Below are 139,669 nucleotides of genomic sequence, written 5' to 3' on the forward strand. Positions count from 1 at the left end.
GGCTGGAGCGAGGCCTTGCAAAGGAGTTTAAACCTTAGAGGTAATAAGCAACAGACCGGATTTCTTTCCTCAGCGATCTCCCTGGCAGCAACAGTGCGGGCGGGTGGGGGCCCACGCGGGGTGCATTCAGTGGCAACAGGGCTGAGACTGAAGACCTGAAAGAAGGGACTCCCTGGTGGTCCAGCAGCCAGAACTTGCGCTCTCACTGCCCAGGGCCGGGATTCCATCCCTGGTCCGGGAACTGAGATCCTGCAAACCACGGGGCCACAAAAAAAAAAAGAACTAGGAAAGAGAGAGTTGTGACAGTCCCGCTGGAGGGGGCACCGAAACGGGAGAAGTGACAGAGGGAAGCTCGGGAGGCCTCGCTGGCTGAGCAGAGCAGGGGGCGGCAGGCCGCTCACCAGGCTTGGTCTGGCTGGAGCGTCCCGGGGGGTGCAGTGGTTACTAACACTGACTGGGCTATTGACCTGCTGCAGGATTGCTACTCAGTGGCTCTGAGCCTCAGTTTCCTCATTTGTAAAAGGGTGATGCGTATCTATTTGTGGGATTATTGTGAGGACTTCATTTTATTTATGTATTTTTTAAAGACTGAATGTTTTTATAGTTGATGTTAGTTGTGTTAGTTTCTGCTGTACAGCAGAGTGAATCAGTTACACATATACATGCATCCACTCTTTTCTAGACTGTTCCCCCATATAGGTCTTTACATTGAGTAAAGTTGAGGACTTCATTTTTATTTTTAAATTTATTTTTTTTATTGAACTCTGTAGTTGATTTACAGTGTTGTGTTACTTTCAGGAGGTGTACAGCAAAGGGATTCGCTTATACATGTATCTACTCTTTTTCAGATTCTTTTCCCACTTAGGTTATTACAGAATATTGAGCAGTTCCCCGTGGTATATGGTAGGTCCTTGCTGGTTATCTCTGGCTCTCTATTTTATCTGTTTTTAAATATTTATTTATTTTTGGCTGTGCTGGGTCTTCGTTGCTGCACGTGGGCTTTCTCTCATTGCCGCGACTGGGGGCTACCCTAGTGATAGTGAGCAGACTTCTCATTGCGGAGGTTTGTCTTGTTAGGGAGCACAGGCTCGGCGGTGTGGGGCACGGGCCTGGTTGCCCCTCAGCGTGCGGGATCTTTCCGGACCAGGGATCGAACCGGTGTCCCCCGCGTTGCAAAACAGATTCTTAACCACTGGACCACCAGGGAAGGCCGGTTATCTATTTTAAATATAACATATGTGTACCTGTCAATCCCAAACTCTCAATCTATCCCTTCCTCCCACCCCCCAGGACTTCATTTTAAAGGGATTTTAAGTGTCTGGCACATTAACGAGGGGCTTCTGTACCAAGTGCTTGTTACATAAATGGGTAACTCACAGAGACACATTTGGGGAAAAGACAGGATCTTTTCTGGATATGTGTAGAGTGTCAGGAGTCTACGGGACATTGCTATGAGGCTGTTGAAAAACAGACTTGGAACTCTGGAACAAGGTCTAGACAGACATAGACTTTATGAGTGGGAGTTGCCTCCAGAGGAATGGAGGAAATTGCTTAGAAATACTGCACCAATAAGGAGAAGAGGGAAAGGGAGGTAACAGGATGGACAACAACATGTGGAAGCTGAAGCAGGGACTCTGGAGAAAATGACCAAGAAGGGCTGACTACAGAGGATGAGCGCTAAGAACCTGGGGTGTCAAAGAACCAGGGAGGCTGAGAGCTTGTAAAGGGAGACAAGGGTCTCTGGGTCAGAAAAGTGAAGGCTCATGTTTCAAGAGCTGAAGTAGAGGAGGTTAGCAGGAAAGAAAGACCAAAAGCCGGAAGGGTGGACACACAAGTACGTAGCATGGAGGTCAGGAGGACGTCATGGGCAACACTCACCAGGTGGCGCCAAAGACCCTCCGCGGAGATCAACATGTGTTAAGAAACAGCGTCAGACTTTATTTTTGGGGGCTCCAAAATCACTGCAGATGGTGACTGCAGCCATGAAATTAAAAGACGCTTACTCCTTGGAAGGAAAGTTATGACCAACCTAGATGGCATATCAAAAGCAGAGACACTACTTTGCCAACAAAGGTCCGTCTAGTCAAGGCTATGGTTTTTCCAGTGTTCATGTATGGATGTGAGAGTTGGACTATGAAGAAAGCTGAGCACTGAAGAATTGATGCTTTTGAACTGTGGTGTTGGAGAAGACTCTTGAGAGTCCCTTGGACTGCAAGGAGATCCAACCAGTCCATTCTGAAGGAGATCAGCCCTGGGATTTCTTTGGAAGGAATGATGCTAAAGCTGAAACTCCAGTACTTGGGCTACCTCATGTGAAGAGTTGACTCATTGGAAAAGACCCTGATGCTGGGAGGGATTGGGGGCAGGAGGAGAAGGGGACGACAGAGGATGAAATGGCTGGATGGTATCCCCGACTCGATGGACATGAATTTGAGTGAACTCCGGTAGTTGGTGATGGACAGGGAGGCCTGGTGTGTTGCGATTCATGGGGTCGCAAAGAGTTGGACACGGCGGAGTGACTGAACTGAACTGAAGCATCCTTTCCAGATGTGTTAGTTGCTCAGCCATGTCCAACTCTTTGTGACCCCATGGACTGCAGCCCTCCGGCCTCTTCTGTCTGTGGAATTCTCTAGGCAAGAATACTGGAGTGGATAGCCATGACTTAGAGTGGGTAGCCGTGACTACTGGAATGGGATCTTCCCAACCCACGGATTGAACTCGTCTCCTGCACTGCGGGTGGATTCTCTTCCATCTGAGCCACCAGGGAAGCCTAAATAGTCATTGGAAGGACTGATGCTGAAGCTGAAGCTCTAATACTTTGGCTACCTGATGGGACGAGCTGACTCACTGGAAAAGACCCTGATGGGAAAGATTGAAGGCAGGAGGAGAAGGGGATGACAGAGGATGAGATGGTTGGATGGCATCACCGACTCAATGGACATGGGTTTGAGCAAACTCCGGGAGACAGTGAAGGACAGGTAAGTCTGGCGTCCACGGGGTTGCAAAGAGTCAGACACGACTGCAGAGTAGCCTTGCTGCTCCTTAGGCAAGCCTCCCGGACTTGTGTTCAAACCTGACAGTCAGCCGGAGGCCTTCCTTCAGTAAGGAGCCATCAGGCTTCCACTGCTGGAGAGCTCTGAGGGGTGCGGGTACACACACTCTTCCTTTGGCATGTGGAGATCAAATAAGAACCTTCGGAAAATAGTCCCGGCTATAAAACTCCTGCGTAGTTTTCTAACCCACCTGCGCCTCTTCGTGCTCATTTCTCTTCCAAACCGCTGTCCTCAGGCGGGGGCCCACCTCTGCCACGGCTTTCTAAGTGTCGACCTGCCTCCATTCTCACTGCCCTGCTAACCCCGTGTGACTCTCCTCACCACAATTTCTTCCGAGGAGGTGCATCTCCCAGCTCCTCACTGACCCGTGGCATTGGGATTCCAGTGTAGCGGTTCCTAGCCAGGTTGTGAAAGTGAAAAATGTTCATTACTCAGTCGGGCTGGCTTCAAATCCCCCCTCCAACTCACTGGCTGTGTTGAGGTAAGTAAGGCTTACCTCACAGGACTAGAATGAGGGCCAAGTGAGCTTACAGTTTGCTTCTAACACAGTGCTTGTTACACTGTAATTGCTTGATAAATGAGAGTTGTTACGAAAACCTTCAGGATAAACATTCAAACTTTGATGGCAGCCTTTGATCCAGCTCTGCCCGACTTTCTGACCTTATCTGGAAGCCCACACCCTTTCCTGCTGCCTCAGTACGGCCTGTTCTCAGGCACTTCTCATCACGGTTTCTTTTCTTGCTTTTCTTTTGGCTGCTTGGCTTGCAGGACTTCAGTTCCCCCGCTAGGGACTGAACCCAGGCCACTGCAGTGAAAGCGTGGAGTCCTAACCTCTGGAACCCAGGAAACTCCCATCACTGTTCCCTCCGCTGGCACCACGCACTCCCATCCTCACTGTTTCCTCCGCTGGCACCACTCACTCCCATCCTCCCTGACAGTTTCCAGATCTGTCTGAACAGTTCTCAGAAGTCTCTCAGATCAGAACCCTCTCTTCTACATTCTTTGCAGATCTTTGCCTATGGTGCTGCTACAACTTACAATTTTTATTAAAAACTGGGACTGGTTGTCTAATATCACCCCTGTCCCTATTCACAGCATGTGAAGAATGGGGACAGAAGGACCAGCTGTCTTGCTAGTGGGATTCTGCTGACATGGCACTAGGGTGATGATCTACGGAAGGGGAAGAGGCGAGGCCGGTGGTCACCGCATCATCAGGTCAGCTTCACCCACCCTTTCTGGCCCTCTTCCCAACTCTCTGTTGCGGTTGTTCAGTCCCTTAGCCGTGTCTCTCTCTGTGCCACCCCATGGACTGCAGCATGCCAGGCTGCCCCATCCTTCACCATCTCCTACTGTTTTCTCAGACTCGTGTCCATTGAGTTGGTGACGCCATCCCACCATCTCATTTTCCATCGCCCCCTTCTCCTTCTGCCCTCAATCTTGCCCAGCATCAGGTGGTCAAAGTATTGGAGCTTCAAACTTCAGTTTTTCCAATGAATATTCAGGGTGGATTTCCTTTAGGATTGACTGGTTTGATCTCTTTGCTGTCCAAGGGACTCCTCAAAATAGTCTTTTGTGCTGGCACTTCAGCCGTGTCCGCCTCTTTGCGACCCCATGGACTGTAGCCCACCAGGCTCCTCTGCCCACGGAATTCTCCAGACAAGAACACTGGAGTGGGTTGCCATTCTCTTCTCCAGGGGATCTTCCTGACCCAGGGATTGGACTCGGGCCTCCTGCACTGCAGGCAGATTCTCTACCATCTAAGCCACCAGGGAAGCCCCAAGAGTCTTCTCCAGAACAATTCGAGAGCATCAATTCTTTAGTGCTCAGCCTTCCCAGCTCTCTGAGTCCCTTTCTCATTCCTCAGGGAGTCCTCCCCCGCCTTATTCTTGGCAAGTCTCAGTGAGTAACTCCAACCAGCTTTGGTGCTTATCCTAGGAGCCCCTCAGGGAAGTGAGGCTTTTTAGTCAGGATAGTCCTGAGAGAATGTAAGAGTAAGGCAGGCAGGGCTTGGACTGGTGTACACACTGGGATTCAATTAGAAGGAATCATCTGCAAGCATAAGTCATGACCTCCTCCTGAAGCAGATCAGTCCAATAACTGCACCATGAAAGTTAACTGTATGATAAAGCTTCAAAGACAAGGTAAGGGCCTTGTATCCTCACTCGCACGCCTCCTGACTTAACAGTTAGGCAACATCTATGCGTAATGCTGTAATGCTGTTTGTTGAAAAATAAAGACAATCAAAGGAACTCAATAAAATGTGTTGATTGAATAAATGGAAGCATTAAAGATGAGTAAATGGCATGAAACAGGGAAAAATAAAAGCAGAAGCAGTGGAACTGATGCTTATAGCAGGAGCTGGAAATTAAGAGCATGGGCGGGAACACCGCCCACACTAGGACCCCACAGTTGTTTTTCCCCTGGGTGAGCTGGAGACTGTGCTTGTTACTTTAAAGTGAAAGTGAAGTCGCTCAGTCGTGTCCAACTCTTTGGGACCCCATGGACTATAGCCTAGGGCTCTTCTGTCCATGGGATTCTCCAGGCAAGAATACTGCAGTGGGTTGCCATTTCCTTCTCCAGGAGATCTTCTCGACCCAGGGATTGAACCCGGGTCTCCCACATTGTAGGCAGATACTTTACTGTCTGAGCCACCAGGGAAGTGGCTTGTTACTTTGGAAGGCAGTAATTTCAATCAAGATGGGGATCAGACTCCTGGAACCATTACAGTGCCTCAAGCAGACAGGATGTGGGGTAGAGCTAAGGTTTGGACCAGTAATTCGATTAAGGGAAAAAGTAAGTCGAAGGGCCATATGGCAACCTCAAAGGTCAGGGACCAAGACAAGGACTCTACCAACAGACTTATGCTCAGGAAATCCACAAACACTGGTAAGCTGCCTACTTAAGGTGGCAAGGTAGGAGGTGCAAACCAGGTCCAGAGGCACTCTCGCCCAGTCTCAGCCTGTTTTGCAGTCAAGGGGATAAGCCAGGCTGCTTTCTCTTACCAGGTATCAGATTGCCAACATCTGTTGGATCATAGAAAAAGCAAGAGAAGACCAGGAAAAAACCTACCTCTGCTTCACGGACTACACTAAAGCCTTTGACTGTGTGGATCACAACCGTGGAAACTGCGGAAAATTCTTAAAGGGATGGGAATACCAGACGACCTTACCTGCCGCCAGAGAAACCTGTATGTAGGTCAAGAGGCAAGTTAGAGCAAGATATCAAACAACTGACTGGTTCAAAATCGGGGAAGGAGTACGTCAAGGCTGTATATTGTCACCCTGCTCACTTAACTTCTATGCAGAGTACATCACGCGAAATGCCTGGCTGGCTGAAGCACAAGCTGGTATCGTGATTGCCAGGAGAAATATCAGATATGCAGATGCTACCATTCTAATGGCAGAAAGTGAAGAGGAACTAGAGCTTCTTGATGAAGGTGAATAGAGGGAAGTGAAAAAGCTGGCTTAAAACTCAACATTCAAAAAACTTAAGAGCATGGCATCCAGTCCCATCACTTCAAGGCAAATGTTAGTCACTCAGCTGTGTTTGACTCTTTGTGATCCCATGGACTGTAGCCCACCAGGCCCCTATGCCCATCAGATTTTCCAGGCAAATTCTGGAGTGGGTTCCCATCTCCTTCTTTAGGGGATCTTCCTAGGAATCCTCTCTAGGGATCGAACCTGGGTCTCCTGCATTGCAGGCAGATTCTTTACCATCTGTGCCACCAGGGAAGCCATGGCAAATAGGAAAAAAAAAGAAACAGTGGCAGATTTTCTTGGGCTCCAAAATCACTGCAGTTGACTGCAGCCAGGTAATTAACAAGATGCTTGCTCCTTGGAAGAAAAGCTATGACCAACCTAGACAGTGTATTAAAAAGCAGAGACAGCACTTTGCTACCAAATCTGTATAGTCAAAGCTACGGTTTTTCCAACAGTCATGTACAGCTGTGAGAGTTGGACCATAAAGAAGGCTGAGTGCCAAAGAACTGATGCTTTTGAACTGGTGTTGGAGAAGACTGAGTCCCTTGGACTGCAAGGAAATCAATCCTGAATATTCACTGGAAGGACTGATGCTAAAGCTCTAATACCTTGGCCACCTGATGCAAAGAGCTGACTCATTGGAAAAGACCCTGATGCTGGGAAAGTATGAGGGCAGAAGGGGGTGACAGAGGATGGGATCATTGGATGTCCTCAATGGACATGAGTTGGAGAAAACTGCAGGAGACGGTGAAGGGCAAGGAAGCTTGGCGTGCTGCAGTCCATTGGGTCACAGAGTCAGACACAACTTAGCAACTGAACACGTCAAGTCACTTACCTCCTGACAGTTGAAATCTTTATATTCCCAAACCACAATTTAAAAATACTTGAAGGGGATACAGCCACAGACGTTAAGATTCTAACTGGTCTCCTTGCCAAACTCAAACCTTCAATTCCCTTTTAAATGTGACATAGTGCTAGGCAAACAGACACACATCTAATTGAAATCACTTATCCTTCCAGACTTAAATTCTATCCCACTCCAATTAAGTACTTCTGAACTTTCAGGACAAGAGTTTAAATGTAGTTGGAGTTCACTCACTGAGTCAGCCTCACAAGTTGGCTCAAAGCCCCCTCATGGGTCTCATTTAAAAACTAAGGTCCTTGCAAAATTGTAACAAACAAGCCATCTCAACCCTGCCTGTGTTACTCTTTGAGCTGTTGCCCAGGCCTCAGTTTAAGACTTTAGGTAATTCCCTGGGGGTCCAGCAGTTAGGACTCAGTACTTTCACTGCCAGCATGGGTTCAATCCCTGGCCCGGGAATTAAGATCACACAAACCACAGGGTGTGGCCAAAACAATTTTCAGATATAATTCCACGTTACTAGCTTTTAGCAGCTCTGGAGAGCAAAGATTCAAGAGTTGAGAATCTGCTAGAACCCAACCTTTCGCTATTTCCAAAATCACCACTACCATTTCTACCATACGTGTTTCTGGCAACATACAGAATAAGCCAGTCTTCACTTAAAAAATTAAAGATTTTCTACCATACCTGTTATACTGAAAGCTCTTGCTTTTGTATGGTTTAAGGCCCCAAATTCTGGATGGAACCCAAATGTTTCATTGTTCTTAAGTATAGAGACCTTTTGTCTTTAGCAAGAGAAAGGGCTAGACTTGTGCAAACGCGTTTTTTTGATTTCCATTTGGTAGACTGCTGGAATCCTATAAATTGGCATTTGTATTAGGCAACTTTGCAAAGCTCTGCAAACATGCAATTTGAAGCCAAACCAGCAAATTATAAAAATAGGCACACCTGCCCCTTAATGCAGATGCCCAGTGCAAGGGAAGTACCCATTGCTGGCTGCTCTCATCCCTTTCACATCTAGTTGGTAACTTCAGTGTTCAGGGGACACTCTACACATCCAGAACCAGCGAAAAATCTGAGCCTGTTCAAAGTCCTGAGTTTGAAACTCTTGGCCAAATGAGCCAGGTGTTGGCTTCATCTGAATCAGAGCAGATTGTGAACCTTAAGTTATTCTGGAGGATTCACTTTACAAAGGGCAGATGCACTTTTATCACAGCAACAGCCTACAGATTTATTTAAAACAGGATGATCCTTCTTCCCACCCACCCCCCAATATTCCTCAAAATTAAGCGTATTCCATTTGTTTTGAAGCAACTACAAAAACAACCATCATTAAGGTAATGAACTCAGAACATGAATAATATTTCTTTATTTACAAGTTAGAATCAACAGACAAAAGAAAATACAATCCAGGGGACCAATTGGGGAGATGACTGAAACCCCCAGGGGCCCCAAATGGAGCAGAAGGAAAAGGGAAAACTGAGTAGAAAAAAAAAGTCAACGTAAAAAAAGAGCTCCCCCTTCCTCCCTCCCCATGGAAACTGAGGGACCATGGCCCCACCCCTCTTCAGCCTTACCTAGCTTAAAATAAATTAGAACAAACAATCTCAAAACAGGGCCTTTCTAAGTGAGCAGGGCAGCTGTGGCCTCAGTAAGCCTGTATCCGGGCCTCTGCCCATTCCCACCCGATACCCCTGCCTGCCCCAGCCCTTTTGAATGGGGCTCTATGCCTACGGGGCACCCTCCGCGGGGCTGGGAGCTCAGTCCTCTTTTGTCCGTTTTCCCGTCCCCCCTTTAGTCTTTTCCCTGCATCCCCCCTGCAGAGCCAGCTCTCTCACGGAGGGGGGGGGGGTGAGATGAGAAGTGCCACACCACAGGAGGGAGCGGGCGGGGCAGGGCGGTCTAGGGGTCCCGTCCTGCGGAGCCTCCTGCCCCATCTGGCCTGGCCCTTTAGCCTGAGTCTGAATCACTGGTGTCTGAAGAGGAGGAAGATGAAGAGGAGGAGCTGGAATCCGAGCTGGAGCTGGAAGCGCTGAGGCGGGACACCGCTACCTGCTGTGCTGAGGATGTCTCTGTTTTCTCACTCGCTGAAGAACAGAGGTGAAGTTTAAAAATGTGTAAGCCTACATTCCACTTTTGAAGACCCAAGAGAGCAGGATGTAATGAACTCACAGTGGCTTATGGGACACTCACCTTTCTTGGGGGGCTTTTTGGTAGAATTGAGCTGCCCACTAACATCTTGTAACCGCTTTTCTAGTTCCCGCTTCTTCTCCAAAGCCAGTTCCTCCTTTGTCTTTCCCACAGGCTTTTTAATAGCTAGAAAAGAAACAAACCAGGACTAACATAGCCAGGAGCACTCCGGTTTCCCTGTCCCCTGTTGTTGCCAAATGCCTTTCTTGAACTTAAGGAAGCAACTAATGCAACCCATCATCCCAGGAACTGATGATTCCAAGTGCATCAAGCATACCCCCCACCTCCTTCTCTAAATTGTCCTCAGAATCACACAAGAATTCGCTAAGTCAACTTGGGAATCTCGTTTCATACTCACTATACGGCTTCCGAGGTTTCTTTCGCAGGCAGGAAAGAACGTAACGTTCAAGCTCTCTAAGTGTGGACGGCTTGAGTGTTTCAAAATCAATCTCAATTTCTTCTGGGTTTGAGTCACGTAAAGAGGGCTCCCTGGCTTGGATTATGTGCACAACGCGACCCAGTTTCTCCCCGGGTAGCTTGTTGATGTCCAGGCTCAATTGCCGCTTCTCATCGTAACTCATGGGCCTGCTTTCTTCCTCTTCCTCTGAGTCGTAGCCAGCAGGCAGGGCAGGTGGGGCTGTCTTTGTGGCCTTTTTGGGAAGTCTGAGCAAAAGAAAATTATCACTTGGGGGAACACATTACCTCAACACATTCTCACTATTTAATCCAGTGATCTGGATTTCTTGCCTGAAGAACTGTTTCCATTAAGGCAAATGAGTGAGTCAGAGATGGGCTATAGCACAGACACTTGCGTGTTCCTCAGGGGAGCAGAGCTTCTTTACACAACAAATATTTTATATTAATCTCAGTTGGGCTTTGAGAAATAAATACAAGTACGTCAGCACAGGTCTATTTTTTTTTTTGTACCTAAAGCACTAACCCATCCCCGACTACAGAAAAAAAGAATATACAAAAAAGTACAGACTCTGGCTTAGAGAGGGGTAGGGAGCAGCTGCAAAAGACCCTATATTCTTCAAGGTCTATTTCATCTGGACACTTGCCATAAAAAAGAAAAAACAAAACAAAACAAAACAAAACAAAACACCACCACTGTCCCCAGGTTTAGAGAAAACTGCAAGCAATGGGAGAAATCTCTGCCTCCTTCCCTGTTAGAACTCACTTGGTGGCCCCTCCTCCAGAAGGCCCAAAGCCAGGAGGACCCAGCGTAGCAGCGCCACTGCTCCCACCGCCACCCGCCTTCTTGGACTTCTTGGGCTGAGACGGGCGGGGTGCCCGAGGGCCTTTGTCATCTTCATCAGCCCCAGCTCGGCCTCGATGCTTCTCTGCCTTCCGTTTCTTCTTTTTCTCTTTTTTCTCTCTCTTTCGCTTGGGCTTGGATATTGGGCCTTGGGACAAGGCAGCCAGTTGTTCATGTACTGCTCTAAGCTTGAGAGAAAAGAGAAACAAATTGAAAAAAATACATAGATAAAGCAATGAAAAAAAAAAAATTAAGCCAAAGACAGCATGAACCTCACCCAGTAAACTCAACAGCGACAAAGTACCTGTTCCTGTAGTTCAGCCAAGCGATGAGCCCTTTCTTCCTCGGAGTCAGAGCTCTCACTTTCTTCTTCCTCCTCCTCCTCGTCCTCATCTTCCTCCTCCTCTTCCTCAGAAGAACTCTCACTGCTACTTTCCTCGCTGGAGGACTCTGAAGATGACTTGGCCAAGCCAGGGGGCAAAGCAGTAGAGACTGGTAAAGGCCCTGGTTCCAGTGGTTCATCTGGCATTTTGGCATAACGGAACTCAAATACATCCTAGAAAGAGACAGCAGACTCAAAACCAGCCTAGTCGATATACCCTGATCATACCCAGCCATTTGGCAGTGCCAACATACAACTGCATAGATTGGGGAGCCTCATGTTCAGGCTATGCAGCACAGATGGCAAAATTCCTTCCCCCAACTTCATTTATTCTTCAAACTCCAACCTTGACACTCACCTGTAACTTTCGCGCCATGGCCACAACATCATGGTCTGGAGGATTATACTTATAGCAGTTGGAGAACATAAGCCGCACGTCAGCAGCAAACTCCTGTGCATCCCGGTAATCGCGATTCTCCATCTTCCGCTGCAGAAGGAGGCAGCATCAGAAGCTGCACAGGCAGGGAGACTCACCTTTCCCTGCCAGGCCCAGACACTGCCAAGAACAGCCCTCTAGACAGCACAGTGGGGGGTGGGATGTGCATGACGGGAAGGACCTATACACTGGCGCTCAAGTTTGAAGTCAAAGGAATTTGGGTGGGCTGAATAAATATCTATGTCTAGGGAAAAAAAAATCATTATTTCTAAGTGAAAAGTGGAGGTGTGTGTGGCCTCCAACTATTGGGCTACCCCTTTACTCCCCTACCCTAACCCAACACTTCCAGTAGATAGGACCTGAGTACAAGCAGTGATGCTCTGAACGTAAAACCCACCACACTGTTTCCAATTCCAGAAAATATGGACTCATTAAGAGTATGTGACCTTCTGCCTCACTATTTTGTAAAAGTAAAACGCCAAGATAGCTGCACGCCCATAAAAGGTGACTGTTTTATTGATCCTTAGGTTCCAATCACTGCCTGAGTATCCCATCTGCCCCATGCAGTGGGTACCTTGACAGTGCTGAGGTCCATGGGGTGCTTAATGATGTCATGGTAGTCATGCAGGCCAAGAGCAGAAGCGTCCACTGGTTTATAGAAAGGCCAGGCATAGGCAGCATGCTTCTTAGACAGTAACTCCTTCAAAATGCCATTGCAATGTTTTAACTGTTCCGACAGCTTTCCTTTCTTGGAGCTCTGGTGTTGTTGCTGAGAGTCAGGCAAGTCTTTGCGTGGGGGCTTGATAGGGCGGCCACTTTCTCTACGCACAGGGGGGAGCCGTGCTGCCTTAGGCTCCAGACCCCCTGGAGGGCTAGCTGGGGACCCAGGAGCCAAGATAGCTGTAGGTGTAGGGGTGGTAGTATCTGCTTTCCGCTTTACCCCCTTTTTCTGTGGAGAAAAGACAGGTGCCTTTTACTCTGGATTCACCCCATTTAAGACTTTTCCTTCCTCATTACCCCAAAGAAATCCACAGATGTATACCTTGGCAAGGGGCTGTGCTGGGGGAGCTGCAGAGACAGCAAGGAGTGGGGGTCCAGCGGAGTGCAAGGACTTGAGAAGAGGAGAAGAGATGACTGACGGGTGGGGAATGTTGAGGACAGTGGTAGGTATCTCAGGTGGTGGCGTATACAGGGCAGTGTGAGACACAGAAGAGACGGCAGGCACCTGGTGGGCACTGGTGATACTACCCTGGAGCGCTGGAGAGCAGAAAGAGTTTAGTCTGATTATCATTCCCATCTTTTGGTCTCTATTAGCAAAACTCCTTCTCTTCCTACCTGCCAATTTGGCCCCTTTCTTGTGGCTATTCTTAGGGATAGTAACCACAAGTTCTTGTTCTTCTTGTGGCATTGATGCCACTTTCTGCAGAAAGATCTTTTCCAGCGTTTGTGCCATCAGGACAATATCATCAGTGGGCTACAGGAAACACAAACAAAAAGTTCAAATGCTAAGGAGAGAGGTAAAACCATTTTCTCTGGGAAATACCTAACCCCAGGCATCATCACTACTCCCTTACACAACTCCATCAAAGTGCTAAAAATTACCTATACTGGGCCACTCATTTCCCTTTTAACTCTTCCAACTTTGCCCCTCAATATGCAACAAAGATAAAAAGTGAGAGATTCAGAGTTGATCAGTTCCTCTTCTATTCAAGTCTCCCGAGATTTCTGGGAAGTAAGGCCACTATTCACAAGACCATCAGCAGTGTTGTATTTAAACATCTCTTAATCCTGGATCTCTGGAGCCACATCACTGTTTGCAGTGGTACCTTTGCAAACAGACTTTCTAGATACCAAACTACTGAGAACACCTTCAGTAAAAGATTTAAACTTTACAATGATAAAGTAGTGTTAAGAAATGCACTCTCTCCCCAACTCTGCTGCTAAGTCACCTCAGTCGTGTCCTACTCTGTGTGACCCCACAGACGGCAGCCCACCAGGCTCCCCCGTCCCTGGGATTCTCCAGGCAAGAACACTGGAGTGGGTTGCCATTTCCTTCTCCAATGCGTGAAAGTGAAAGGTGAAAGTGAAGTCGCTCAGTCGTGTCCGACCCTCAGCGACCCCATGGACAGCAGCATTCCAGGCTCCTCCGTCCATGGGATTTTCCAAGCAAGAGTACTGGAGTGGGGTGTCATTGCCTTCTCCGCTCTCCCTAACTAATAACACACAAAAACTCACCTTGTTGTAGATGTAGCAGTTGGTGAACATGGTGTTGAAATCCTGCATACACTCTGAGGCAGCCCAATAGTAGTTGTTTTCGAGTCTCCTCTTGATAGTACCCATATCCATAGGCTGCTTTATAATTTTGTGATAATCCTAAAGAAAGAAGTGGTAGGTCAGACCACAGAAAGAAATATGCCTGTTCTCAGGCAAACTACCAACCCCAACACACACACACACACACCCAAGTCTGTCAGGAGAGTACATAGTCTCCTCAACTGCGGCCCCAATTAAAACTATGGGATAGGGATAAAAAAATGGGAACAGGACTCTGATCACCCATAAGGAGACCCCTATCGCCTTGCTCTAACCACCCATCTCCCACCCACTCTGGAAAAGTTTCCCATCCTGTGACATTACCTCTGGGGCTGGCTATCCATGGGCTGCATGAGGGAAAGGAAGAAGCTAAGAATTTTGGCCACCGTGGTCCTCTCCCAACCTGGGGTGGGAATCTGTAAAATGGAGCCAGGGCACAAAAGTTAAGGAAGGACAAATGGAGGGCACAAGGAGAGACCCTAGATAGCAAGCGGTTGGATCAATCACAAAGGACCAAAAATCTAGAAATCTGGTGGCTATCTGCCCTACAGGGTAGAAATGGGAACTCCCTAGGGGCCGCAGCACCTACCTACACTAGGCAGCCCACCTCCATGCACACGCATTCTTTTTCATTTCCATACCTCCCCACTCCAACCTCTCTACTCACCGGCAGACCCAGTTTGACGGCATCCACAGGTTGCCGGAAGGGCCATGCAAACTGATGTTTCCATAGAGCCTTCATCACCACCTTGTGCAGATATTGCAACTGGTTGGTAACCCGTCCTGGCTTTTTGGGATTGGACACCTCGGGAGGTGGTGGGTTGGCAGGGGTTAGTTGCAAAGCCGGCACTGAAGCCATTGTGGGGCTCTCGAATCCCTCATACAATAGAGACGGCTTTCGAATCCTTTTCCCAGGCGCTGCTGCTTCTGGGCCCAGGCCCAGTAACCCTGCATTCCCCTCCCCAGGGAGCCTGTGAAGATAGGAAACAAAATCAGATGTGGTAATCTGGTGGAATTTAATAGAATTCCACAATTTACAGATTTGCACTCAGCACATCTAGGCTTGGAATCAAGTGAAAACAGTGGTAAAGATTATGAAAACGAATCCAGTATCCAAACAATCCGTGGAGCTTTTTTCTTGTACCTCTTATCGCCTTTTCTATACCCAAAGAAGCCCTATCTTCTGAGTTCTTAAAATCTGATAGGCTTCTTTCACCTGTTTTAAAGTGAAAAAGAAGCCCAAGTAGCTTCTCATAGGGCCCAGCCATTTAAGAATCACAGCCTTACGGGGACAGAACTTAAGCAAAATGGGTGGAGCCAAGGAACTCAAGCCCCAAGCTTCCTCCTCACTAGGGGCTTGGTGGTTGCCATGGTGGTTGAGCCTGAGGGGAACGGATGAAAAGAAACAAAACAGAAAATATCATAAATCGCTGATGAGACAGACACCTAAGAATCCACCTGTGCAGAAGGGATCAGCATTCTCCACAAAGCTCGGAATAGTTAACTCCAAACAACGGGCAAGCAATCTAACGGATCCATACCAAAAAAAAAAAAAAAAAAAAAGAACCAGACAAGGAGTATTTATCAGACTTCACAGCCTGGAAGACCTCAAGCTACCAGCCTCCAGGAATTAACTATTCGCAAATTCAGTCTCCTCCGTCGAAGGGACTCAAAAAATAGAGCTGTCCGAACAGTCAAGGTCAGCAAATTCCCCCATAAAAGTGATACAGACCTCCCCCTACCCAACCTCTGCCAAAAGCTGCGATGCCATTAACAGGTTCCACTGTAGCATCACCTTTAGAGATCAAAGGCCAACAGTGCATCAAGTTTACGTTCTCTGGGGCTCCTCAAGACCAGGTGTTACCCAAGGCCCAAGATCTCATTGTTTACATCCCAGAGCTTAGCTCCACCTTTCTACCCTGAAGGAAACTCTCAATGCTACCTCATATACACACACGTACGCGACAAGAAATTCAATCTTCTGCAACACAACACACTCCTCTCAACACAAAACCAAACCACTCACCGAAAATCAAGAATTTAAAGACCTATCCCCGACATTAGGAACCCGGAGTAAGAGTGGGCCTTGTACCCTACTCAGGGAATCCCCGTTTCCAGTCCCCGAAGCTCTATCACCATGGCAACCCTGTAAAGCACAAGATGTGGCCACGAACCCCCGCCCCAGAAGGCCTGACAAACGGTCGCTTAGACACCAGACCCACTACCCTCAGGACCTGCAGCCCCATCCAAGTCCTCCCCCGTTGCATATTCCGCCGCCACCTCGCTCTGCCCGACTCAGCTAAGATCTGACCACAGCGGAAAAGTAACATGTAAATTGACTACCTCGGCTCCCTCCATACGTAGGATCTGCGGCCGCTACCACGGCCCCCAAACCGCCGCTCACCCCTCTCCGCGAGCCTCGACAGCCAACAGTTGCGCCACGAAACAGCAACGCGCCCGAGTCGGTTCCGCACTCCCTCCGAACCCGGCACTTCACACCCGCGCGCCGCAGCCCCCCAACGCCCCCTTCCCACACGCGGCTCGCCGGGACGTACTTGTTGTGGGGAGTCACGTTTTGCAGCATCTTGACCACGGGGAACCGGCGCTGCCCTCAGCCGCGGAAAGTCCGGGTGGCCTCGGTTCCCCTTACCTCCCGGTCCAGCATAACCCGGGAAGTGGGGGGAGGGCGGGGGCCGCTGCCCTCGGCCCTCCAGGCGACAACCCACCCCGCCGGGCTGGCACGAAAGCAATCTCCTGCGCTGTCCCTCGGAGAACTCCCAGCAGCTTGGCGCGCTCCGCAGGAGGCGGACAGCGAGAAAATGGCGGCGGCCTCAGCTGAGGCGGGCGAGCGAAAGGGGACGGGCTCTTCAAACCCCAGGACGGCCCCCGATCCCAGACACCGTCGCCAATACTGCCCGCCGTTGGTCTGCAAGGATCCCCTCTTCCTGCCAGGACCGTCCGGGGCGGACGAGGTCCCGTTTCGATCTCGGATGGAGGCGGATGAACACGAAAAATGGTTTAGGGAGCCGCCGCCTCCATCTTTGAAATCCTCTTGAGGGCGGAGTAGAGGGGGTGGACAGACTCCGAGAACTGGGCGGGGCCCGAAAAAGGGGAGCTTCGGGGGCTTCTATGGGGTCTGTACTGTCCGCCGGGGCCGGTCATAGGCCGAGACGAAGGCCATTTCCAAGCGGATGGACGTGGATTGTAATGGCGGCCCCAGACGACTCGAAGGCTCTGTGTAGATACGCAGAATCCTCCAGCTCGTTCTAGAGGCTGCTCCACTCCAGCGCGAAATGGCGCCTCCGAGCCCCGCGCCAGCCCTTTATATATAGGCAAGGGGGAGGAGCCTCGCCGCTCATGCGCGCCACCGTGCTCGCGATTTCCCCCACCCCCTTCGCGCGCGCTCGCTCGCTCACGCGCCTGAAGAAGCCGAGTCGAAGGGGGAGGAACACCTCTCCGCGGGAGCGTTTTCTATTGGTCAGCGGGAGCGATGACGTCATAAACCTCATTTCCAAAGCGTCAGTCACCAGGCAGAAGAGTGCCGCATAGACCCCCAGGGAAGCGGCAACCCGCCACATCTCTGAGCCAATTGGCTGCGCTGTGGTTCGGCAGCTCCAGGGAAAGAGGGAGGTTGGCAGGGGTGCAGCACCCTCTCCCTGCCTCCCCTTCCAACAAAGTCTTTCCAGCCGTCCAAGCCCAGTGCGACTGGCGACTGCCAAGCTTGGGCAGGTCGTGCCATTCGTAGCTCCTCCATTGGCCAGGCCAGCAGGATTGGAGGGGGCCGCGTGGGCGTAGCCAGGATCGGCCCGCCGGGGTGTGGCTACAGGACTCCAGCGGTGGTTGTTCTCGGGATTGAGGCGGCCGCCGCAGTGAAGAACCTGAAATGAGGAAGAAGACGCCATCTTAGAAGCCGCGGCCTGCCACTCTGGCACACGGCCGAGGGCTCCCAAACACAGCGAGGAAGGAACCTAACGTTCCCGTGCTTCGCAATCAAAAGTGCAGAATTACCAGAGCCTTCAAATCCTCCTCTTCCTTCCCCAGGCCAAGCAGTCGAAATAAAAAACGCGCCCCAGAATCTACCCTGTGAACTCAAAGGCTTCTCTCCAAGGCAACTAAACAGACCACGTTCTAAATACTTGCATCCCAAGCACCTCTTCAATCCCTCCCTCTGATACCTTCAGTTACCAATACAAATATCTACCTGGTCGACAAAACCTCGGCAACCCTTGAGTGGGAGCAAAATCTCCAACAAAAGCACCCGTATACCCTGTAAAATGAAACCCACCTCCTCCCCAAACTTCCCTCCGGTGTCTGGCTCAGAGCGGAAAAAACAAGGCCTTCGAGGGGCGAATCAGGGTGCGCACCCTCCCCCTCCTGGCGAGCTCAGACCTCTCCCCACGCTGCCCGCCCTTCCCCCCTCTCCGAAGGCGGGCCCGCACCCTCTCTTAGGGTCCTCGCGTCGGGGGGGCGGAAGGGCTCCCCCATCCCCCCCACGAGGGTCCGGAGTACTCCCCACGGAGCGGCTGGTCTATCGGTCAGCGCCAGGGAGGAGGGCGAGCGGAGGCGGCGGCGGCTGCGGCTCCGACTAGCCCTCCCCCTCCTCCTCTCCCCTCCCCCCTCCCCCCGGGCCGTCCGCCTCCGAGGAGGGGCAGGAGCCATTTTGGGAGCTCAATTTCGCCCCCTCCCCCCAGCCCACTCAATCTTTCCCACCACCTAGTAACCCGAATAAGATTACAGACTACGTGTGAATAGAGTCGCAGCGCAAGGTTAGGATCGCTAAAGCCATCGCTTGGACTTCCCCGGTCCCCTTCAAAGAGAGGGAAAGAATTTCCCCCGCCCAGCCTTTAGTTGGGGGCCCTCCCCCCCTTGTCCCCTTTTCTGGCTACCAAGTAAGAAAACAGTCTATGCGTATCTGAATAAGGAAATTAATCACGAAAGCCAACGAATATAAGATCCGGCCACCCCCCCCCCCCCCCCACCGCAGGGCTTCGTGAGGGCGTAAGTCCTCGAACTGTTACCCTCTTTCCTTCGTAGCAGCCCTGGAGCCTTAACCTCGGTTACTGCGTCTAAAATGGCCGTCAACCTTTCGTCTTCTCGACCACCAGACTCGGGCAAACCCTGCGGGGGTGGGGGGGAAGCACGCACAGGGACGGCAGTCTCTCCTCTCCTCCCCCCCTCCGATCAGGCCTCGGCCTCAAAAGTACAAGCGGGCCCGCCCGGGCGGCTGCAGCAAGAAGAGCAATGACACAGCAACTTTCGCAGAGGCCTTCTCCCCTCCCCCTCCCCCTAGTGGCCCAGCCTCCCCAATCTGCCCTTCTTCCACAAGGGGCCTTGCAAGTCTGCACAGAGGCCTATCTGAGGGCCGGTCTGGGAAGAAAAAGTTAAGAGGTCGAGAGACCACAGGGCCTTATTAGAAAGTAGAAGGGCAGCCAGACATTCTGGCGTATTTCCCTGCATTCCGGAAAATCACTGTTCTCCTCTGCCTCCCAATCGTCCCTTCCCCCAAATGAGTCACACGGGAGGCTACTGGTACTCAGTAATTTGGAAAAGTAACTCTTCCCTCCTTTCCGCTCCCTCCTCCGCAATACACAAGGAGAGACTGTTCAGGAATGGGGGAGGGGATGAAGAAGGCAAAAGACACCACCCAGGAGAAAACTGAAACTTTGGGAGCTGTGAAATCATTCCAGGTTCCGAGACTCACTCTCCTGTGTCTCAAGCCACGATTTTCAACCTCTCTCGAGACCCCCGTTGGGCCTGGTTCCTGATCCAAAGAAGACCCCAAGCTTCTAGCCTGCAAACTCTACCCAGCTGGTGATAGACACATGCTCAGCTAAGACCCCTCCGGGGCAACAAGGTTTATTCAGAAGGCTCCGCAGGCCAGGTCCACGTGAATGCACACAAATTCGATAACCCACTCGAAGCGTAACCTCCACCATGCCATGTGATGACTGCCAGGTTCCTACCGCTGACACAACAGCAGCACAGAAATGCTCCTTCTACAGCCTCTGGGGAGAAAGGGAGTGGGCGCCTAGGAACAATCTCAGTTCACAGCCTGGGTTGCCAACTCTCAGCATTCCCCTCTAGAAGTAGGAACTATAGTCACCACTCCCACTCCTCAGCCCACTAGGTCACCCCACCCTCAGGCCGCCAAAAGGATCCCTTCTCACCTGGCTCCAGGCTCCTGTACCCCCAAGGGACGAATGGAATCGGGGGGGGTCATACCGCCCCCAAGCCCCTTTGCCCTCCAATTGGTAAGAAAACAGAGGTTGGCCATTCCCCTCCCCCACCCGAGGGGCCCTCGCCTGTCGCCCCCTCCCCGCTCCCACTGGCTGTAAACTGTTTGAAGGACAAGTGCTCCCACCTCAGGGTTCTTCTCTGCACCCCAAGAATCTCCTTCTCGGACTCCCCACCATTGGTTAGACATTTAAATGACAACATGCCCGCCCGGCAAGGGCCCCTTCTCACCTGGATCCCGGAACCTTCCAGGGGGGCTCCACTGTTCCCCTTGGCTTGGTGCGGGGGGAGGATGTAATCCGGGGTGTCACCCCCCCCGGAAACTGAGGTTGCGTTGGGGGAGGGGGCGTAGCCCCCAGCCCCTCCCTTCCCGGCCGAGCTGGGGGGTGGGGAGAGCATCGGGACCGCGCGGCCACGTCAGCGTCACCCAGATTGGCTGATCTGGGTCACGTGCCAGCAACCCCCCCCCCCCCCGCCACGGGGGCCGATTTTTCCGAAGGTTCCCGGGGGTCGCGCAAGGGGCCAAGGGGGCCGCATGGCCCAGGCCTTTCTCTACACACCCAAAGCACCCTAACGCCGCTGCTTCTCCACATCCTCGGCTGCCTATCCCGCTGTCCTCGACCCTATCCCCCCCACTAGTAGCGCCGTACGGGTTCAGCATGGCTGCCGCAGCCCGGGAACGTGCACTGCGCAGGCGCAAGGGTGCGACCGGCTTGGGGGAGGGGAAAGGAGAGTGGGAGGCCGCGGGGAGGGCGGCAGTGCGCAGGCGTGAGCCGTGGCCCCCGCGGCTGGGCTCGGAGCGCGCGCAGTAGGTGGGGCGGAAGCGGGCGCGGCGCGCGCCCTCCCGCCTCAGCAGCCCCTCCCCCACGCAGGCGGCCTCGCGTGGCGTCCTGAGGTGGCCCAACTCGGTTCCTTTTCCGCAGGTGTGAGGGGTGGCTTGGGACGCCCGGGCCCGGAGTCCAGCGGGAGCGCGCGCTGCTGAGCTGTTGTCAGTGGAGGAGGATGGGGCCTGGACCTGGAGTTGTGAGGGTTTGCAGGGTGGGGTCCCTCCGCGGTGCAGTGTGGTTCCACAGCGGGAGTGTTGGCACCACCCTCGTCGTGCCTGCGGCGGGGAGCGGAGGTGTGGGCGGTTGACGTGGGCATTGTGTTCGGCCTCTTTGTCTTAGGCCCGTAACCTCTCAATTCGCCTGAGTCTACCTAGACTTCCTTACTTTATTGAATGCTGCGGGGCGAGGGGGAGGCGGGGGAGTCTGGACTCTGCATGCTGCAAAACTTAATAGCCTTCTGATCACTTCCTTTTGCTTTGAGCAACTTTGGGATTCTTAGGGTATGAGCCACCCAGGTATGAATTTGTAATGAACCTTGCTCTGTTCCAAACTCTGATGTTTAGATTGATGAGCCTCACTGTGCAGGAGGCACAGGGGCTTCCGAATTTGGTAACATAGGGATGGTTGGCACCTAAAGCTTTGTTCCTGGGCAGTAACCCCACCCATGACCCTCAGAGTGTGGTTCAGTCTGTAGTTCATTACCCCCACTCCCCGCCCACAGACCGGAGCAGCAAGGCCAACTTGCCTGAGAACTCTTATGGCTTTCCGTTTCCCACCTGTCAACGGCCGTGTATGTCTCTACCATTTTATCAGTACTAGAAGTCCTCTTTTCGGATTAAAGACACGTATTTTCCTTTCGACCTGTCAACCCGATCTGTTACTCTGAAGCTTTCCATTTTCTACCAATTGGCGTTTTAAACTGCTCCCTTCTAGGTTTTTCCCCTCCTAAAAATAAGGAAAGAAAGAAAATAACCTTAATCAATACCATATCCCCTTGTGGTCTCGCTTATGTACTTGTCAGCTCCCCTTCCCAGTCAAGACCTGAAATTGTGTTAATTTTTCTCTCTCTGCCTCATTTCCCATTCTTTAGCCCATTTCTTCCACTACTGACGCTGTCTTGGCAAATGTCACCAAGGACCTTCTAATTGGCAAAATCAGGAAGCACTTTTCAGCTCTCACCTTATTTGACCTCACTGAAGTATTTGACATTTGATCAGGCTTCCTTCCTGAAATTCTCCGCACCCTTAATTTCTGTGACTACTTCTCACTTGTTTCTTTTCCTGCTTGTCCTGCTGTTCCTTTGGTGTCCTTTGTGGACTCTTCTTTAACCTGTGTTGATGTTTGCCCAGATTTTGCCTCAGTTTGCTTCTAATTGTGTTTATCTTTTCTAAGTAATCTCACTCAGTGGCTCACAGCCTCTCAAATCTGTATCTTTAGTTCAGTCAACTCAACTGAGCAAAACTCAGTACTTAATTTTACCACTTAGATAGCCCTGACACTTCAACACGTTCAAAACAGTGTAACCTATATGCAGCCTAGACCTGCTCCTTCTATTAATGTATTATCCTGGCTGATAGCAGTAATTCAGCCAAAAAACCTAGAATCTGGGGGCTGTTCTTGATTTATTTTTCTCACAGTTTTGTATCCCCTTGACTTATCATTGTTCCTCTGATACAGCTATTGACTCACCCTCTGCCCTAGTCGAATCACCTGAGCTGTATCAACAGCTTCCTAACTGATTTGCTTGTCTCTAAAGCTGCACTGTTCATTATGGTAGCCACTAGCCATATGTGGCTGTTTGACACTAAATACTGTTTTAAATTTAGTTCCTCAGGTGCCCTAGCCACGTTTTAAGTTCTCATTAGCCCGGTGTGGCTTGCAGCTGTTGTATTGGACAGGACAAATTACAGAGCATTTCCATCACTGAAGAAAGTTCTCTGGGACATTGCTGCTCTAGATTTTCCTCTCTTCCTCTGCCACAACACTGCCAGGAATGAGCTTTCCAAAATACAACTGGAGCCATATGCTGCTGTTAGTGAAAAGTGAAGTCGCTCAGTCGTGTCCAACTCTTTGTGACCCCGTGGACTGTAGCCTACTAGGCTCCTCTTTCCAAGGGATTCTCCAAGCAAGAATACTGGAGTGGGTTGCCATTTCCTTCTCCAGGGGAGCTCCCCAGCCCAGGGATCGAACCCAGGTCTCCCGCATTGCAGGCAGACGCTTTAACCTCTGAGCCACCAGGGAAGCCCTGAAAGTGAAGTCACTCAGTCGTGTCTGACTGTTTGTGACCCCGTGGACTATAGCCTGCCAGGCTCCTCCGTCCATGGGATTTTCCAGGCAAGAATACTGGAGTGGGTTGCCATTTCCTTCACACATTGCCTGTGGGATAAAGTTCAAATTCCTGTGCTGGCCAGAAAGGTCTGCCTACCTCTCCAGCATCATGTCTAGCCACTTGTTCATGGGCCCGTATATATACTCCAGCCATATTGAACTGTTCCCCAACATGCCATTTTGTTTTGCACTATATTTCACACACACTGCTCTCACTACATGAAATAGGCTTTTGCTCAGTCCATGTAAGCCCAAATACCATCATCCAAAAAGCCTACCCTTGCCTTCCAAATTGAGATGACTGCTCATCCTTTGGTGTCTCTTTTTCTTATAATTGCACCTTTCACAGTGAAGGGCATTTATGTGAGCCACGTTTCCCTCCCTTACTTGATTTTGATCCTGAGAACAGGTCCATGCTATAGTCTTAAAAACAACAATAGCAGCAAACTTCCAGCTTCTGGCTCAGGATCTGGCCAATAAGAGGTGCTCACAGAGTATGCAAATATTGAAGCAAGTTGATGTTTAAGTAAGTATGTGACTTAGGTAAGATTGTAATGTTTGTGGTTGGGGGGCTCCATGTGTAGTATGGGAGAAGTACTTGTAGTGAGACAAAGTTATTGTTATCAGATGAACATTTGAGACACTGGGATTGTGTGAGAAAAGACAACAGAGCAGGTCATTTTCACAGAGCATTGCCGTTCAGTCTGGCCAGATAGAATAAGTTACAAGAAGTAGAGCCAGAGGAGACTGGAAGGTACATTTACTTGAGGCAACATGATGAATTCCAGTGCTGTTAAGTTTGGACCTAATAGGGAACCACTGAAAGTTATTGAGCAACAGCTTGATCGGAATTATATCATTGAATAGGAATTCTGTCTTCATATCTGCGGTGGCTATCACTGTACCTGTTTTAAACACCAAATAAAAATGTCAGGTGTTAGAAGGAGATGAGGCTGGTGGTAGCTAACATTTATTGAGTTGAAATGTCTCGGACCCTACTAAAAGTGCTTTATGTGTATGAACTCTTCTAATCCTTGTAACCCTATAAAGTAGATTCTATTGTTATCACTCCCATTTTTTAAATGAAGCAACTAAAGCAAGAGATGTTAAATAAACATGGTTACATGTTTAATAAGTGTCTGGAGTTGGGATTTGAACCCAGGAAGTCTGCCACTGAGTGGTATGGTATTCTGGTTGTTAGGCGAAGCAGGTGTTTTAAAGTCTAAGGTTGAGATTTGAGGAAAAAAGATTGGTAGAGGTAGATTTGGGAGTCACCTTTGAGGTATAGTTTGAATCTGTCATGCAGGTAGGTGAGATTTGTAAGGGAGGAAGTATGGGACAATTTAGTTGTAGGTTAAGCATCGAGATCTGGGTTACATCCTCACACAGGCAGCAAGAATAGGAAGTGGAACCAGTGGAAGAACATCAAACAAAGAAAAGCAGAACAACGTAATATGAACAACCCAGAACAAGAGAGGGCTCCAGTGAGGACCTCACGTTTATTGAATGTATGACTAATCAGGAGTTTTTTAAGCTTGTCTGTGCTATGGACTTGGGCAATTTGGTGGAGCCTTTGGACCTTGTCTGATAATATTTGTAAGGGCATAAATATGCAGTTATCAAAGTATTTAAGGAACTGCGTGATGATTTAGTAATATGTATTCCCTTACTAATAGAATGCTAATACAGTAAGTTAAATGATTTATTTCAAGTCTAACAACTCATAATTGTAGAGATATCCATTTTGAGACTGTGATATGAAATGTTAATTGATGGTGATCTCTCTTGATGACAACATTACACGTTCTGTTGACACTACAAAGACTTGTTCTTTTCATTGATCAAGTTAAGTTTCAGTTAGTTAGATGTTCTTAAATATAAAGGTGGCTCTTTATTCCATCCAGGTCCATGGACCCCTGAATGTTATGGCATAAAGGTGGCTCTTTTTATTCCATCCAGGTTCATGGACCCCAGAATGTTATGGCATGTGGACTGCAGGTTAAGAAGCCCTGTTCTTTTCTTTCTTTATTTTTTGATTGTGCTGTACAGCTTGTGAATCTTAGTTCCCTAACCAGGGATCGAACCAGGTAGGGGAAGCACCAAGCCTAACCACTGGTCTGCCAGGGAATTCCCAAGAACCCCTATTCTGATTGAACGAGGAGACAAGATCCTGCACAGAGTGTGAGAGCATGAAGAAAGGGGAAAAACTCATTAGGTTGGTAATTGGGGATTGTTATTGACAGTGGAGAGCCGTTTCTGTCATCTAGGGATAGAGGTCAAAGTACAGGGAATCTGAAAACCCAGGCCAGGTAATTCAGACTGAATCTTGTAGAAAGGGAGGAGCTGCTTAATTTTTTTGAAAGAAGCTAGAGTTACTTTTATAGGAAGACGTACTTAACAGCGTGCACCATGGATTGGCTTTGGAGGGACTGGAGATAGGTCAGGTAGGAACCACAGCATACATTCACCCATGGAATGAAAAGGAATAAAGTCATCACAGCATTAGAACTAATTGCACTTAGAAACCTCACTGTGGTTCAGGAGGCCCTATGTGGTCTTGCTTCTTCCTGCCTCTTGCCTCATATCTGTCTGTCGTCTCTTATCACTAATTACTGTACACCAGCCACACAGGCTCTCCTTGACCTCCAGCCCTTCGCCTGCCTCAGAGCCTTCTCTCCCTCCCACCGCTTCGCTAACCCCTACTCACACTTCATATCCCATCACAATGTCACTAGGTTCCATTTCAGTTAGTCTTTCTATGGGGTCTCAGTTCTTTTCCTTTATGCTGCCTTTTACAATTTGCTTTTGTAGGTTTGTATGTTTACTTATTTAATGTCTCTAGACATTAGAGACAAGTTTTCATTAGATTACAAGTTTGATCATGTAGGTGCCTGGTACCCGGCATACTATCAAGTACATAGAGGACAGTCCATAAATATTTGCTAAATAAATGAATGAATCTCTTTGAGCCAAGGATTTATTATTTATATAATGGTAATAGTAAATTCCAACTTTGCAGAGTAGTTGACAGTTGCTACTGCTGCTAAGTCGCTTCAGTCGTGTCCGACTCTGTGCGACCCCATAGACGGCAGCCCACCAGACTCCCCCGTCCCTGGGATTCTCCAGGCAAGAACACTGGAGTGGGTTGCCATTTCCTTCTCCAATGCATGAAAGTGAAAAATGAAAGTGAAGTCACTCAGTCGTGTCTGACTCGTAACGACCCCATGGACTGCAGTCCACCAGGCTCCTCCATCCATGGGATTTTCCAGGCAAGAGTACTGGAGTGGGGGTGCCATTGCCTTCTCCGAGTTGACAGCATTTCTGTATTCTAATAATGCAGCCAAAAAGGAAGAATGAATATGGATGTGAAGAGATACCCTGAGCAGGAAATGAAGGGAAGGGTGGGAGCTGGGTGGCCAGGTTTACTCTGGGCTGTGGCAGAGGGGAAGGAGAAAATGGGAAGAGGGGTGGTGTGCATGGGGAAGGCAGTGGGAGTGAAGATGTTTGTAGAGTGGCCCATAGACATGCCTGGTGAGATTTACTGTTGAAATACCAGTATTAGAAGAAACAACCTATCATTCATCTAAGGCTTGCAGATTCTTCAGGCCCAGTTTTGCACCTTCAGTAACCTACAGCCCATTTATCCATACAATGAGCAGACACTTGGTGGTGGGCTTTCTTGGTACATGCTGAGAGTGTAAAAAAAGAACAGGATAAGATCCCTTGAGACCCTGCAGTGGGAGTGAGGTGACTAAAGCAGACATGAACAGAATGATAAAATACAGATGATGGGAAGGGCAGGCCAGTGCTATGGATGCATACTGAGGAGGTCCCTCATCTCCACTCTGGGTTCCAAGGCTTTCTGAGGGAACTGAAATTTCAAAGGACTAATACAGAGATAGATTAAGAGGGTCCAGATCATTTAAGTATGTCAAGGAAGGCAGACTGCAGAGAACTGTTGAAGGTTTTCATATAAATATGATGTGATCAAATGTACTAGTAAAAAGATGCCCATGGCAGCACTGGTAAATGAGAGATTGGAGGCAGAGAGATCAATTCTAAGAAAACTGCAGTAATCCAGGAAAAAAAATCTAACCACTGAGGGCCTGAAGCAGTAGGAATGGAGGACAGACTCAGGAGATATGGAAGAGGTAGGATCGATAGTGAACAACTGGACGAGATGGTTTGAGGAAGGTGAAGTTGTCAGACTTGACTCCCACATTTGTGACTCGTCTGATTGGGTAGACAGTCCACCTACACACTGAGCTCTTGAATACGGGAGCTGGAGCATGCTGGGAGGGGAAGGTGGTGAGGTTAGTTTTGTAAATTTTGAGATGGAAGTACATTCAGTGTAGTAATTTCTGAACTTAATTTGCCTAAAAATTCATTACTGAACGTTTAACAGAGGTTTATGAGACATCATGTAAAATAGGAAAGTAATTAAAAAAAATAAAAGCACAATTTGAAAACAAGAGTGCTTTCGATTTCAAACTTTCTCTTAGACATTTTTGAGATAGTCAGGGGGGAAAAATGAACACAAGACTGGGTTAAGTTAAGCAGTCATTTTTAATTTTGTTACTTGTAGTGATAGTATGGCAGTTAAAGGAAAATTTATTATAGATACTCTTAGAAATGTTTCCTTGTGAAATATAATGATAGCATTTGTTTAAATACTCTAGAAAAAAATGTCTGTGGAATAGAATAGATATAACAAGAATGGAAGACTTTTAGCATGTTTAAATTATTGAAACTTCAAGCATATAGGGGGAGACTTCCTTAAGCCAGTGCTTAAGAATCTGTCCTGCAATGCAGGGGAGCAGGCTTAGACCCCTGGATGGGGAACTAAGATCCTGCACGCTGCAGAGCAGCTAAGCCTACATGCTGCAACTGCTGAGCCTGTGAAGTTGCTCGGTTGCGTGCAACTCTTTGCAGTCCCATGGACAGTAGCCTGCCAGCCTCCTCTGTCCATGGCATTTTCCAGGCAAGAGTACTAAAGTGGGTCGCCATTTCCTTCTCCAGGGGATCTTCCCAACCTGGGGATTGAACCCAGGTCTCCTGCCTTGCGGGAGATGCTTTACCCTCCAAACCACAGGGGAAGCCCAACTGAGTCAAGAGTATATGCACCGCAATGAGAAAGGTCCTGCATGATGCAATAAAGACCTCACGTGCTGCAACTGAGACCTGATGCAGCCAGATTAAAAAAAAACAAAACGGTGTGTGGGGGTTTACTATTCTTCTGTGTTTGTTTGAAATTTTCCGTGATAAAAAAAAAAATTCAGGGACTTTCCTGGTGGTCCAGTGGCTAAGACTTTGAGCTCCCAATGCAGGGAGCCAGGGTTCGAACCCTGGTCAGGGAACTAGAGCCCACATGCTGCAACTAAGACCCAGAGCAGCCAAATAAATACAATTTAAAAAAAATTCAAACTTGGTCATAGATCCAAAGGAAATCATTTAGTGGAATATAAATATTATAATTAATTAATCAACATTGAGTCAAGTCATAAAGTATATTTTGAATTTGTGGCAAGACCTGTGATAAGTCATCAAGTAGATGACAGATATCATTTGGGAGTTGACTGGGAAATGCTGTCTAAATATTTATATACAGATTTCACATTATGTTTATGCCTCAGGTGATCTCATGCCATTGTCTGGGATGCTGTATGTTCAAGATAGCTATGTTGAGGTGGTTGTTTGGTTTGTGATAATTCTCTTTTCTTCAGGAATAGCTCTAAGACACAGAGATGATATTGTGCCTGGCCACCACTAATTGATCCAGAGGTCCATACCTAATACAAGCGGAGACAATCAGATTGTCTCTTGTAGCAACATGAAACTTGAAAGATAAGATGCTGGAGGCCTTTGAAGATGAGGTATATTAATGGCAACTCAACCCCTGCTGCTAAGGCCCCTGTGACTCCCCTTCCTGAGACTAGCTGATTTATCCCTTTTGATTTTGTGAGCTAGCTCTATATCCATCCAATAAATCCCCCCTTTAAGGGGCTTCCATGGTGGCTGACGGAGAAGGCAATGGCACCCCAATCCAGTACTCTTGCCTGGAAAATCCCATGGATGGAGGAGCCTGGTAGGCTGCAGTCCATGGGGTCGCTAAGAATCGGACACGATTGGGCGACTTCACTTTCACTTTTCACTTTCCTGCATTGGAGAAGGAAATGGCAACCCATTCCAGTGTTCTTGCCTGGAGAATCCCAGGGACGGGGGAGCCTGGTGGGCTGCCTATGGGGTCACACAGAGTCGGACACGACTGAAGTGACTTAGCAGCATGGTGGCTGAGATGGTAAAGAATCTGCCTGCAATGCAAGAGACCTGGGTTCAATCCCTAGGTCAGGAAGATCCCCTGGAACAGGAAATGGCAGTCACTCTGGTGTTCTTGCTTGGAGAATTCCATGGACACAGGGGCCTGGTGGGCTATAGTCTGTGGGGCCACAAAGAGTTGGACACAACTGAGTGACTAATGGGCTTCCCAGGTAGCTTAGCTGATAAAGAATCCACCTGCAATTCAGGAGACCCCAGTTCAATTCCTGGGTCAGGAAGTTCCCCTGGAGCAAGGGACAGGCTACCCATTCCAGTATTCTTGGGTTTCCCTGGTGGCTCAGATGGTAAAGAATCCGCCTGCAATGCAGGAGACTTGGGTTCGAACCCTGGGTTGGGAAGATCCCCTGGAGGAGGGCATGGCAACCCACTCCAGTATTCTTGCCTGGAGAATTCCACGGACAGAGGAGCCTGGTGGACTACAGTCCATGGGGTCATAAAGAGTCGCATGTGACTGAACAACTAAGCATAGCACAGAGTGACTAATGCTTTGACTTTTTGCTTAAAAGTTAAGTTAGCTAGGATTAACTTCTGTTGCTTAAAATCAAAATAACCTTATTAAAGTATTGCATAATAAAAATTACTATATAAACATCTTTGGTGTCATATCTGTGTTGAAATACATTTATAAATAAAAATTCCTACTATCAAATTCACATTTATAAAAATTTCTTGTGGGACCCTATTTTGTGGTGAGTACAATTTGAGAACCGCTGTGTACAACATCCAAGTGGAGATGCCTAAAGGCATCTCCTTTAGGTTTGGTGTAAGGATGGTGGAATCAACAAGGTCTGAGCCAAAGAGGGGAATTTGGAAAATGTCAGCAAGTAGGTGGTAATGGAAGGTAAGTGAGGGTAAATGCAATTGAGAGTAGGTGTAGAGTATAAGAGAAGAGGGTGAGGACAAAACTCCAGGGACTTAAGGGTTAGCTGAAAGGAGTCCATAAAGGTGACAGGATGCCAGAGAAGTTGGAGGAAAAACTAGGAGAGAGTGCTGTCAGGGATGCCAAAAAATAAACCGTTTTAGGAAGCAGGGCATGGCCAACGGTGTCAAATGTTGCTGAGACTGCAAAGAGTCCATTTGATTTAGCAACACAAAGATGTTGAACTGTTTCATTGTTTAGGGTTAAGGATTAAATGGCAAATATGAAAGAGAGATGGTTGCCCACAACTTTTTCAGGAAACTTGGCTCTGTCAAGAAATAGTACAGACAGGTGAAGGGCTGGGTGTTAGAAAGCCGGGACCTATTGGGTTCACAGGTGTGAGGGCTCTATTTTCAGAGGCGTTCATATCTCATCAAAGACAGTGAGTTACTGGGATACAGAACTGGCCACCTTCCCTTGCCTGCAATTCCCACTTCCCCAAACTGATGACATACTATTTTTGAGATATCTATTAATGGAGGTTGTTGCACGGTCCTGGGAGGAAGAAGAATTACATAGAGGGAAGGGTAGTTATAAATGTTTTAACTTGTTCCCATTTGTACAGGGAAAGAATAGTTAACCACAGCCTTGCCTCCATCTTAATGATGGACGGTTGAATTTCTCTGCATGCTGGACTTGTCTACACTGTACTCTTGGTGGGGAGCTGGGATCCTCTTTGCTTTGTCCCTCCACCCAGTGTATTGCAGGGTCTGCCCCCACGTGTTCCTAGAGCTCCCACTTGTCCTCGTGTTCCTCCCCCAGACCTCCTTCTGAACAGTGTTAATCTGGGACACGTTAACGAATTGCCATCCCCAAGAAGGACTGGGGCTCTTTGGAGGGGGGGGGGTTTATTTTGGGGCCCCACCCCATTTCTGACCACACATAGAACCGTGTGCAGCAAACTATGGTCTGAGTAATATTCTGCCCATCTGCTTTTATATGGCCCGGGAACTCAGAATGGTTTTTTGTTTATAAATGATTGGAAAAAGAAGTGAAAGAATTGGGGACATCCCTGGCCGTCCAGTGGTTAAGACTCCACACTTCCAATGCAGGGGACTCAAGTTTGATCCCTGATCAGGGAACTAAGATCCCACATGCCTTCGACCAATAAATAAATGATTTGAAGACTCTGCCTGACTACCCTTGCTCTCTCCCCCCACCATAAAAAAAGGATTATATTTTGTGACTCATCAAATTTATATGAAATTTCATTTTCAGTGATTTACTATCTGGTCCTCTATAGAAAAAGGTTGTTCACTCCTGGTGTAGAACGGTAGGTGGCCATATGCCATCTGTCTCCAGCGATAGTTTTGGTGATGTTAATATGACTGATGGTGAAAGCTGCTGTTGTATCCAACGCTTTGCGACCCCATGGACTGTAGCCTGCCAGACTCCTCTGTCCATGGAATTCTCCAGGCCAGAATACTGGAGTGGGTAGCTGTTCCCTTCTCCAGGAATATTCCAAACCTAGGGATGAAACCCAGGTCTCCCTCATTGCAGATGGATTCTTTACTGTCTGAGTCACCTCCTCTCTAATTTACTAGGGCTTTCCTGGTGGCTCAGATGGTAAAGAATCTGCCTGCAATGCAGGAGACGTGGGTTCTATCCCTGGGTTGGGGAGATCCCCTGGAGAAAAGAGTGGTTACCCACTCCAATATTTTTGCCTGGAAAATCCCACGGACAGAGGAGCCTGACGGGCTTAGTCCATGTTGCAGAGTCCGGTTGCAGAGTCGGACACAACTGAACGACTAACACTACTTTCCTAAGGGGCTGAATCTTCCGCTCCACAGGAATTACTGATGGATTAATCCACAAAGGAAGCCTACCCCAACTCTGGCATTCTACCCACCACCACACACACACACACACACACTCACACACATGTGTGTACTCTTTAGTGTTTGGGGATATGCAGAAAGTCATGGGGGAGTGTTTGGAGCTGTTATGACTGCTGTTGTTTGTTTCTCAGAAGGGAGTATGGATTTTGAAAGGACCGTGTTCACATAGATTGATTTCTAAGATTACTACTTAATTGCCACATTAGATTTTTCTCACTGCCTCCCCCTCAAACCCTTTCTGTCTTTCTTTTTCTTCTCTATCATACTTGCAGCATATACACTGACAGTTTCTTCCTCGTCTCCCACTTCTCAGCCCACCACAATCTGGAGTCCACTCCCACTACAATGCTGAAACTGCTCCCAACATATTTATCACCCATCTCATAATTACCAAATCCAAGGACGCTTTCCAGTCCTCCCTTGACTTCTGAGCAGCATCTGATAATGCTGACCTTGCCCTTCTTCGTGGAACATCTCTATTTCTCTGAATGCTCTTCGTCTTTTATTCTCTTAGCTCCTAGGATGCTCCTCCTGCCACCTGCTGCTGCTGCTGCTAAGTCGCTTCAGTCGTGTCCGACTCTGTGCGACCCCATAGGCGGCAGCCCACCAGGCTTCCCTGTCCCTGGGATTCTCCAGGCAAGAACACTGGAGTGGGTTGCCATTTCCTTCTCCAATGCATGAAAGTGAAAGTGAAGTCGCTCAGTCGTGTCCGACTCTTAGCGACCCCATGGACTGCAGCCTACCAGGCTCCTCTGCCCATGGGATTTTCCAGGCAAGAGTACTGGAGTGGGGTACCATTGCCTTCTCCGCCTCCTGCCACCAGGTTCATAAAAATCAGTGTATTGCAGTGACTAGTTAACACTTAATGTCTGTGCCACAGCTTGTCTCCTATATTGTGTTCTAGACTGTTCTGTCTAGGAGTCTGCAAAGTGTGTGTTTCCCAGCCTTCCTGGGAGGTTGGCTTCCTGTTAGATTCTCTCAGTAGGGGGCATGGGCTCATATTTATGCCTTAGGCAAGAGTTTAAACTCAGGACTTGGAATAGGCTCAGGTTTTCCTCTGGTGCTGGATATATGGATTGTCTTGGACACTTAGTCATCAAGAGGTGAAAGGGATGGGAGTAGCCAACGGTGCGTCCTTCTTTGTGTTGGGCATCTGCCTTAAAACTAGGATCCTGCATGCCGTGTGGTGCAGCAGGAAGCAAAGAAACAAAAACCCCACCTGTCTTCTGGTGTAACAGAGCCTATATGATCTAGCTCTTGCCTAAATTTTTAGCTCATTTTTAATCAACTATACCCCAATAAACTTAAAAAAAAAAAAAGATAAAGAAGTAAAAAGTAACTCCTAAAAAAAAAAAAATTCTAGCTCCTCTTGACATTCCACCTTCATCCCCTGCCTGTTACCAAACAGGAACACATGAACAACCTCCAACTATTACAGTCCAACTATACAGAGGTCTCCAAAGAGAGGAGCTCTGAATGCCTTTGACCTTCACCCCTTTGCCTGCTCCTTGCCCTGGGTGGTTTTTCTCTCCTCACATTCTGCTGGCCTGTTTTTCCCTCAAGACTCTTATCAGCCTTCCTAATTACATCCCACATATTCCTCCATCCTCAAACAGTCTGAAGAGCCCTGGGTCTGGGGTGGGGGTGGGGGGGCAGTTTGCTGTGGGAGAATGAGCTTCCTCAGTTTATTATTTGGCCACGGGGTGGTGCTGCTCAGAAGAGTCCCTTGGTCTGTTTACAGGCTGAGGCTGACAGCCAGATACTAGAGAGGGATCCCCACCAGGAGGCAGACGTTCCTCCACTGCCTCCCCACACCGCCAGCTACACCCCAAGGCTGGCCGGGTGAAAGAGCCAAGTCCTCAAAAGGTGACTTGCCCCAGGTCTCTCCCCAGCAACTGATAACGTCAAACCGTACACTTTTCATGATTGGCTTATCCAGAATGCCAAGGGCAGTGGAGGGAAGTGAGCTGGAGAAACATGATCTGGGAAGGAATTTGGGGACCTGGGTCAGCTGGCTGGTAGTTCCTAGCCCCCCAGGGAGGTGTGAAGATATGGATCATGAGCTGAGCCAGGAAGCTGCGCTGCTACGGCTGCTCTCCTTTCTGTGGCTGCTGCCCCTGTCCTGGACCGCCCCTGAAGGTACGACAGTACCTCTCATTGACTTCCATCCTGATTGGGGTAGAGCCTAGGGAGCCGGGGTATTTGAAAGTGACAAGAGTGCTTAGTAAGTGGTGAAAATGTGATGAGAGAGCAGAAACGATAGAATTGGGAAAGAGAGCCATGCTATGGATGAATGGTAAACAATGCCAGAGGTGCCTCGTAGGTTCCATTGAAGACAGTCTCTTGAAGCAGAGATTATTATATCCATTTTCCAGATGAAGGAAATGAGACTCAGAGTTTAAGTAACTTGGGCAAGTTCACCCCTTTGGTAAGTGATAGAGCTGGGATTTGAACAAAACAGATGTTATCTCCACTGTTCCTACTTAGGAACCCTGCACTCTAAAATCAATTCACCTTACAATTCTTGAAAAACCTCTTAACTTTTTTGGTCCTTAGTTTCTTTCTCTGAAAAGGATGGAGTGGAATGGAAGAAGAACCTGGATGATCCCTCTTACTCTGTCTATCATTCTGGGTATTAGGTTTTGAGTAGAATCTTTCTGGCTGGGGAGATTCCTGCCAGGAGTTTCAAAGAATTAGGGATTATTTCCTGTAGCTATGGTACTATTCTCCCAGTCCTGTCTTTGCAAGATCTGCAGGGCTGAGGGAGGGAAGATATTTTTAGAGAGGCATGGTGCCAATGAAGTGTCTGAAAAGAAGCCTGGAGAGTGGTTTTATAGTCTGCCATGGACTTCCCTGGTGGCTCAGATGGTAAAGTGTCTGCCTATAATGCGGGATGCTGCTGCTGCTGCTGCTGCTAAGTCACTTCAGTCGTGTCCGACTCTGTGTGACCCCATGGACTGCAGCCCACCAGGCTCCCCTGTCCCTGGGATTCTCCAGGCAAGAACAATGGAGTGGGTTGCCATTGCCTTCTCCAGTGCATGAAAGTGAAAAGTGAAAGTGAAGTCACTCAGTCGTGTCCGACTCTGTGTGACCCCATGGACTGCAGTCCACCAGGCTCCTCTGTCCATGGGATTTTCCAGGCAAGAGTACTGGAGTGGGGTGCCATTGCCTTCTCCGATAATGCGGGATACTCGGGTTCAGTCCCTGGGTGGGGAAGATCTCCTGGAGAAGGAAATGGCAACCCACTCCAGTATTCTTGCCTGGAAAATCCCACGGACGAAAGAGCCTGGTAGGCTACAGTCCATGGGGTCACAAAGAGTCGGACACGACTGAACACTTGTGTGTGTCTGAGTGTAGGATACAGTACTGTTGTCTATGGCTTAGATCATGACCATTCTTCCATCCACGTGAAGACTGGGAAACCCATACAGGCCCTTCACAAGTCAACAGGATGGCCTGGGAATTACACAAAGGTCTCTTCTGTGGGAGACAGTAGCCCTGTGCCAGGACTTCCCAGGTGGTGCTAGCAGTAAAGAACCTGCCTGCCAACGCGGGAGGTGGGTTCGACTCCTGGGTCGGGAAGATCCCCTGGAGGAGGAAATGGCATCCCACTCTAGTACTCCTGCCTGGAGAATCCCATGAACAGAGGAACCTGGTGGGCTACAGTCCATAGGGTCACAAATAATTGAACACGACTGAATGGACTTAGCATGCACGCACACAACTCTGTGCCAAGACGCATGGCTTGGTTAGCAAAATGCAAGCTGAATTTGAGCCACAACTTACCTCCTTGGCTGGGTGCTTTGGGGCACAAAAATACAGTCAATGCTGCGACTCTGTCAACTGAATTTGTCACTTTAGATCCTAGAACCTTTTACTTGTTACAGCTTTAGATGGTTGATGTTTTTATGGACTGGGAAAGTTTGGAGAGATTCTTTAATTTCTTTTTTGCCCCTATTGAGAGGCAGAGCCTAAGTGACAGACACAAGAAGGGTTATAAACCCACCACTGCCCCCGTCCTCCCTGGAGCAGGGCTGTGTTGTGTTTTAGTTGAGGTAAGCAGAATCTTCATTAGGTTATGCAGGATCTTTCGTTGTGGCAAGTGGATTCTCTAGTTGTGGCACAAAGGCTCCTAAACTATTGCTCAGTAGCTGTAGTACACAGGCTTAGTTGCTTCTCAGCTGTGGGACCTTCGTTTCTCAACCAGGGATCCAACCCAAGTCCCCTGCATCGCAAGGTGGATTCTTAACCACTGGGCCACCAAGGAAGTCCCTTGCTGTTCTCTAAGCTAAAGGGGATCCCACCTCCCTGAACCCCACCCCATCTCTTTTGCAGCTCCTGCTCCAGGGTGGAGGGATGAGCTACAAAACCACACGTTCCTGCACACAATGTACTGCCAGGACTGGAGCCCCAACGTGGCGCTCTCTGAGTCCTACGACGAGGACCAGCTTTTCTCCTTCGACTTTTCCCAGAGCATCCGAGTGCCTCGCTTGCCTGAATTTGCTGACTGGGCTCACCAGCATGGAGATACTTCTGACATTATGTTTGACAAAGGTTTTTGCCGGGCCATGATCGAGGAAATTGGCCCACAACTTGAAGGGCAAATCCCAGTGTCTAGAGGTCAGGGCATTTTTCTGTAGGGGTGGGGAGGGGAGCTGCCCTCTTAACCTCATTATACACTGAATTTTTCCCTTTCACACCAATTCCCCATCTCTCATGCTTTCTGGTTCTCCCCTTGAACCTTGATCTTTCTACCACCCATGGTCTGCACTCTGTTTTTGTTGTGGGCAGAAGAAAAGCCCCTGGGGTGTAGTAGGATTCAAAATTATGGAACTTGATAAATTTAGTGGGGACCAACTGATGCCTTCTGACTGTTAGCACTTGTGTTATGATTGATGCTCAGCAAGATGGAAGGGGAGAATGGAAGTATCTGATGATGTGTCTGAATTTCATTTTATTTATTTATTTTAAAACTTGAGTTTATTAGGAAATGTTGATGGATCATAGTAGATGGAAGCCCTAGCTGAGTTAATGAAATGGTAGTTAACTGCCTTGGTAAACTAGGCTTAACTACATGGATTAAGTAAGCTCTGTTAATATTTATTTTATTTTTCTGCCATAATTGTTTGGACATCACAATGTGTGTTTTTAATTGAAATATAGTTGATCCACAGTGCTGTGCCAATCTCTGCTGCACAGCCAGTCATGCACATGCATACATTCCTTTTTTAATATTCTTCTCCATTATTGTTTATCCCAGGAGATTGGATATAATTCCCCATGCCACACAGCAGGACCTTGTTGTCCAACCGTTCTAAACGAAATAGTTGACAATCATAATGTGTTTTAATGTACATTTTTCAAGATTTTAACAACAATACCACATCAAAACTGAGTTGACATTAATTGGATGACAAGGTAACGTAAAAAACATATATAGATGTGATCAGCATGTCTTTCAAATATGTCCAAACATATAGTTCTTGAAACGATCCTTAAAATCAGTATTTTCAATGTTTTTTACCAATTGGTTCTTTTTTTCCGGTGGTTACCTTTACTTTTTAATTTGATTTTTATTTTATATTGGAGCAGTTGATGTACAATGTTGTGTTGGTTTTAGGTATGCTTACACACATACATACATTCATTCTTTTTCAGTTTCTTTTCCCACATAGGTTATTACAGAATATTGAGTAGAGTTCCCAGTGCTGTAAAGTAGGTCCTTATTGATTATTGATCTTATATATAGTAGTGTGTATCTGTTAATCCCAAACTCCTGGTTAAAATGTTCCTGCATTTTTAATGAGAAGACAGCCCGTGGTCAGGTGCCCACGTGCGGTCCAGACCGGAAGTGCTGCAGGAAGTTAGGGTGGCGGGGCCGGCGTGGTCTGGCTCTGGTCCAGGTCTGGTTCTTGCCTGGGCAAAGACCTCCCCCAGAGCCCCAGTTCCTCGTCTCTCCTCCATGTGCCACGGCCCTTCCATAAACGGGGGTCCCATCTGAGCTTCCTTCCCTCACGCCTCAATCCCCCCACAGGGTTCCCCATCGTTCAGGTGTTCACACTGAAGCCCCTGGAGTTTGGCAAGCCCAACACACTGGTCTGTTTCATCAGTAATCTCTTTCCACCCACACTGACCGTGAACTGGCAGCATCAGTCGGCATCTGTGGAAGGAGCCGGGCCCACTTTTGTCTCCTCGGTTGATGGACTTACCTTCCAGGCCTTTTCCTACTTAAACGTCACACCAGCACCCGCTGATCTTTTCTCTTGCATCGTGACTCATGAGATCGATGGCTACACAGCAATCGCTTTTTGGGGTGAGACTCTTCTCCCTGGAAGCCTGGTTCCTTTGTGGGGCAGAAGAGAGGTGGACCCATGGGAGGGCTTCTTTCTCGACCTGGCCCTTGTTCAGGCCGTTCCGGCTCTGCACCGAGCTCAGTCTTCCCAGTCTCGGAGTCTGCCCTGTCATAGACAGCCACGTCATCCCCAACCAGGTCTCGGGGCTGATCAGCTCCCCTTTTTCTCCAGTGCCCCAGAACGCGCTGCCCTCTGATCTTCTGGAGAATGTGCTGTGCGGCATGGCCTTTGGCCTGGGTGTGCTGGGCATCATTGTTGGCTTGGTCCTCATCATCTACTGCCGAAAGCCGTGCTTAGGGGGTACGTTGGGGCGTCTGGAGGGGGCGGGAGAGCCAGACACAGTGGCACACATGTGAGTTTGCCGGGGACCGTCTTGTGACCCAGGGAGCACCCAGTGGCCCTTGGGTGGGCAGGCCTGTATCCGCACACCCATCCTCCTGGTTGAGGCCCCGGGCGCACACACACAGTTACAGGCCGGGAGGCTGTCTTTGCGTGGGGGAGGAGCAGTGGGGGAGCTGGAGGAAGGGTGTTTGGAGATGATCTGGAAACAAGGAGAGAGCAACTTCTGGCTGGTGTGTTGCTGGTGGGGAAGGGCCTTTGGGGATGAGAAGGAACCCCCCCCTCCCCCCACCACCCTGATGGATTTTCTCCATCCTTCTTTCTCCTCAGGCTGACTCTTCCTGACCAGAGTCTGATGCCAACAGCTGCAGCCATCCAAGCAGGAGGTGTTCAGGTTCTCACATCCTGACCAGGATCTCTCCTTCCCAGAGCAGGAGGCCCTGGGACTCCTCTGGGTGTGTGTGTGTGTGTGTGTGTGTGTGTGTGTCTGTGCGGGCTGTGCAAACAGGTTTCTCAGCTGAGGGCTCTGCATCCAGGGGAACCCAGAGTGGCCTTCTGATCACAACCCTGCCGTGTCAAGGCAATAAATCTCATTTCTTAATATTGGTGTGGCTTCTTTTTTAACTCATGATATTTTATTTCTGGATACTTTAACTCGAGTAGGTTATCATGTCAAACTCAACATGCCTTTACCTGATACAGTTTGCCCTCATTAGGGAGAGAAATGGGAAAACCCCAAACTCATGGCTGACTCCTGCTCCCTGGTCTCCACACAGCACAATGGCTTTTACTCCTATTAGTCTGTGCAAAATATGTGAGCAATGAAAGCAGAGCCTCTTTCTGATAATCTGCTCACACAGTGGTGGAGGAAGCTTCTTGTTTTTTTTTTTAATTTTTAATTTTTTTGCACTCTACTGTTTGTGAAAATGTTCATGCCTAGTAGAGGCTGCCTTGAGGAATATATAACTACCTTCAACCTTCACCACAGCTGGGAAAATAAGAGCTTCAAAGTGGGAAAAATAAGACTTCAGATGCTGTTCTAACTCAGTCATCTCGGTTTTGTGAAAACCATGTAATCAAAAATCACTGAAGTGAAATGTGAACAGTTTGGAAGGGCCCAGAACTCCCGTGTCCTCTCTGATGGCCTGTCCCGTGGCCTGCGGGGACTGTCCAGGGAGCCATGCTGCTGCTGCCCCGTGTGGGCGGTGGTGGTGTGGTGGGGCACATGGCAACTCCCTTTGCCTGCACTTTCTTTCTTGCTTTTCTCGAGGTCTGGGAGTTGCTTTGAAGGAGGGAGTGGCGTTAAGGCGAAAAGTGAAATTATTTTGGTGTTGGTGCAAGAGTCTCTGTTTTCTGCATTGTATCAGAATCTCAGGGAAAATATTCACTTCTTCCGAGGACCTGGCACCTCCTCTGAACCATCTTATTGCTAAGAGCAGCACGTGTACTGGTTAGGAAGATGGGGTGCAGAACCAGACCTCTGGGGATTCAGTCATGACTGTAGCTGTGTGCCCTTGGATGAATTCCTCAACCTCTCTGTGTCTTGGTGTCATTTTCTGTAAAAGGATGATGTTAACAGTGGGGCCTCCCTGAATAAGGTTGCTGTGAAGCTTAAATAAATTAATATCTTGCAGAATGCTTAGAACAGTGCTTCGCATGTAGAAAAAGTGTTTGTAACTTAGCAAAGATTTTCACTGGGGAATTCAGCAGCATCATTAACTTCTTTTCTGGAAACACCTTTGACTCTACCTTCAAGTATTATATGGTCTCTCTTTGAGATCTTTTTCTTTCATTTTTTCATCTGTCCCTTGTTGCTTTCTAGTTCTTCTTGATTTCTCTCTCCCCATTTTCCAACCTATCCAGAAACTTCCTGCCACTCAAGCCTTAAAAATGCTTTTATTTATTTAGCTGTGAGTATTTTTTTGGCTGTACCTCTTGGCTTGTGGGATCTTAATTCCTCGACCAGGAGTGAACCTGGGCCCTTGGCAGTGAAAGTGCAGAGTCGAAAACCACTGGACCACCAGAAAATTTCCAAACCTTTTTAACTACACTGTGTGGCCCTTAGACAAGTCACACTCTCTCTCTGGGTCTCAAACTCCTCATCTGTACAGCGGTGGGCTTAGGTTAGGTGCTCTCTGATCAAGCATTCTGTGATACTGCCACTTATAATATTCAAGAAGCCTTCCAGACCCTCTCTCATCTGAGGTCCCCCTTTTAATAAAAAACTTAGTGCCTCCTCTTCCATGAACCTATTCCTAATCTTCCAGCCCTAACTGACCTTGACTGAACTCTTCCAAGACTTGATGCACTCAGCCCAGGCTCTGCTCTCATGGCTACGCCGTCTTGGCTCATGTGTTGGTTTTTTCACGCAACTGCTTTGTCATTTCAGTGATTCAGGGACCATAAACAGTTTACACGCCCACCAACTCTCACCTTCCTTTATTATCACTAGCACTGGAAGTTATTTGACTTTCAAATGTTGGCAATTCAGTGGGCGTCAAGTGGTCTCATGTTTTAATTTGCTTTTCCTGCCTTACTAGTGAGGCTGGGCATCATCTCCTAGGTTTCTGTCTGTGTGAATTGCTGATTTATATTGTTCATCTATCTTAAAAATGGTTTTTTCATGTGACTGTGGTGGGGGGGGGGGTTCTGATATATTCCGTATAGTAATCCTATGTCAGTATATAAATACTGTCAGTGCCTTCTTCCACTTTGTTGCTCATCAGTTAAGTTTGTATATGGTTCCTTCCCTAAATAGAATGATTTCATTTTCATGATCAAAACCCATATGGTGGGAAATCCCTGGGGGTCCAGTGGTTAAGACTTCCAAAGGAGAAGGCACTGGTTTAATTCCTAGTCAGCAAACTAAGATACCACATACACGTGATGTGACCAAAAACTTAAAAAAAAAAAAACCCATATGGTTTGTGTTTTCATAATCTTAAGAAATTCTTTCCAAACCCAAGGCAGTAAAGTTATAATTTTTGCTGGAACATAAAGCACAGTGATAAGGTGAGTCTCCATATTCTCAGTGAGAATATTTTAAAAAAATTTTGACCAGTTTCAAAATATAAAGCTTTAGGTATATAGAAGTTATAGGCAAATAGTCAAACGTCTGCTAACTGCTTTTATTTAGTTACTCACAAGTTTAAAATCACATAATTTATAACATAGTATTTTAACACATATTGCTATTTCCACTTTCATGTTCCATAAAATAATTTTTATTCTAAGTCTTCTCATGTATTTATTTTTGATTATGCTAATGGTTTCTGAATTATTTGATTGATTGATTTAAAAATAAATCCATTTATTTAAACTAAAACGCCCCACCAAAACCAGTGTGTTCTTTTCTCCCATCTCCTGGCCCCTGTCTCTGGCACCTACAAATCTGTTCCCTTCCATTTCTATAAACTTGTTTATTATTATTATTCCACATAATAAAGAGATTATATGATATTTTTCTTTCTCCAACTTATTTCATTTCACATAATGCCCTTGAGGTCCATCCATGTTGTTGAAAATGACAACATTTTATTTTTTATTACTGAATAATATTCCATTATATGTACACAGGACAATTTCTTTATTCTTTCATTCACTGATGGACAGTTAGGTTGTTTCCATGTTGTGTCTACAGTAAATAATGCTGCAGTGAACATGGGAGTATATAGAGATATATATATATATTTGAATTAATGTTTTTGTTTTCTTTGAATAAAGACCCAGAAGTGAAACTGCTAAATCATATGGTAGTTCTATTTTTATTTTTTTGAGGAATTTCTATACTGTTGCTGAATCCTTATGCAATATTGGTAGGAATGGAAGTTGGTTAAGCCACTGTGGAAAACAGTATGCATATGTCACATATTTATTAATTGAAATCATTTTAGAATAATGTATCTTCTCCAAAGAACTTTGAAAGAATGGCCATAATTTGGAAAGGGAAAAACTTAAGGACTTATATCGAAGGTAATTCTCTCTTTTCTGATGAATAATTTTGGGTAAAAATGCTTTGCTTTATATTTGTCTGGCCATCTATGATACGGCACTAAGCCTTCTTCTACTGGTGTTTGTTATTCTCCTTTCACATTTGGATCTTTACTGATCTGGAGGTTTTGCACGTGGTGTGAGTATGTTTACAACTTTCTTTTTCTCCAAACACTAAATTGACATTAATGTCATTTAGAAACTATTTGATTTATTCCCAGGAATTTTATCCCAAATTCTGCCATATGCATGGATTTATCTCTGAATTATTCTGTTCAATTGGTTTGTCAGTTCCTTGTTCACTTAAACATGTTTATTTTTTAATTTTTATTATTATTTTTTTTTATCAGGGCCTCGATCAGAAGGACTTGGGCCCCCCATGAGCGGCGCCGGGGAGTGGGCCTTCCATAGGCCACATGTCCTGCGCCCCACCGAGGGGCGGGGATTCGGCGCTGGGCTCTTCCCTGTTCACTGGCCGTTACTGAGGGAATCCTGGTTAGTTTCTTCTCCTCTGCTGACTAATATGCTTAAATTCAGCGGGTTGCCACGTCTGATCTGAGGTCACGTAAACATGTTTAAATGATTAAGGCTTTTTAAAAATGTGTTCATATTTGACAGTGCTAGTTTCCATTTATTTGCCACCTGACTTCCCAGAAAACTACATTATGCTCTTCTTGATCAAAATTGTCTAAGATTCTCATGGACTTTATTATTATATATATTTTAGAATCAGTTTGTCAAATTCCCCCCAAATTCTGCTTTGATTTTTGTTAGAAATATGGGGGGAACCTGACTTCTTCATTGTGATAGGATGCCTCATCCATGAATAATGGAATGTCTCTTCACTTCTTGAGGTCTTCATTTATATGCTTTAATAAAGTTTTCCTTTTATTCCATAAAGTTCTTATACTTTTGTATGTTAATTTCTAAATATATAAATATATTATGGTTTTTAAATTCCTGTTATAAATGGTTGGCAATTTTCAATTATTTTCTGATTATTAAGATATTATTATGGGGCTTCCCTGGTGGCTCAGATGGTGAAGAATCTGTCTCTAATGCAGGAAACCTGGGTTTGATCCCTGGGTCAGGGAGATCCCTTGGAGAAGGAAATGGCTACCCACTCCAGTGTTCTTGCCTGGAGAATTCCATGGACAGAGAAGCCTGGCTACAATCCATGGGGTCGCAAAGAGTCAGACAGGATTGAATGACTAATACTTTCACTCTTTCAAGATATTATTATAGTGTAGGATTTTGAATCATAAATCCTGAGTTGTCATCGTGCTATTACCCAGCATCTGGGTAAAGCTGAGCAGTCACTCACCTCCCTCTGCCTGCATTTTCTCATAGTTAAGATGAGGAGGTAATAACATGATTCAAGAGTGGTGGTGGTAGGACTTCCCTGGGGGTCCAGAGTCTAAGACCCCATGTTCCCAATGCAGCGGGCCCGAGTTTGATCCCTCGTCAGGGACTAAGATCCAACATGCCACAACTAAAGATCTTGCAAGCTGCAACTAAGTCCTGGCTCAGTCAAATAAATTAAATGTTTTTTAAAAAAGACTTGTGGTGGCAAATCAGGTAAAATATATGCTAGCAGTTCAAGTAATCCGGCCGCAGGATGGAAAGATGTTGAACTAGTTATAGCGACTGTAACCCAAAGGTCAGGGTCTTGAGTAGTGAATCCCAACAGAGAAGTTGGAGAGTGAGAAGAGGCGGGATGGCAGGTGGGTGGACATGAAGCTGAACAGACTGGGAAGTCATGTAATCCTGACCCAATGCAGAAGTGTGTAGTTTTGAGAAGACATTGAAGGAAGTCACAAATGTGGTCTTATACTATTGGTTTTCAATTACAGATGTTGGATGGGTTGAACAATTTTTGACTTTATAAAATGGAAGCTTAAGTGAAAACTGTCTGTTCAGAAGAGGAGCCTGTGTGCGTACAGGGACACTAGGAAGTACCTAGAAGGGCTTCAGTATTAAGGCCAGCCTCTCGGAAAAAGCCTAAGACCACATCAGTGAATTTCTCCCATGTGCCAATGATGTCACTGTAGTTGTTTTTGTTTTCACCAGTCCAGGTGGCTGGTAGACCCTCAACAGAAACTTGCATTTCCAAGCTTGTGCGGTTATACACCAACCGCCTTCCTCTTCTCTCATATGAATGCAGCCCACTTCCAGGCCTACTCAATGGAGAGGACTTCCTGTGCACCAAACCCACAATGACTTGTCATTTCTCTTTTAAGGCCACTATCCAGATTGCTTGCCTGCTTTAACAAAAACTCTTCTCTTTCTAGATGTTTCTCCGCACTCTCCAACTGACCTGCAAGTGAACGACATGGAGGCAGAGGCCACATCTCTTAGCTCTTGGGAGTCCGTATAATGCTTTGCACATACACACCATAGTTAGTCCACTTCTAGCCATGGTGGCCAGGTTGGTGGAAGAGGCAGTGGGCAAGGAGGGGACTTACTCTTTGGGCCCTTCTATAGTGGCAGTAGAAGAGGGACAGGGACTTCCCTGGTGGCCCAGTGGTTGAGAATCCACCTGCCAGTGCAGGGGACACAGGTTCGATCTCTAGTTCAGGAAGATCCTACAAGCCACAGGAAAACTAAGCCCGTGCGCCAGAACTATTGAAGTCCATGAGCCCTATAGACTGTGCTCCGCACCAAGAGAAGCCGCTGCAACAAGAAATCCTTACACCACAACTAGAGCAATGAAGACCAAGTATAGCCAATAAAGAAAGAAATACAGAGGGACAGCACAAGAGAAGCTGCCTGGGGTTCCCTAACGTCAGTCCTGGTTTTTACATAAATGGTCATCCAATCACCAACAGGACTGGAAAAGGTCAGTTTTCACTCCAATCCCAAAGAAAGGCAATGCCAAAGAATGTTCAGACTACCGCACAATTGCACTCCTCTCACATGCTAGTAAAGTAATGCTCAAAATTCTCCAAGCCAGGCTTCAACAGTATGTGAATCATGAACTTCCAGATGTTCAAGCTGGTTTTAGAAAAGGCAGAGGAACCAGAGATCAAATTACCAACATCCGTTGGTAATTCAAAATGGATTACCAACGTTGGATCATCGAAAAAGCAAGAGAGTTCCAGAAAAACATCTTCTTCTGTTTTATTGACTACGCCAAAGTCTTTGACTGTGTGGCTCACAACAAACTGGAAAATTCAAGAGATGGGAATACCAGACCACCTGACCTGCCTCCTGAGAAATCTGTATACAAGTCAAGAAGCAACAGTTAGAACCAGACATGGAACAACAGACTGGTTCCAAATTGGGAAAGGAGTACCTCAAGGCTGTATATTGTCACCCTGCTTATTTAATTTATATGCAGAGTACATCATGCAAAATGCCTGGCTGGATGAAGCACAAGCTGGAATCAAGATTGCCGGGAGAAATATCAATAACCTCAGATATGCAGATGACACCACCCTTATGGCAGAAAATGGAGAGGAACTAAAGAGCCTCTTGATGAAAGTGAAAGAGGAGAGTGAAAAGGTTGGCTTAAAGTTCAACATTCAGAAAACTAAGATCATGGCATCTGGTCCCATCACTTCATGGCAAATAGATGGGGAAATGATGGAAACAGTGACAGACTTTATTCTCTTGGGCTCCAAAATCACTGCAGATGGTGACTGCAGCCATGAAATTAAAAGACACTTGCTCCTTGGAAGAAAAGCTATGACCAACCTAGACAGTATATTAAAAAGCAGAGACATTACTTTACCAACAAAGGTCCATCTAGTCAAAGCTATAGCTTTTCCAGTAGCCATGTATGGATGTGAGAGTTGGACTGTAAAGAAAGCTGAGTGCTGAAGAATTGATGCTTTTGAACTGTGGTGTTGAAGAAGACTCTTGAAGCGTCCCTTGAATTGCAAGGAGATTCAACCAGTCTATCCTAAAGGAAATCAGTCCTGAGAGTTCATTGGAAGGACTGATGTTGAAGCTGAAACTCCAATACTTTGGCCACCTGATTCGAAGAACTGACTCATTGGAAAAGACCCTGATGCTGGGGAAGAAGGCAGGAGGAGAAGGGGACGACAGAGGATGAAATGGTTGGATGGTATCACCGAGTTGATGGACATGAGTTTGACTCTGGGAGCTGGTGATGGACAGGGAGGCCTGGCGTGTTGCGGTTCATGGAGTCGCAAAGAGTTGGACTCGACTGAGCGACTGAACTGAACTGAAGTGAATTACCAACAATGCTCAAGACAGTTGAAATATTCTTTGGAGTTGACTAGAAGTGGGGGACAGAGCTATGTGTGTAAAATCAAACACAAAAAAGTAGAATTAAGAGGAAAAAGGGAGGGAAGAAACCACTTCGCTGAGCACAGGTCTCTGGGTTTTTCTGTCCAGCTTAATTCTAAAACCACCTTCAATCTTCTCATTAATAGAGAAGTGAAATTGCCTGCATTTCCTGTTGCTGCCTCATGGAGGGTTTCACATCTCCTTTGGCTGCCTGAGCAGAGACCCAGGCACAAGAGGGAGCTCGCCGAGCCTCCAGGAGCTGGCAGAGGGCCACGCAGCGAGCATTCCGGTTCCAGGCAGGCTTTGGAGACCTTGATAAGGATCCCGAGACCTGGTTCCTAAGGTTAGGCTCACCACCTACCTGGTGGTGGAGGAGAGACTTTCAAAGGGGAAGTGATCATGTGTGTAGGAGAACTCGCACCATTTTGAGACTGTTGAAAGAGAAAGTAGAAGAGACACTGGTTCAGAGTGGGAGGAAATCTGAGCATTGGAAAGATAAGACTCAGAGGGATGTGCTGGCTCTTCCCTTTTTCCTTTTCTCAGCGGGGGCCGCCACAAGCTACCTCTATGTGGTCCTCTCAGTCCTAGGACAGTGAGTGTGTGGGCACACTCAGATGTGTGTGTGTGTGTGTGTGTGTACCTTGAAACCTTTGGTGTGAATCTTCAACTTGTTTTCCAAATTGTAAGAAGGACCATTCATAACAGGACTTTTAAGATAGTTTTTTAAGATGAAATAGTGTGGGTCTCATAGTACCCACCATAAAGTAGAAGCTCAACAAATTTTGGACTCCCCCTCCCCACCCCCCGACTCCTCTGTTTTCGGTTCATTCAACACCCTTCACGGCTGATTAGAGAAGTTCAAGTGTAGAACAATCTTGTAACCAGGGGGGTTGAGGGCGGGGGTGGTAGGAAAACATGGTCAGAGCATCAGTGAAGCTCAACTAATTACACAAAACCAGCTTTTGGTTCCTGATATTCGTCTATATATTCATTTGGGGGATATTCTTTCCCCTTTCCTTTCTTCTTCAGAAATATCGTATTCTCCTGGAGTCAAGGACTTGGAGGGGGACAGGGAAGTGTCGTATTAAGGGGTTCCCTCCTCATCCTCCTTTGTTTAGCTCACTATTAAGTCAAGTTCAAGAGCTTTCAGGAACCAAGCTGGGGAGAGGCAGCCCTGAAGCCTGGTGGGGACCACAGGGAAGTCAACTGAGGGTTTTACATCTGTAATGGAAAAATCTACCAGTTGTATAGGTCACAGGTGAGAATGAATTGCTACGTGAAGCTTGTCTTTTCCTGGGAAAGAAGAACAGGGAATGTTTATCTCATTTTTCTAGTGGCTTCACAACGCGAGGAGGGCCTGCCCCAAGACAGATGGCACCTGTCAGGGAAACACATAGGGGAGTTTTGAGTTTGGGGGAGACAAGTGAGCTATGGGCACTGGCTCATGACCAGCTATTTATCAAGCAGATTAGTGGGGTTGCCCAGCGGTCTGCCCTGAGATGGTTCAAAGGCTAGGAGGACAGGGTGTCCTGGCTCCAGAAAGCAGAAAGGGGAAAATGAAGCTCGTCTGGCTAGAACGGAAGAAGCAATGGGAGCCCAGGGAGGGACTGTTCAGGGCTGTGGCCCTGAGCTCTTACCAACAGCGCCTCTTATTCTGCCATCTTGCTTTGAGGCCAGACAACTGCACTCTTAGCAGCCCTGACTCTACTGCATTCCCCACAAGTGCCTCTTGTCCACCTGTTTCCTGGGCGACAGGACAGACCACGGGTTATGTAGTCAAGGGTTAAGTTCCCCAGTGACTTCCCTTAAAGGAGCAAGAGAGGTTACCTTGTCTCAGTATCTGGAGTGACCTTGAGAGAAAACAGTTAGACCAAAGGGCAGTCTAGGCTGCATACATCCTGGGGATACAGGGTTTTTTCTCTCCACCAGTCTAGGGAAATCCACCTGTGTGTGTGTGTGTGTGTGTGTGTGTGTGTGTGTGTGTGTGTGTGTGAGTCGCTCAGTCGTGTCTGATTCTGCAACTCCATGGACTGTAGCCCACCAGGCTCCTCTGTCCAAGGGATTCTCCAGGCAAGAGTACTGCAGTGGGTTGCCATTTCCTTCTCCAAGGGAAATCCACCTGCAGACTGGTTGTTCTGTGGGACAGCAAGAGACTAGTTGCTAAAAGCCCAGGGCAGGATGAGATCTACCTGGTAACTGATGATGCTGGGCTGAGATGCTCAATGATTTGTCTCTATACTTGTCCCCGCCTACCTAGGCAATCTGACAATTCTCAGTTTGGAACGCTCAGATGATCTGGCAAGGAACAGGTTTATTATCTCAGGCCTTAGTAGCCCCAAATTGCTCATTTAGAGAGCATCAAGGGGCCCCGGGCAATACCATATTCCCACTTAGTGTGTGGAGATCCTCTACCCAGGCTGGGACTTCTGGGATAGACGAAGACCCAGGGCCCCTGGAGGAGCTGGTCCAGGGGACCGAACTCCCCGTGTCTCCCCAGAGCAGAGCATGACTGTCCTCCTGTCGCTGCTGCTGGGCCTCAGCCTGGGCTGCACCGCAGCAGGTAAGGACTCTCCCTTCCTCTGCTCCCTTTGGATTGGGGGATTCTGTTTTGCCATTGGATTCGGATACCCCAAAGCAGTCTGCTCCTGCTGCTAAGTCACTTCAGTCGTGTCCGACTCTGTGCGACCGCATGGACTGCAGCCCACCAGGCTCCCCCGTCCCTGGGATTCTCCAGGCAAGAACACTGGAGTGGGTTGCCAGTTCCTTCTCCAATGCATGGAAGTGAAAAGTGAAAGTGAAGCCGCTCAGTCGTGTCCGACCCTCAGCGACCCCATGGACTGCAGCCTGCCAGGCTCCTCCATCCATGGGATTTTCCAGGCAGGAGTACTGGAGTGGGGTGCCATTGCCTTCTCTGCCAAAGCAGTCTATCTCCCTATTATATACTTCCACAGCACTTTGTACCGTAGCTTTGCAGCAATTTTTTGAATTTATATTTTTAAATTGAAGTATTGTTGATTTACAATATCATGTTAATTTCTGCTGAGCAAAGCGACTCAGTTACGCACATGTATAGTTCTTTTTTATATCCTTTTCCATTATGGTTCCATTATCCCAGAATATTACTCTAGCTGCCAGAGCTACACAGTAGAAACTTGTTCATCCGTGTAGCAAATTTAATGTAATCAAGCTGTGTAATTATTTGTGTAACAGATATCTCTTGCTGGAATGTAGGCAAAGGTGATGATGGCCCTGTTGATAACTGCTGTGTCCCCAGTTCCTCGCGCGGTGTCTGGCACACAGCGAGTACTCCAGATATACATGTGGCATGGATATTTAATAATGTATCCAGCACAGAACAAGCCTGACTCTTTCCTTTGACCCCTTTTCTCACTCAGTCATTGGCCTTACTGAAAGTCTTAATCCTGGGTAAATTGTTGTGTTTAAACATGCAAATAATTTTGGGTCACTTGTGTCTCCATGCTGAGTCTTATGTAAAGAGAAAACGGGATCTAGGAACTTCTCTGTTAGGATCACCTAGTCCCTGAATCCGGAGAAGGCAATGGCACCCCACTCCAGTACTCTTGCCTGGAAAATCCCGTGGACAGAGGAGCCTGGGGGGCTGCAGTCCATGGGGTCGATAAGAGTCGGACACGACTGAGCGACTTCACTTTCACTTTTCACTTCCATGCATTGGAGAAGGAACTGGCAACCCACTCCAGTGTTCTTGCCTGGAGAATCCCAGGGACGGGGGAGCCTGGTGGACTGCCGTCAATGGGGTCACACAGAGTCGGACACGACTGAAGTGACTTAGCAGCAGCAGCAGCAGTTCCTGAATCAGGACTTGCAGAGACTCCTGTTCGTGAGCTTGGTGAGCAGATGATGCCTCAGGCAGGAAGCCTGCACCCTCCTCACCGGATGTAACTGAGCCTTGGGCTCTGGCAGAGGACCCTGAGCCGCCCCCTTTCTCTGGCTCCTACAGGTGGTTTTGTGGCACACGTGGAAAGCACCTGTGTGTTGGACGATGATGGGAATCCGAAAGACTTCTCGTATTGCATCTCCTTCAACAAGGATTTGCTGACCTGCTGGGATCCCCTGCAGACCAGTATGGTTCCTCGTGAATTTGGGGTGCTGAACGGCTTGGCCCGGTACCTCTCACAGTTCCTCAACAATAACAGTGACCTGATCCTTCGCTTGTCCAGTGGTCTGCAGAACTGTGCCGCGCACACCCAGCCCTTCTGGAGCTCTCTGACCCACAGGACACGTAAGGAGAGAGGGGAGCAGAGGGGCAGTGAGGAGAGGGGAGGCCACAAAGGCTCCCTCCATTGATAGGGGGTTTGAGATGTGGGCAGAAAAGAAGCAGAAAAATGGGAGCACCTGTGATGTAGAAAGAGAGGGAAACAAGGGGGTTGACAGGGGTGGGGCTGGAATGCAAACCGGGCGGTGATATTTGAACAGGCAAGGAGCTTCTGCAGGGAGAGTAAAAATGTTTTCCTTCGATTCAGGGCATCTCAGGAGCCAGATCCAAGTTCAGCCAGGTGTTGAACTGTCAGAATAACCAGAATGGCTTTCCCCAAAATGCTTGTGCCTTTGTATCCCAGGTTCTGGTGTCCCGGGTCTAAGATGGGCCCAGGCATGGGACAATTTGGAAAGCCTCCCAGGGAATTCTGAGGCAAAGTGAAAGTGAAAGTCGCTCAGTCATGTCCGACTCTTTGCGACCCCATGGACTATACAGTCCGTGGAATTCTCCAGGCCAGAATACTGGAGTAGGTAGCCTTTCCCTTCTCCAGGGGATCTTCCCAATCCCGGGATCAAACCCAGGTCTCCCACGTTGCAGGCAGATTCTTTACCAGCTGAGCCACAAGGGAAGCAAACTCTCTCCCTAATCACTTGCATAGAGAATGACTTGAGATTGGTTAAAAAAAAACAAAACAAAACCCAAACTTGAAGTTCTCTATCTTAAAAAGTATTGTGTCTCAAGATATCATTTCTCAGAATTGCCTGGGGAAGGTGCTTGTTAAAAATGCAAGTCCTGGGACTTCCCTGGTGGTCCAGTGGTCAAGAATCAGTGCTTCCACTGCAGGGGGCACAGGTTCAATCCCTGGTCAGGGAACTAGGATCCTGAAAGTGGTGTGGCACAGCCAAAAACAAAAACAGAAATAAATTTAAAATAAAAACATAAAAATAAAAATGCAAGTCCTTGAGAGCTACTGCAAATCTGTTGAATAAAAATATCCAGGGATACAGGCTAGGGAATCTGTGTTTTAACACAATATCTTGGATTTTTATTGAGGATTTTATTTGAAAGACACCCAAGCAAGCTGAAGGGTCGCCTAGAAAAATAAATTACTAACAGACGGCAATATGAATGATCTGATGAATTGGGTCCACCCTCATCCAAATTTAAGAGTTAGTCCTGAATTAGTCTTGCTTCCTTAAACTATTCAGGCTTGCCAGATGGCACAGTGGTAAAGAATCTGCCTGCCAATGCAGGAGACTCTTGAGATAGGGGTTCAATCCCTGGATCAGGAAGATCCCCTGGCGTAGGAAATGGCAATCCACTCCAGTATTCTTGCCTGGGAAATCCCATGGACAGAGGAGACTGGCAGGCTACAGTCCACGAGCTCGCAAAGAGTCAGACACGACTGAGCACGCACACATGCCTTAAACTCTTCAAGGAAAAAAATACTTTTTTTACCGAGTTAATCTGTTCAATGAGATTTGAGGACAAGGGTGTTTTCCTACTTTTGCTCACCCCACCTGTAAGTCTGGATGACAATTTACTTTTATGTATTTGCAATGAATACAATGCCTTCTGAAACAGCTTGCAGTTCAGCCCCAGCTTCTACTTAAGGTGACCAAACAGGATTTTGGAGGAACAAGAAAGGAAGGAGCAGGGATGGAGTGGGAGACAGGAAAGAGTGCAGAGGAATATATTCCAGCTTCTCATTTTCAGAGGGATGTGTGCAGGCCTAGGGTGAGGGTGGGCAGGGTGGGTGGGCAAAATCCAAGAAGCATTGAAGTAGGAGAGAAACCAGGTTGGAGGAAAAGCCAGGGTGGTGCCCTCCTTCGTGACTGTTTTTTTCCTCCTGTGCAGGCCCACCGACCGTGCAGGTAGCCAAAACCACTCCTTTTAACACGAGGGAGTCTGTGATGCTGGCCTGCTATGTGTGGGGCTTCTACCCAGCGGACGTGGCCATCACGTGGAGGAGGAACGGGCAGGAGGTCCTCCCACACGGCAGGGCCCAGAGGATCGTCCAGCCCAACGGAGACTGGACATACCAGACCGTCTCCCATCTGGCCACAACCCCCTCTTTTGGGGATACCTACACCTGTGTGGTCGAGCACATTGGGGCTCCTGAACTCATCCTCCAGGACTGGAGTAAGTGTGTAGCAGGCGGGAGGAATTAGCATTAAAGCAGAGAGCTACTGGAATTCCCTGGCATTCCAGTGGCTAAGATTCTTCACTTCCACTTGCAGGAGGGCCAGGTTTGATCCCTGGTCGGGGAATTGAGAACCCCACATGTTGCTCTAGCGTGGCTGACAACAACAAAAAAGCAGAGAGCTACTGCAAGTGGGTAGTTGTAAAAAGAACACCAATACTTTGGCAGAGGGAAGAAGCTGTAGAGGTCCATGGTACAGGGAAGAGAGGGAGATGCTGAAAATGAGTGAGTCTGGAGGAACTCGTGGAGAGTTCTCGACCAGAGATGGGGCCAGGGGATACTGGGACAGAAAGCGTTAATCATCCTTGCTGTCGCTATGGTGCTGTGGCTGGTGTTCTGTGTTTGTTGGAAGGTGGGAGGGGAGCCTGATTGTCCTGAGAAGAGGAAGTCGATTTGGTAACCATATTTTCAGAACCCCAAATTGTGATGCAATATTCTAGGATCTTCAGATTTCCACTGTTGTCAAGTCAGGGATGGGAACTGGAGAAATAAAGATCTCAGGAGAGTGAGGACCCTCTTGGTGTCAGAGAGGGGAAGCCAAGGCTGACAGAGGCTTTGATGTGCACGCTTGGGGGCTACCGCGTCAAGCCAATCATCGCTGTTTGAACCCCAGGACTGGAGATAGTTAAAGGAAAGGAATTTGGGAGGGGGACAGGATTCAGACTAGGACCAGCCCCAGGATGTAGGGGCTGTGGAGGTGGGGCAGAGACAGATTCTGGAAGGACCCATGGCCAATCTGAAAGTGGACAGGTAGAGACACCTAAGCCCTTGGATAGCAAGGAACTGCAGAAAGGAAAGGTGGAAAGATAATTTCATGGGAAAATGCTCGAATAAAGCAGTCAAGGGAGCAAGTATTGTCACCACAGGCAAATGAAGAGAGGAGTGGGGGGCCCTTCATTCTTTGGTCAGGGTGCCTTTGGGGTGAAGAAAGAAAACAGGAAGCCTGGAGGGCCCCCACGGTCTCAGAGAGCATCTGGAAGCCGGGGTACAAACCTGGGGAGAGGGGTTCCTCAGGGACCTACAGGAACAGAGACCCACGGGACAGGGGTTTTGAGGAAAGGCCGCTTGCTCGGGCCTGGATTGGTGTGAGCCCTGGGCCGCGGATGAGCACCTCTGAAACTCTGGGCGGAGGTCGCAGTCAGCGAAGGCGCTCTGGGGACCAGCTCTGGGAACCGGTTGCAGTTCAGTTCCTGTTTCCGCAGCTCCTGGGCTGTTGCCTGCGCAGACGGTGAAGGTTTCTGTGTCTCTGGTAACGCTGGTGCTGGGTCTCATCGTCTTCGTTTTCGGTCTGCGCAGTTGGCGGAGAGCCACCTCCTCCGGTGAGTGAGCCCCCCGAAACGTCAGTCCCAACCTCTGCTCGCTTTGGGTTTGTGACTGGTTCTCCCGTGGCATCCCCCATTGCCGTGGAGGAGACTTTCATCCACCAGGCCCGTCCTGGGCGGGAGGGATCAACTGAGAGATGGGGATCGACATCTACACACTACTGTGGATAAAATAGATCACTAATAGGAACCTGCTGTATAGCACAGAAAACTCCTCAGTACTCTGCAGTGGCCTAGATGGGAAGAGAATCGAAGAAGAGAGTGGGTACAGGTATATGTGTAACTGACGCACTTTGCTGTACACTTGAAACTAAACAACAGTGCAAATCAACTATAGTCTAATAAAAATTAAAAAAAAAGAAAAGACTGTCCTCAACTCAAATATTTTCTTCTCCTAGGCTACATTTTCCTCCCGGGGTCCACTTATCCAGAAGGTATGTCTCTGTTGGTCTGTGTGCCTCCTGGTCCCTTGGAGGGGGTGATAGAGGGCGTTATCTCCCGCGCTGACGGCGGGGGCGGTGCGCGTCCACTGGGATCAGGCTGAGTGTGATTGAAGCTGCTGCTGTTGGGCTCAGGAGCAGAAAGCAGGAGCACCGACCCCTTCCGCTTCTGCCCAACAGCGTGTCTGAATGTGGCTCCTCAGTGCTTGGTGATCTGGAATTTTCCACATCACTGTGTTAAGGGTTCTGGCATAGATGGTTACAGGGACAAATGATGGGGTCAAGTTGGCTCGAAGCGTTGAAGCGTTATTATCTCCTTTTCATTTCTTCTGCAGGTCAGCACAATTGATAGAGGCAGAACCCTACAGCTTTCCCTCCACGTGAGAAGGAGGTCTGAACTCTTGGGGATGCTGCTGGGGCCCTCCAGCTCCTCCAGCCCTCCACATCTTCTTGGACCCTATGGTTTCTCTATTTAATTCTTTGAATTTCCCAGTCTTCCCTATGTGAGGGCTTTCCTGGTGGCTCAGCTGGTAAAGAATCCGCTTGCAATACGGGAGACCTGGGTGTAATCCCTGGGTTGGGAAGATCCCCTGGAGAAGGGAACGGCTACCCACTTCAGTGTTCTGGCCTGGAGAATTCCATGGACTGTAAAGTCCATGGGGTCACAAAGAGTTGGACATGACTGAGCGACTTTCACTTCACTTCACTTCACTTCACTTCCCTATGTGAACCTTAGTAACTTGGGGAAACTCATTCCTGGTAAAAATATTCTGTAACCAAGGTGCTGTCCATATGCAGAGCCCAGGGCTAAATATCTGGGGTGAATATCATCTGGGGAGGAAGGTCAAAGACCCTCTTGGGGGCCCCCACTGTGTCACAGAGGGCGTGAGTCACTGTTGATTGTCTCTGAGGAATAAACTGGTAGAATCCTGTTTTTTTCCATGTTTTTTCCTGTGGTTCTGGGGAGGGACAGTGGGCAGTCGGGGGCTGGGCTTGATTCGCTCCTCCTGGAGCAGACGAGTTGGTGTTTCCTCCCATTTTCCCATCTGGACACGATGGAACTGGGGGCTGTTTTCTGCTGGATAATTCATAAGAAGATTTTAAACTTTGGTGGGAGGGAGTCACAGAATCATAGGTAATAGGAGGTTAACAGTTTTCTGAACTCATAAGAGATCTTAATGAAGCTTAAATGAGTTCATACTTGTAATTGGCCAAGAACATTACCTGGTACCCAGCCAGCCCACCGCGGTGAAGTTAGCTGTTAGCAGTCACTCTACTTTCCCGGCCAGGCTTCCTACCAGCTTGCTTGCTCTGTTTCATTTGATCTTCATCACAACTCAGGTAGTCAGGGTTCAAGGGGCAGAGCTCAACTTCAGATCTGAATTCTGGGCTGTTATTCCTTCCACAACCAGCATAGGAAAGGGACCACAGCTCGAGTGCTTGTAGGCACTGGGTAGGTGCTTTATGCTGTATCTCATTCATGCTCCACAATCACCGGTAAGGGGGAAGTGGTCTGCCTCCAAGTCCCAAGATGAAAGTGAGGTTCAGAGAGGTTAAATAGCTTGCCCAAGATCGAACAGCAAATTCTCTACAGGGTGTCGGTCTGCCTGAGCTGGAAGTAACTAGGCTGCTGTATTCTGAGGACTTTCCTACTGGCGAACACACCATTCTTCAGAGGTCCCCTTCCATTCCCTCCACCTGGAGCCCATGGGGCATCCACCGTTTGGGGCTGGATTTCACATAGGGCAAGAGAGGTGCTTTAAAGAAAGCTGAGCGCCGAAGAATTGATGCTTTTGAACTGTGGTGTTGGAGAACACTCTTGAGAGTCCAAACTGCAAGGAGATCCAACCAGTCCATCCTAGAGCAGATCAGTCCTGAATATTCATTGGAAGGACTGATGTTGAAGCTGAAACTCCAATACTTTGGTCACCTGATTCGAAGAGCTGACTCATTTGAAAAGACCCTGGTGCTGGGAAAGATTGAAGGCGGGAGGAGAAGGGGACGACAGAGGACGAGATGGTTGGATGGCATTACCAACTGAATGGACATGGGTTTGGGTGGACTCCGGGAGTTGGTGATGGACAGGGAGGCCTGGCGTGCTGCCGTCCATGGGATCAAAAAGACATGATGGAGCGACTGAACTGAACTGAACTGGAGAGGTGCTGATCATTCCCACTGAAGGGCGACACCTGCTGGGCCCAGGTGGCATTGTCTTTGGAATGAGAGTTGGATTCTAGAAAGAAACCAGAAATGAAAACAGGTACTGGAGGAGTTTAGCCTAACAGAAAGTTGTGGACAGAGAACAAGCGGTTAAGAATGCACGTCTGCCAAAAAAGAAAAAGAAGAATACATGTCTGTGTGTGGGTGTCTATGTAGGAACATGGTAAGCAGAATCTGATGAGCTGGGGGAAGGGGTCAGAAAGACAGACAGTGTGTGGAATCTTCCTGCCTTGTCTCCATGGTGGTCTGTGTGGGTGCCTGGTGGGTGGGGTTGGGTCCCTTCCTCCCTGCATGGTTTCTGTCCTGATGGGGGCCTGGAGAACAGTTTGGGTAGCACTGATCATACAGACTTCATATCCAAGGCAGGTGCTCAGGCATAAATAAAAAAGAAAACAATTCCATTTGCAGCAACATGGATGGGCCTAGAGATTATTTTACTAAGTGAAGTCAGAAAGAGGAAGACAATACCATGTGATATCACTTACATGTGGAATCTAAAATAAGATACAAATGAACTTATCTTGAAACAGACTCACAGATACAGAGAATGGATGGAGGGTTGCCAAGAGGTGGGCTTGGGAGAGGGATGGATTGGGAGTTTGGGGTTGGCAGATGCAAATTATTGTATATAGAATGGATAAACAACAAGGTCCTACTGTTGAGTCCAGGGAGCTATAGTCAGTATCCTGTGATAAATCATAATGGAAAAGAATATAAAAAAAGGATGCGTATATATAAACTCCGGGAGTTGGTGATGGACAGGGAGACTGGGGTGCTGCAGTCCATGGGGCTGCAAAGAGTCGGACACGACTGAACAACTGAACTGAACTGACATATGTGTGTGTGTATAACTGAATCACTTTGCTGTACAGCAAAAATTAACACAACATTGTAAATCAACTATGCTTCAATTGAAAAAAAAAAGTAGGTGCTCAGGGTTTGTCTAATCAGTGAGTTGATTTCCACTACGTCCATGCTTTCCCCAGAAAGATCCTTGTGATCAAGGCACCTCTTCTGGAAGGAGTTTCACCAGAAAGTCAATGGAACGGGAAAATGGTCCTGAGTTCAAAATGGCTCTTCTCTGAGCTGGGCCATGTAAGGTAGGAAGCAGTAGAGTGCTCTGTGCTGTGATTGGTGAGTGTAGGCTCAGAAACAAATCCCTACAAATTTTATCAATTTTATGTTTTATTGAAAAAAGGTTTTTATAGGGACTTTCCTGGCAGTGCAGTGGTTAAGACCCCAGGCTGTCACTTCAGGGGGCTTGGGTTCGATCCCTGGTCAGGGAACTAAGATCCCAAATGCTGTGCAGTGCAGCCAAAAAAAAACCAAAGGGAAATGGTTTTTATGTAACATTTAATTAATTAGCTTGTGTATCATGTAAATAATCTATCCCCTCTCCCCAACTCTGAGCTTTCTTTAAGATCTTGCCGTCTGAAGCCTTGCCATATCCTTTCATTTTCACTTTTCTGTTCACTGTTCTTTTGTTTGCTTGACAAAGTCAATTCCTTCTGAAATTCTAGTCTAGTCTGGCGTGGGGCTTTGGTCTATGCTTGGCCATTTGTGAAGGAGATGCTGTACATTTGGAGGGTGTGAGTGTGGCCTCAGCTGTGGAAATCAAAGGGGCAGGACCCCAGGGGAAGAGGGAGAGAGGCAGCTAATGAGTACGCCTCCAGTCCCCCTCTGGAGACCCCAGGCATGCTTGCTCTGCCCTAATCTTACTGGGTTTTGTTTTATAGGGAAGGCTGTCCTCTTTCAGATGGGGAGCTGAAAAAAAAAAAAATAATACTACGTATATCTCCTGGGATCCAGGAAGCCAGATTACAAGGGGAGAGAAAGGAGGATGTGTGTGCTACCCAGGCAAGCGAGTGGAGCCTGGAAGGAAGGCAGAATGATGGGTCACCTCCAGGACTGTGTGAGGGGAATAAAATGCTGCATACAGCAAAGTGCCAGAAAGGGGTGTGTGTGTGCCTGTGTGTGTGTGTGTGTGTGTGAGAGAGAGAGAGCTGGGCTTTTACATTTGTCTAATACAAGTGGCACGACGATTGGTTCTCTCCCTTCAATGTCTTCTTTGTTTTAAAAACCGAACTGGGAGCGGGGAATTGACTTTGAAGGTCATCTAGTCCAACTCTCAGAGCATAGCGGACATGCCTCTGTGTCCATGAGGGCAGATACCAACGCTTTAGTCAAAGGTGTTGACCCCAAGTTTGAGGCTCTTTGGGCCCTTGAACACGATGGGAGTAAAACCAGATGCACCCCCACCTGAAAAGAACACAACATTGTAAGCCAACTATGCGCTAATAAAAAATTTTAAATGTAAAAGGGAAAAACGAAGGGAACACCAATGATTTCTAGCAACCCAGGAAGCCAGGAGAGAGGCAGGGAACAGATTTCCCCTTAGAGTCTCCAGGGAGGACCAGTCCTCTCGGCAGCTTGATCTTGGACTTCTGGGCTTCTTAGCTGTGTGAGAATCAATTTCTGCTCCACCCCCCTTTTTAAAGCATCAAATGCACCCCAGGAGGCTGTCTCCTCAGGGCCCCATGTTCCGGGTACTTGGCTTCCTTAGTGCACGTTCATGGGAAAGGAGCAGACAGCCATTGGTAGCTAATCTCACTGTTCATTTAGGAAAAATAATTTAGGGAAATTATTTTTAGATCATCTTCTCAAGTAATTCTGTTTCCAAGTAAAATCACCTTGGTCGTGGTTGGAGTGCCTGCTATTCCCAAGAGTCCTCAAACTGCCCTGGAGCACGGCCTGGGGGATTCCTCCTGGGTGTGGAAACCAAGCAGTGCCAGTGGGGCTTCCAGGCATGGAGGCCCTTGTCTCCTGTTTCTTATAGGCGAGACTCCAGCTTCCACAACCAACCCTGAGTTCCACTTCCAACAGCTGCTCATCAAGGGAGGGGCAGCCAAGAAACCACCCAAGGCAAGATTAAAGGGACCTGAGACACAGATGTATAGAACAGTCTTTTGGACTCTGTGGGAGAGGGAGAGGGTGGGATGATTTGGGAGAATGGCATTGAAACATGTATAATATCATATATGAAACGAATCGCCAGTCCAGGTTCGATGCATGATACTGGATGCTCGGGGCTGGTGCACTGGGACGACCCAGAGGAATGGTATGGGGAGAGAAGTGGGATGGGGTTTCAGAATGGGGAACACGTGTACACCCGTGGCGGATTCATGTTGATGTATGGCAAAACCAAACAATATTGTAATTAGCCTGCAATTAAAATAAATAAACTTACATTAAAAAAAAGATTAAAGGGACCAGAGAAAGTTAGGAGATTAGGAGACAGACTGCCTGAGAAGAGTTTAAGGAAGTGCTAGCCTTGTTCCCACAGCTGAGGCTTCTCTGGTGGCTCAGAGGGTAAGGAGTCTTGCCTGTAATGTGGGAGACCCGGCCCTGGATTGGGAAGATCCCCTGGAGAAGGAAATGGCAACCCGCTCCAGCGTTCTTGCCTGGAAAATCCCATGGACAGAGAGGCCTGGCGGGCTACACAGTCCAGGGCCGGGTCACAAAGAGTTGGACATGACTTCACTAGCCTTGTTCCCACCCTAATCTTGTTAGACCTCACCTTTGACCCACCTTTATAAAAATCCTCATCAAATCCTCCCGGGTGGCAACAGTTTTTCAAGGCAAAAGCCTGGTGTGTCTCCCTTTGGCTGGCAAAGTAACAAAGTGATCCTTTTCTACCTCACCCAAAACTGTGTCTCTGGGATCTGATTTGGCACCAGCTACAGAGAGGCCGAAAAAGCTAGTGGAGGTGATGGAATTCCAGTTGAGCTATTTGAAATCCTGAAAGATGATGCTGTGAAAGTGCTGCACTCAATATGCCAGCAAATTTGGAAAACTCAGCAGTGGATACAGGACTGGACAAGGTCAGCTTTCATTCCAATCCCGAAGAAAGGCAATGCCAAAGAATGCTCAAACTACCGCACAATTGCACTCATCTCACATGCTAGTAAAGTACTGCTCAAAATTCTCCAAGCCAGGCTTCAGCAATACGTGAACTGTGAACTTCCAGATGTTCAAGCTGGTTTTAGAAAAGGCAGAGGAACCAGAGATCAAATTGCCAACATCCGCTGGATCATCGAAAAAGCAAGAGAGTTCTGGAAAAACATCTATTTCTGCTTTATTGACTACACCAAAGCCTTTGACTGTGTGGATCACAATAAACTGTGGAAAATTCTGAAAGAGATGGAAATACCAGACCATCTGACATGCCTCTTGAGAAACCTATATGCAGGTCAGGAAGCAACAGAACTGGACATGGAACAACAGACTGGTTCCAAATAGGAAAAGGAGTACGTCAAGGCTGTATATTGTCACCCTGCTTATTTAACTTATATGCAGAGTACATCATGAGAAACACTGGGCTGGAAGAAGCACAAGCTGGAATCAAGATTTCCGGGAGAAATATCAATAACCTCAGATATGCAGATGACACCACCCTTATGGCAGAAAGTGAAGAGGAACTCAAAAGCCTCTTGATGAAAGTGAAAGAGGAGAGTGGAAAAGTTGGCTTAAAGCTCAACATTCAGAAAATGAAGATCATGGCATCTGGTCCCATCACTTCATGGAAAATAGATGGGGAAACAGTGGAAACAGTGGCAGACTTAATTTTTTTGGGCTCCAAAATCACTGCAGATGGTGATTGCAGCCATGAAATTAAAAGATGCTTACTCCTTGGAAGGAAAGTTATGACCAACCTAGATAGCATATTGAAAAGCAGAGATATTACTTTGCCAACAAAGGTCCATCTAGTCAAGGCTATGGTTTTTCCTGTGGTCATGTATGGATGTGAGAGTTGGACTGTGAAGAAAGCTGAGTGCTGAAGAATTGATGCTTTTGAACTGTGGTGTTGGAGAAGACTCTTGAGAGTCCCTTGGACTGCAAGGAGATCCAACCAGTCCATTCTAAAGGAGATCAGTCCTTGGGTGTTCATTGGAAGGACTGATGCTGAAGCTGAAACTCCAATACTTTGGCCACCTCATGGGAAGAGTTGACTCATTGGAACAATCCCTGATACTGGGAGGGATTGGGGGCAGGAGAAGGGGACGACAGAGGATGAGATGGCTGGATGGCATCACTGACTTGATGGACATGAGTTTGAGTGAACTCCGGGAGTTGGTGATGGACAGGGAGGCCTGGTGTGCTGTGATTCATGGGGTCACAAAGAATAGGACACGACTGAGCGACTGAACTGACTGACTGACAGAGAGGCCGAGCTTTCGGCCACAGAGCTTCCGGCCACCTCTTGGCCAAACTGGCCCCTGGGGGTTGCAGCAAGAGGCCCCAAATTCAGAGTCTACTCCTAGACCGGGACTCACTGACTCTCCTGACCCTGTCTCTCCCTCTTTTCTGTTGCACATGAGGCTTCTAAACAGGGAGGCTTCTAAGCAGGGCAGGGAATGAAGACATAAGTGACTTTCATTGTCACTTTCAAATGTCTCTTATTTCAGGGCCCTCAACCAGGATAGTTCAAGGAGAGTCTGTTTACAAGGAAGCGGGTGGAGGACAGGACAATAGCAGCAGCTGAGCCTGCACCAGCCCACCCCTGCCCGCAATGGGAGGGGCTGTCAAGACCCAGAGGAGGACAAATCCCGTAGAGTCCCCACCTTGCCAGCAGATGCCCTTCAGCCCAGGGACACAGCTGGCCTAAGGTGACCTTGGAGGGTGAGAGCCAAGGGAATAAAAACCCTGACCTCACTCTCTTCCCTCCCTCTCTGGGTGAGGCTGAAAGCAGGAGAAGGCCAGGGAGCAGGAATCCTGTGATGTCATACAGACCCGCAGGTGGAGCATACAGAGGGCGGGGCCAGAAGGCAGAGGGAGGAGGTCAGCACAGTTTACAATGTGAAGGAAAGAAACCAAGGTCGGGGCGTGTGGGTGTGTGTGTGTGGGAGACACAAAGCCTGGGTTTCTCTGGCCTTGGACAAGACCTCAGTAGCAAGAAGACCAGGTTTGTACTTTCCTGCTGGGAGACTGGGTGGAACACTCCCTTCTTTACCCCTTCCCCCGCAAGGTTTTGTAACTCTTTCTGAATCTTCCTTTTTTCTCCTACTTAGTTCACAGTAAGTTTATTGAGTTCTCAGAATTAAAGTAGAATTTTGATTGAGGTTATGCTGAATATATACAGCAATGTGTGGAGAATTGATTTCCTTTTCCTATCAGGTCATCCCACGAAAAAGCAGAGGGTATGTCCTCATTCATTCAAATGGCTTATTTGCTTAGTTGCTTTTTCACTGCACCATGGAGCTTGAAGGATCTTAGTTTCCCAACCAGGGATTGAACCTGGGCCTTGGCAGTAAAAGCAGATTCCTAACCACTAGGCCACCAGGGAACTTATTATGTTTTTAAAAATTCACTTTTTCATAGTGACTAGGGTATGGTTGGTTAACTCTTGGACATTTTAGAGATTTTGTTGTGATTGGGATTGGTGTCTTATTGTAATTTTATTTTCAAGTTAGTTATTTCTGGTACAGAGAAATATAGCCAATTTTTAAAATTGTGGTAAACAGGGGCAGCCCACCCCTGCCCGCAATGGGAGGGGCTGTCAAGACCCAGAGGAGGACAAATCCCGTAGAGTCCCCGCCTTGCCAGCAGATGCCCTTCAGCCCAGGGACACAGCTGGCCTAAGGTGACCTTGGAGGGTGAGAGCCAAGGGAATAAAAACCCTGACCTCACTCTCTTCCCTCCCTCTCTGGGTGAGGCTGAAAGCAGGAGAAGGCCAGGGAGCCTTGACCATTTTTGACCATTTTAACCATTTTAAAGTATACGTTTCAGTGTTAGGCATGTTCACTTGTTGCATATTTGTGTAACAAATTGCTCAAATGTCTTCATCTTGCACAACTGAGCTTTTGTACCCTTTAAACACCAATTCTCCGTGTCCCTCTTTCCCCAGCCCCTGCTGACCACTGTACTTCTTTATGTTTTACTGAATTTGACTGCTTTAGACACCTCATGTCAACTTACAAAAATCCACAATGTGGAAGCTGCAAGTTGAGTTTTATTGGGGGCAAAATGAGGACTGTAGCCTGAGAGACAGCGCCTCAGATAGCTCTGAGAAACTGCTCCTAAGAGGCGGGGGCGGGGGCGGTGGCGGTGGGGGGAGGACAGTACCTATGTGTGATTTTTGATGAAAGGAGAGTGCTTGCAACCAAGCACATATTTTTGCAGAAGGTTTCTGCTAGTCATGGGGAACAGTCATCACAGGAAGGATTTTAGTGCTTTTCTAGATATGAGGAGATACAAGAATTGGACTCATAAAACCAGCTCTTGAAAATATATAATTGTCTGATCCCTGGTGGCTCAGACGGTAAAGCGTCTGCCTACAATGCAGGAGACCTGGGTTCGATCCCTGGGTTGGAAAGATCCCCTGGAGAAGGAAATGGCAACCCACTCCAGTACTCTTGCCTGGAAAATCCCATGGACGGAGGAGCCTGGTTGGCTACAGTCCATGGGGTCGCAAAGAGTCAGACACGACTGAGCGACTTCACTTTCACTATAACTGTCTGAAGACCTGTCCTGGCAGCTTTTCCCTAAGCACAGAGTGCCTCATTTCTGTTCTCCACCCTGAACTCCTTTCAGGAGGTGTTGAAAATCAGCAGCTGCTGCAGCAGATGATGTAATCCTTGTAGAGGAAGATGGCAAGTGCCAGTTTGTGGTTGAAACCCATATAAGTCATACGGTATTTGTCTTTTTGTGGCTGACATTTTACTTAGCACAATGTTCTTAAAATTCACCCATGTTGTCACATATGATAAGATTTCTTTCCTTTTTGAAAGCTGAATAATATTCCATTGTATGTATTTACCACATACTACTGTTTATCCATTCATCCACTGATGGATGTTTGTGCTGCTTCCACCTCTTGACAACTGTATATAGTGCTGCTATGAACATGAGTGTGCAAATATCTGTTCTTTTCTTGTTTTTAATCATAGGTATCCTAATGGTTGGAGAAGGAAGTGGCAACCCACTCCAGTATTCTTGCCTGGAAAATTCCTTGGACAGAGGAACCTGGCGGGCTACAGTCCATGAGGTTGCAAAGAGTCAGCCATGACTGAGCACATCAACACATCCCAGGGATACTTCACTGTGGTTTTGATTTATACATTTCTGATGAGGAGTAATGTAGAACGTCTTTAGATAGGCTTGTCGGCCACATCTATAGAGATGTGTTTGTTCAAGTCGTTTGCCCATTTTTTTAGTTGTTTTTGTGCATGGTCTTGTTTGTTGTTGAGTTACAGGAATTTTTTAAAAATTTATTTATTTTATTTGGAGGCTAATTACTTTATAATATTGTAGTGGTTTTTAGATTCTGCATATTGCAGAAGAAGCCATGAGTGGGGCTGAGCTCCATGAAGCTTGGCTTGGCCCCAACGCTTCCCTGGCTGCTGAGCTGAACTTTTATTTTCTAATACTTGGACATTCCTGCCCTGTTCAGCTCCACAGCTCCCAGCTAGTAAGTTTCTGCTCCTTGGTGGGAATTCTGACTATTCGAATAAACCAGACACCCAACATGTATCATGTAAGTTAAAAAAAAATAGATTCTAGATATTAATCCCTTAGCAGATATATGATTTGCAAATATTACTTCTAGCCTACCAGTCTGGTTATACTGAAGCTTCCCAGGTGGCGCTAGTGGTAAAAAACCTGCCTGTCAATGCAGGAGATAGAAGAGACTCGGGTTCTGTCCCTGGGTGGGAAAGATCCTCTGGAGAAGGGCATGGCAACCCACTCCAGTATTCTTGCCTGGAGAATCCCATGGACAGAAGAGCCTGGTGGGCTACAGTCTGTAGGGTCGCAAAGAGTCAGACACAACTGAATCAGCATGCATGCATATTGGTGTACTGGTATCAGTTCGGTTCAGTCACTCAGTCGTGTCTGACTCTTTGTGACCCCATGGACTGCAGCATGCCAGGCCTCCCTGTCCATCAACAACTCTCAGAGTTTACTCAAACTCATGTCCATTGAGTTGGTGATGCTATTCAACCATCCAACCTGTCGTCCCCTTCTCCTGCCTTCAATCTTTCCTGGCATCAGTGTCTTTTCTAGTGAGTCAGTTCTTCACATCAGGTGGCCAAAGTATTGGAGTTTCAGCTTTAGCATCAGTCCTTCCAGGACTCATTTCTTTTAGGACAGACTGGTTTGATCTCCTTGCATTTCAAGGGACTCTCAAAAATCTTCTCCAACACCACAGTTCAAAAGCATCGATTCTTCGGCTATCAGCTTTCTTTCTAGTCCAACTCTCACATCCATACATGACTACTGGAAAAACCTTAGCTTTGATACAGGGACCTTTGTTGACATACTGGCATATCTCAGGATATTGTACGTTTGGTTCCAGACCACTGCAATAAAGACAATATCACCATTAAGCAAGTCACAATTTTTTTTGTTTCTAGTGCATATAAATTCATATTTGCACTATACCATAGTCTATCACATGTGCAAAAACATTATGTCTAACAGAACAATGTATGTATCTTAATTTAAAAACAATGCTGCTGGAAAAATGATGCTGATAGATTTGCTTGATGCAAGGTTGTCACAAACCTTGAATCTGTTAAAAAAAAACCCCACAATATCTGCAAAATGCAATGCAGTGAAGTGCAACAAAATGAGGTATGACTGTATTTGAACTGAGTTTCTTGTAGTTAGCATATCTTTGGTACACCTTTTAAAAGTCAACTCTTCCAATCTCTTTTAATTGATGTATTTAGACTGTTTACATTTAACGTAATTATTGATATATACATTTACTTGAGCTGCCATAACAAAATACCACCGATTGGGTGGCTTAACCAACAGAAATTAAAAGTTTCTCAATTCTGATCTCAGACTGCCAGAATGACTGGCTTCTGGTAAGAACTCTCTCCCTGGCTTGCAGATGGTACCTTCTTGCTGTATCGTCCCATGGATGGTGTGGCCAGTCCTCAGATCTTGGCCTTCTAAATGCTTTGCCGTCTTATCTCTACCGTTCTGAGTCTTATGTTTGTCTTATATATGATGCCTGGGGTTTTTGGTTGTACTTAGCAGGAGGAGTGGGAAATACATGTCTATTTCTTCCTCCCAGAAACAGAACTCCTTTCTGTAGTTTTTTGAGTACAACCTTCACTAAATTAAGTAGGTTTTCTTTTATTCCTAGTTTTCTGAGTTTTTTAAAATTAAAAAAAATCATAAATAGATGTTGAAATTAAAAAAATAGTTTCCCAGGATTGATTTATTTCATTATATATATTTTCCCTCTTAATTTCCGAACATAGTGAATTATATTGAGAGATTTTTTGATGTGAACCATTTTTGCCTTCTTGTGATAAACCCTGTTTGATCACCCTATAATTACATATTAATGTTGGTTTTATTTAGATAATATTTTACTTAGGGTATATATTTACTTTTATAAAGCATGGACATAAAATTTGTTTTTCTTTTATTTCCTTATTTATTTTTGCAGTAAAAATCCTTTATACAATGTGGTGAGCAGATTTTGTTCTTCTTCTGTTTTCTGGAACAAGGTACATATGTATCTTTTCAAACACCCGGCTTTTGTTTTCGTTAATAACTTGATTGCTTTCTGTTCTCTATTTCACTAATCTCTGCCCTTATCTCTATCATTTCCTTCCTTCTTTGGGTTTGTTCTATTCATCTTAAAAAAACATTTATTTATTTTTGGCTGCACTGGATCTTCACTGCTGCGTGCAGGCTTTCTCTAATTGCGGCAAGCAGAGGCTTCTCTTTGCTGCAGTGCTGGGGCTTCTCATCGTGGTGGCTTCTCTTGTCGCAGAGCATGTGCTCTAGGGCTCGAGGACCCGGTAGTTGGGGCTCACAGGCTTCGTTTTTCTGCAGCATGTGGAATCTCCCCAGCATCAGGGATTGAACCCATGTCCCCTCCATTCTCAGGTGTAATTCCTAACCACTGGACCACCAGGGAAGCTCCATCTTAAGTTTTGAGTTGAATGGTTAGCTCATTTTATTCACATCTTTTTATCCCTGATAAGTATAGTTAAAGGTAAAAAATATCTAAGTTCTGCTTTAGTTTATCTAACACATTTTGACATGTACTGATTGAATTTCTATTCACTTTGAATTATTCTTAATAATTTTAACTTGAAAGTTGTTTATGAAAAGTGTAAACTTTTTATTTGGAAGTAATTTCAAACTTACAGAAAAGTTATAAGAATAGTACAAAGATTCCTATGTACACTTCGTCCCGATTCAAGTTTTTAACATTTTTCCATATTTGCTTTTTTTTTTCCTGTTACTGCCCCTTTCTCTAAGATTTTTTCCTAATATTTTAGAGTAAGTTGAAACAGATGTTTCTTTACTACTAAATATTTCAGTGTATCTCCTAACAGCAAGGATATTTTTTTATATAAATACAGAATAATAATAATATCCAAGATATTTTAATTTTGTTGTAATACTATTATTTAATCCATAGTGCATATTCAAGTTTCACTAATTTTCCCAATAAAGATCCTCAAAGTCTCCCATCCCCAACCTTCTGCCCTGCAATCCAGAATCATGCATTTCAGTAAGTTGTGTTACCTCTTTTTTATTTTTAATGAATTAATTAATTTGGCTACACAGCTTTGGGGGTTGTTAGGTCCCCAACCAGAGATTGAACCTACACCTCCCCACCCCCTACATTGAAAGCATGGAGTCCTCACCTCTGGACTGCCAGGGACTTCTCAGGTTGTCTTATCTCTTTAGTCATTTATAATCTGGAAGAGCTCTTCAGTATCTTATTTATTGAGATCTGAATAATTTGATATTCTGCTATTTAAGATCTGTTTATTTTCTAACTTCCATATTTTGACAGGGATTTGTTAAAATCTCCATCTGCAATTTAAAAAGACCCGCAGCTTCTAATTGTAGTTTTTTTAGTGCTTGCTTTATAAATTGCGAGGCTGAATTTTAAATTTTATATATATATTTATGATACTCTTCTGGGTCTATTGTTTCTTTTTAATTATATAAACACATTTTGTTTTTTCCTTTATGCAGTTTTATTAAAACTTGAATTCTATTTTGTTGTGTAATTATTGCCCAGTTTTTTTGGGGGGGTCATATTTGCCACCTGGTTAATCTTTTTCCCACTTTTAATTTCAACCTTTATGTGTCTTCTTGCTCTAGGAGTATTTGTATGTGAATAACCCATATTTTGGTCTTTTTACTTCCTCCGTTATGAGAGGATCTGTCTTTTTGATTGGTGACTGCTGACAGTAAGGCTTATTTTGCAATTCATCTCACGCTTTATATTTATTCTACATTGTTTCCCCCCCCTTTTTTTTTGCTTTCAGTTTGATAGACTGATTTTTTTTCCTGCTGGATTAAAAAATATACATACTGATTCTGTTCTTTTGTGGTTGCCTTTAAGACAGACACTTGTGTTTACTTACCTTTATTCTTTCCTTTTTTTATTCTTAAGGTATTTATTACTATATTGGATATACTTCCTCAAAGTTATTTTTTATCTTGAAAATTTTATGAAATGCAGCATATATGCATGCATGCATATATTTCTTGTTCCTTAAGTTAAATGACTATCATTTTCACAAAATGCATTCCAGATCTGTTTGCAAGGTTTTCTTTTTCTTATCTTTTCTTTTTTTAAAAAATAATATGAATTATATTTAGTCTTTATGAAAATTAATTTCTTGATGCAAAGGTAACACACTGGAATTTTGTATATATATTATATATATATAAAAATAAAATATAACAATAAATATTTTATATATTTTTATTTTTACCATTTTAACCAGTTTTAAGTGTTTAGTAGTGTTTAGTGTTTAAGTATCTTCATGTTGTTGTGCAACCATAGTTTTTCTTAAATGGAACTTAATTTATTGATGAATGTGGTATTGCTGAAGCAATGTCTTCATGTTTATTCTACTTTATTATTCTTTCTCCAGAATATGTATCAATTTGAAGGCACTGGGTTTTCAAATATTTCTTAACTTATAGACCACAACTATACAGTAAAACATGACATCACCAAGAAATTAGGTGTAGTTCTGTTGAATCCTGTTCCTAAGGTAGGTGTATATGTACACTGTGAAATTTTTTTTTATTTAAAAAACTAATTTTATTGAAGTATAGTTGATTTACAATAATGTGTCAGTTTCAGGTGTACAGCACAATAATTCTGTTGAAGCTGATCGGTTTTATGAAGACCAACACCCTCGAGAACTAACACCAAAAAAGGATGTCCTTTTTACCATAGGGGATTGGAATGCAAACGTAGGAAGTCAAGAGATACCCAGAATAAAAGGCAAGTTTGGCCCTGGAGTACAAAAAGAAACAGGGCAAAGACTAACAGAGTTTTGTCAAGAGAACACGTTGGTCATAGCAAGCACCCTTTTCCAACAACCCAAGAGACAACTCTACACATGGACATCGCCAGATGGTCAATACCGACATCAGATTGATTATGTTCTTTGCAGTCAAAGATGGAGAAGCTCCATACAGTCAGCAAAAACAAGACCTGGAGCTGTCAGTTGCTCAGCTCATAAGCTCCTTATTGCAAAATTCAGGCTGAAATTGAAGAAAGTAGGAAAAACCAATAGGCCATTCAAGTATGACCTAAATCAAATCACAGTGGAGGTGATGAATAGATTCAAGGGATTAGATCTGGGAGGCAGAGTTATTGAAGAACTAAGGACAGAGGTTTGTAATACTGTATAGGAGGCAGTGACCAAAACCATTCCCAAGAAAAAGAAACACAAGAAGGGAAAGTGGTTGTCTGAGGAGGCTATACAAATAGCTAAGGAAAGAAAAGAAGGGAAAGAAAAGAAATGAAAGAAAGGGAGAAAAGGAAAGATATACTCAGAGATCAGAGTTCCAGAGAATAGCAAAGAGAGATAAGAAGGCCTTCCTCAATGAACAGTGTGAAGAAATAGAGGAAAACAATAGAATGGATAAAGACTAGAGATCTCTTCAAGAAAATTGGAGGTATCAAGGGAATATCTCATGTAAGGATGGGAACCATAGACAGAAATGGTAAGGACCTTACAGAAGCAAAAGAGATTAGGAAGAGGTGGCAAGAATACATGGAAGAACTAAACAAAAAGGTCTTAATGATCTGGATAACCATGATGGTGTGGTCACTCACCTAGAACCAGACATCCTGAAGTGTGAAGTCTGGTGGACTTAGGAAGCATCACTTCAAACAAAACTAGTGGAGCTGAGCTCTTTAAAATCCTGAGATGATGCTTTCCAGCTGAGCTATTTCAAATTCTAAAAGGTGATGCTGTTAAAGTGCTGCATTCAATATATTAGCCAATTTGGGAAACTGCAGGGTGACAGGACTGGAAAAGGTGTTCTCATTCCAATCCCAAAGAAGGGCAACGCCAAAGAATGTTCAAGTGTGTTAATTGCTTAGTTATGTCTGATTCTTTGCAACCCCATGGACTGTAGCCTGCCAGGCTCCTCTGTCCATGAAATTTTTCAGGCAAGAATACTAAAGTGAATATCCATTCTCTTCTCCAGGGGATTTTCCTGACCCAGGGATCGAACCCCGGTCTTCTGCATTGCAGGCAGATCCTTAACCCTCTGAGGCACCAGGGAAGCCCCCAAATGTTCAAACTACTGTACAACTGTGCTCATTTCACATGCTAGCAAAATTATGCTCAAAATCCTTCAAGTTAGGCTTCAGCAGTACATGAACTGAGATATTTCAGATGTACAAGCTAGGTTTCAAAGAGCCAGAAGAACCAGAGATCAAATTGCCAACATTTGTTGGATCATGGAGAAAGCAAAAGAGTTCCAGAAAAACATCTACTTCTGCTTCATTGACTATGCTAAAGCCTTTGACGGTGTGGATCACAATAAACCATGCAAAATTCTTAAAGAGATAGGAGTACCAGACCATCTTACCTGTTTCCTGAGAAACCTGTTTGTGGACCAATAAGCAGCAGTTAGAACCAGACATGGAACAACTGACTGGTTCCAAACTGGGAAAGGAGTATGACAAGGCTGTAAATTGTCACCCTGCTTATTTAACTTACATGCAGAGTACATCATGCAAAATACCGGGCTGGATGAATCACAATCTAGAACCAAGATTGCCAGGAGAAATAACAACCTCAGATATGCAGATGATACCACTCCAATGGCAGAAATTGAAGAGAAACTAAAGAGCCTCTTGATGAGGGTGAAAGAGGAGAGTGGAAAAAGCTGACTGGAAACTCAACATTCGAAAAATTAAAAGCATGGCATCCAGTCCCATCACTTCATGGTGATGGAGAAAAAGTGGAAACAGTGACATTTTATTTTGGGGGACTTCAAAATCATTGTGAACAACAGTGACTGCAGTTATGAAATTTGAAGATGTTGGCTCCTTGGAAGAAAAGCTATGACAAACCTAGACAGTGTATTAAAAAGCAGAGACATCACTTTGTTGACAAAAGTCCGTCTAGTCAAAGCCATGGTTTTTTCAGTAGTCATGTATGGATGAGAGAGTTGGACCATAAAGAAGGCCAAATCCTAAAGAACTGATGCCTTTGAATTGTGCTGGAGAAGACTCTTTTTTTTTTTTTTTTTTTTGGAGAAGACTCTTGAGAGTCCCTTGGACTGCAAGGAAATCAAACCAGTCAATGCTAAACAAAATCAACCCTGAGTATCCATTGAAAGGACTGTTGCTGAAGCTTTAATACTTTGGCAGCTGATATGAAGAGACTCATTGGAAAAGACCCCGATGCTGGGAAAAACCCAAGACAAAAGAAGAAGAGGGCAGCAGAGAATGAGATGGTTAGATAACATCACTGACTCAATGAACATGAATTTGAGCAAACTCCGGGAGGTAGTGGAGGACAGAGGAGCCTGGTGTGCTACAGTCCATGGGGTTGCAAAGAGTTGGACACGACTTACCTACTGAACGACAATAGCAAAATATATATATATAATACCTATCTATCCATCTACCTATTCTTCTTTAGATTCTCTTTCCTTGTAAGTTATATATATCACATCTGTATCCATTCATCTGTCGATGGACATTTAGCTTGCTTCCGTGTCTTGGCTATTGTAAACAGGGCTGCAATGAGCACTGGGGTGCAGGTATCTTTTCTCTAGTTACATGCCCAGGAATGGGATTGGAGGATCATATGGTAATTCTACTTTAAGTTTTTTAAGGAACCTCCATATTGTTCTCCATAATGGTTGTACCAAGTTACTTTCCCACCACAGTGTAGGAGGGTTCCATTTTTGCCATACCTCTCCAGCGTTTATTATTTGTAGACTTTCTGATGATGGCCATTCTGGCTGGTGTGAGGTGATACCTCATTGTACTTTTGATTTGCATCTCTCTAATAATTAGTTCTGTTGAGCATTTTTTTCATGTACCTATTTGCCATCTGTATTTCTCCTTTGGAGAAATGTCTATTTAGATCTTCTGTCCATTTTTTGATTGGGTTGGTTGATTTTTTATATTGAGCTGTATAGGCTGTTTGGGTATTTTGGAAATTAATCCCTCATTGGTCACATTATTTACAAATGGGAGAAAATATCAATATTTGCAAATATGACCAATGAGGGATTAGCTTCCAAAATATATAAACAGTCATTGATTTCCTAAAAAAGATTTGAAACAAGTAAGGCAAAATATTAAGATTTAATAAACCTGGGTGTTCAGGCAAGGATGTTTTTTAGTCTTTATGTCTAAATATGTAACAGTTAAAATAAAATAAAAATCATTAAATGGATTTTTATTAAATGGATTTCAATCAGTAAATGGATTTTAAAAAATATTAAGTATAGGAAGAAAATCAGTTGTTACTTGCCCAAAGAACCAGATATAATTAATAATACCTGATTCCATTAAAACTAGACAGAATTAAAACTTATTCTATCATCTCTACATGGATTATGAGAATAAGAAGTTTGATCCAAAGAGTAGCATTCTATAATTGGCAGCATGAGGGATCTAGAGTACATTTTACATTGTTATAATTCATATTAAACATTTCTAACACACAGAAAACATAGAGTCATACTTATGGACTGACTTAAGTTCCACCATTCTTTTCCCTCCTCAGATGTAATTATTATCTTAAAGTCAGTGCATATCATTTCTCATCATGTTTTGAGAAATGTCCTCGTGAGATGTTGTAAAATATTTAAATCTGTCTAATAACACAATGAATGTTTTTTTTTGGGAATTCAAAGATTCACTAACAATATTCACTGGACTGTCATAACTATTCACAAAACACTTAAAGTTTTTAAAGGCCAAGGATGCTTTCACATTCTACTTGGTACCAATGGCGGAATCAGTGTGGTATGTGTGAGTTACACCACGTGTGTTGAACAGCTGGGCAGTCAGAGGTGAAAACCTCCCTAAGTGTTCAGGACATGGACATTAGGGAATTGGTATTTCTTTGTTTCATCTTAGAGGAAAAAACCCCAGAAGTTCCTGTGTTGAAGGTAGAACTTATTTGCTCTGCTTTATCCATCATGGCCCTGTGTCTGTGCTGGTATTTGTTCCAGGCTCCAAGAGTAGCAGTCTTTAAACTGGGGTTCTTGTATTTCTGGGTACCTAGGCATAGAAAGGAGAAGGCAATGGCACCCCACTCCAGTACTCTTGCCTGGAAAATCCCATGGACGGAGGAGCCTGGTAGGCTGCAGTCCATGGGGTCACACAGAGTCAGACACGACTGAGCAACTTCACTTTCACTTTTCACTTTAATGCATTGGAGAAGGAAATGGCAACCCACTCCAGTGTTCTTGCCTGGAGAATCCCAGGGATGGGGGAGCCTGGTGGGCTGCGGTCTGTGGGGTCGCACAGAGTCAGACATGACTGAAGCGATTTAGCAACAGCAGCAGGCATAGAAAATTGTAAGGAAATCTAGATGCCCAACACCTACCCACACATTGACCGTAACAGTACTTACTGCTCTTACTCTTTCCACCGCCCCTTTCATAATAATTTTCCTCTCCCTTTACACAAGAAAGGCATACAGCTTGCCTATCCCAAGTATAACTACAGTACTTTGACCTGAGTACTAAAGGAAAGGACAATTCAAAACCTGCATCTGTGAAGCCTTCTTTCATTGCAGCGCTGTGTCTTCTTTGTCTCATGTCTTATATCTGTTAAGGGCAATGACCCTGAGACACTTTGCTCTCCAGGAAACATCTGCAGTATCTGTAGACATTTTTGGTTGTCTCTGGGGTGGAAGATGGGTGCTCCTAGCATCTAGTGGGCAGAGGTGGGGGGATGCTACACCGTACATCCTACATGGCACAGGACAGTCCCTTACAATGAAGATTACTGAACCTCAAATGTCAATAATATTTTGGTTGAAAAAATACCATTTGAAGCAACATGGATGGACCTTAAGATTATCATACTAAGTGAAGTAAGTCAGACAAAGACAAACATCATATGATATCACTTACATTGTGGAAACTAAAAAAATGATACATATGAACTTATTTATAATACAGAATTAGACTAACAGACATAGGAAACAAACGTATGGTTACCAAAGGGACCCTCATCATGAGGCTGTGGGATAACCTATGGGAGAGGCTATAGCGGTGGATGGTAGTAGGTCTCCACCTTCTGCACAGATCATATTTTCTGCCATTGACAAAGGAGGGAGACTGTGCTCTACCTCCCGAGGAGTGAGAGGGCTTACAGGACGCTGCGGCCAGGTGCCCTGGCGAGCCCCCTCCTCCTCTGCACAAACCTTTAAAAATTTATCCAACAATTTCTGATTTAAGGTGACTACCCCACCTCCGCTTGCACCTCTCAGGTCCTAGGAATTCCCCAGTTTACATCCAAAGCCTCCCAGAACATTGCCTAAGGTTGAAATAGATAAAAAAATTTTCTTTTAAACAAAGGAGCTTTAAAAAAAATACACAATATACAGAGCCTGCTCCTTGCAGAAAAACCCCCTCAGGGGGCCTCACCCAAGCAAAAAAAAAAAAAAAAAAGAGAGAGAGAGAAAAATAAAAAGAAAAAAGTGAAAAAGAAAACAGAAAAAAGGAAAGAAAATAGAGAAAGATCTAAAGATAGAGAGTGAAAAGGAGAGAGGAACGGAGGAGGAAGGAATCAGGGAACGCAGCAAGATAGAGAAAGGAAGAAAGGAAGTTAGAAAAAGAGATAGAGAAAGATGGGGAGGAGGGAAGAAAAAGTTAGAGAGAAAGAGGGTAAAAGGAAAGAAACAAAGGAAAGAGAAGGTAGTGAGAAAGGAAGGGGGAGAGAAAAGTGAGAAAGTCAGGAAGAGAGGGAGAGAGAGACAGTAAGAAGGAAGAAGGGAGAATGAAAGAGGGAAACAAGAAGGAAATGATAGAAAGTTAAAGAGAAGAGAAGAGGAAGGAAAAAAGAGTGAGGGAAAGAAAACTTGAGAAAGATTTAAAGAGAAGCAGGAAGAAAAAATCAGCAGAGGAGAGGACTTACAGGACACTGTGGCCAGACGCCCTGGCGAGCTCCCTCCCGCTCTGCGCAAACCTTTAAAAAAACTTATCCACCACTTTCTGATTTGGGGCGATAGCCGCCGCCTCCGTTTGCGCCTTCCAGGGCCCAAAAGTTCCCCACTTTGCCCCCAAAGCCTCTCAAACTGTTGCCTAAGCCTGAAAAAGATAAAAAGTTTTTTTAAACAGTGGAGCTTTTAAAACAGGCTGCATGCATAATATGCAGAGCGTGCTCCTTGGAGAAAACCCCCTCAGGGGGGTCTCACCCAGGCTAAGAGAAAAGCCGAACGGTGAGGGGATTTAATACCCTGACAAGCCAGTTACTCCAATTCAGTGGCTGGCCCCCTACCTGAGGGCATTGTAGGATTTGTGCTAGGGGTAGCTCGCTTTCTTTAAAAAAAAAAAAAGAAAAGAAAAGAAACATTTCCGTGGTGCCTGGTGTAGTAGATTCTGATTATATTGAGAAATTAAAGTTTTGACCTCGCCGCCTACTAAAACTGTGCAAATTAATAAAGGTCAAAGAATAACACAGCTTTTGCTTTTACCTTATCAGACAGGAAAAAACTTGATTTCTCAGGGTAGGAGCCACAGAGTATTTGGATCTAGTGATCTAGCCTTTTGGGTGCAGGAAATTATAGCTCCAAGGCCTTTAAAAGATCTTTTAATTCAAGAAAATAAAATGTCAGGGCTATTAGACACAGGAACAGACATCTCTTAACATTGCTGGGAAAGACTGGCCCAGTTCCTGGCCCACGTATACTACTGAAAATGGGTTGGTGAGATTAGAGAAAGTGGTATGCAGGGTGGGAATGCTGTAGAGAAAAAGGTGAGGGGAAGTTTAAAACCTTGAAGAGTAGTGAGTTCCCCGTTGCTGGAGGTATTCAAGCAAAGATTAGATGGTTGCTTGTCATCTAAAAAGCTATAGACCAGATTTAGGTTACAAAACGATAACTGGAGAAGCTTATAAAGATGTTGTGCAACACCTCTTTACTTGCTTCTCATATTTAGGTCTGCCAAAAGTTTTGAAAACTGAAAATGCCCCTTTGAAGCTGCGGAGAGATTGTTTACTAACTTTAAATGATTTCCAAAAATTATTAGGGGACATTAACTGGATACGCCCACATTTAAAACTGACTACTGCAGATTTAAAGCCTTTGTTTGATTGCTTAAAAAGCGATCCTAATTCCAGTTCTAAGCGAAAGTTGACTAATGAGACAGAGTCGGCTCTTGTTAAAGTAGATGAGACTTTAAATGATCAGGTAATTAAGATTAATATTACCAAAAGATTAGATTAAATTATTCTTGCCACAAAACATACACCTACAGGGTGCTTGTGACAAAAAGGCCCATTGGTTCCATCTACCAGTGACCCCAAGAAAAATAGTTTTATCTTATCCCAGCTTGGTGGCACAATTAATTATAAAAGGAGGAAAAAAGAAGTGTGGAACTTTTTAGAAAAGAAGTAGCAAATATAGTAATTCCATTCCATAAGGATCAACTGCAAGTCTTTTACAAAATAGTGATGATTGACAAGTTGCCCTGATAGATTTCAGGGGTCAAATTTTGTTTCATTTGCCCTCAAGCCCCCACAGTAGTTAACAGTTCAAAAATGTTAGATCGGCAGTTTGAGGATACCTGTGGAACTTTCCAACTCTATGTAGTTCCTACGTTCCCCTTTACCCTATAGGGGAGGGACGTGCTGTCTCAAATAGGAGATACTCAGAAAAGGGTTTTCTCAATTTCTTAGTTATCAACAGGTGGTACAATTAACAATACTTTATATATTGTTATAAATACATAATATAAATACATTTGCCTAATTACAGTTTGCCTAATTAGGTATGGGTATAAATATAATAAAGGTATACCTAATTCTATTTATGGATCTATACTTAATTAATTTGTATCTAAATTGTATGTATACTGTATATGCATATTATATATATGCTGTATAATTAAATGTATATTGCAGTAATATAATGTGTGTGTGGCTGATATTGATTGGTATGGATTGATGTGCTGTGATGATATATGTTCTATATACTGTATAATTATATGTGTGTGACATGTATTATTGCAGTACATTGGTTTGTGTTGGTTGGTATTAGCTGTGTACGTGTTGTATTGCTGTAATATATATTAATATATTAATTATAAATATTAATTCAAGTATACTGATTTATATATATTATATGTCAATAAGTTTATACTTGTTGCCATATATAAATACATTTTGCATTTAGGTATATCTGTATACCAAAATGAGATAAGGAGTTTATACATTTATTATTTAAATTTATACAGAGACCTAAACTAAACATTAGACCTAAATTAACATATCCCTAAATTTATGTTGTTAAAATGTAAATTTTAAAAATTTAAAAAATTAAATTGACAACTGCTTGACAATTCCTTTACCATAAAACTCCCATAGGTGTAATTGGGGTAGCCAGACAAAAAATTGGTTTTATGGCAAAACGGCCCCCTAGAGTGGGTCCATTTTCCCGCTCAAACTAAAAAAGTAGCGGCTTCTTATCCAGGATTGATAGCTACTTTGATATTAAAGGAAAAAATTTGAGCATTAAATTATTTGGTAAAGAGCCATCAGAAATTGTAATTCCATATAATAAAGAACAACTTGATGCTCTTCTAATGTTTGATGAGGACTGGCAGATTGCTATAGGAAACTATTTTGGTCAAATTTTTGCATCATTTACCCTCCAATGTTTTGTTAAATTTTATATCTAGACACCCAGTTATTTTCCCTGTTAGATACAAACAGTTCCCTATTCCAGATGCCAAGAATTTTGCATAAAATTTCAATTAAAACATAACACGGGCATCCCTTATTATCCCCAGGGACAAGCTATAGTAGATAGAATACACTAAACATTAAAAATACAAATTCAAAAATTAAAGGAAGGGGAATTTAAGTATAGTTCCCCCCATCAAATCTTGCAACATGCTTTTTTGTAATAAATATTTTAAATGCCGATTCGGCTGGAACTACTGCAATGCTTCGCCATTGGTACCTGGAGCAATTGAATGCAAAGCCATTAGTCAAATGGAAGGACCTCCTCTCCAGACAATGGAAAGGTCCCGACCCGTTGTTAACCAGCGGTCGAGGATATGCTTGTGTTTTTCCACAGGACGCAGATTCTCCAATTTGGGTTCCGGACAGATTGATTCGTCATGTCTCAGCCCCTCGGATACCGGACTCCACGGCTGCCGCGACCCCGAAAGAGGAAGGGGCCCCCTCTGCCTCCGCTTCCCCCGCCAGCACGGGAGACGCCGCCAACATCGAGACAATTGACTTCAGGGACCTCGGATGAGGAAGGAAGGGATCTACCCGCCGAACAGATGTCTCAGCTTCACATACGGGACACTACTCCCCCTGATTCCCTGCACCGCAGAAACATCCCAGGCCGTCTAACTCAGGCGACCCGGAATGCCCCCATACCCACTTGGGGACAAATAAAAACACTCTGTCACCAGGCACGAGGAATGACTTCCTCGCAGGGATCTCCAGCTTCTCCTGAGAAAATGTTTATTGCCATGCTTGCCTTGCTTCCCTGCCAGGTAAGTGCCTCTCCAATCCAGCTAAGTATTGGGCATATCTCCCAGATTCTCAACACTCTCGACTGGATTTTACCGCCGCTGGAGCAGCTAATGACTTTTTTCACACCTTCTCTAACTTTATTTCTGGAAAAAATATTCTGTCTAATATCCCTAGTTATGCTGTCGTTGGTGCTCTAATCCTACTTCTCATAATCATTACTATAGGGCCAGACCGGGCCTACAGCACAGCTAAAGGAAGATGGGATCAGAGTCATTTTGTTAGATGTATTCTTGAAGGACCTAGGCGCGTTCTAAGCCTTTAAACTATGGCAAATTGGAAGACATAGAACAGGAGGAGAAGGAAGCTCCTGGTAAATTCCTAGATTGAGAGAGGGCCTTCGCAGATTCACTGAGATTGATCCCGAAAGTGAAGAGGGAAAAGTGATCTTAAAGGATAGATTTCTCCCTCAGTCGGCTCCAGATATCTGCTGTAAGCTATTAAAACAGGCGTATGGACCAAATCAGTCTTTAGATATTCTGTTACAACTGGCTCAGACCTCTATTATGGTAGGGAATATGAGGAAAAGAAAGAAAGAAAGGCAAAAAAAGACAAAGGAAAAGGCGGAAGCCTTCGTCATGGCTATGAAAAACGTTCTTAAACAGCCTGAGAAAAATGCCCAGAGGGACCCAGGTGAAAAGGGATGGGCTTGCTATTACTGTGGGAAGGAGGGGCACCTCAAGCGGGATTGCCCTCAGGCATCTAAGCCGCCCCTGGCTCCATGTCCAGTCTGCAAAGGACCACACTGGAAGAGAGACTGCCCCCAGAGGCGTAGGTCTCCGGGGTCGGACTCTCAAGACAATCAGGACTGAAGGTGCCCGGGGGTCCCCACACAAGCTCCAGTCCTAATTACACCTGAGGAACCCCGGGTATTAATAGTTGTGGGGGGCCAATCCGTCGATTTCCTTTTAGATACTGGGGCAACTTTTTCAGTGCTTACTGAAGCCCCTGGCCCACTTTCTTCCCCATCCGCTTCCGTAATGGGACTGTCTGGATGAACCAGAAGGTATTATTTCAGTTATTCTTTATCTTGCAACTGGGATTCTGTGCTGTTTTCACACGAGTTTCTGATTGTGCCAGAATCTCCCTCACCCCTTTTGGGAAGGGATATACTGAGCAAGGTCCATGCCTCTGTTTTCATGAATATGGAGCCCTCCCTTTCTCTCCCTTTAGTTGAAACACCCACTGGGAGAAATAATCAGTCTGAGAGTTAATAAGCCTTTCTCTTATCAAGAAATACAAAGAATCAAGGAGGATCTGGGAGACTACTTAGAGGACCCAGAAAAATATATTAGAGCTTTTAAGGGTGTTACTATGCTTTATGACCTCACTTGGAAGGATGTGATGTATATCTTGGGACAAACGCTGACTCCCGAGTCAAAGACTCGAGTTTTGGGAAAACTTCCTTGTATTGTCAGGATTCTTCGACAGAGCATCCAGAAGCTCACGACTGAGCTGCATCTGGCTGTTTTAAGAAATAAAAAAGGGGGAGATGTTGGGGGCCAGAGTGAGGCACTCCGCCCGTGGCAAAGGTCATGAGGAGGGAGGCTCGACATACGCAAAGGCGGGATCGGGCCTCAGGAGTCCCCCTGGAAATCCTTGAGCATCTACCCCCATAACCAGAGCCTGCCTACTTTACTACTTTGTGCTCTCATCTACACCTCTGACTTTATGGGGGGCTGTCCCCCACCACCTCTTTCGGAGAAGGAGTTAACTTAGAGCTCCAGTTAATAATAATTCCTGGGCGTGACAAGAGTTTTAAGCTACAAACTCCTCTGAAGGTTCTCTAGCCTGCCTGACAGGCTTGTCCGGCCACATGTGATTGCTCACGGCCTCCCAACCGTGAGAGGCACGAGATGCTTTAAACCCTCTAAAAACAGGTTCTTTAGAGAAGTTAGAAAACTATTAGTATAAGTATAGTGGGCTGATTAGAAATTGTATTGATGAAGGGTTTTTCATTTGTTGAGTCAATGTTTGTTGCTAAGTCTCCACGTCCCCTGCCCTTACACACATTAATGAATATATAGAAGAAATAAGTATTAACCTTTGATATAAATCACGTTAGACCTTAGGCTAAGTAAATTCTTTCCTTAACTAAAACCCACTATACCCTCACCCTATCGGAATGTAACTTTATTTGGGTGGCGTCTGTTTTAAGAATAATCACCCCTGGAGAAATAAGTGTCCTGGTTGACTGACCACTGTCACAAGGAGAGGGTCATAAATTGTCAGCAGGCCCCCTGGCCAGAAGATGATGTAACACCCCTAAGACCTCTGTATACATTTGTATGAAGCACCTGACTTTGATAAAAGTCAGGACTGCTGACCCCGCGTGACTTTTGCATAACATCTCAGTGTATAAAAGCAGACCATGGAAAATAAAGAATTGGGATCAGTTCCTCGAAAGACTGGTCTCCCCATGTCGCTCTCTCTCTCTCACTCTGGCTGAGTCTCCATCTGGAGCGTGGAACCCGCCATGCTTACTAATTATGCCTGGGCTTCTAAGATCTGACCGGGAAGGCCTCAGTGTCTCCTCTCCTTTGGGAGAATGGAAGGACGCCTGCGGCCTACGTAAGTGGTGCAAACTTCTTGTCTTGAAGTTTTATTGGTCCCCCGCGTAAACCAAGCTACTCAGCCTCTTTTCTCCACTGAATTTTCCTACTGAGCTATCCTCATTCTATTACTCTTTATATCTCTAATTAATATCTAATTGAAGCTATTGTATCCTGATCCTGGCCGATGCCGTCCCCGCTTCGAACTCCCTGGATCAGTCGGGGCTGGGTCCCGGCATGGTGGGGAGAGACAAATTGGGAATTTGGGATTAACAGATACATACCACTATACATAAAATAATAAGGATCTACTGCATAGTACAGGGAACTACATTCAGTATTTTATAATCTATAATGGAAAAGAATCTGAACAAGAATATGTATGTGTGTGTATGTAACTGAATCGCTCTGCTTTACACCTGAAACATTGTAAATCAACTGTATTCAATTAAAAATGATGACTAATGCTTCAGGTTGAGTGGGAACCTTGTGTTAAGGGTGAGGTGGCATTAGAAAAAAAAGGAGCTTTGGCCTACCTTACAGTATTCCAGATTCATGTAATCTCTCGGTGGAGAAGCTGGGATGCTGAAAATTTTTCATCTGATGATTTTGATGCTTCCTCTTTGATAGTGATAAAGAATGAAGAGCTCCTTGGCATTGGCAAGAAATACTGATGGTAGTGGTGATTTCATTCAAGTGACAAACTCAAGGCAAGGCTCCAATCCTTACCTGTTTCAAGATTAGGATATGTAATTTATAAAACCATGGAAAGAAACAGTAACTTGCTGCAAAGCAGTCTAACCTAACAAAGACTTACTCGTGTCTCACTGGTACTTCACTTGCTTAGTTCGCATGATTTCAAGGCAGTGAAGGCAAAAGTCTCAACATTCGTTTCTGACTGATTGACACCACATTTTGTAGTAAAAGAAACACATATCAGGGGTACTTTAATATATATTTTCTTAAACTTATTCAGACTCATAGGAGAAATGTCTTAACTTTTACCAAATATTACTGGATTGTAGAAATACATTTTTCTGCTTGGGTTCTGGTCAATGATAGACTGTTATTTCTCGGCTCATTTATTTATTATCATATACTGACCAGATTCACATTAATCTGATGAAAAGATCTTGTGAATTCTGCTTTACATAATGCACACAGCAATCAGGGATAGGATTTCTGTAACACACTGATGACCTAATACTTTCTTTTTATTTTGCTGTTGATTTTCATTAAGTAGATTAAATGGTGTTCTTAAAAGCAGAAATCCACTTATTAATAAATACAAAACAAAATGTTCCCACATACAATTTTAGATGTAATACCTTAAATTTAAAAAATGCAGGTTCATTTATTTTGGATTAATTTCTCCATCTTGGATGTTGCCACACTGTTTTTCACTTGTCAAGTGAAAAATTATAAAACATCATTTTTGACAATGAAATAAAAGGATATACACATGTTAAAGTATCCTCTTTGCCATATTTTTCATTATAAATGCATTTCCAGATGACATTAAAAAGTGGAAAAAAAGTCTTTATTCAGAACCTACTGAATTTTCATTTTCAATTTTGTGCACTTGTTTCTTTCTAACCCCATTTTCATGTAATTTGAGTTTCATAAACAAGATGTCTCTTCAGTGAAGGGCTAACATATAATTATTAGTTATTTCTACAAGCATGTGTAAAGCCTTTTTGGCATTGAGAAAGTGATAAAACCTTATGTATGTGTTTTGCAAATCAAGTAATTTCTAAGTCTTTGCTTCAACAAAACTGCAGAAAAATTCTATGTTTGAGTTGTGAGGCTATTAAAAATAGCATTTAATAAGAGCTTGCTATGTGAGTTTTTGGCATTTAACTAAGAAAATTTGTAAAATTGGGTGAAGTTGCTACAAGAAGATTCTTTCCCACTCCCGTATTTTTTCTGTTCCCCATACTTCTATATGTGAACAAAATTCTTTAGTTATTCCATGTTAAACTTTTTTCCTAAGGAACAGAAATCATACAGAACCTGGCCTCACAATTGGTAAGTAACTTTCATCAACATGAAGATGGGAAAATAAGTCTCCTGTTCATCTCAGTAAGAGATGCATTTTGGTTAAATTTTACTTTTAAAACATTTATACTTTTTATATATGTGAATCTTTTATAGACATTGTTCTGTGTATATTTTTTAAAATTCATTTTTATTTATTTATTTGGCTGCGCTGGTTCTCAGATGCCCCACACGAGATCTTTTGGTTGCAGCAGGTGAACACTTGCCACATCACGTGGGATCCAGCTCCCTGATTAGGGATTGAACTTGGGGCCCCAGCATTGCAAGCGTGGAGTCTTAGCCACTGGAAAACCAGGAAGTCCCTCTACTTTTTATATTTTTAACCATAATCTGTATTTTTTGTATTGTTTTGACCAATTGTGTATCTTTAATAATTGTAATATTATTTTAATCCACATGACTTTTTAAGCACTTAGCAGAGAAAACTAAAAATTCATTTTAAGAACATACTTTACTGCAAAGAAACATAATAGCTGGATCAAGAAAAGATTTCCAAGAATAAAAACATATTACATTAGGATGCAGCCAGCATGGAGAATTCAAGAACAATTCTATAGGGGACAGTACAATGAAAATAGGAATTCAAAGGAAAAAGGAGGAGGAGCAAAGTAAAAATTCCAACTGTTAAGGAAGGGGTTGCTTGCGCGTTTCAAAAATTAATGATGGGTGTCAGTCATTACGGTACATGGATTCCACTGGACATGTGATGGAGTGATTGACAGTTTAATGTAAATATATATAATTTACTGAAATTTCTTTTCTTTGCAACTATTTGAATCCATGCTGAGAATTTCAGGTCCACTTCAGCCCGAAGTGGGAAGATGGTTACATTTCTTTTAGGAGCGAGGTGGACAGACGAGCACTAAGTAACTCTACCCTCTCTGTGTTACCATGATAGGAACACAGACCTGCAACTGGGGAAGGAACCTCCGCGTCAGCAGAGACGGGAAGGAGGGGAGCTTTTCCTCAGTTCTATGCCGGGAAGTCCACTCAAACTGAGGAAAGAGACAATAAGACACACGAGCTTTTAAACCCTTGGTATTCTGGAAGGCCTGCCAGCAACATCAATGACCAACCACCAAGGCTCCCTTCTGCTCCGTAGACTGTGCTTAAACTCTCAGTAACTCTTCCCCACAGCAAAGAACCAGTTTTCCCTTTCCCATGTGATTTGAATCTGTCCCCTTTATTTTCCCCATGATGAAGATCCTACCCTTTTTCATTTCTGTGAAGAGAAAATGGCCCTGTGGGGTCAGGGTGGAGGTGGAGGTTGTGACGTCCTGGAGCAGCCCCGTCAGTCTTCTCTTTGAAGTAGTATAAAAAGGTGGACACCAGGCCGAGGGCAGTGTCTGGAAACAAGGGAGGGGAAGATGGACAGAGACTGTCTTAGAGGTCTGTCGTGCAGCAGTGACTTTCCTCCAGTGGACCCTCCATCTGGGGGCCACACCATTGCTTCTACTTTACAATTCTCCTCCTCTTTGCTTGGGGTAGATGTCCCCTTCTGACTGTTCGGCATGCCAGCTATAGCACCATCCATACCCACACATGATCACCTAGAGGTTTCGGGGTTTGCTTCTGTTTTTAACCAAGGCTGGCACCTGGTTTCCTCCCATGGAATCGCTGTTGACAAAGTGGAGAAGAAGATTCCTGGAGAGGATCTCTTGAAGACAGGAGAACCCTTCCTCGGGTGCCTGGGTCCCGTTCTGGTCCCTCTCCAGGCCCCTGGCTCAGCTCCCCCAGCTGTCTGAGTAAGCAGGGGAGGTCTGAGTGCAGACCAGGCACAGGGCACAGCCCACAGAGCCCAGCCATCCCTGCTGGAAGCCTGCCACTGGGGCCCGGGACATCTGGAAAACCTGGACTGCTGATTTTGCAGTCCTCCGTCTTGACTGCTGCTTGGACTGCCCATGAGGTGGAGTTTTCAGCAGCTTCTCGCCTTCCCTCATTTCACACAAGCAGCGCTGGGAACACACTTGCACACTCTGGCCCCTCAGCGAGTGGCTACTTGGCCACACCCTTCTACCAAGCTGGACTTGCCTGCCTCACACTAGACAGCCCCTGCTCTCTGCAGCACACCTGTGAGTCACCGTCTCTGGCCCTGGAGTAAGAGCAGGGGGAGATCGTGTAACTCACCGACTTGAGTGGGAAACCCACAAGTCAGGGTAAACAGATCTGGCATCCTCACTCAAGTTTTCCATCTAGGGACTTCCCTGTGCTCCAGCGGTTAAGACCTCACCTTCCAATGCAGAGGGTGCAATTTCGATACCTGGTGGGGGAGTTAAGATTCCACCTGCCTCAGGGTCAAAAAACTCAAAACTTCAAACAGAAGCAATGTTGTAACAAATTCAATCGACTTTTTTTTTTTTTAAAGCTTTTCCTCTATATTATCCAATCTCCATTCTGATAACCAGAGCACTAGGGAAGAGCAGGCCAGCAATTATGTCCATAATGGTTTTTTTTTTTAAGAGTTACAGAAAAATGGAAGTTCATTCAACTTTTTATCAGTAAATTTTTTGCCTCATTAGTCCTTTTCTATACCAACTGAAAGATCTATAAAAGGGAGGGCTACATAGTTCAGATTGAATATAGAATACATGAGATATCTTACTTTAATAGAAGATTATTTCTGGGATGCAAAAAGCTCTTGGCTTTTATCTTAAATTATGAAACCAAATTAAAATTGCTTTTTAGATATTGTGAAGAGTCCATAAAAAACTGTTGCTTTCTATAGCTAAAATTTTTAATTGTACATTTTATCTTTGTTTTATACTTCCATGATTATACCATTCCAAACTGTAAAAAAAAAAAAATTGTTAGTTAATATATTTACTTTCAGGACTATGTATAGAACAAATATCTACAATACTATTTATCCCATGCGTGTAGAGATATTTCTAATCAGTGACATTTCAGTTAGAAATATGATATTCAGAAGAAGCTCAACTTAGGGTTTTTTTTTCCCCTTAAATTTCTTTATTAGTTTGAATTATTGAGCAACTGTGTTCATGATTACAAGGAGGTAGGAAGATGGGTTTTGAGTTGAGGAAAGGAGATGGCTTATGATTCTCTCCCGGCTGGAACTCTGGTCCTGCTTAAGGCGCCCTGGACGGCTCCTGATTGCCCCGGTCTGATAAGAGGTTTCCTTGCCCACATCCCTCCTTCCTAAGTAACCCTTCCTAAGGTGACAGATGTGGGTGTGAGGCTCAGAGGGTAATGTATAAGAGAAGAAGTGACTATTGCACAAACTAAGGCCACCGCAGGTTAAGCAGAACGACTTACACGTCCAAACAAAGGCGGTAAGACACGAAGGGATAAACGTCCTGTCCTTAGTGTTCTCCTAGGACTCTCCTCAAGGACCTGGGTTCCCTCCACGACCTTGGAGGAGCACTCAGTGTGCCTGCCAGCAGCACAGGGTCTACAGGTCTGGGCAGCCCTGCCCAGGGCTTCGTGGAGGGAAGGAGAAAGGACTCTGGTGGTCCGGATTCCTTCCTCACTACCCTACTTCGCTTTCCATTCTGCCTGCCCTCTGATGGATAAGGATAAGAGGCTTACGGAAGCTTCCTGATGGGAGAGACTGACTGAGGGGGAAACTGGGTCTTGTTCTGATTGGAGGGGCCATGCTCAGATCTTCAATCCAATTTTCTGTTGATGGGCGGGGCTGTGCTCCCTCCCTGTTGCTTGACTTGAGGCCAAACTGTGGTAGGGGTAATGAAGATAATGGCACCTCCTTCAACAGGTCCCATGCACACACTGCTGCAGAGTGTCCCCAACCCTGCAGCAGGCCACCGCCGGAGGCTCCTGGACCCTCATGGGCAAGTCTGGGTCCCACTCATGTGCATGCCTTGGTCAGCTTCCTGTGGGGTCACTGCTCCTTTCCCCCAGGTCCCAGTACACACGAGGTTTTGTTTGTGCCCTCCAAGAGTCTGTCTCCCCAGTCCTGTGTAAGCTCTGGAGGCTCTATGGTGGGGTTAATAGCGACCTCCTCCAAGACGGCTTATGCCATACTCAGGTCTGCTGCCCCAGAGCCCCTGACCCTGTGGCAGGCTACTGCTGACCCATACCTCCACAGGAGATGCTCAAACACAGTTCTGGCTCAGTCTCTGTGGGTTGGGCATGTGTTTTGTGCCCTTCCCAGGTCTGAGCAGCTCAGGCAACCTTGATGAAAGTGAAAGAGCAGAGTGAAAATGTTGGCTTAAATCTCAACATTCAGAAAACTATGATCATGGCATCCGGTCCCATCACTTCATGGCAAATAGATGGGGAAACAATGGAAACAGTGAGAGACTTTATTTTGGGGGCTCCAAAATCACTGCAGATGGTGACTGTAGCCAAGAAATTAAAAGATGCTTGCTCTTTGGAAGAAAAACTATGACCAACCTAGACAGCATATTAAAAAGCAGAGACATTACCAACAAAGGTCTGTTTAGTCAAAGCTATGGGTTTTCCAGTAGTCATGTATGGATGTGAGAGTTGGACTACTAAGAAAGCTGAGCACCGAAAAATTGATGCTTTTGAACTGTGGTGTTGGAGAAGACTCTGAGAGTCCCTTGGACAGCAAGGAGATCAAACCAGTCAATCCTAAAGGAAATCAGTCCTGAATATTCCTTGTAAGGACTGATGCTGAAGCTGAAGCTCCAGTACTTTAGCCAGCTGACGCGAAGAACTGACTCACTGGAAAAGACTGCTGCTGGGAAAGATTGAAGGCAGGAGAAGGGGACGACAGAGGACGAGATGGTTGGATGGCATCACCGACGTGATGGACATGAGTTTGAGTAGGCTCTGGGAGTTGGTGATGGACAGGGAGGCCTGGCGTGCTACAGTCCATGGGGTCGCAAAGAGTCGGACACGACTGAGCGACTGAACTGAATTGAACCCTACTTAGGTGATCCCTGGGGGCTACAATCACCGTCCCAAAATTCACCCGCTATAAGCGTCCCTGCGCGCTCTGTAGCTGTGTGCCAGCCACCGAACGGATACCCTTTTCCTCCAGCCAGGCGCTCCAGGACTTTTCGCAATCTCCTAAGGAGCCTGGGCTTTCCAGATGCAGCTTCCGCTTCTGTTGAGTCTCCAGGCCCAGGTGCAAACTTTTAAGGAGCGCTGTCTGAGGCGCGGAGAAGCGGGACTCCCGGGGCGCTCCTCCGGGGCTGGTGAAACGGCAGCACCGGGCCGGGAGGATTCTCAGTCCTCGCGCCTGGCGCACTCGGGCCCCACCCGCTCGGGTCGGAGGGTATGATTGGCTCTCTGGAACGCCAGTCACAGCTCGGCGCCCGGCCCGGGGCACAGAGCCCCACCCTCCCGCTTGGACCAGGCAGGGCTGCTCTCCGCTCTCCCGGGAGGAGCGCCGTCCCGCCGTGACCCGGGCTGTTCGGCCTCAGCGTGGTTCCCCCACGCACCTGCTCGCCCCTGCCCAGGGCCCATGAAAGGAGCCGGACGGGCACTTCTAGTAGTTATCGGGTTCCAGATGCCACAGCACGAAGTGGGAACTCAGAAAGGAAATTGCCTGCCTTTGACTTGATCAGTGCGAATCTTGACTAAGGCTGGAATCCTCCCCGTGGGCGGGTGGAAGAGAGAAACCTGGAGTCACTGGCACCACGGATGTGGAAAGGTGCGTCCTGGGAATCCCCAGCGCGGGTCACGCTCCTAGATCCATTCCTGAGCCTCATCCACGGCGCTGAAAGCCTGTATGTATGTGTATGTGTGTTATTAGTGGAATGGGGTAAGTAATGTAAATGTATGTAATATTTGTATATATTTTATATATAATATATGGGCGTGCTAACGTCGCTCTAGTCGTGTCCAACTCTTTGAACGACAGCTATGGACTGTCTAGCCCGCCAGGCTTCTCTGTCTATGGGATTTTCTAGGCGAGAATCCTGGAATGGGTTGCCATGCCCTTCTCAAGGGGATCTTACCGACCCAGAGATCGAACCCTGGTCTCTTAGGTCTCCTGCATTGGCAGGCGGGTTCTTTACCACTAGCGCCATCTATATATATCTATATCTATATAGATATTTATAAAATATATAGTAATATGTATCTCCAGACAAGAATATTGGGAGTGGGTTGCCATTTCCTTCTCCAGGGGATCTTCCTAACCCAGGAATCGAACCCGGGTCTCCTGCATTGCAGGCAGATTCTTTACCAGCTGAGCCACCAGGGAAGCCCTATATGAAATAAATATACTATAAATATATATTTAGTGGAATGGAATATAATACAGTGGAATAGAAAGTAGCAACCTGCACCACAGATAGTGAGTGTAACTACAGTTTCGTGAAATGCTTCAGTTAAATATATTTGTGTGTATCAACAGGTGAATATATTTAAAAAAACTTGCTTCTTTGTAAATACTTAAAAATGTTTAATTAATTAATTTATTTTTGGCAGCACTGGGCCCTCATTGCTGTGCCTGGGCCTTCTCCCCGCGGTGCATGGCTTCTCATTGCGGTGGGTTCTCTTGTTGCAGAGCATGAGCTCCAGAGTATGTGGATTCAATAGCTGTGGATCACAGGCTTAGTTTGCTCCACAGCATGTGGGATCTTCTCGGACCGGGGATTGAACCTGTGTCCCCTGCATTGACAGGTGCATTCTTAACCACTGGACCACCAGGCGAGTCCTAAACAAAACTTTTTTTTTTTAAAGTTTGAAAAGCACTGATCCCTCTCCATGAACTGAACTCCTGGTGCCCTTGCTTCCAAAGTAAACCAGCAGCAGCAACATGGATGGACCCAGTGAGTCAGGAACAAAAAGACAAATACCATGTATCACTTATGTGCGGGCTGGGGGAGACGGGGGTATTCCCTGGTGGCTCAGTGGTAAAGAATCTGCCTACAAGGCAGGAGCTGCAGGAGATGCGGGTTTGATCCCTGAGTCAGGAAAATCTCCTGGAGGAGGGCATGGCAACCCACTCCAGTGTTCTTGCCTGGAGAATCACATGGACAGAAGAATCTGGCAAGTTACAGTCCAGAGAATTGCAGAGTCAGACACAACTGAAGCGACTTAGCACCCCCCCAACCCCCCCCACACTTACATGTGGAATCTAAAATCTAAAGAACACATGTGTAGTTGCTAAGGGGTTTGGGGGCAGGAAGGACATGGATTGGGAATTTGGGATTAGCAGATGCAAACTATTATATATAGGATGGATAGCAACAAGGTCCTACTATATAGCAGAGGGAACTTTATTCAATACCCTGTGGTAAACCATAATGGAAAAGAATACTATATATATATATAAAACTGAATCACTTTGCTGTACAGCATAAATTAACACATTGTAAATCAACTATATGTAAATAAAATTAAAAAAAGAAAAGCAAAGAAAAATACAACTGCCCCCCTCCCCACAAGGTAACTGAGAGCCTTCTCCCTCTGAGCCCTCCCCCACCACCCTTAGACTCATTTATAAGGAAAGGAGCCCTTAGTCAGAGTGACCTTCCTTCAGGACATGGCATGTAATGGAAAGGGACTCTGCCATTTCTTTCTGAAAATAGCTCTGGTTGGAGGTTCCACACAGTGATCAACTCATCATTTTTCAGTTGCATTGAATTCTTTGTTTTAATAATCGTGTAGGAAAAATTAAATTGATTGTTGAATGTCTTTGCACAAAAGAAACTCAAACCCTGAATGCTACACCAGTAAGTTGTACCAAGAGCTTCTCTGATGGCTCAGTGGTAAAGAATCTGCCTACAATGCAGAGACTCAGGTGGATGCAGGTTCAATTCCTGGGTTGGGAAGATCCCCTGGAGAAGGAAATGGTAACCTGTTTCAGTATTCTTGTCTGGAGAATCCCATGGACAGAGGAGCCTGGCGGGTTACAGTCCATGGGGTCTCAAAAGAGTTTGGACATGACTTAGCAACTCAATAACAACGAAGTTGTACCAAACAATGAAGGAAAAAGCAATTCTAATCCTATAGAAATTCTTACAGAATATTAAAGGAGGGTATATCCCATACTTATTTTAGGAGGCTTATGCTGTGCTTTAGTTGCTCAGTCATGTACTACTCTTTGCGACCCTATGGACTGCAGCCTGCCAGGCTCCTCTTTTGTTGGGGATTTCCCAGGAAAGAATACTGGAGTGGGTTGCCATGCTTTCCTCCAGGGGATCTTCTCAACCCAGGGATTGAATATATGTCTCCTGAATTCTTTACTGACTGGGCCGCCAGGGAAGCCCTGTAGGAGGCTTATGTAAACTTTACACTAAAAATTTGACAAAGACAGTACAAGAAAGGAAAATAAGTCAGTCTCATCCATGAATATAGATACAAACATCCTAAACACATGGCTCACATGGGCTTTCACAACAGGGAAAATAAATCTCACACTTTAATAAAGGAGAAATCATTAACTTCTTGGGAAAGCTGGAGATTGTACAATCACATTTTCCTGCCAAGGAAAAGAAAGAAGAAAACGCATACATCTAGAAGAGAAAAAAAAGCACATGGCTTCCTTATGTTTCCTTAATAAAAACTTGGGGTGGTGGGTTGTGGGTGTCTTACTGAGGAAAAGCCACCGATTGCAACCTCTGTGCTCTGCAGCATGGACTTAACCCAGGCTGGGTTGTTCTCAGGCCTCTCCATGGAGACACTCTCCAGCTCAGCCTCATTTCTCACAAAGAATCACTCACTTGGAATCAGATGAATTTAGAGCACAACCAACTTAGAAAAATGAATACTAGAACATATGCTGGAATTACAGGTGTTTTTCTACTCCAGTAGTTCTCAACATGTGGTCTTCAGACTAGAACCTTCAGCATCACCCAGAGATGTACTTAAAATGCAAATTCTTATGTCCGAACTCAAACCTTCTGCATCAGACATTCTGGATACAGGACCCAGGAATCTGCATTTTAACACACTTTACAGAGAGTTTCTACGCAGTCAAGTTTGGGAATGCCTGCTTGGATTCAACTAGTCACTCACATATGAGACTCCACCTGGACCCACACCTGTGACATCTGGCAAAGATCTTTAGACAAAAATCAACAGTGAAAGAAAATCCTGTAATTTTCTTACTTTCTAATAGCTCTGGATTTTTAGTACAAATGAGTCTTGAGTGACAAAGTTTTGAGATATCTGGGGAAAGATCACAGAACCGGGCAGACTCCCACTGAAGCCCAAACAGAGATTTGTCTTACTTGATTTCTTAGGATTAAAAACTTTTCTTCTTGTTATTACTGTGGGCTCATCTTTAGGCTCAGCATAGAATCACTTACCTTATGGTTCTACTTTCTGCTTGGTTCAGTCATTCAACAGTCTCTCATTCTTTGTTTAATATAAAGTCCAGTAGAGTCATTTTATTCTGTGTATGAGAAGAGAAAAATGCAAGTTATTCTTTTTCTTTTTTGACAGAAAAAAATTCTCAAGTAATTTTAGCTTCCTGCAGATGGAGATGTTAACAATATCACTAGGGCTCTCTACACTGTTAAGAAAGATGGGTGCTCAAACTTACAGGTTAAGGGGTATTTTATCTGGTCTTGTCCAAAGTCTTTGAGGTCTAAGGGTTTGACAAATTATCTTTGTTAGATATAGCATTTACAAAGACAGATTTATGTTAAAAATGCATTCATTGTTCTCCCCAGCTTCCTGAGAAGAAAAGAACATCTTTTTTTTTTTTTATTATCTTACAGAGAATTTTGTCACTTGCGTCTTAAGGCTAAGAACTGAAATCCTATCATTGGCATTGAGTTAAAAAGAGGTAGACACTTCTAGAGAGTCAAATGTTATACTGTGAAATGGAAAATGGAGTTCCTTAGGGAGAGAATTCAGGAGTTTTAACAACAGCCAAAAGGAAGGAAAGAAGGAAAAATATAGTTAGAAGCGTAGCAAAGGAAAAAACAAATCTTCATTATTCATACGTGGTATGACTGTCTACAGGAAAAATACTCCCAAATCTAAGATATAAGGATAAATAACAGTTTAGCTAGGCGGTGGGATAAATACACACAAAAATCAATTGCACTTTCAAAACAAACAAGTGGGACATGTGATAAAATGGTCTCATTTAATAACAAATTAACAGGAACTAGAAATAAATTCTCAGAAAGAAAAGACATACAAGATTTAAATGGGGGAAACTAAAAATATTGAAAGCCCCATGGAAATGGAGAGATGTACCATAATCATGGTTAGGAAGCCTCAATATTAGAAGATGTCAGTTTTCCCCTGTATGATCTACAACTTCAATGCAATTCCTCAAAAAAAAAAAAAAAAATCTCTATTGGGTATTTCATGGAATGTGGGTGCTAAGTGGGTTCAGTTGTGTCTGACTCTTTGGGGCCCTATGGACTAGAGCCTGCCAGGCTCCTCTGTCCATGAGATTCTCCAGACAAGAATGCTGGACTGGGTTGCTATGCCCTCCTCCAGGAGATCTTCTGGACCCAGGGATCGAACTTGCATCTCTTGCGGCTCCTGCACAGCAGGCAGACTCTTTACTGGCTGAGCCACCAGGGAAGTCCCATGGAATGTAGACAAACTGATTCTAAATGAAATAAAGTAGAAAAAGGTTAAGAAGAAGCAAGATACCACTGAAGAGAAAGAGGAAGTTGAGGGGATTTCTCAACCATATAACAAGATATTACAATGCCACTGTAGTTAAGAGCATACACGACTGATGATGGTATGTGTGTAGCCAACTGGACCAATAAAATAGAATAGAAAGACAGCATCAGGTCCCCTGGTACCAATATATGAAGAGTGGGCATTCACTTCAAGTGGGTAAAAGGTGTACTCTTAAATAAAAGACACTGAAATAATTGAATATACATTCATCACATGTAAAAATATATTTCAGAAGAACTAAGGTTTAAAAGGGTTTCCCAGGTGGTGCTAGTGGTAAAGAACCTGCCTGCCTATGCAGGAGACATAAGAGACATGGGTTTGATCCCTGGGTTGGGAAGATCTGCTGGAGAAGGGCACAGCAACCCACTCCAGTATTTCTTGCCTGGAGAATCCCATGGACAGAGGAGCCTGGGGGGCTACAGTCCATAGGGTCATAAAGAATTGGTTATGACTGAATCAATTTAGCACACATGCAAGGGATAAAATGTTAGAGACAAGACATTAAAACTTTCAGATAAAAATGTAAAAAAATTAACTGTATGACTTCAAGATGGGAAAACAGTTATCAAATAAGACACACACAAATACTTGAAAACAGAAAAATAAAGGAAAGGTTAATAAATCTGGCCATATTAAAATTAGAAACTTCCATCAAAATATACTTTAAAGAAAGAAAACCAAAAGCTACAAACTAAATTTACTTGTATCACACATAATTCACATAGGATTATATTCAGAATAGTTCATAGCAATCCAAGAGAAAATGGTCAAAGATGGGAATAGGCATTTCACAAAAGAAGGAAATATGAATGACCAATAAATATACAAAATTATGTACATCCTCAATAATTATCAGAATTATGAATTAGAATGGCCTTTTAAAATTACTTATTTTTAATTGAAGGATGATTGCTCTATAATACTGTGTTGGTTTCTGCCATACATCAGCATGAGTCAGCCGAGATATACATAGGTTCCCTCCTGAACCTCCCTCCCGCCTCCCACCCCGTCCCACCCCTCTAGGTTGTCACAGAGCCCTGGTTTGAGCTCTCTGAGTCACAGCAAATTCCCACTGACTATTTTACATAAGGTTCAGTTCAGTCGCTCAGTCGTGTCTGACTGCGACCCCATGGCCTCCCTGTCCATCACCAACTCCCGGAGCTTGCTCAAACTCATGTCCATCCAGCCATCTCATCCTCTGTCGTCCCCTTCTCCTCCCGCCTTCAGTCTTTCCCAGCATCAGGGTCTTTTCGTGAATATGTTTCTAAGCTACCCTCTCCATTCTTCCCACCTTCTCCTTCCTCCCTGTGTCTACAAGTCTGTTCTCTCTGCATCTCCATTGCTGCCCTGCAATAGAAATGCATTTGGAATCACTTTTTATTTTATTCTTGTATTGAGTTGTATTAACACACAATATTATATTACTTTCAGTTTACGACATAGTGATCCAAATCTTTGTGTATGACATGGTCACGGCAATAAGACCAGTTACTCTTTGTTACCACACATAGCTGTTACCATACTATTTACTATACTCCCTATGTGTACATTATATTCAGGTGACTTATTTACTTTATATCTGGCAGTTTGTACCTGTGAATCTCCTTCACTGATTTCATCAGCCCTCCCAGCCCCTCGCCCTCTCAGAACCACCAGTTTGTTCTCTGTATCCGTGAGTCTATTTCTATTTTTTGTTGTTGTCCATATTTTTTTTTTGTTACTGCCTATGTGGATCCCTATATAAACTCACATGGGATTTGTTTTTCTCTGACATTTCATTTAGTGTAATACCCTCCAGGTCCATTCATGTTGCTGCAAATGGAAAGATTTCATCTTTTTTATGGCTGAGGAGTATTCTGCTGTATATTTATGTACCACATCTTTTTTCTTCATCTGTCTATTGATCCACATTTAGGTTGATTCTAATCTTGGCTATTGTAAATAGTACTTCAATGAACACAGAAGTGTGTGTGTGTGTGTGTGTGTGTGTATATATATATATATATATATATGATTTAAAATTAGTGTTTCATGTTCTTCAGATAAAGACCCAGAATTGCTGGGTCCTAGGCAATGGCACCCTACTCCAGTACTCTTGCCTGGAAAATCCCATGGATGGAGGAGCCTGGTAGGCTGTAGTCCATGGGGTCGCTAAGAGTCGGACACAACTGAGCGACTTCCCTTTCCCTTTTCACTTTCATGCATTGGAGAAGGAAATGGCAACCCACTCCAGTGTTCTTGCCTGGAGAATCCCAGGGATGGGGGAGCCTGGTGGGCTTCCGTCTATGGGGTCGCACAGAGTCGGACACGACTGAAGCGACTTAGCAGCAGCAGCAGCAGCATGATAGTTCTATTTTTAGGTTTTTGAGGGACCTCCATGCTGTTTTCCACAATGATGACACCAGTATTTCTGCCAGCTGTCCACGTGGGCTCCCTGTGCTCCGCACCCTCATGAGCACTTGTTACTTCTTGTCCTCTTGACGGCCGTTCTGACAGGTATGAGTGGTGTCTCATCAGGGTTTGACTTGCCTTTCTGCGATGATTAGTGAAGTTGCTCGCCTTCTCATGTGCTTGCTGGCCATCTGTGCGTCTTGGGGGAAAGTGTTGCTTCAGGTCCTCTGCCCAGTTTTTAGTCGGGTTGTGCTTTTCTGCTTAGTTGCATGAGTTCATTACACATTTTGGATACCAACCCATTATTGGGTATGTCACGGGCAAATACTGTCTTCAGTTCAGTAGGGTGCCTTTCTGTGCTGTTGGTGATGTCTTTGCTGTACTTTTCAGTTTGGTGTAATCCCATTTCTTTATTTTTTCTTTTCTTTTGCCTAAGGAGACATATCCAAAATATATAAGGGACTAAGTGTTGATTGTTTATCTTTTCAAATAATTAATTCTTAGTCTCTTAATTAATCTTCTCCTTTTAAAAAGTCTGTATTTCATGTATTTCTGCTCTAATCTTTATTTTCTTTCCTCTATGAACTTTGGGCTTTATTTGTTCTTCTTTTTCTAATTCCTTTAGGTGTAAAAGTAGGTTATTTATTTGAGATTTCTCTTGTTTCTTGGGATTAGGCCTGTATTGCTTTGAACTTCCCCCTTAGGATTGCTTTTCTGTGTCTCATAGATTTTGGACAGATGTGTTTCTATTTTCACTTGTCCCAAGGTATTTTGTGACTTCTTCCTTGATTTCTTCCTTGACCCATGGGTTGTTTAGAAGTGTGTAGTTTAGTCTCCACATGTTTGTTTTTTTTGCAGCTTTTTTCTTGTAGTTGATTTCTAGTTTTATACTGTAGTGATCCCAAAAGATGTTTGATATGATTTCAACCTTAAATTTCTTGAGACTTATTTTGTGGCCAAACATGCGATCTGCTTTGGAGGATGTCCCATGTGCACTTGAGAAGAATGTGTGTCCTGCTGCTTTTGGGTGCAGTGGGCACTGCAACTGGGCGGAGACATGAGGGTCATTGACGCGACGGGTCAAGCACACTGGAGATTCGGTGAGGATGCGGCGGCCCGCTTGTGGGAGGCTCCTCCTTCAGCACACACACCCTCCTTCCATCCAGGGAGACTTAAGGGGAGGAATGTGTGCAGATTCAATGTATATTTCTGCAATTTCACTTCAGCTAAGGAAAAAATGTATATATTTGTTATCAGTATGTATCTCTTCTCAAGATTCCATTATTCCATAATGCATCTCAATTATTCAATTTTCTTTTTTTTCCCAGAAGTCCTTTTTAAAACTTTTTTTTATCTTTTAAGCCCAGAGAGACAGGTTGAATTAACAGATTTTAAAAAACCCATGTCTCTGAACCTCTATAGTTTCTCTGTTAGATCTTCCATGGAAGAGACAATCAACAATCTAATTCTTTATTTCAGGATGCAAAGCTGTTACATCCGAATTCCTCAACTCCTTAGAGTAAAAATCTCAAGAAATAGTATCACATAGTATCATAACAGTGAAACTTCAATAATTAATTTTAAGAAATGCTTTCAGACTTCTGCAACCAAAGAAAGCAAGCTTTTTATACTTCTTTTTTTAATTGAAGGATAATGGCTTTACAATGTTGTGGTGGCTTCAGCTGTACATCAACATGAATCAGTCATAATTGTATATATATATATATATCCCCTCCCTCTTGAGCTCCACCCCACATTCCACCCGTCTAGGTCATCACAGAGAGCCAAGCAGGGCTCCTGGTATTATGACTGTTCAATTTCAGTAGAAGTACATCTCAGGCCAGTTTTCAGAAAGGCAGGTTATAGGAGAACATGACCAGAAAAGCATCGCTCAAACGCGTAAATCTGTTATCTAATGTTCATGAAGCAATGAAACCTCAGACTGAACTTCTAAATAAACACTTGTAGCTACAACTGAACTAGAGCCTTTTCTTCTCAGCTTAGTATTTCCTTCTGCCCTATAGTGAAGTCACTCAGTTGTGTCCGGCTCTTAGCGACCCCATGGACTACAGCCCACCAGGCCCTCCGTCCATGGGATTTTCCAGGCAAGAGTACTGGAGTGGGGTGCCATTGCCTTCTCCGTTAACAGCAGCTAGGCATATTATATTTACTTGGAGCTGGTATACTTGGTGACAGCCTTAGTGCCCTTGGACATGGCGTGCTTGGCCAGCTCCCCAGGTAGCAGCAAGCGCACGGCGGTCTGGATCTCCCTGGATGTGATAGTCGAGCGCTTGTTGTAATGCGCCAGGCGCGATGCCTCGCCAGCAATGCGCTCGAAAATGTCGTTGACGAAGGAGTTCATGATTCCCATGGCCTTGGACAAGATGCCGGTGACCGGATGGACTTGTTTCAGCACCTTGTACATGCACACGGAGTAGCTTTCCTTGTGGCTGTGCCTGCGCTTCTTGCTGTCCTTCTTCTGGGCCTTGGTCACAGCTTTTTTAGAGCCCTTTTTAGGGGCAGGAGCAGACTTAGCCGGTTCAGGCATGTCTATAATGACAACACCCAACAACACAGAAAGATCTTAAAATGCCCTATAGGTTCAGACTAATATTGATTGTAATTCTCTACTACCACCTAGTGGAAAATCCATCTGTTTCTTATTTTAAAAATTTCATAGTAAATTCCATAGTAATTCCATAGCAGATCAGATCAGATCAGATCAGTCGCTCAGTCATGTCCGACTCTTTGCCACCCCATGAATCGCAGCACGCCAGGCCTCCCTGTCCATCACCAACTCCCGGAGTTCACTCAGACTCATGTCCATCGAGTCAGTGATGCCATCCAGCCATCTCATCCTCTGTCGTCCCCTTCTCCTCCTGCCCCCAAGCCCTCCCAGCATCAGAGTCTTTTCCAATGAGTCAGCTCTTCGCATGAGGTGGCCAAAGTACTGGAGTTTCAGCTTTAGCATCATTCCTTCCAAAGAAATCCCAGGGCTGATCTCCTTCAGAATGGACTGGTTGGATCTCCTTGCAGTCCAAGGGACTCTCAAGAGTCTTCTCCAACACCACAGTTCAAAAGCATCAATTCTTTGGCACTCAGCCTTCTTCACAGTCCAACTCTCACATCCATACATGACCACAGGAAAAACCATAGCCTTGACTAGACGGACCTTTGTTGGCAAAGTAATGGCTCTGCTTTTGAATATGCTATCTAGGTTGGTCATAACTTTCCTTCCAAGGAGTAAGTGTCTTTTAAATTTATGGCTGCAGTCACCATCTGCAGTGATTTTGGAGCCCAGTAAAATAAAGTCTGACACTATTTCCACTGTTTCCCCATCTATTTCCCATGAAGTGATGGTACCAGATGCCATGATTTTCGTTTTCCGAATGTTGAGCTTTAAGCCAACTTTTTCACTCTCCACTTTCACTTTCATCAACAGGCTTTTGAGTTCCTCTTCACTTTCTGCCATAAGGGTGGTGTCATCTACATATCTGAGGTTATTGAGATTTCTCCCAGCAATCTTGATTCCAGCTTGTGCTTCTTTCAGTCCAGGGTTTCTCATGATGTACTCTGCATATAAGTTAAATAAGCAGGGTGACAATATACAGCCTTGACGTACTCCTTTTCCTATTTGGAACCAGTGTGTTGTTCCATGTCCAGTTCTAACTGTTGCTTCCTGACCTGCATACAAATTTCTCAAGAGGCAGATCAGGTGGTCTGGTATTCCCATCTCTTTCAGAATTTTCCACAGTTTATTCTGATCCACACAGTCAAAGGCTTTGGCATAGTCAATAAAGCAGAAATAGATGTTTTTCTGGAACTCTCTTGCTTTTCCCATGATCCAGCGGATGTTGGCAATTTGATCTCTGGTTCCTCTGCCTTTTCTAAAACCAGCTTGAACATCAGGAAGTTCACGGTTCACATATTGCTGAAGCCTGGCTTGGAGAATTTTGAGCATTACTTTACTAGCGTGTGAGATGAGTGCAATTGTGCGGTAGTTTGAGCATTCTTTGGCATTGCCTTTCTTTGGGATTGGAATGACAACTGACCTTTTCCAGTCCTGTGGCCACTGCTGAGTTTTCCAAATTTGCTGGCATATTGAGTGCAGCACTTTCACAGCATCATCTTTCAGGATTTGGAATCGCTCAACTGGAATTCCATCACCTCCACTAGCTTTGTTGTAAATACCTGGAGAATACCTTGGAGAAGGAAATGGCAACCCACTTGTGTTCTTCCCTGGAGAATCCCAGGGATGGCAGAGCCTGGTGGGCTGCTGTCTATGGGATTGCACAGAATCGGACACAATTGAAGTGACTTAGCAGCAGCAGTAAATACCTGATTTCTTGTAAAGTTATCTTGTTATAAAAAGTTCAAACCCTACAGAAGAGTGTAAAAAGGGTAAAAGGGCTCCTTTTTTCACTTCCCCTTCCCCTATCACTCTGCTTCCCAAAGGTAACTGTGCCCTGTGTCCTGTATCCTGCAAGAACATGTCCTGTATTTTTTACATATTCAGATGTACAGCAGAAAAATTCTAAGACATCAGTTGAAGATTGTTTTGTCTTTCTATTATAGAGACAGATAAAGCATCACCGCTTCATGCCTTAAGTGGCCACAGGCAGACAAAGATGGTCAAAAGGTTAAACTCTTGGAGGGATAGATTAGGAGTTAGAGATTAACATAAACACACTACTATATAAAACAGATAACTAAGATCCACTGTCGGAGAAGGCAATGGCAACCCACTCCAGTACTCTTGCCTGGAAAATCCCATGGACGGAGGAGCCTGGTAGGCTGCAGTCCATGGGGTTGCTAGGAGTCGGACACGACTGAGTGACTTCACTTTCACTTTTCACTTTCATGCATTGGAGAAGGAAATGGCAACCCACTCCAGTGTTCTTGCCTGGAGAATCCCAGGGACGGGGGAGCCTGGTGGGCTTCCGTCTATGGGGTCGCACAGAGTCGGACACGACTGAATCGACTTAGCAGCAAGATCCACTGTATAACACAGGGAACTGTACTCAGGATTTTATAATAACCTGTAAGGGGAAAGAATCTGGAAAAAATGTATAACTGAATCACTTTACACCTGAAACTAACATAGTACTGTAAATCAACTATACTTCAGTTTTTAAAAAAAAAGATTAAAAATGGTGAAGCTTTTGAACTTAAAGTTTACTTTGAAAACTATGGTAGAAGAAAGAAGAATGAAAGGCCTAAATTAGTAAATATCTGGTCAGTAAATGGTAGATTTGGGAAGGACTCCTGATGAAGTTAGCACCACTTTTCTTGCCTGGAGTTGATACAGGATCTATGGGCTGAGGAGAGTGTCAGGGACTGGACCGGAGCCTTACACTCTAATCCTTCTAAACTGTGTCACAGATGCTTTTGTTTTAGTTTAGTTTAAATAATTTGAGTTTAAAAATCTGATCTACTAAATTTGGGAGCAAAAAAGGAAATAGTATATTTGACGTGCTCTTCTTGACCTATAACCTATTTGGTTTTGCTGTTCCAATAACTAGAGTGACAATAAAACATTTAAAAATAAATGTAAGCAGGTAACATGATAATTATAAGAAGTTTTAGGTCTCTTATGACTCAAAGGGTTTTGTTATTTGCTTTTAAAATGATTTAAGAACATGAAAAACTTTTTTGAGGTGTAATTTACCTAAAACCCAATGGAACCATTTGAAGTATTCAGCTTGATGAGTTTTGACAAATGAATACACGTGTAACCACCACCTCAGCTGATACATAGAACATTTTTCTTGTCTCAAAAAGTTCACTCTCTTGACATTTTGCAGTCACTTCCCACTCTGCTGCTGCTGCTGCTGCTGCTAAGTCGCTTCAGTTGTGTCCGACTCTGTGCGACCCCATAGACGGCAGCCCACCAGGCTCCCCCATCCCTGGGATTCTCCAGGCAAGAACACTGGAGTGGGTTGCCATTTCCTTCTCCAATGCATGAAAGTGAAAAGTGAAAGTGAAGTCGCTCAGTTGTGTCTGACTCTTAGCGACCCCATGGACTGCAGCCTACCAGGCTCCTCCATCCATGGGATTTTCCAGGCAAGAGTACTGGAGTGGGGTGCCATTGCCTTCTCCCACTTCCCACTCTAGTCACTTACTAATTTGATTTCTATCACTTTAAATTGATTTTGGGGAAAAAAAAGTAAAGGACTTCTGTCCTCAGATTCATTTTGCTGTCTCAATTTCTGGGAAGCAAACCTAAATGTAAGCATACATATTTAATCTAATTAACACAGGATATGCTTTTATTTTTTAAACTATTGGTTCTTGTGAACTTTAGACAATGTTGCAAATCATTTGACAATTTCACCACTTACTTTCTCCCTAAAAATTTAAAATTTCACCCCTAAGTGAAAACTTCTAAGATCAATAGTGATTATGTTAACTTTGTAGTCTCACCTAAATGATTTTATAACTTTGGACTAATTTAAATTGAGCTAATCAAGAAATAACTTTTGATTACCTGCAACATGCTTAAAAGAAATAATAATTTATAGAGACAAAGGAAGAAAAATACTGACTCGCTGAAAAAGACTGAATCAGCTTTTATGTATATACTCTTAACAATATTTATTTTTTGCAAAACTCAAATTAAGATGGTCAACTTAAGATGAATAGATTAAAAATGTGGCATACGTGTGTGTGTATGTGTATATATATATATATATATATAATGGAATATTTCTCAGCCATAAAAAAGAATGAAATAATGCCATTTGCAGCAACCTAGATGGGCCTAGAGATGATCATATTAAGTGAAATAAGGCAGACAAAGACAGACAAATACCATATATAACCCAGGAATCGAACCCTGGTCTTCTGCATTGCAGGCAGATTCTTTACCATCTGAGTCACCAAGGAAGTCCCATGTATAACCTATATGTGGTAATAAATAAAATGATATAAATGAACTTGTTTATAAAACAGATTCACAGACATAGGAAATAAAGTTATGGTTACCAAAGAGGAAAGGTTGGTGGGAGGGATAAATTAGGAATTTGGAAGTAACATACACACACACACACTATTATATATAAAACAGATAACCAACAAGGACCCACTGTATAGCACTGAGAACTATACTCAATATTTTGTCCTGGTGTGCTGCAGTCCATGGGGTCACAGATTCAGACATGACTGAGCAACTGAGCTGAACTGATACAGGAAAATAATCAGAAAAAGAATATGTGTGCTCAGTCACCTCTGATTCTTGGAGACCCTATGGACCATAGATCACCAGGCTCCTCTTTCCAAGGAATTTTTCAGGCAAGAATACTGGAGTGGGTTGCCATTTCCTACTCCAGGGGATCTTTCCGACCCAGGGATTGAACCTGCATCTCTTGCGTCTCCTGCATTGGCAGGCAGTTTATTTACCACTGTGCCACCTGGGAAGCCCCCATACTACACTTGATCTTAGCCAGAAGGCCGAGAAATGAAAAAGAATATATACACATATATATTTGCATGTGTGCATGCTCGGTCACTTCAGTCGTGTCTGACTCTTTGTGACCCCATGGACTGTAGGCTCCTCTGTTCATGGGGATTCTCCAGGCAAGAATACTGGAGTGGGTTGCCATGCTCCCCTCCAGAGGATCTTCCTGACCCAGGGATGGTACCCACGTCTCTATGTCTCCTGCTTTGGTAGGCAGCTTCTTTACCACTAGCACCACCTGGGAAGCCCACATATATAAAACTATACACCTGAAACTAACACGGCGCAGTAAATCAAGTATACTTCAATAAAAAAATGATGGTCAGCTCAGTGTCATACACACATTACTGTATTGTATTAATAAGATTAATTTACATTTAAAGCTGAAGCTGAAAGCTTTAAATAATATTCTCATCTAACTATATTTCTGTATATTTAAAACACATACATAATGATGAATTAAAATTAATAAGCAAAAAAAAAAAAGAGAGGATTTGTTCAAATTTGCTCTTGGAATATTCACTGAACTCTTAAAAAGAAATAAAAAAGTTTTTTTTCCCCTTGAGTGTAATCAGCCCAGCCAACAACCATTTCTTTTCAGAATACTCTCACTCACTCAGTATCCTGATAATTTGAATATTTTGCTGATACTTCCATGTTCTTAAATTGTTTTAAAAACAAATAACAAAACTCCTTTGAATCATGAGAGACCTAAAGCTTCTTATAATTATTATGTTAACTTCTTTATTTTAAAATGTTTTATTTTCACTCTGGTTATTGGGATAGCAAAAGCTTTTAACAACTGCCCACTCTTAAGTGCCTTTCCATTTATATTAGTTAAGTGACCAGTTTCCTCTGAAAAAAATTTTTTTGTCCCCTTCCTGAAGCCTAAACTCTGAATTGAAAATACTAAAATTGTCCAACTATTTTTTACTCTTAAAAAAACCCTTTTCCCCCCACTGCTGCTGCTGCTGCTGCTAAGTCACTTCAGTCGTGTCCGACTCTGTGCGACCCGGTAGACAGCAGCCCACCAGGCTCCCCCATCCCTGGGATTCTCCAGGCAAGAATACTGGAGTAGGTTGCCATTTCCTCCTCGAATGCATGAAAGTGGAAAGTGAAAGTGAAGTCGTTCAGTCGTGTCCGACTCTTAGCGACCCCATGGACTGCAGCCTACCAGGCTCCTCCGTCCTTGGGATTCTCCAGGCAAGAGTACTGGAGTGGGGTGCCATTGCCTTCTCCGTTCCCGCCACTAGATAGCCACTGCTTATTTGACCACTAGGTGGCGCCAAAGGCTTAATCTGTCATCACATGAACTGCAGAAGGACGTTATTTAGGTGCACTTGGCAAACTTCATCGGAGAAGGCAATGGCAACCCACTCCAGTACTCTTGCCTGGGAAATCCCATGGACGGAGGAGCCTGGTAGGCTACAGTTCATGGGATCGCTCAGAGTCGGACACGACTTCACTTTCACTTTTCACTTTCATGCACTGAAGAAGGAAATGGCAACCCACTCCAGTATTCTTGCCTGGAGAATGCCAGGGACGGAAGCCTGGTGGGCTGCTGTCTATGGGGTCACACAGAGTCAGACACGACTGAAGTGACTTAGCAGCAGCAGCAGGCAAGCTTCATACACTTCACTACGTGTAGCACTTAGCACACACTGTGATGAAGGACAGCACAGCGCATTCACTTTGAAGTCATTCTGTACTCTCAAAAGAGCTACCTTGTGTATCAACCCCACAATGTAGCAAGAGCTGACAAAACACAGGGTGCTCAATCTTTCCTTGATTAATCTTGTCCAGATAAAAGTATTGCAGATTGTGTGTGTGTGTGCATTGGTTGCTCAGTCGTGTCTAACTCTGTGATCCCGTGGACCGTAGCCCACCAGGCTCCGCTGTCCATGGGATTCTCCAGGCAAGAACACTGGAGTGGGTTACATTTACTACTCCAGAGGATCTTCCCCACCCAGGGACTGAACCAGGGTCTCCTGCATTGCAGGCAGATTCTTTACCATCTGAGCCACCAGGGAGCCCCACTGCAGATTGTAGGGGTTTATTAATGACTGTAGCCCTGGAGAAGGGCACGGCAAGCCACTCCAGTATTCTTGTCTGGAGAACCCCATGGACAGAGGAGCCTGGCGGGCTGCAGTCCACGGGTTCGCAGAGTTGGACACGACTGGAGTGACTTAGTATGCACGCACGTAGATGTTTCAGAAAGAGTAAAGCACAGTCTGGTTCATATTCCAAGTCTGGCAGGCTTATTTTAATACATTCATTTTAAAGAAGCTTTGTTTCTGGGTTTAAAATATCCTTGCTGATTAGTAGAAACCCTAGTCTGCAATTTACAGGCTGGATTAGAAGACCGTGGAAAGTGGCCAAAGTCCCTCACTGTCCAGAATGTGTACTTACCTTTGTGGTAATGACTGGTAAGTCTTTGTGAAACTGTGAGATTTCTAGATTCTATTTCCTCTATTCTGATATTGTTGGTTACTGCGATTAATTAAACCCCGCTTGCCTGGAGAATCCCAGGGATGGGGGAGCCTGGTGGGCTGCCGTCTATGGGGTTTCATAGAGTCGGACACGACTGAAGCAACTTAGCAGCAGCAGCAGCAGCAGGACCAAAGAGGTGTTTTCTGTTTTTCTCTCATAATTTCTGAAGCCCTTTGCTAGAAGCTGGCATCAAAATTGGGTCTTCTGGGATTTCCATGGTGGTCCGATGGCTAAGACCCTATGCTCCTGATGCAGGGGGCCCCAGTTCCATCCTGGTGGAGGAACTAGGTCCTGAATGCCTCAACTAAGACCTAGCACAGCCAAATAAATAATAAAGAAAAACAAGTGTTAGAAAATTCGGTTTTCTGAGAGAAACAACAGAAAAGGACAATCTCAGGGCTCAGTTGAAATGAGATGACCATGATTTCTTGATTCTCACTCTTGCAGAGCATAGTATTATGAGAACAAACTGGTCAGTTTAAGCTGCCATTGCCACCTGTTGACACTTGTCAAACTGTACCAGGGACTTAAAAATGGAAACTTGTAAGACTGCTTTAGTACAGAAGCAGAGGAAGTCACTAACATAGTCTGTTAGCCCTTGTTGTTGCTGTTGTTCAGTCGCTCAGTTGTGTCCGACGCTTTGTGACCCCATGGACTGCAGCACACCAGGTTTCCCTGTCCTTTATCATCTCCTGGAGCTTGCTCAAACTCATGTCCATTGAGTTGGTGATGCCATCCAACCATCTCATCCTCTGTCGTCCCCTTCTCCTCGAACCTTCAATCTTTCCCAGCATCAGGGTTTTTTCCAGTGAGTCAGCTGTTTGGATCAGGTGGCCAAAGTGTTGGAGCTTCAGCTTCAGCATCAGTCCTTCCAATGAATATTCAGGACTGATTTCCTTTAGGACTGACTGGTTTGATCTCCTTGTAGTCCAAGGAACTCTCAAGAGTCTTCTCCAACACCACAGTTCAAAAGCATCAATTCTTTGGCACTCAGCCTTCTTTATGGTCCAACTCTCACATCCATACATGACTACTGGAAAAACCATAGCTTTGACTAGAGGGACCTTTGTTGGTAATGTCTCTGCTTTTTATTTTATTTATTTATTTTTAAATTTTTAATTAAAAATTTTTATTTATTTATCTTACTTTACAATATTGTATTGGTTTTGCTGTACATTGACATGAATCAGCCATGGGTGTACATGTGTTCCCCATCCTGAACCCCCGTCCTGCCTCCCTCCCCATCCCATCCCTCTGGGTCATCCCAGTGCACCAGACCCGAGCATCCTGTATCATGCATCAAACCTGGACTGTCGATCCTTTTCACAAACGATAATATACATGTTTCAATGCCATTCTCCCAAATCATCTCACCCTCTCCCTCTCCCATAGAGTCCAAAAGACTGTTCTGTACATCTGTGTCTCTTTGGCTCTCTTGCATACAGGGTTATTGTTACCTTCTTTCTAAATTCCATATATATGCGTCAGAGTCCCTTGGACTGCAAGGAGATCCAACCAGTCCATTCTGAAGGAGATCAGCCTTGGGATTGATTTCCTTGGAAGGAATGATGCTAAAGCTGAAACTCTAGTACTTTGGCCACCTCATGCAACGAGTTGACAAGACTCTGATGCTGGGAGGGATTGGGGGCAGGAGGAGAAGGGGACGACAGAGGATGAGATGGCTGGATGGCATCACTGACTCGATGGACGTGAGTCTGAGTGAACTCCGGGAGTTGGTGATGGACAGGGAGGCCTGGCGAGCTGGGATTCATGGGGTCGCAAAGAGTCGGACACGACTGAGCGACTGAACTGAACTGAACTGATACTGTATTGGTGTTTTCCTTTCTGGCTTACTTCACTCTGTATAATAGGCTCCAGTTTCATCCACTTCATTAGAACTGACTCAAAGGTATTCTTGTTAGTGGCTGAGTAATACTCCATTGTGTATACGTACCAGAGCTTTCTTATCCATTCGTCTACTGATGGACATCTAGGTTGCTTCCATGTCCTGGCTATTATAAACAGTGCTGTGATGAACATTGGGGTACACATGTCTCTTTTGATTCTGATTTCCTTGGTGTGTATGCCCAGCAGTGGGATTGCTGGGTCATATGGCAGTTCTATTTCCAGTTTTTTAAGGAATCTCCACACTGTTCTCCATATGGCTGTACTAGTTTGCATTCCCACCAACAGTGTAAGAGGGTTCCCTTTTCTCCACACCAGCTCCAGTATTTATTGCTTGTAGACTTTTGGATTGCAGCCATTCTGACTGGCGTGAAATGGTCCCTCATTGTGGTTTTGATTTGCATTTCTCTGATAACGAGTGATGTTGAGCATCTTTTCATGTGTTTGTTAGCCATCTGTATGTCTTCTTTGGAGAAATGTCTGTTTAGTTCTTTAGCCCATTTTTTGATTGGGTCATTTATTTTTCTGGAATTGAGCTGCAGGAGTTGCTTGTATATTTTTGAGATTAATTCTTTATCAGTTGCTTCATTTGCTATTATTTTCTCCCATTCTGAAGGCTGTCTTTTTACCTTGTTTATGGTTTCCTTTGTTGTGCAGAAGCTTTTAATGTCTCTGCTTTTTAATATGCTCTCTAGGTTGGTCATAGCTTTTCTTCCAAGGAGCAAAGCGTTTTTTAATTTCATGGCTGCAGTCAGCATCTGCAGTGATTTTGGAACCCAAGAAAATGAAGTCTGTAACTGTTTCCATTGTTTCCCCATCTATTTGCCATGAAGTGATAGGACGGGATGCCATGATCTTAGTTTTCTGAATGTTGAGTTTTCAGCCAATTTTTTCACTCTCCTCTTTCACTTTCATCAAGAGTCTCTTTAGTTCTTCTTCACTTTCTGCCGTAAGGGTGGTGTCATCTGCATATCGAGTTTACTGATATTTCTCCCGGCAATGTTGATTCCAGCTTGTGCTTCATCCAGCCCAGCATTTTGCATGATGTACTCTGCATGTAAGTTAAATAAGCAGGGTGACAATATACAGTCTTGATGTACTCCTTTCCCAATTTGGAACCAGTCTCGTTCTGACTGTTGCTTCTTGACCTGCATACAGGTTTCTCGGGAGGCAGATCAGGTGGTCTCATCTCTAAGAATTTTCCACAGTTTGTTGTGATCCACACAGTCAAAGGCTTTAGCATAATCAATGAAGCAGAAATAGATGTTTTTCTGAAACTCTCTTGCTTTTTCTATGATCTAACGGATGTTGGCCGGAGAAGGCAATGGCACCCCACTCCAGTACTCTTGCCTGGAAAATCCCATGGACGGAGGAGCCTGGTAGGCTACAGTCCATGGGGTCGCTAAGAGTCGGACATGACTGAGCAACTCCACTTTCACTTTTCACTTTCATGCATTGGAGAAGGAAATGGCAACCCACTCCAGTGTTCTTGCCTGGAGAATCCCAGGGATCGGGGAGCCTGGTGGGCTGCCGTCTATGGGGTCACACAGAGTCAGACATGACTGAAGCGACTTAGCAGCAGCAGCAACAGATGTTGGCAATTTGATTTCTGGTTCCTCTGCCTCTTCTGAATCCAGGTTAAACATCTGGAAGTTCTCCATTCATATTCTGTTGAAGCCTGGCTTGGAGAATTTTGAGCATTACTTTGCTAGCATGTGAAATGAGTGTAATTGGGTAGTAGTTTGAACATTCTTTGGCATTAAGATAGTCTGCTAGCTCTAGATCAATGGAATAGGGAATAAGACTGAATGAAACTGTTAACCAATATTTAATTGTGGTGATTTGTTTTAGAATATGGTTTTAAATGTTCTGTTTTCTGATAAGCTTGTGAATAAGCCATTTTATTTTCTTCTTATCTATCTATAATCCTCAACGTTAGCCTGTGCCTGTGGAAAATGAAACTCAGTGTTCTTTGAACCATGTCTTTCTTGTTCCAGTGAAACTTCAGAACTCAAGAAAAGTATTCTATCTAAATCTTAACATAGACTGAAAACTACTCAGGAAAAATGAAAGATAATGATGACCCTAAATGACTGGAATTCCGACAAATGCTTTTACAATTTTTAAGCTTAGAAAAATCCCAACTCTTCTTGGTTAAAGGATAGTGAGTTAAATTTTGCTTTTTAGAGCTACCATACCTCTAGAGAAAATGAAATATTTTTGTGGCCAGCCTCACTGGTGGAATATATGATGATTCTATAGAAAATCTGGCATATGGTTCTTCTCTGCAAATACTATGCAAAGTGCTTTTATGGGTTGCTTTGTCTTTATGGCAATGTAGTGATAAGCAGTGGTTCACATCCCCTAATTCGGAATTCTGAGCAGGCCAGAAATGTCACATATAAAAGAAAATCTCATTTAATTGGGTATGACCAGTCAGTAATAAGAGAAAGGACTGAAGTTTATATGTGGAAACAAGGCCTACGAAATCCTCTGAGCACATCAGTTCCTAGTTTATTAAGTCACTGCCTGACAGGTGGAAAGGATGTTTTTTATTTCTGTTTTTAAAAAGTATTTATTTACTTATTTGACTGCACCAGGTCTCAGTTGCGGCGTAAGGGATCTAGTTCCCTGAACAGGGATTGAACCCAGGACCTCTGCATTGGGAGCATGGAGTCTTAGCCACTGGACCACCAGGGAAGTCCCAGAAAGGATGTTAATTTCTGGTGAGCCAGGATCATTGATGAACTTCGGGTGTCTCAGAGAAAATGAGATTTCATCCACAGTGAAAAGCCCTATCAGCAAAGCTCTGAGAAGGTGAGTTGGGGGAGGGTTCTTGGAATCTGTAAGTTGATACATGGCAATAAAATTATTTCTGGTTATCAAAGGGGTAAATAAAACTATGACCTTATGGGCAAAAGTCTTCTAGAGAGACAACAACTCTCTAGTCTTAATATCACTGAGACCTCTATTTGTTAGCACACAGCAAGGCGATCGTCACATCTTATTCTAAAACAGACCATATAAAACAGCCTGTCAGATTAAGGACATGGAGTTAAACATTTCTGGAAAATTTTATTTGGTCAACTCATTACCTTAAGGGTAGGAACCGTGTAGGGAAAATATTCCAAAAATTGGAAATAAGGCAAAAATCAGCTTTCTTGATTAATATTGTATGTGAACATTTTCTCATAATCCTGCCTGACCAAAATCTGAGTATTTTCAAGGATTGTAACTTGACTAAAAACCCAGCTGGCCCTGTACCATGAGAGGTTGATCTGTAGAAAGCTGATAAGGTCTGATGACTTTGCTCTGGCGAGGAAGATAAGTCCATGGTTATGATTTTATTGCTTGTAGTACATTAACCATTTGGAATCTCTTAACAGCCATTTCCCTAGACTATGTATGTACATCTTTGGTTTGCAAATACTCTTTGAATCTAGCCTCTTGTATTCTTCCTGATTCCGATTCATGTTTGGTTAACACTTTAAAAAGTCTAACAAATACATTTCTGCAACATATGGAAGGCACATTATAAACAGAAAAAGCACCCCCTGCAACTGCCAGCCAGAACCGATCTGATAAACCGCTTTACTTCTGCTTCTAAGTGTTGCTGTTTGCTTTGTCATCAGGAATTAGACTTTATAGCAACCACCGCTCAAACCACTTCGAAGCCACTTCTGTGTCAGGAACTTCACCTTTTTTAACGCTGCTTCTCCAAAGCCAGTTGCTTTTCTTGTCACCTTTGCCAGTGAAATGAATGGAGGGGAGATTCCCATTTCCTCCTGTTGCTTAACTGTGAATTGAAGTCTCAGCTGCATGGATTTGATTTATTAAAATTTTTTTAACTTATTTTTGGCAGTGCTGGGTCTTTGTTGCTGCTCTTGTTATGGCAAGCGGGGGCTCCTCATTGCGGTGTAGGGGCTTCTTACCATGGGGGCTTCTCACCATGGGGTCTTCTCTTGTTGCAGAGCACAGGCTCTGGGGCATGCAGGCTTCAGTAGCTGCGGAGCGTGGGCTCAGTAGTTGGGGCTCCCAGGCTCTAAGGCACAGGCTCGGTAGTCGGGGCTTCCAGACTCTAAGGCACAGGCTCAGTAGTCGGGGCTCATGGAGCTTAGCTGCTCTGAGGCATGTGGGATCTTCCCGGACCAGGGATCGAACCATGTCTCCCGCATTGGCAGGGGGATTCTTCACCACTGAGCCTCCAGGGAAGCCCAAATTTGATTTTTTTTTAAAGTAGGACTTAAGTCCTCTATTGGTGCCCTGACTTCCCAGAGGGCCAGCAGCAGTGGGCTTTCCAAACTGTACTATGGAAAGGCAGGACCCAGAAAGTCCGGGGAAATTTTACAGTATTTTTAAGGTGTTCAAGTCTGATGGGACACATAACCAGTGTCCTTACATGAATTGTGAGGGGCTGTGTGGAGTGGCTGCTGTGATAAATGCTTTGGTTCATGGGTTACATCACTAGTTCTTCAAGTTCAGTTAACCCCCAGACTCACAAGAAATCATAAAATGATTATCTTTGTTTTAAGCCTCAGAGTCTAGGGGTGGTTTGTTCCACAGCAATAGATACACTATTTTTTTTTTCTTTCTCTAATTTTATTGAAGTATACTTGATTTGCAATGTTGTGTTAATTTCTGCTGCACAGCAAAATGACTCAGCTATACAGATTTTTTTTCATATTCTTTTCCATTATGGTTTGTTTCAAGATATTGAATATAGTTCCCCGTGCTATACAGTAGGACCTTGTTGTTTCAAAATATACTGTATTATGTAGCTTTGTGTATGTGTGGCTTTTTTACTCAAATTATTTCTATGAAATTTATCTTGTTGCATTATCAGTAGTTCATTAATATGCATTGCTTATGTAGTATTCTGTTGTATTAATAAGCTACATTTTTCTGTATTTGTTTCCTGTTGAGGAACTATTTTTTTTAGGCCATTTGAGAAAATTTGTGGACATCATGACATTTTACCCTGAAATAGTTTGGCATGTGTATTTTAAGAATAAGGACATTTCTTCTACAGAAGCAGAATAACATCACCTCCAAGATACTCACAAACGATATAATATTATCTAACACCCAGTCCATATTTAAATTTCCCCTGTGATCCTAGTAATGCCCTCTTGTAAATGATTGTTACCTTAAGCTGCTAAATTTCAGTGTCATTTGTTACACAGCAATAGGTAACTAATATCTGCAATGCAGGAGACCCAGGTTTGACCCCTGGGTTGGGAAGATCCCCTGGGGAAGGAAATGGCAGCTCACTCCAGTATTCTTGCCCGGAGAATCCCATGGACGGAGGAGCCTGGTGGGCTACAGTCCACGGGGTCGCCACGAGTTGGACATGACCGAGCGACGAACACATAAAGCAATGCAGTGGGTATGATACCACTGTAGAAAATTTCCTTCCTTATTTCTTTAGGTTTGCTTAATTGCTGTTTTCCCAAAGTTTTAGGAGAATTTTTACATCATTTATTTTAAACATTTTTTTGTTCTAATAAATGTATTTGAAGTTATAAAATTCCCAGCACTCCTTTAATCATGTCTCACAGAATTCGATAGCTAACAGTTTTACCGTGTGCTCCTGAATGAGTAAGTTTCTTTTATGGCTCATCTTTTAAATCTGCTATTTATCAAAATTTTCTTAGTTTGAAAACCATGAGAATTTTAGGTGTCCTTTTGTTATCAAGTTCTAATTTAATAGAGTATGGCTGCTGAGTGTGGTTTCAAAGATATTAATACTTTGGAGTTTATTGGAGTTTATGGCATCATGCATATTCTCTTTCAGTAAATATTCTATGTGACTTGAAAAATTATATATATAATTGCTTTTGGATGATTTTCTTTCTTCCTTTATTATTATTTTTAAAATACTCTTAGAAGTTTTATTAATTTTTTTAGTTCAAAAATTAAAAACATTTTTTTTTGCCTGCACTGGGTCTTCAATGTGGCATGCGGGCTTATTAGTTCCCTGACCAGGGATCGAACCTGCATGCCCTGCATTGGAAGATGGATTCTTAGTCGCTGGACCACTAGGGAAGTCCCTATAGTTTTTTAAAAAGCTTTCCTCCTTATATTCATTGTATTTATTTATTTTAATCTTTTGGCCACAGCAGGTGGCACGTGGGCCTTTGACAGTGCAGAGTGTTAACCCCTGGACTGCCAGGGAGGTCCCTGCTTTTTAAATGAATCTTTTGAATCTTGTACCTGATTTCATTTCCTTCTTTGCTTTCACTACCCTGTAGCTTAAAACTGACTAAGCTTGTGGATAGCTGGCTGGTCAATGCATGGCCTGGTAAACCGGCTTTCTGGGGAAAAAACAAAACAAAACAAAACCCAAAGTTCTGATACGTAGCATTTCTGGTTTCTGTAGTATAAATATTTCTGCCGTGGTCAATGTCAAACTACCAGAGGTTAACAACTGCCTTTCGAATCTCCTGAGTGTTTTACAATCTGCTCTTGTTAAGCTGTTCAAGACAGCTCCAGCATACCACTCCTCTTTTTTAAAAACAGATATTCATGTTGTGTTTTAGTTTTACCTCTTGGCTTCATTTATTTAACTTTGTCTTTTTTCTAATTATTTTCTTCTTTTCCTCCTCCTCCTTTTTACATTGTAAGCTGATACAAGCCCTTTGTGGAATGAGGGGCACAACAATGCAAATTTTTTGGCCAATAAGGAAAAAGCTGGCCCTCCGGTTTTTAAAGGTTGGTATCTGCATTGAGTTCTCCAGTTTTTAAAGGTTGGTATCTGCATTACATTCTCAAGGCCTCTGCTGTGCTGTCTGATTTTGTGGCGCGCATGTGCAGTTCAGGTTGTCACAAGGATTCATCCCTAGAGTCAGGGAATCCCCATCCCCAGCTCTCTCAACTGGGAGATTCCCCTGCGCCCTCCGGCCCACAGGGGCCCGCTTTCTCCCTTCCCCTGGCCAGAACCATAGTGTTTTTCTCGGAGATGCAGCTCAGCAGTGCAGCTCTGCAGTTGACGCCGGACTTCAGGGCAGAGCTGTGAGAGGAAAGTGGAAAAGCCTCTGAGCCCTCCTTTCCCCCCAGAACGCTGTCTCCCCTGGTTTTAAGTCTCTCCACAATCCACCTGTTTTTTGTTTATTTTTCAGAGTGGTTTAGTGCCTGCTTTTGTCTACTCTCCAGTGTTCTGAGTTGTTGTAATCAGCAGGAAAAATATACTCAAACTATACATTGAATTTCAAAATAAGTTAAATCTCGTGGCTAGAAAGAACTCAAGGCAATAGTAATTTTAGATTCGTTTTCTCCAAACCGAATACATACTACCAAGAACATAGGGATATCTTAGGGTGCTTTGTATGTTTCGCCTGAGATCAGGAAAGAAAAGCAGACAGAAGCTTCCTAGGTGGCCCACTAGGATTCTGTTAAATATACCTCTTGACTGCTCACTTGTGTGTCAAATGGCATTGACGGTCAAAGCTATAAAGCATCTCAGAAGTCACTCAATACCCCATTTGACAGAAGAGAAAACAAGGGCTCAGAGAAGGGGAGTAGTTTGTCCTGTCACTCAGGAAATGCTTGGCAAAGACAGGTCCAGAGCTCAGCCTGTTGAATACAGTTATTCAAACATCAAACAGCATCCCAAGTGTTAAAATGTTGGGCTGGGCTAATTATTGCAGATTTCAGGGAGGAGATGGTATATGAGTCTTGAGGGAACAGGTTTCATGTCAGTGGTAGAGGAAGGGCATTTGTGAACAAAATCCCACATCTCCACTTTTGAATTGCCATGACTTACTCATAGTAACCTTCCATCGATTCTTACACTGAAGTGTCAATGGTTGTAGCCCATACCTAAGGTTTTTTGGTTTGGGTTCTAAGAGATAAAAAGTTTACAGGCATGTAGCCAATGCTCAGTTCAATAAATGTTGCTTTTTTGGGTTATTGTTACTATTCTTTGAAATTCACAAGGCCCCCTTCCACAAATATTTAAACATTTATCATGTTTTGGCTTCTAATGTGAATGAATGCGTTATGAGAGGAATCCTTTTCCACGTGATCTGGCTGGTGCTTCTAGCTAATTCTCAGGTGTGTAGCTGTCTTAGCTACCTGAGATCTGTCACGTACACCTGATTCTCACCTGCTCCCCCACTGCCCTCCTGTGGGAAAGATGTTTTAGAAGTAGGGGACAAAAGAATACAAAAGATACGCTAACATTTGGGTGGGCAGAAGCCCCCTTCCCAAGCTTCACCTCTCTGAGTGCACATGGACCATACCAGCTTCTGCTTCCAGAAAGTTTATTACAAAATAAAGAAGGAGAGTCCGAGGAAGGAGATTCACTCGTCATAGAATCTCGGCAGCTCGTCGCCCAGGATGACGCGATGGTCCACCCCAGCGCCTGTGATGGTGGCCAGGTAGATGACGCCCCCGCTGGAGCCGTCCCGCTTCATGGCCAGGGCGATCGCTGCAGAGGGTGCCGGGTGGAGAGAGGAAGCGAGAGCGGCTTAGCTGCAGAAGTCGCGTCCCATGGGACCTCCCTGGTGGTCTGGTGGCTAAGACCCTGTGCTTCCAGTGCAGGGGGCCTGGGATCCATTCCTGGTAAAGCAACTAGATCCCGCATGCTGCAACTAAGGCCCTGTGCAGCCAGATAAATAACTATTTTTAAAAAACGGTTTCCCTTCCCTTCTGCCCACATGCCTACTACTACATGCAGACTTCAGAACACATCTCCTAGAGATGCGTATTTAGAGATGCAACTTAGAAAAATACAAAGGTCTTCATGCAACGTCCATGGTCTCAGTACTCCCACCATGATGATTTTGTAACAAGTAGATAAGCAAGCAGCTCCCAGATCCTTGAATATGTAACAGTTGGCTCTTACGGGCTGGCCCAAGCGCACAACTGGTTTCCTGTGGTCACCCTAGATCTTTCTTTGGTGTGCACAGAACAGTCTTGGTTTATGCCTTTTGTCCTGAAGTGCGTAAGTTCCTCAGTCATGTCCGACTCTTTGAAACCCCATGGACTGTAGTCTGCCAGGCTCCTCTGTCCATGAAATTCTCCATGCAAGAGTACTGGAGTGGGTAACCATTCCCTTCTCCAGGGGATCTTTCCAAACTAGGGATCGAACCCAAGTCTCCTGCATTGCAGGCAGACTGTTGACCATCTGAACTTTGTCCTGAAAGCCCATCTCGTTTAGCCTTTGCCCCTTCACTCTCAAAGGTGTCCCATTTGGACATTTTGTTAGATGGGCATCGATGTCTTTCTCGTCCTCACACTTGAAATCCTTACCACGTGTAACCCCTGCCCCAGGTGCCCTCCTGCCTGCGTATTACCATTTGTGGTGAAGCGTCTGCACTCCTCCGGGGACATGCCTGGTTTATACGCCGCATCCACGTAACCAAAGATGTAGGCACTGCCAGAGCCACCGATGGCGAAGGGCTGTCGAATCAACATCCCGCTCATGGTCCCGTACACCTGGGGAGGCACCCTCCGTTCAGACTCCGGGAGCCTGCATCCTCTGCTCAGCCCTGAGACAGGCAGGTGGTCTCCACGCCCTGCAGTGAAGCCCCAGCACCTCATACGCTTCTCCTTTGAGACTGTCCTACACTTTTAGGGGCAGTGTCTTTGGAACTCAAGGCTGGAATGCCATATAACCGCCATCTCCCTCTCTGTGGGAGAGGGTAACTCCAAGGAAGGGGGGACGCTGGGAGAGACTCACCTGGCCCCCTTCGCGTTGGTCCCAGCCAGCTACCATGAGATGTGCGGACAAGTCCTCTCGATATTTATAGGTGATGTTTCTCACCACGTTTGCAGCAGCCAGAACGAGCGGGGGTTCCTCCAGTTCCATCCTGAAGGAAGGGTTAGGAATAGGTGGTGATACGCTTTCCTGGAGGTCCACCCTCCTAGACCATCATCCTCATCTCTGCCAGGTGACCCCTAAAAACTAGCTGTAAGGATTCAGACTCCAGCTCCCCTCCCACTGGTGCAGGGGAACCAGAGTCTCACATTACCCACTAGGAAGAAGGTTTCAATTGTTAATTGTTCTCCCTCCTTTACTCTGTCCCCTGTCCCCCGGTCCCCAGTGACAAAAGTCTCCTGGCTGCCGGAGCCCTGCACATATGGGTTTAGCAGATAAGCATCACTTCTGCCCCATGACCTTGGTTCCCACACGGTCACCACCTGATACCATGGTGGGCGAAGTCCTCATCTTCTTCCTCACTATTTATATTAGGAGAGTGATCTGCAGTGTTCAAATCACTTTTACGCATATTTTTTGGTTTTGGAAATAACTATCTGGTGAGGTAGGGGAGGTGCTGTTAGTTATCTCTGCTTTACAGATGCAGAAACCAGCTTTGAGAGAGTCAAGTACCAGTTCAAAGAGAAATGAAAGCTGAAGGCAAAGCAAGAAGTTTTAATTTTCCACGGTAGCGCCCCTGGAATAGGACACGGTGCTGGCGTTCACTGAGTGGGGGAACTCTAGGCAGCCTGGACGGGGGAGCCCACCGTTTCATACCCATGGAGCTCCAGCTGGTAGGCGGCCATGTCCGCTATGGCCTGAGCGTCAGCAGCTGAGCCGGAGAGAGCGCAGTAGATGCGCTGGTGCAGGGGGGAGAGCTTGTCAAACACTCGGTTCACCACCGCCTCCCTGTCAGCAAGCAGTGCAAAGTCATCAGTGTCAGAGTTGCCAATTAAAAAAAAAAATTAAGTATAGTTGATTTGCAGTGTTGTGTTAATTTCTACGGGGCTTCCCTGGTGGCTCAGCGGTTAAAGCGTCTGCCTGGAATGCGGGAGACCCGGGTTCGATCAGCAAAGTGATTCAGTTATACATATATACTCTTCTTTTTCATATTCCTTTCCATCATGGTTTATCACAGGATTTTGAATAAGTTCCCTGTGCTGCATGGTAGGATCTTGTTGTTTATCCATTCTATGTATAACTGCGTCTGCTGATCCCAGCCTCCCAGTCCTCTCCCCGCCCCCACCTCGGCAACCACAGGTCTGCTCTCTACGTCTGTGAGTCTGTTTCCATTTTGTGGCTATGTTCATTTGTCGTAGTTTAGATTCCATGTATACGTGATATCATATGATATCTATTTCTGACTGTGCCTAATTTGATCATCTCTGCCATTACTGCAAATGGCATTATTTCATTCTTTTTTAGGACTGATAGTCCATTGTGAGATATATATATATATGTATACACACACACACAATATACATATATATCACATCTTTAAAAATTTTGTATTGGAGTATAGTTCATTTACACTGTTGTGTTACTTTGAGGTGTATAGCAAAGTGAATTATATAAAAAATTTAGTATAAAGACAGTCCTCAGAATGAGAGAAAATATTTGCAAATGACGCAACCAACAGGGATTAATCTCCAAAATATACTAATAGCTCATTCAGCTGAATATCAAAAAACAAATAATCCAATCAAAAAACGGGTGCAAGATCTAAATAGACATTTCTCCAAAGAAGACACACAGATGGCCAAAAAGCACATGAAAAGATGCTCAACCACTGATTATCAGAGACACGCCTTATCCACTCTGTACATTAACAGTTCGCACCTGCCAATCCCAGTCCCTGTCCTCCTCCTTTCCCCCACCCTCACATCCACAGGTCTGTTTTCTATGTCTGTGAGTCTCTGTTTTTGTAAAAATAAAAACTACAATGAAGTATCACCTCACACTGGTCAGAACGGCCATCATAAAAAAAATCTACAAACAATAAATGCTGGTGAAGGTATGGAGAAAAGGGAACATCGTTAATACTGTTGATAGGAATGTAAATTGGTACAGTCACTATGGAGAACAGTATGGAGCTTCCTTAAAAATCTAAACCTAGAACTACCATATCACCCGGAAATCCCACTCCTGGGCATATATCTGGAGAAAACTATAATTCAAAAAGATATATGCACCCCAGTGTTCATTTCAGCATTATTTACAATAGCCAGGACACAGCAGCAACCTAAATGTCCATCAACAGAGGAATGGATAAAGAACACGTGTACTGCTATGAACACAAGGGTGCAGGCATCTTTTTGAATTACAGTTTTGCCTGGATATATGCCCAGGAGTGGGACTGCAGGATCATACATCGAGTTGTTAAAATTTCTGATGTTCTTTTGACAATAGAATGGCTTCAGAGTACATGAAATTTAATGCCTGGATTAAAGCAGGAAGGAAAAAATTGTCTCAGACAAATGAAACACTGCAAGTAATAATCAAAATCAGACTTACATTTTATAATAAAACAAAAATACTACATTAAATTAAGAACAATCTCCCCCTTACTAATTTTTCTTTGTTATTAACCATCTTGAGGAAGTTGTGTGTCCTATGGCATGTAAAGTAAGTAATGTTGATCTAATCCTGTATACTTTTCTTGTATGTGGGGAAACTGGCCAAAAGGGAGAAAGACAAACTTAGTTCACACAGTGGATCAGAAACCAGGATATCTGCTCGGCAGAACCATCTTTTCTATCTCTAAACACAGATGGAAGGAAGACCTCTGAAATCCCTATTTCCTAAACTGTTTTCAGACCCAATTCGATGACCCCCTGGGACAGGCCACGTTAGCATTCAGGCCCCAGATTGCTCTCCATGAGTTCAGAGACCCAATCCCTCACCCAATATCTTATTATAGTGCCTTTCTGAAAGGTTCACTCAGTTTCTCCAGAGCTTCAGTTTGCCAGTCTCTTTATGAATGATTAAAAATGTGCATTAGGCGCCATGGGCTTCCTTCCAAAAGTACCCAGGGTCACTGGTACTCACCCTGCAGACACCCGGGAATCCGATCCCACCACAACGCCCCCATCAAACTCTACTGCCATGATGGTTGTCTGCGGAGACATGGGATAGAACGTCAGAGCAGAAGAGCCTTGACCCTTTCATGTTAGATAAGGAAACATTCTCAGAGAGGGGAGGCAACTGGCTCAAGGTTATCTGGTAATTTAGGCCAGAGTCGACTCCCAGGATGGGATTTTTTTTTTTTTTCTTCCCATTTTGTCTATTGTCTTTTCTGGCTGCAAGGGAATGTCAGAGTCTGGCTGGTGGTATCACAAAGAAAGAATGGCATCCCTAAAATTCTTTCCGCTGTGAAGAGAGTGGTGGGATGAAGCTCCCTGGGGCTTAAGTGCTCCCTCTGAGTGAAGGGCTCAGGGGGGCACTTCCAGGCCCTGATGACACAGCTGCACAAATGAATGACCTCTGCGCGGGCTTGTTGTGTGCACAGATGTGCTGCAGATCTTGCCACACAGCAAGTGACCGTGACCTTGGGAAACAAGCTGAAGCCTTTTTATTAGCCCAGAATCATCCACCCCACTCTCCCCTTAATCAGTTTACTGAACAAGGGAAAACATCTCAGAGGTCAGTGGTTACCATGGCCACGTGTCAAGGAAGGAGGAAAATATCAAGAAACACATGGGACAGTTTAACATAAAGGTCTCATTTAAGAATTTCTGATCAAGAGGTAAACAGCAAGGGGACTTCCTTGGTGGTCCAGTGGTTAAGACTGTGCTTCCTTTGTAGGGGCCATGGGTTTGATCCCTGGTCAAGGAACCAAGATCCCACATGCCATGTGGAGTGGCTAAAAAGTAATTTTTTTTTTTTTTTCTTTAAAAGAGTAAATAGCCAGGGGAAGAGATCTGTAGCAAGAGAGGATTTGATTGGGGAGTTTTAGCTGACGTTTCCAGGTCAATAAAAGAATTAAGGAAAGGTGAAGGAGAATAAAGCCACATTTTCTTTTTTTAACTTTAAAGATCCTACAAACGAAGAAACTGCATCATACCGAAGGCAAGTGACTTGCCCAAGGTCACACAGGACTAAAACCCCCATCCAGCTCCCAGGGTTTGTTCTGACTTGTACTTCTTACTTTCTTTCCACTGTTCATCTGGTGGTGAGGGGAAGAGTTTCTAATTAATAAATGATTTCACTGCTATATTCCTCAGGGCTTCATAAGTTGCTCTGGCCTCCGGGGGTATTGGCCGGAGTGCTCATTTTGACACACTGATTCATCGTGAAGAGCGGACCAGAGATCAGGAGTAACCCCACCCGAGAGGTTACTCCGTTATAACAAGGCTGCCGGAAGCTGAGAGTGGTGGCGGTCACTTGAGAGCAGAAGCCAGCCAGCCAAGGGCTGCCACCAGCCCCCCGGGGGCCCAACCTGGGCAAAAGTCCTCTAGCAGGTTGTGGAGGTGGATGAGGAAGACACCGGGAGGGGAGCACGGTGCACCCGGCCCAAGTAGCTGCCTTCCTTCCTGGACCAGGCTGGGCACTGGCAGCGCCAGCTCACAGGGAACCCCCGTGAGCAGTGCCGGGGCTGTAAGTTCCCCCGCGCGAGTCCATCAAAGGTCCGTGGGACGCGTTCCTCCCCACACGCTCCCAAGTGCCGTCCTGTTCACTCTGGGCACCGTGCCCTGATCTCTGCGCACCTTCCCCAGCTCTCTCCCCCTTCATTGAAGCAGCCCCTGTCTCTAGTCCAGAGTGAAAGCGAAAGCGCTGTAGAGCAGCTTCCCCTCAACGCTTTCAGATCGGAGCCCAAGCGCCCCTTCCCCGCAGGCCCCTCGCGCCCAGTCCCTTGGCGGCCACCCGGGCACCCTGCTTCTGTACGGAGACGCCCGTGTTCCTTTTGGGATGCGCGCCCCGGCTGCTGCAAGCGGTCTCCTCCCTCTTGCGAGTCTCCGAGTTCACCCTGTGGCGCTTCTAGGGTCCGCCCGTCCCTCCGTCCCTCCGCTGATGCTCCAGACTCATTACCCCGGTGTGGACTTCTCCTGCCCGGGGCAAGTCCCCGTTGGGGGCTCCGGTCCGCAGCATCCCGGCTCCGCGAGGCTCGCCGCTCCGGGCTCTGGTTTCCGACCTGGGACCGCGCGTGGCACGCTGCCCGAGGCCCCGCCCCCGCGCCGCGCCCGCCAGGGGGCGCCCGAGTCCGCGCCGCCGCGTGGGGCGGCCGGGAGCTAACCTGTGCGGGGCGGGTCTACCCGGAGATAGATGACGCAAGAGACCGGGGCCAGCGGATCTGCCCAGAGACGGATGACGCAGGAGCCCCGCCTGCAGACCCGGGGCCAGAAAGTCCCGGGCAGCGCGGCACCTGCAGGAGGCGGTGGTACGCGGGGCGGGGCTCGGGTGGCGATGGAGGAGGTCAGCCTCGGATCTGAGGTCCCGGTGCTCCTCCCAGGTGCTCTGGGCCGGCCGCCTCCGCAGGGGCCGGGCCTGGGAAGCCGGACCGCTTTCGTTTTCTCTTTCCGCTAAACCGCCCGCTTCTGGGCAGCTCCGCGGGCTCGGCCGGCTCCCGGGACTTTCCGAGGCCCCGCCCCGGCCCCTCCCCGCGGCGGTCCCGGCTCCTGCCCCGGGCTCGGACTCCTACAGCACCTCGTCGGGGACAGCGAAAGCCGGTACCGCGCGCGCCCATGGCCTACCCGGGGTCCCCAGTTCCCCGCGGCCGCCCGCGCCTCCCCCGCGCCGCCGTCGGGTGGCTGGGGACGGCGCTGCTGCTCCTCGCCGACTGGATGCTGCTCCGGCCGGCGCTGCCCCGAGTGGCCTCGCGGCTGGTGCCCCCTGCGCTGCCGCTGCTCCGGGTCTGGGTGGCCGGCCTGAGCCGCTGGGCGCTGCTGTGGCTGGGGGCCCGCGGCGTCGTCGGGGCCGCGCTGGGCTTCCGGAGGGAAAGCACTCGAGTCCTCGGGTGGCTGGCTGTTTTGGAGCCGCTGGCGGCGGCGCTGGGCTTGGCCCTGCCGGGACTCGCCTTGTTCCGAGAGCTGGTCTCCTGGCGAGCCCCCGAGGACGCGGTCAGCGCCGGGCACCTGCACTGGGGAAGTCGCCTGGACGCCTTCGCTTTCAGCTACTGGGCGGCAGTGCCCGCGGCCACCCTGTGGTATAAGGTCCGGAGCCTCTGGGTGCAAGGAGCTCGCGGGGCTTTTGGCCTGGCGATGAGTCGGCTTCTAGTCTTCCTGGGTCCGGAGAAAAGCCACGTGCAGTTCATTCTGGCCCTGGTGTTCCTCTCCTGTTTCGGTAAGGGGTGGGGGTGGGGGTGGGGGTGCAACGGGAAAGGGGACGGGACCGGAGGACTGGGTAGGAATACAGGGGCATGGTCAGTGAGATCAATTGGTGTGGGTTCTCGGAAATGTGGGTGAGGGGAAGGGGACCCAGCTCAGGTCTTGATCACCCCAGTGGAGCGGGAAGGTCCTGACTGGGTAATTGTCAGGGGTCCTGGACTCCAGGGCTGCCCTGCGTGTTGTTGCTTCACTGGCCACCGTGGACAAGGGCTTTTCCGGGGCAGCCCATCCTACAACCGCTAGGCTTCCTCGTTAAACCTCTAAAGGTCTTTGGGCCCCGTGTAAGTGGAGATGGTATCTTTCAGCCACTGCTCTGCAGGAGAATGAATAAAGGTGAAAGGCCGGTGGGCCAGGGCCTGGTGAGAGCTGACCTGCTTAGACTTGCTATTTCTTCCCCTCCGCAGGGGAGATGGCCATTCCGTTCTTCACTGGCCGGCTCACCGACTGGATTGTACAGGATGAGACCGCCGCTGCCTTCACTCGGAACGTGACTCTCATGTCGGTCCTCACCATAGCCAGGTCTGGGCACTGAAGTTGGAAGGCTGCGGGACAGGGGATTCGGAAAAAGTGGGAGTTGGAAGTTGGGGCTGCCGTCCAGGGTGAACTTCTGGGGGACCTCCTGACCGCACCGGGCCCCCTTCTCTTGTCTCCCTGTAGCGCAGTGCTGGAGTTCGCAGCGGATGGAATCTACAACAGCACCATGGGCCGCATGCATAGCCACCTACAGGGAGAGGTGTTTCAGGCTGTCCTGCGCCAGGAGACAGAGTTTTTTCAAAAGAACCAAACAGGTTTCTCATGAAAATCTTTTCACTATCCATTCACTTACTGTTTATATACCCATAAAGTATTATTAGTCTCTCAGTCATGTCCGACTCTTTGGGACCTCATGGACTGTGGCCCACCAGGCTCTCTGTCCATGGAATTCTCTAGGCAAGAATACTGGAGTGGGTCCTCCAGGGGATCTTCCCGACCCGGAGATCGTACCCAGGTCTCCTGCATTGCAGGGAGATTCTTTACCATCCAAGCCACCAGGGAAGCCCATACCTCCTCTTTTACTTATAACCTTGATTTCTGTCTCTCACACATGAACATTGTCATGTCTTATTCTCAACATGCCTCAAGAGCAAAATATACTTCTTTTAAGAAAAGCCTAGTGTTTCCATCCAAGCCTCACAGACTTATCCCTCTGTGTGTATTTAGATAGAAATGACTGGAATTTAAAACCTTGAAATTTTGAGATTACAGAGTCCAGCCACCTTGCTTTGCAGAGAAGGGAACTGAGGCCATCCCCAAATGCTGGCACTTGCATAGATTCGTATGGACAGAGATGAACTCAGAGACAGAATCCCTCTCTTGATTCCCAGTCCAGTGCTTGCTACAGTTTCCTGGACTGCTGTCTAACAGCAACTTTGTTTCTCTCCAGCTATGTTAGATGATCTGCGTAAGTTTTCCTGCCCCTGTACCTGGGATATAAAAGTTCTTAGAGAACAGAAATCTGTCAGAGAAAAGGAAATTCACAAGGGCATCTTTTTTTTTTTTTTTTTTTTAAACTGGAAAGTCTTTAGCCAGTCTTTTCCTCTGGAACACTTTCTCCTTTTGTTGAGGTTCCAAGTCTCCCTAACCACTGACCTTGTCTTCTCAGCCTTCTTAGAACCCTTCCCTTGGTACCCTGGCTCACCTGTCCCTCCCATCACTCTGAGATTCTCATTCACACCACCCTCTTCTCCCCAACCCTTGACAGGTGAAATCACATCTCGGGTGACAGATGACACGTCCACCATGAGTGAGTCTCTGAGTTCGGATCTCAGCCTGTTGCTGTGGTACCTCATCCGGGGACTGTGTCTCCTGGGGCTCATGCTCTGGGCGTCCCCATCCCTCACTATGATCACCCTGGTCGCCCTGCCCCTGCTTTTTCTTCTGCCTAAGAAGATGGGGAAATGGTACAAGGTGTGTCTGGGGAGTTGCCTCAACCTACACTGACTCCTATCACCCAGATGTGGTGGGCTCGCTTCCTGTCAGGGTTCTTTCCTGGCGCCTGCACTGATTCATCATCTCTCTGGGTCTATTTGTCCACATTCTTGGGCTGCTCAGTGTCAGTTTTCATGTTCTCCGTGTCTTCTAACGTCTCCCACAACCTGTCTTTAAGAATACGATCACTGAGGTTAGGATTAACATATAGACACTACTGTATATATGTTAATAAAATAATCAGTAACAACCGACTGGATAGCACAGGGAACTCTATTCGATACTCTGTAATGATATATAGGGAAAGAATCTGAAAAAGAATAGATATTGGGTTGCCATTTCCTTCTCCAGGGGATCTTCCCAACCCAGGGATGGAACCCAGATCTCTTGCATTGGCAGGCGGATTCTTTATCACTGAGCCACATGGGAAGTCATATATATATGTGTATATATACATAAATATCTATCACTTTGCTGTACTACTGAAGCTAATACAATATTATAAATCAGCTATGTTGTTGTTTAGTTGCTAGAAAGAAAGAAAGTGAAGTCACTCAGTCGTGTCCAACTCTTTCCAACCCATGGACTGTAGCCTACCAGGCTCCTCCATCCACAGGATTTTCCAGGCAAGAGTCCTGGAATGGGTTGCCATTTCCTTTCCCATGTTTAGTTGCTAAGTCATGTCCAACTCTTTGCAACCCCCGCCCTGGACTGTAGCCCACCAGGCTCCTCTGTCCATGAGGTTTCCCAGGCAAAATACTGGAGTGGGTTGCCATTTCCTTCTCCAGAGGATTTTCCCGACCCAGGGATCAAAGCCATATCTCTGAACTGGCAGGTAGATTCTCTGCCACTGAGCCACCACAGAAGCCCCCAAATAAACTGTACTGTAATATAAAAGAAAATAAAAGAATATGACACCGATCTCAGGAATATGACCCCCATGGCCCTTCTGAAGCATTTCCCTCTTTTCTGTTTCTCTTTGGTATGGGGGCGGGGGGCTGGTGAGTGGTAGGAGCTGTGTCTTTTTCTCTCTTGTCCCTCTGCTGCCTCTCACCTGTAATCTCTGATTGGATAATTCAGGTCCTAGCATCCCTCATGGTTTGCCAACCTCGTGTGGTATCTCTGGTTCATATCTCCACAGGTGCTGGCAGAACAGGTACAAGAATCTCTGGCAAAGTCCAGCCAGGTGGCCATCGAGGTGCTGTCAGCCATGCCTACAGTTCGGAGCTTTGCCAATGAAGAGGGTGAGGCCCAGAAGTTCAGGCAAAAGCTGCATGAGATGATGGTGCTCAACCGGAAGGAGGCCCTGGCCTACGCGGTCAACCTCTGGACCTCCAGTGTGAGCACCTGGGCATGAATGCCTATCCCCTGGTTCCCAAAATGTTTTGTCACCTTTCCCCTTCCCCTGACCCTGCTCCGCACTCTTCCTTCACTGGGCAGGGGTGGGGTCAGTGTCTGTATCCTAGCAACCAGGGGCTGGGTGACCTAGTGTTCTGAACCCCCTCCCTCTTTCTAGGCATGCTACATGGCTTCTTTTCCCCATGGTGCACAGAATCTCCATGACCCCCTTTGTAGGAAAGCACCATGTCTTCCAGTCCCAGGACTTCTTGCCTCATGGGGCAGCGTGGGGAATGGCAGGTAGCTTTTGTTGGGCAGCTTCATGCTGGGACTTTGCAGACGTACTTGTGAGAGACAAGGGACTAGCAGAAGCCAAGGAGGAGGGGCATCTTGTGATGTAACTGACAGAGAATTAGACCAGTGATCAGAAGTTCCTGCCTTGACGCTACCACTTGTTAGCTCTGTAGCCATGGGCTATTAATAGTAACTTACCTTCTCTGAGACTTATTTTCTTATTTTAAAAGATGAGAGTGCTATAACCTTGTTTATAAGATTCTTGATATGAAAATTAGATGACATCACGTTCATGAAAGCCTCTTGTGAAGAGCAGAATGCTCCTCAAACAAGGCATTCCTGGTGATGGTGATGATGGTAGTTGACTTGTATCCCGTGCGCCTGAGTGATCACACCACGGGATGCTGTGATTCATCCTTTAATCCCTGTTGAGCTCCATGTGTTACTTGGTGCAAAGGGACTTTCTCTCTCCTTGATATTAGCCATGCTGGTTCTTGACTTTCCTGCTTCGGTCCCTTTTTCTCTGTGGTCTCTCCACAGCTCTCAGGGATGCTACTGAAGGTGGGAATCCTGTATTTTGGCGGGCAGCTGGTGACAAGTGGGTCTGTCAGCAGTGGGCGCCTGGTCACCTTTATTCTGTACCAGATCCAGTTCACCATAGCTGTTGAGGTGAGGTCCCTCCGTGGCCACTCCCCAGTGCTTTTCCTTCCTGTGTACCACCGCCATTCAAGTCACTTCCCTTCCCTCCCTCACCCTCCTCACATCCCGTAACCCTAGCAACAGACTGGGTCCTTCCTGCGTCCCACCACACTATTCATACCTCCCCTCCAGGTGCTGCTGTCCAGCTACCCCAGGGTACAGAAGGCTGTGGGCTTTTCAGAGAAAATATTTGAATACCTGGACCGGGTCCCTAACTGCCCAAAAAGTGGATCATTGGCTTCCTTAACTTTGCGCGGCGTCGTCCAGTTCCAGGGTGTCTCCTTTGCCTACCCAAACCGTCCGGATGTCCCCGTGCTGCAGGTAAAACCTACAGATCCCTCCGTTCCTCCAGCCTCCCTCTCAACTCGGTCATCCTAAATGGTCTTCCTGCCTTCAGCCTGCTTAGCACCATGTATAGACCCTCCCTCACCCTTCAGAGGCAAAGATGAGCAGCATTTGTTCCCTAAAACTGCCCCAGGGATTTCCCTGGGTGGTCCGCTGGTTAAGAATCCGTCTGCCAATGCTGGGGGCATGGGTTCGACCCTTGATCCGGGAGGATCCCACACACCATGGGGCAATTAAGACCATGTGCTCTCGAGGCTGTGCTGTGTAACAAGAGACGCCACCGCAAAGACAAGTCCACACACCATAAATAGAGTAGCCCCTGCTTGTTGTGACTAGAGAAAGTCTGCATGTAGCAGTAAAGATGCAGCACAGCCAAAATACATACATAAATAAACAAAAAGCCGCCCCAAACTCAAGAATAGTCCAGATTTCCAAGGAGAATGGGAGTGGATGCCCTTAGGGAGAAGGTTCTCCTGTAAGGCATCACCGAAGCAGAGGCTGTGTCTCCAGTCTTCTGTATTTCCTTTTTCTTTCCAACTGTGCTTTTGAATATGATTTTTTCTTTTTTCCCCGCAGTGTCTGAGATCCAGCAGGTGGCTCTTGGTGCTTAAGTTCTGCCTTTGCCTTTGTTTCATCTTTCATCTCTACTCCACGGGGAGCGATCTATGTCTGTGGGAGGGGAGGAGCTGCCGTATTTCCCCCGCTTTTCTCCTTTCTTCTCTGGGGGAAGACATAGACGAGACACCATAATGAGTGGATGATACCTGGTCTTAAGGTTAGGGGCCTCTGGCTCTCTCTTAGTGTGTGGTTCTCCGGCTTCCAGGGGCTGACCTTCACCCTTCATCCTGGTGAGGTGACGGCGCTGGTGGGGCCCAACGGGTCTGGGAAGAGCACGGTGGCCGCGCTGCTGCAGAACCTGTACCAGCCCACCGAGGGCCAGGTGCTGCTGGACGGGGAGCCCCTCCCCAAATACGAGCACCGCTACCTGCACAGACAGGTGAGCAAGAAGATGGCATGGGGGAGGGCAGGGAGCCTCAAGTCAGGAGAGCCTTCTCCGCGGGCACTCTGAGCGCAAGTTAGGAGACCTTGGGGGACAGGTGGGCGTGTGGTCAGCAGAGAGGCCGTGACACTTTGTGACAGGCTCTCAGTGGAGACGCTCAGCCTTCAGTCTCTAGATGACCACACTCCTGTGTTCCTCGTTCTATGACTCTGCACTGTATTTTGTCCTAGGTGGCTGCTGTGGGACAAGAGCCTCTGCTGTTTGGAAGAAGCTTTAAAGAAAATATTGCCTATGGCCTGGTCCAGGAGCCGACCATGGAGGAAATCACAGCTGCTGCAGTGGAGTCCGGAGCCCATGGTTTTATCTCTGAGCTCCCTGAAGGCTACGACACAGGTGCTTGCTCCCATCGCCCCCCAGACATCTTTACCTTCACTGAAACCCCAGTAGTCTTGCCTTCATTCCTAAGCTCCTCCCACCCCACTGACATCAGTTTGAAGTTAAGATCCTGTTCTTGTGTCTCTTGCATCCTCATATTCTCAGAACTCCTTTACCTTCCCAGAACCTTTCTTACCCTGCTGCATCCAGCAGTCCTTGTTGGGTGTGCCTGTGTGTGCACGTGTGCTTACCCAGTCCTCGCCTTGGCCCTTGTCTCTGCAGAGGTGGGTGAGGCTGGGAGCCAGCTGTCAGGGGGTCAGCGACAGGCAGTGGCCTTGGCTCGAGCCCTGATCCGGAAACCACGCGTACTCATTCTGGATGATGCTACCAGCGCCCTGGATGCAAACAGCCAATCCCTGGTGAGACAGTCGTCTTCTTATCGCCTATTTCCCACCCAAGCTGCCTTGCCTCACTCATCCTCTGTCATTATACTACATGGAAATTTTCTAATCCAGTCCTTGTAGTTCTCAGTTCCCACGAGCTTCTCTCCAAGGTGGCCTAGTGCCTAGAGCCATATGCTCAGTCATATCTGGCTCTTTGCAACCCCCTGGACTGTAGCCCACCAGGCTCCTCTGTCCATGGAATTTCCCAGGCAAGAATACTGGAGTGGGTTGCCATTTCCTCCTCCAGAGGATCTTCCTGACCCAGGGATGGAATCCGAGTCTCCTGTGTCTCCTGCATTGTGGGTGGATTCTTTACTCACTGAGCCATCAGGGGAGCCCAAGAGGCCTAAAACTGGTTAGAAGAGATGATCTACAATCCTGAATCAGTGAAGCCAAACATGAGCAAAAGGCCATGCTTGTAATGCTAATGTGAATTGAACTTTTTCTATGTGCCAGCCATGCTGGATGGCCCTTCACATGTACTCTCTCCCTCACTTATCACGAACCCTTGTGAGCTGGCTGTTGTCATCCTCATTCAACAGATGAGCACATGGACACTAAGAGAGGTGGAATTACCTGCTCAGTGTTGTGCAGCTGTTGAGTAGCATAACCTGGACCCCAGTTAAAGTCTGCTTGACTTGAATGCTCATGCTCTTTACTCAGTTTTGTTTCCTTAAAAGAATATAAAAATTAGGGTGGAGAGGCTTTCCAGTACCCTCCCCTCTCTTGTTTTGAGTTTCACCCTAGGACTCTTTACTTTTATTCCACTGTTGCCACCTCATGTAAACAGCCCTTCACAGATCATAAGTTTGACAGAGAAGCACTCAGAAGGAGACTCTTCACTCTCTTTGGGGTTATTGGCAGAGGTGGTATTGATTGAGGCAAGGTCTCTCCCAGCTCTGGAAGCACAGGTGTCTTCCTGAGCCGGGGAGGGGCGGTCCTCAGCTCTGACAGTCTGTGTCTTTTCTCAGGTGGAGCGGCTGCTCTATGAAAGCCCTGAGCGGGGGTCTCGATCAGTGCTTTTCATCACCCAGCGCCTCAGTTCGGTGGAGCAGGCCAACCACATCCTCTTTCTGGAAGGAGGCACGATCATTGAGGCAGGAACCCACCAGCAGCTCATGACGAATGAAGGACGCTATTGGGCCATGGTGCAGGCTCCTGGCGGGCCAGGGGCTCCAGAATGAAACACGCCTCGGACCCGCAGACTCTGTCTCCCTCCCTCACTCCCTCCTGTCTATAGTGGAGAGTTTGAGAACAGAGGTCTTACCAGAGCTGCAGCATGGGCAGCTGCTTCTGAAACGTAACCCCCTAGGTGATGCCTGAAATTTTGCCATGAGTGTTACCTGCTCTCCAAGCTCCTCTTGTGGTGATGAGGATTTCAGGCTTGAAAACAGGGGTGCTAACTCCTTGTGTAACTGGGTTTGGAGCCAGGGTTGCTGTGGCTAGCACCCAGACAATGAAGAGAAATATTTAGAATACACATGGAAGGTCGGCTTCTTTCCAGTCCGACCCCAGGCAGATGCTGGCCCATAAATACACTGTAGTTTCTTGCATAAGTACACTGTAGTTTCTTGATATTTATAATAAAATTGGTGTTTTGTACCCTGGTTTCTCATATTTTCAGTGGCCCAAGTGGCCCGCCGAAGTTTGCAGCGCACTTTTCGGAAGCCGGGTCTTTCCCTCCTTCGGCATCCTCAGTGATCCCCAGCCCGAAGTGTGGCATCTTCTCCCCTAAGTGTTCTGTTCCCATGGTTGCTCTCTCCACTTCTCCAGCCCTCTGTGCCAGCCCCCCTAAGAGTGAGCCAGATAGGGATGCAGCGTCCTCCAAGGCGCCAGCAGCAGCAGTGCCTCAGAACCTGGAGGAGGAGGCTGGAGGGTGAGCACGGCTGAAAGCAGTTCATCCCTCTCGCCAGCGCCGGCCCTTTGCAGCGGGGTTCACCGCGTTGTGCCGTGGAACCTGCGGGAGTCATCAGCGAAGTGGGCGGGGCGCTCTAGTACACCTCCTCCATTCAGAGCGCGCCGTGCTCGTGTGACGTCAACAGTTGCTGGGCAGATGAGGCCTAATCAGGTTGCAAGGCGAGGCGGGGTTTAGAAAAGGCGAGCTCCGGAGTGCTCGGTCCAGCAAGAATTACGCGAGGAGCTGGGGGCGGAAAGTGCAGTTCTTGTGGGTGGCTACAGGTTGGGGAGACCGTTGAACTGGGAGAGGCCCTAGGAGGCACCAGGCGGAAGTCTGGGGCTGTACCTTCTCCTGGGCGCTCCGTTCCCCGACTCGTGCAGGTATATTCGGCGGGCGGTCGCCCCGGGACCTGTCCTGGGACTCAGGGCCGCCACGCACTCCTAGCCCTCCCCTACTTTTTATAAAACGAGGCTCCTAGGCGCCCCCCTCCTCCGTTTCCGCTGAAACTGCTCCCAGGTTCTCGCTGAGGTTGAGCCCGTTTGGGGGTGAGGCTGCGCTTTTGATGCTATGACCCCCACCCCCCCCCGTAACTGTCCCCGGAGGATGCCGCAGGCTGGCCGTGTCTTTCGCTGAAACCTCATCGCCGGGTGGGGAGAGGGGTGGCTTTCGAAGCCGCTCTGTCTTTCTTCCTTTCTTCTAACGGCCTGGCACCCTCGTTTCCCCAATTTCCATGAAGGCGAAGCAGAGAAGCCTCTTCCCAACCTAACACTCCCGGTGCCCGGACTCGCACGGGACGCCTCCTCGGAAAGGGCAGGGGGATGTGGAAAACATTTTGGTTCCCTCCCCTTAAGGCTTCGGGCTTTCGCTTTCACTTCCTCCTCCGCGAGCCGCCAGATCTCTGGGTGCTGGGCGGCCATGGCGCTGCTAGACGTGTGCGGAGCCCCCCGAGGGCAGCGGGGGGACTGGGCTGTGCCCCTCGCGGGAAGCCGGCAGCTCTCGGACCCCGGCCACTACGGCTTCTCCCTGCGATCTCCGGAGCTCGCCCTCCCCCGGGGCATGCAGGTCAGGGCTCTAACAAAATCCCGTGGGAGGCAGGCGGGCGGGCGGTGGGGTAGGGGGGTGGGGGGGGGTTCGGTGGGGGTGTGCGCAGAGTAACGGAGGGGCTGCCTGGAGGCTGTTCCGAAGCGGGGAAACGCGCAGGGGGCATCCTTTAGGAGAGCCTCGTTTGGGGTCCAGGGCCGGAGCTGGGGAAGAGGCCACGTGGAACCTGGGGGCTGGCCGCCTGAGGGCTAGGAAGTGCAGATTAGGACAAAGAGCTGAGGGTGGGATGCCCGTTCTCCATCACACACAGATCACGGAGTCTTTCTTATTGGGCGACCCTATGATACAGGGGCTGTAGACTCTCTTGGGAAACCTATGACCTTGAGCGGTTGGCCTGGCCTCGGCCATTCATTGTTGTGTGCCTCGGTCAAGTCCCCTAGCACTTGGTCTAGGTCTCCTGGGCCTCTCTTCTGTAAAGTGGGGATACAATTCATAAAACGTGTTTCCTGAGGATTAAATGACCTATGAATGGAAAATCATTATAGTTACCCTTAAAATGTTTAGTTATGGTAACTTAAAATTTTTTTATTTTCATTTCTGGTTGTGCTGGTAAATGGAAAAGGTCAGTGTCGTGGCCTCTTCTTTTTCGTCTCCCCAATCGTTTCCTTGCAAAACTGGGTTGTTAACTGCTTCATTTATTCGTGGTATGGCTATCTTTACCTTCCCACGTTCTGTAAATTTGCTTTCCTGGAGCATCCATCTTCGGAAGTTTGCAGTGGTCCTTTCTCTGCCTCTTCTGTCTCATTAGCCCACTGAATTCTTCCGGTCCCTGAGTGGGAATGGAAAAAGTAAGGTGCAGATCGAGATGGCTCATGGCACGACCACGCTGGCCTTCAAGTTCCAGCATGGGGTGATTGTGGCCGTGGATTCTCGGGCCTCAGCTGGGAATTACATTGGTGAGTGTGTGGGTTCCGGCTGGCGGAATCTGGGGAGCTGGGCCCTCCTCTCAGCAGGAGTCCAGTATCTGCACCAAAGTGGGACCAGATGTTGACTCAGGACATTCAGGGAAACCTGTGCGCTCATCCCCCCTCTCCCCAAACTCCATCTTCTTCCAGCCACATTAAAGGTGAACAAGGTGATTGAGATTAACCCTTACCTGCTCGGCACCATGTCCGGCTGTGCGGCTGACTGCCAGTACTGGGAGCGCCTGCTGGCTAAGGAGTGCAGGTAGGCCAGGTCTCTTACTCTCTTCGAAGCCCAGGTTCTGCATCTTGCAGATCACTGCTCCTCCCCCATTCTCCCTACACTCACAGAACATCTTAGTGCTAATGTCCTATCTCAAAAAGCCACCTTTTGGTGATTAAAAAACCTTCTCTCTAATCTCAAGCCTGTGCTCCTGCCAAGAAGCCAGATTGAAAGTGAAAGTGAACGTGTTAGTAGCTCAATCCTGTCCGACTCTTTGAGACCTCATGAACTGTATAGTCCACCAGGCTCCACTGTCCATGGAATTCTCCAGGCAAGAATACTGGAGTGGGTTGCCAGCCCCTTCTCCAGGGGATCTTCCCAACCCAGGGATTGAACCCAAGTCTCCTACATTGTGAGCAGATTCTTTACCATCTGAACCACTGGGGAAGCCCAGGTTATTTGTCAATTATTTAGCAATGACCATCAACCCTAGTGGGATATCATTTACTGGGATTTCTCTAGGTGATTTTGATGACTTCCTTGGCAGTCCAGTGGTTAAGACTCCACACACTAACATGGGGAGCATGGGTTTGATCCCTGGTTCAAGAACTAAATCCCACATGCTCCACCAAGAGCCCAAAGAATTTAAAAAAAGAAAAGAATTCTATATAAATTCCAGATCTTTGCCCATCCTGAGATCTTACAGAACCATTCCTTTTAGATGCTAATCTCTTCAGCCATTTTCTGCCCATCAAGTAACCTGCCCAGAGGGCTGCCCTCCTGCCCCTTGTAAACTCTCTCCCTGGACTGTCTGGTCCTCACCCAGGCTGTACTATCTGCGGAATGGGGAGCGTATCTCTGTGTCGGCCGCCTCCAAGCTGCTCTCCAACATGATGTGCCAGTACCGGGGCATGGGCCTCTCCATGGGCAGCATGATTTGTGGCTGGGACAAGAAGGTGAGTCCCCATCCTGCTCCGTATTCCAAGGTGTAGAAGAGAGGTAAGTTTCCTCGCCTTACACTCCCCTCCCTCCCCTCCCCTGCATGGCACAGAGAAAGCTTGGTTGCAGAACTGTTGCTCAACAGCAATTTTTAGGTCCAGATGTGGACCATTGTTTCATAAATTTGTCCCTTTGGATCAAATAGCTGATTTCAAGTTTGTTTTTCCTCCTCAAAGTTCTACGATTGTTTCCAAAGTGCTTTCCTAGTTCCCATGTTCCTGGGCTCATCTGTAGTCTCTGGTCCACTTCTTGTGGCTCACACTTGAATCTGGGTGTTACCAACAACTTCCAACCTTCTTGCTTCCTATAGGGTCCTGGACTCTACTATGTGGATGAGAATGGGACTCGACTCTCGGGAAATATGTTCTCCACCGGTAGTGGGAACTCCCATGCCTATGGGGTCATGGATAGTGGCTATCGACCTGACCTTAGTATTGAAGAGGCCTATGACCTGGGCCGAAGGGCAATTGTTCATGCCACCCACCGAGACAGCTATTCTGGAGGCGTTGTCAATAGTAAGAGATCAAAGTGCCCCCGTCTGTCCCTGGGGTGGGGGCGGGGGGTTGAGATCGGGAGCTATGGGGGAGGCAGGGTGGCAGAGAGCAGGTTTTCCGAGCCGGAAGCGGGGCGCTGAAGCCCCGTCACAAGGGCTTCGAGAGCGTGCGCTGCTGTTGTCGCCTTTGATGTAACAGTGTCAGCAGGACCTCGCCGAGGGGACCATGACTCCATGCTCTTTCCCGTCTGCCTGCAGTGTACCACATGAAGGAGGACGGCTGGGTGAAAGTGGAAAGTACAGACGTCAGTGACCTGATGCACCAGTACCGGGAGGCCAGTCAGTGATGGTGGCGGTGACCCGCGGGCCTCCTCGGGGGAAGCCTGGCTGACTCAGGGACCTGGGCCGGATCGCACTCTGGGAGAAGGAGGCCTGACCTGGCCCAGAGACGGAGAACCAGCGGCCACTGGAAGGCAGCACAGAGTTTATCCCTTTGTGTATTCTCTGTCTCAATGAACGTCACCCCCACCCCACCCCCCTCCTGGATGCCCCGCTAAGCACAATAAAGGAAAACGGTTATAAAAGCTGTGTGTAGTGGCTGTGGGCTCAGGGCTGGGGTGGCTGGGAGGAGGGGACAGGAAATAGAGACAGGTTTTTCCTGAGAAGAGAGAAATCCCTGCCTCAGAAATGGGGCCTCACCAAATATTTCTCCTGGGCTTCCACTCTCATTCCTCCAGGACCGCTGGAAGGCTGTGTTATCTGTGGACTCCCATGTGCAGTTTAACTGAGGTTAGGGTCCTTTCTGCGGGCTCTCAACCAGGAGGCTCCTGTGTGGCTGCTTGTTAATGGTTTGGATATGTTGGAGGAGGGCACTTGGAACACCTGTTTTTAACTGCGTTAGAATGCGAGGAACAAATTTCCTCCTCACATGTGTGCTCGAATTGTGAACACAGCCCCATTTACCTCAAATAGCCCCGCGGAGATGAAACCGTTCACCTCAGGTTGGGACTCGAATCCATGTGGCCAGGGTGTGAACCCAGACAAAACTCAGAATCTTCCGACAGATCACACACCTGGCTTAAAGACTTAATGGAGCTCAGGTTCTTGACGTCTCGTTGAAGAACGAATTCAGTGAGAGACGAAGTGATAGGTGAGAAGTGGATTTATTCAGAGAGAAACACACTCCACAGATGGAGTGTGGGCCATCTCAGAAGGCAAGAATGGGCTTGAAATATAGTACGGTTCGCTTTCATGGGCTGGGTAACTTCATAGGCTAATGAGTGGGAGGATTATTCCAACTATTTTG

At 46.0% G+C, this 139,669-nt stretch overlaps 6 protein-coding genes and 2 long non-coding RNA genes across 15 annotated transcripts; 6 read left to right on the top strand and 2 right to left on the bottom strand.

Annotated features, from left to right (window-relative positions):
* Positions 1–8,740: 8,740 nt before the first annotated feature.
* Positions 8,741–16,669, bottom strand: BRD2 (bromodomain containing 2). Of its 3 annotated transcripts, none has more exons than XM_055571695.1 (12): positions 16,529–16,669; positions 14,641–14,944; positions 13,896–14,033; positions 12,996–13,134; positions 12,703–12,917; positions 12,235–12,609; positions 11,583–11,711; positions 11,147–11,398; positions 10,765–11,030; positions 9,943–10,247; positions 9,588–9,710; positions 8,741–9,481 (listed from the first exon to the last, which is right to left on the bottom strand). In XM_055571695.1, the coding sequence occupies exons 1-12, from the start codon at positions 16,555–16,557 to the stop codon at positions 9,345–9,347; spliced, it is 2,412 nt and encodes an 803-aa protein (XP_055427670.1). In that variant the 5' UTR covers positions 16,558–16,669; the 3' UTR covers positions 8,741–9,344. The 3 variants fall into 3 exon arrangements, with proteins under 3 accessions (XP_055427670.1, XP_055427672.1, XP_055427671.1); XM_055571697.1 differs by lacking the exon at positions 16,529–16,669 and adding an exon at positions 14,298–14,389 and having other exon boundaries at positions 14,641–14,668; XM_055571696.1 differs by lacking the exons at positions 12,703–12,917; positions 12,996–13,134.
* Positions 16,670–20,973: 4,304 nt separating this feature from the next.
* Positions 20,974–39,748, top strand: LOC129646059 (HLA class II histocompatibility antigen, DM alpha chain). Of its 3 annotated transcripts, none has more exons than XM_055571734.1 (5): positions 20,974–21,102; positions 36,791–37,075; positions 38,490–38,768; positions 38,980–39,108; positions 39,478–39,748. In XM_055571734.1, exons 2-5 carry the CDS (start codon positions 36,844–36,846, stop codon positions 39,480–39,482), a joined length of 645 nt encoding a protein of 214 aa, XP_055427709.1. In that variant the 5' UTR covers positions 20,974–21,102; positions 36,791–36,843; the 3' UTR covers positions 39,483–39,748. The 3 variants fall into 3 exon arrangements, with proteins under 3 accessions (XP_055427709.1, XP_055427708.1, XP_055427706.1); XM_055571733.1 differs by having other exon boundaries at positions 20,982–21,130; XM_055571731.1 differs by lacking the exon at positions 20,974–21,102 and adding an exon at positions 34,433–34,594.
* Positions 39,749–49,682: 9,934 nt separating this feature from the next.
* On the top strand, positions 49,683–56,523 carry LOC129647646 (HLA class II histocompatibility antigen, DM beta chain). The gene is made up of 6 exons (XM_055574703.1): positions 49,683–49,951; positions 51,371–51,652; positions 53,486–53,770; positions 55,034–55,150; positions 55,552–55,587; positions 55,929–56,523. The coding sequence occupies exons 1-6, from the start codon at positions 49,897–49,899 to the stop codon at positions 55,940–55,942; spliced, it is 789 nt and encodes a 262-aa protein (XP_055430678.1). The 5' UTR covers positions 49,683–49,896; the 3' UTR covers positions 55,943–56,523.
* Positions 56,524–63,701: 7,178 nt separating this feature from the next.
* On the top strand, positions 63,702–71,578 carry LOC129647647 (uncharacterized). Of its 2 annotated transcripts, none has more exons than XR_008712406.1 (3): positions 63,702–63,775; positions 70,740–70,862; positions 70,927–71,578. It is a non-coding gene; the product is annotated as an uncharacterized LOC129647647 (long non-coding RNA). The 2 variants fall into 2 exon arrangements; XR_008712407.1 differs by having other exon boundaries at positions 70,949–71,578.
* An 18,988-nt stretch (positions 71,579–90,566) lies between these two features.
* Positions 90,567–114,106, top strand: LOC129647648 (uncharacterized). Its single transcript, XR_008712408.1, has 3 exons — positions 90,567–91,066; positions 112,864–113,080; positions 113,896–114,106. It is a non-coding gene; the product is annotated as an uncharacterized LOC129647648 (long non-coding RNA).
* A 4,401-nt stretch (positions 114,107–118,507) lies between these two features.
* On the bottom strand, positions 118,508–125,216 carry PSMB9 (proteasome 20S subunit beta 9). Of its 2 annotated transcripts, none has more exons than XM_055571749.1 (6): positions 125,197–125,216; positions 123,012–123,079; positions 120,741–120,872; positions 119,946–120,075; positions 119,560–119,701; positions 118,508–118,691 (listed from the first exon to the last, which is right to left on the bottom strand). In XM_055571749.1, the coding sequence occupies exons 2-6, from the start codon at positions 123,068–123,070 to the stop codon at positions 118,564–118,566; spliced, it is 591 nt and encodes a 196-aa protein (XP_055427724.1). In that variant the 5' UTR covers positions 123,071–123,079; positions 125,197–125,216; the 3' UTR covers positions 118,508–118,563. The 2 variants fall into 2 exon arrangements, with proteins under 2 accessions (XP_055427724.1, XP_055427723.1); XM_055571748.1 differs by lacking the exon at positions 125,197–125,216 and adding an exon at positions 124,992–125,149.
* Positions 125,217–125,377: 161 nt separating this feature from the next.
* Positions 125,378–134,355, top strand: TAP1 (transporter 1, ATP binding cassette subfamily B member). Its single transcript, XM_055571744.1, has 11 exons — positions 125,378–126,242; positions 126,691–126,805; positions 126,944–127,074; positions 128,028–128,233; positions 129,396–129,593; positions 130,427–130,555; positions 130,718–130,906; positions 131,754–131,927; positions 132,161–132,323; positions 132,588–132,724; positions 133,720–134,355. Exons 1-11 carry the CDS (start codon positions 125,645–125,647, stop codon positions 133,930–133,932), a joined length of 2,253 nt encoding a protein of 750 aa, XP_055427719.1. The 5' UTR covers positions 125,378–125,644; the 3' UTR covers positions 133,933–134,355.
* A 526-nt stretch (positions 134,356–134,881) lies between these two features.
* PSMB8 (proteasome 20S subunit beta 8) lies at positions 134,882–138,947 on the top strand. 2 transcript variants are annotated; one of them, XM_055571747.1, is made up of 7 exons: positions 134,903–135,025; positions 135,497–135,707; positions 136,495–136,642; positions 136,802–136,913; positions 137,698–137,827; positions 138,181–138,385; positions 138,622–138,947. In XM_055571747.1, the coding sequence occupies exons 2-7, from the start codon at positions 135,561–135,563 to the stop codon at positions 138,708–138,710; spliced, it is 831 nt and encodes a 276-aa protein (XP_055427722.1). In that variant the 5' UTR covers positions 134,903–135,025; positions 135,497–135,560; the 3' UTR covers positions 138,711–138,947. The 2 variants fall into 2 exon arrangements, with proteins under 2 accessions (XP_055427721.1, XP_055427722.1); XM_055571746.1 differs by having other exon boundaries at positions 134,882–135,707.
* Positions 138,948–139,669: the final 722 nt, after the last annotated feature.

The sequence above is a fragment of the Bubalus kerabau genome, chromosome 3 (genome assembly GCF_029407905.1).
Source record: "Bubalus kerabau isolate K-KA32 ecotype Philippines breed swamp buffalo chromosome 3, PCC_UOA_SB_1v2, whole genome shotgun sequence".
Classification (NCBI taxonomy): domain Eukaryota; kingdom Metazoa; phylum Chordata; class Mammalia; order Artiodactyla; family Bovidae; genus Bubalus; species Bubalus kerabau.

What these genes read in the sequence shown, in the direction of transcription:
- TAP1 (XM_055571744.1), top strand. Translation starts at nt 125,645, where the DNA reads ATGGCCTACCCGGGGTCCCCAGTTCCCCGCGGCCGCCCGCGCCTCCCC. An exon ending in TCGGTCCTCACCATAGCCAG is followed by an intron (nt 126,806 to 126,943) that starts GTCTGGGCACTG and finishes GTCTCCCTGTAG; the next exon opens with CGCAGTGCTGGAGTTCGCAG. An exon ending in ACCGCTACCTGCACAGACAG is followed by an intron (nt 131,928 to 132,160) that starts GTGAGCAAGAAG and finishes ATTTTGTCCTAG; the next exon opens with GTGGCTGCTGTGGGACAAGA.
- PSMB8 (XM_055571746.1), top strand. Translation starts at nt 135,561, where the DNA reads ATGGCGCTGCTAGACGTGTGCGGAGCCCCCCGAGGGCAGCGGGGGGAC. An exon ending in CTCAGCTGGGAATTACATTG is followed by an intron (nt 136,643 to 136,801) that starts GTGAGTGTGTGG and finishes ATCTTCTTCCAG; the next exon opens with CCACATTAAAGGTGAACAAG. An exon ending in TTCTGGAGGCGTTGTCAATA is followed by an intron (nt 138,386 to 138,621) that starts GTAAGAGATCAA and finishes GTCTGCCTGCAG; the next exon opens with TGTACCACATGAAGGAGGAC.
- PSMB9 (XM_055571748.1), bottom strand. Translation starts at nt 125,051, where the DNA reads ATGCTGCGGACCGGAGCCCCCAACGGGGACTTGCCCCGGGCAGGAGAA. An exon ending in CAGGAGAAGTCCACACCGGG is followed by an intron (nt 123,080 to 124,991) that starts GTAATGAGTCTG and finishes ATGTCTCCGCAG; the next exon opens with ACAACCATCATGGCAGTAGA. An exon ending in TACCAGCTGGAGCTCCATGG is followed by an intron (nt 120,076 to 120,740) that starts GTATGAAACGGT and finishes CCCTTCCTTCAG; the next exon opens with GATGGAACTGGAGGAACCCC.
- LOC129647646 (XM_055574703.1), top strand. Translation starts at nt 49,897, where the DNA reads ATGACTGTCCTCCTGTCGCTGCTGCTGGGCCTCAGCCTGGGCTGCACC. An exon ending in CTCTCTGACCCACAGGACAC is followed by an intron (nt 51,653 to 53,485) that starts GTAAGGAGAGAG and finishes CCTCCTGTGCAG; the next exon opens with GCCCACCGACCGTGCAGGTA. An exon ending in GCGGAGAGCCACCTCCTCCG is followed by an intron (nt 55,151 to 55,551) that starts GTGAGTGAGCCC and finishes TTCTTCTCCTAG; the next exon opens with GCTACATTTTCCTCCCGGGG.
- LOC129646059 (XM_055571731.1), top strand. Translation starts at nt 34,507, where the DNA reads ATGGATCATGAGCTGAGCCAGGAAGCTGCGCTGCTACGGCTGCTCTCC. An exon ending in GCAAATCCCAGTGTCTAGAG is followed by an intron (nt 37,076 to 38,489) that starts GTCAGGGCATTT and finishes ATCCCCCCACAG; the next exon opens with GGTTCCCCATCGTTCAGGTG. An exon ending in CACAGCAATCGCTTTTTGGG is followed by an intron (nt 38,769 to 38,979) that starts GTGAGACTCTTC and finishes CTTTTTCTCCAG; the next exon opens with TGCCCCAGAACGCGCTGCCC.
- BRD2 (XM_055571695.1), bottom strand. Translation starts at nt 16,557, where the DNA reads ATGCTGCAAAACGTGACTCCCCACAACAA. An exon ending in TCTGGAGGAGGGGCCACCAA is followed by an intron (nt 10,248 to 10,764) that starts GTGAGTTCTAAC and finishes TCTTTTGCTCAG; the next exon opens with ACTTCCCAAAAAGGCCACAA. An exon ending in CAAAAAGCCCCCCAAGAAAG is followed by an intron (nt 9,482 to 9,587) that starts GTGAGTGTCCCA and finishes TCTGTTCTTCAG; the next exon opens with CGAGTGAGAAAACAGAGACA.